Genomic DNA, 121,896 nt, shown 5'->3' on the forward strand with positions numbered 1-121,896 from the left:
TCGAGGGCCTCTAAGGCCTGAGAGTTCTCACGGAGTTGGTCGAGTAGCAAAGATGCTTGGGCGCTGTTCTTTATCTCAGGGAGATCTAACAGCTGGTTGAAGTGGTGCGTGATCAATCGTCGGTCAGAGTGATAGCGTTTCTTGAGAAGATCCCATGCTACGGTATAGCTGGCTTCGTCAATGGACAGGTTCCGTACCAACGCGAGAGCCTCGCCTTTCAGGCTGCTGAGCAGGTACTGGAATTTCTCAGTGGCATTTAGTGATGGACTGTTGTGGACAGTCACCTTAAACAGATTGTACCATGCGCGCCATGATTCAATCTTTCCTTCGTAGGTGAGGAGCTGAATCTTGGGCAATCTGACTGGATTGTGCGAAAACGACCTGTGCGGAGACAGGCTTGAGTCATGAGTGCGTGCCTAGGAGAGAAAGAGCACTTCGGCCTCCCGTAGGAGGCGATCGAATTCGGCTTGGACGGTGTCGACATCGATTTTACTATTCGGCTCGGAGATGTTCAGCTCTATGGCCCTATCCTGTAGCTCATCAAATCTATCCTGGTAGGTCGATAGTTACTTGTAGGAGGGTCTGAAGCATTCGCAGTTGTCCGTAGTGAGAGAGTCCCTAAATGTGTCGCGGATGGACCTGACTCGTTTCACGAGGACGCTTCGCTTGTTCACTAGAACGAGCGCTTCGGAGATGTCCGAAGTGTGGTCACCAGAAATACTAGTCATTTCTGGAATGTAAACACAGGACTAGCTCAAAAAAAAAAAAACCTAGAAGAGGTAAATCCGGCCCGAGGGACCAAATTTATGTTGGGTGAGGGACCAGTACGTAGGCGTGAGGCGGCACGTACACCGCCGGGTGAAAGCGCGTGGAGCGCGATGCGCTGTGAGAAAGCGAGGGGGAACTAGATCTCTGGCGAGGCGCCGCAGAGATGAGATGCCGCAGTGGACATCACCGCGAAGAATATAAGTTCTCGCAAGAAACGAAGGGGGTGCCTGACACGCAGCGAAGCGCCGCGAAGACCCTAACCCGTGGTGGGAAGCACCGCGAGAGGTACTCTGAGCCGCCGCGTACAGCGCAGCGAGAAGGATGCCTAACGCGCGGCGAAGCGTCGTGAAAACCCTAGACCGCGACGGACAGTACTGCGAGAAGCATACTGGACCGCCGCGTACAGCGGAGCGAGGGGGATACCTTAACACGCAGCGAAGCGCCGCGCAGACCCAAGACCGCGGGGACCTACCAGGTCCTCACCGAGTGAAGCCCGGCGAGGGATGAGCCAAGAGAGCTCAGCGAGGTTCGCCGAGAAAACACCTCAGTGAAAGCACCGTGGCGATCTAACAACCTTCTGCGCTAGTGCGCTGGAGAAGGTCCCACGGAGATGGCTCCAAAGGGCTACCCGCAGTGATACACCGCAGTGAAGCTCCGTAAGGATGACCGCTGTGAAGCACTGCGGAGAAAGTGGCGGGGAAGAGTGAAAATGGCTTACCAATCTTCCAAACGGGAGTGACAACTGTTCCGTGCTGCTGCTGGATGCGGAATTAATGATCGAGCCGCGCGGAGCGGGTATTTACAATGCCCGTGCGTGTGTGGTAGTGCGTAGGTGGAGCATGTATTTGCAGAAAGTGAGTGTGACGCAATGCGTCAGGTGATGCGCGCGCATCGTGACAAGTCGCGACGGGTCGCGGTAAGGCGCAGCGGCAGAGCCGGGCACGGGCCGGTTGCCAAATCTACCCAGAAACCTGATTGGGCCAAGATCTTCGGCGCGAACAGCATTCAATAGATCCAGAAAATGTTTGTAATTTTAAGTCTATTTGGATGCAATTTGAGACTTCGTTGATGAAAATTTTAGAGAATACTGAATGAATGAACACGGTGTTTTCACTTAAGATCCTACACATTAAGAGAGATAATCATGCTTGACGAACGTTTTTTCCCAATCCAGAATATCTGGGGGCAGATGATACTATTTTTAATTCTAAAAATAGCTCCTAATTCCTTTCGCACGCCCATGCTAGGGGGGGGGGGGGGTCGGCAAAATGTAGGAAGAATCCGAGGGGGAGGGGGCCATAATTCAAGAAAAAGTCCGGGGGAAGTCGAAATCACTGGAGGGGAAGATTGAAAAATAGAGATCTAGGGGGGGGGGGGGGGGGAGAGGTCAAAATTTAAGCTACGGAACATTAGACCCGTCTGTCCGCGGCGTCCTGGACGCCGGCAGAAAACCCTGCTACCGAGTCGAGGGCGAGAAGACGCTCACATTTCGGAGCACGGCACCTTAGAAGCGGAATTCGTGGATTTTTTCCGCTCTGTCCGCTGTGAATTTCTCGAATTTTCGTTGATTGGACAGTATGCTTTAAGCCACGAAAATGGCCGGACGCGCTTTCTTTTAGGAGGGCGTGGATTCGATCGACAAGAATCGACCGAAAAATAAAAACGTAAATTGATCGACACCAATTCGATAGACAAATTATTAAAAAACGTGAATCGATCGACACCGATTCGATGAACAAATTATTAAAAAACCGGTGTCGATTCGATCGACATGAATCGATCGGAAAAAAACGTGAATCGATCGACGAGAAATGATTGACAATTAATTAAAAAGAAAAACCGGTATCAAGTCAATCGACATGAATCGATCGAAAAACCAAAACGTGAACCGATCGACTCCCAGCTTGGTCGATCGATTCACGGGTTTGTCGATCAAAACACAGGTCTGTCGATCGATTCACAGGTTTGTCGATAGACTCATAAGTTTGTCGATCGAATTACGGTTTCTGTCGATCGATTCACGGGTGGGTTGATCGATTCATCGCTCTTATCGATCGATTCACGGAATTTTCGATCGATTCACGGCTTTCGTCGATCAATTCACGGCTTCTGTGATCGATTCGTGGGTTTGACGAACTAAACACATTCAAAAATTGGTAGGAAAGGCAGCGGACTGAGCGGAATTTGTCGGCGTCTCCGCTCCGATCTGTTCGCGACAGATCGGAGCGTCCTTCATCGGCGTTCTCCGCAGCGTCTCTACGCCGCTAAGGTGCCGTCCTCACGCAAAATCATCAGACAGATTTATCGGATTTGTCCGCGGCGTCCAGGACGCCGCACTATGGCCCCATAGCCCGATTTAAGCGGCATTAAATCAGATATGTATGTTTATACCTTGCAACATGAGTTTTCAGGGGTTTTTTGGGGTCGCTGAGTGCAAATATGATAACATTTTTCAGAAAAAAATCAATTTTTAACATTTTTATACTTTCTTATAACTGCGGTATAATTTGTGGAAAAACCTTAAATTGAGGCGAAAGAACCCCGCACCTTCCTTATGGGAAATCTCCCCCAGTCAAACGCGATGCCGCTTGGATATGTTGCTCAGCTCGTCATTCTGATCAAAAGCTCTATGGGGCCCAAAGAGATCCCATGTGCGGTTTTCGAGATATTCGCCGTTTTATGTGCGTAAACGGGGGTTTCGCGCGCTCCGCCGGAAGCCATACCAGTGTGCGGCGCCGCTCGTGCCCTTCCCTTCCAGTCCTCGCCGACCCCTCTCCGCTGCCCCGCCACCCATACCTTGGCTCCTCAACCGCTCCAACTCCGACGCTCACGAGGCTGCGCCCATTATTACCGGACCGCGCCCGCACGCCGTCTTTTTACGCGGCCTCTCCTTCGGCCATGTCGCCTCTTTTTCTCATCGACCCTTCCTGCAAGTCTTGAAAAACCTTTAAGAAGTCCATTTTTAATAAACATGATGATGCTAATGTCACAAATAATACAAAGAGAGAGAAAAGGAAAGAGAGGAAAAACAAATGATAATCCATGCGAAAGTATATGGAGAAGAGTTGGAATGCCTAAGAGACCGCTAAATGAGACAAGCTTTTTTTCATTTTTTCCCCCTTTTCATTTCTTTTTTTCTTCATTTTTCTCAAGTGGAAGCAGTGAAAGTAACTTCTGTTGGAAGATGATGTTGAGTTTTTTTTTTTTTTTTTTTTTTTTTTTTTTTTTTTTTTTTTATTTTTTATTTTTATCACGTGGAGGAAGTTGAGGGGAATCAGTCGGCTGACGATGACCATGTAGAAACTAAGTTTGACTTAGTCTTGACTTAGTCGAACCGCACCAATGGAGGAGGAGAGAGGGATCATTACTAACTGAACTCAAGGAAGAGAGATGTCCATTTAGGCGTAAATGGTCACATTTTAAGTCGCTCTTACTTGCAGCACCACCTTATCAGCCATCTTATTATCTGCTGATTGTATCCTCTAATCAGATGATCACTGGTCGACAGACAGATCGGTCAAGAATGTCACCTTTCAGGGAACTTTAATCATTGATGTCAGATGATCGTGCCAAATACGTCATTTTCTCTTTGATGCTTTTAAAATTGAATTTTAGCAATTTAGAATGAAATGTGGAAACTATGATCAAATCATTTGATAAGCCAAGCAACTGCCTCCTTTTCTGTTGTCGTACGTTCAGAATTAATCAGAATCAATATCATTTCCAAGTGCTTCGCCTGACGCCTGTGAGCTACCCCTACGGGCGCCTGCGTATATTCTCCTTCTGGGGCTGGGAAATCTTGGCTGGGGGATTCCTGACGATTAGGATTCACTAACTACTAACTGACGTACAAACTTACCGAAAATGATCACTAGGCAGGCCAAAAAAAGTCGAAGCTAAGGCACACTTGGCCTCACATTGGGCATCGTCAGCCGACTGATTCCCCTCAACTTCCTCCACGTGATAAAAATAAAAAAAAAAAAAAAAAAAAAAAAAAAAAAAAAAAAAAAAAAAAAAAAAACTCAACATCATCTTCCAACAGAAGTTACTTTCACTGCTTCCACTTGAGAAAAATGAAGAAAAAAAGAAATGAAAAGGGGGAAAAAATGAAAAAAAGCTTGTCTCATTTAGCGGTCTCTTAGGCATTCCAACTCTTCTCCATATACTTTCGCATGGATTATCATTTGTTTTTCCTCTCTTTCCTTTTCTCTCTCTTTGTATTATTTGTGACATTAGCATCATCATGTTTATTAAAAATGGACTTCTTAAAGGTTTTTCAAGACTTGCAGGAAGGGTCGATGAGAAAAAGAGGCGACATGGCCGAAGGAGAGGCCGCGTAAAAAGACGGCGTGCGGGCGCGGTCCGGTAATAATGGGCGCAGCCTCGTGAGCGTCGGAGTTGGAGCGGTTGAGGAGCCAAGGTATGGGTGGCGGGGCAGCGGAGAGGGGTCGGCGAGGACTGGAAGGGAAGGGCACGAGCGGCGCCGCACACTGGTATGGCTTCCGGCGGGAGCGCGCGAAACCCCCGTTTACGCACATAAAACGGCGAATATCTCGAAAACCGCACATGGGATCTCTTTGGGCCCCATAGAGCTTTTGATCAGAATGACGAGCTGAGCAACATATCCAAGCGGCATCGCGTTTGACTGGGGGAGATTTCCCATAAGGAAGGTGCGGGGTTCTTTCAACGGTTCCGCGGTGGTGTAGTGGACACCGTGTCTAACCTGTAAATCTGAGGTCCCGGGTTCGATCCTCGGAGGAATTTTTTTTTTTTTTTTTTTTTTTTTTTTTTTTTTTTTTTTTTTTTTTTTAAACTTCACAATTAAATTTTACATTGGATGGACTATAGGAAGCTAAAAGTAGAACTTTGTCGAACACTACTGTCAAGGGAACTTGAAAAAGACAGCTCAGGATAATACTTCAAAGTTTCATGGCTGCGGAGGCCTACTTGCAAGTTCCACCGATCAGCCGTTTGAACTTGTTTTCGTCTGCCAAGCTGAACTTAAGCTTAAATATATCTATTTTGATAGACTATGTGTTTGATACATGGGTAAACGTCAAAAAAAAACTTTTGTGGGACCTCAAAGTAGCTTCCTAAGACGATTTCATCGCTTGGGAGCCTTACTTTCAAGTCCCACCGATCAACCGTTTGAACGCGTTTTCATCTGCCAAGCTAAACTTGAGCCTACATGTATCCATTCTGATAGATTATATGTTTGAAACATGGTAAAACGTCAAAAAAAAAACTTTTATGGGACCTTTAAAGTGGCCTCCCGAGGCGATTCTTCACTGTTCTTGAGCATAAGTTTCAATTCCTTCCGATCAGCCCCATCAACTCGTATTATTCTGCCTGGGTAAATTTAGGCTCTAAGGCATCTGTTTTGATAGAATATGAGAGTGGAACATGATAAAATGCATGGTCAATGGCGTATGATAGCTAATAGTAGTGACTGCAAAGAAACGCGAAAACGTCATTTTTCATGAGAAATAACTTGAGGCGATTGTGTGTGATTGATCTGCCACTCATACTAAAAGGTAGTCTAGAGTCATGACAATAACTTCCGAGTAAAATTACGAGGTGCTCAGAGGTGCAAAGTATATTTTTTGGGTCCTACTTTTGCGATTTTATTGAAAAAACTGACTATGTCTAAGGGTTAATCTAGAGCATTAGACATGATAAAAAAGAATTGTTTCAGCATGGAACATCTAGAAATTACCTTATATATTGTAAATCAAGTACCCAAACACTTTCAGTTACGGTGAAAACAACGAAAACAAGCCCTTAAACACAGCACTGCCGCTCGGTAACTGGAAGCGTACTCAAAAGTGCTTCGCGCGCCGCACTTCCCAGGCTTGTCACATCTTTATTAGTATTTCAATCTAGATGATATTTCACAGGAGTCTTCTTTACAGTATGTACTATCGATCTACGTATTGAAATCGAACTTTTTCCAAACTTCATTTTTCCGATTTATTGCCGCTTAAATCGGGCTATTGGACCATAGTGCGCCGCGGACGGTTCCGTACCTTTAGGGATATCCAAAGCTAGGGCGGGACGCAAATCGAGGAACATATCTGGAGGGGGAGTCAATACTTGGGAGAAAGTAGAAAACCTAGGGGAAGGTCAAACCCCCCCCCCCTTTTTCAAAAGTAAAAAAGTTGCGGATATGAAGAATCCGGGTTGGCACCTATGGGTATTGCTTCATTTTTAAATGTTTATAGTATTTTCTTCCCCTATCCATGTAGCACAGTACAAATACTGAAATAAGATTAAAATTTCTTTACCTCAAAATTGCAGAAGGTCAGTACCTAAATGCCAATTCTGAACAATCAACAACAGTATGAGTTACATGTGGATTACATTTTGCAAGAAGGAACCACTATTTCTGGCTTATTTTAGAAACAACATACGTGCCATTGGTTTCTCTTGGCAGAAGTCGTATTTTGTTCGAAGACAACGCTCGCGACGTGTTGTTAAAACAAGCAACAATCACATTTTGTTCAAAGTTTTTTTGTATTGTGGAGGGGGGGGGGTGGGTTATTTTCGCGGGGAAAAGTTGGGAACCACTGAGGCAAAATTGTTGTGCATCAACTGCAACGTGCTCAGAGCAAGTCATTTTTATGTTGCTGCCCAAGACAACGCTGTTATCTAACCTAAAATTTGAATTTGCCCTCTCATTGGTTGCTCAGTCACGCAAAAGAAACAAGAAAGAAAACTGAAACAATAGACCACTAGATAAGGTACGAATTTCAGCATTCTGATACATGTTTCTTAACCAAAATTTTACGTAAAACACGATGCACACAACGAAAATTACCGAAATTAACTCCTTATGAAGATGTTTAATGATTCTTGATGCGTGAATTCAAACCACCCGCTCATGAAAACTCAATGCTCTACGTGATTTACATCGCGCGCTAAACGTTATCATGACAGTCTCTGCGATATAAAAATCCGGCAACCTCAATCTTGACGCTTTGGCTCAGTTATAGCAAATTGCTAATAGTTTGAACGACACATGGTGGGGGATGAACATAGCTCGATTGAGAAGCTTGCTGATTCCGTTGTAGTGGGCGATTTGACTCACGTAGAGCTTTGAGTTTCTTGTGAGCGGGCAGTTCAAATTCCTCGTAACCAATGTGTTATAAAAACGTTAATAGCTTCGTTAGGAGTTGGTTTCAGTAATTTTCGTTGTGTGAATCGTTTTTTACGTGAAATTCTGGTTAAGAAACATGTATCAGATCGCTTAAATTCGTACCTTGTCTAGTGGTCCATTGTTGTTTCGAACAAAACACAACTAGATAGTGGTTCCTTATTGCAAAATGTAATCCATGAGTCAGAGAGACAGTAAGTTGTGATACAATGAAAAATTGTGACTTATTTCAATTTTTTTGCAAAAAATTTTGAAAAGTGATGTTCCTTCAATTGGTAAACAGGCAACATACACAACTTTCCGATGCAGTGGCAATAATTGTACCATGCAAGTTCAATTTATTGCAATTTGTGCTACTTGGGTGCCTCACTCGCAGCCAAATTTTACACCACTGCTGGTTTGAACTATTCGTATCTTTTTACTACAGGAAAACTGTTCCGCTTTTTGATTGGTCAACGAGTTTTTAGGCTTCATGATGCTCTTACGGCCGTAAACAAACAAATAAAATGGCGGCTCACTGTAACATCGATAAGAAGCTAAATTTGACAAAAATTTCAATTATGCGGCAGTAACAATTTAAACTAGCATATCTGCGAATAACTGCGAAAAGCACATGAAAACATTGTTAAATCGCCTTTCACCTTTATTAGAGTACCTATATTGAGAGAGTATGGCCACTGGGCCCAATGGAGAGGCTTAGGACCCAAAAATGGCGGTGTTTTGTTTTGGTTTTTGTGGATGGGAGGGAGGTCATTGCCAACTTTTGACGGTTATCACCAACCGCACTTGCTGCCAACCTTACTACATCTAAGATAATTTTTCTCAAAAATTGCACACGATTAGCCTTGAAAATATGTAAAGATGTCGCAATAGTGCATTTGAGTAAATTCCTTGTTACGATGAGCAATGAAAACTACATTTTGAGTCATTTTACATTACATTAATTTATGGCGTCCGCCATTTTTGGGTCCTAAGGGCTCCATTCAGCCTAAGATGGCTGAGCCAATCAGAGGTGGTAACCCCAGTGGCCATACTCTCTCCATACAGGTACTCTAACCTTTATCGCAGGAAGATGTAAGATGCCATCTTGTTTGTTTATTTACGGCCGTAAGAACATCGTGTCAGCTAGAGTACCTTTACAGACAGAGTATGGCCATTCGTATCTTTTTACTATAGGAAAACTGTTCCGCTTTTTGATTGGTCAACGCAAGGTAGATTTACACAGGTATGGACAGAACGAAACAACTGGCCTCTGATTGGCTCTCCAGAGGCCCCTTAACTTCCGCCATTTTGTATGTTTTGATTATTTTGATTTATTATGTTCGGTTTATTGTTTGTCAAAATTTTGTGGGATTTTTTGTACAATTTTGATAATGCGATATTAATTTTGACATTTAAACGCACAAACGTTTGAATGTTAATTTGATTATAATTAATTAAAAAACGGGCCCCTTACGTAGTCGTAACGTAGTCATGTGACACGTACTGAGGCTCATGGGAAATTTTCAACTTGTTCATACCTCGTCACCTTCCAGGCAAAGTATAATAAGCGCCATGCGGCGTTCAAAAATTTCCGCCGCCATTTTATTTTTTTACAGAGAAATTGTTCAACGAAGCTGTCCGAAAATTTCACTGAATTTTCTTTGTGCTGCCGTTAAAATTTAGTGAAATTTCCAAACAGATTCAACCAACAATTTCTCAGTAAAGAAATAAAATGGCGGCGGAAATTTTTAAACGGCGCATGGCGCTTGTGATACTTTGCCTGGAAGGTGATGACCTGTGTAAATCTACCTTGGGTCAACGGGTTTTTAGGCTTCATGATGCTCTTACGGCCGTATATAAACAAACAAGATGGCGGCTCACCGTAACATCGATAAGAAGCTAAATTTGACAAAAATTTCAATTATACGGCAGTAACAATTTAAACTAGCATATCTACGAATAACACACGAAAAACACATGAAAACATTGTTAAATCGCCTTTCACCTTTATCACAGGAGGATGTAAGATGTGCATAACCTCAATCTTCCTTGCTGATAACAGCCATCTTGTTTGTTTATTTACGGCCGTAAGAACATCGTGTCAGCCTATTTTCACGCGACCAATGAAAAACCGGAACAGAAATGGCCATACCCTGTCTATAAAGGTACTCTAGTGTCAGCCTATTTTCACTAGAGTACCTGTATAGCGAGCAAAGACATTGAATCACGTAGACCTAGAGTACCTATATAGCGAGAGTATGGACAGATCGCTTCATGGAGGGCTTAGGGCCCAAAAGTGCAGCCACCCTTCTAACCAACTTCTAACGCACAAAATTTCACTGCCAGTCTGCAGATTCCAATTCTAATCAAGATGGCTAAGAATGTACATAAATGAGCGTTCTTCTGCGACAACGAGTAAATTTATGCAAAAACTAAGTCAAATACGTGCTTTATGAACGATGGTTCGTAAAAATTGTATTGGTAAAGCGCTCTGGATAATTGAGATTCATAGGTTGGCTGCATTTCTGGACCCTAACTTTATACACGGAGACATCGGTGAAGGCCTGATGGATTTTCGGAGTTTCACATCTGTCTAAACTCTCGCTATACAGGTACTCTAATTTTCATGCGACCAATGAAAAACCGGAACAGAAATGGCCATACTCTGTCTATAAAGGTACTCTAGTTTGAAATATTAATTGTTTCATTACCATCCGAATGGTTGAAGAGTTGATGTAGCAAGGAGCTGTATAAAAATACCCGCTGCAAATATCATGCCCAAGAAAGAAGCTCGAATTGCGATCTATGAACAAAAGAAACATCAGGTTGGAGTTAAATAAATGAGATACTTTAAAAATTTCATGATGACCATCTATGAGTACCTAGGTACCTACACAACTGGGGAAAAATAAATCATGCTTAATGAAGATGAAATACAAGGAAAGGGTCAGTTTCTTTCCATGCAGCCCATATGAAAACTGGAAGTAAATCCACCTATGTCTATTCCAGTAGAGTAAAGGGGTGGTAAAGCATTTGGACAACTTGCCGGGATGAGTATAGCATCTTGGCAACTCCCCAAAATAAATACAAGTTCCTCCGGGTAGGTTCAATGGGTTTGTAGTACCGTACGGGGATTTACGAATTAATGTGCTAGGGCAACTTCTGCTAGAGGCACAATGGTACCAATTAAAAAGCACAAGATATCTTACTACAAAATTCAGTTCTGTTATCTTTTATGCTAATTGTGCTGAAAAAGGAACCAAGGCCTGAAAAGCATTCACGATGTTGATCCTTATATCTAAATAAAATGTAAACTGAAAATCACTTTTTTTATTTTTTTAAAAAACTCTTATGATAAAAAAAAGAAAAATAAGGACTGCCTTAGAAAATAATATCAAGAAATTCAGCCCAAGTTAAATTTTGAGATTCTTTGACATGGTTGGTATTCCTTACAATCTTCCGAATAAGATGAGCTTATAAAATTGAACTTTCTATGTAACAATTTCGAGAATATTACGTCTGAAAAGTGCATTTTGCAGTCATGTAATACACGTTATCGCGTAAAGAAGCGGCCTCTGATTAAAAGTGCGGAGCCTTTTGTTTTCTTTGAGGTGACATACCGTTTTAAATCCCCTACCGGCAGGGTGATGAGGAAAAAAGAGCTTACTTCTCAAGCATCTGCATTTCCCCACTTCGAAATTTGAGTAGGTAAAACTGCCGAAAAATACACTATTTACACCCGATTTTCTTTAGATTAGTACATTGAAAATAAGATGTTAATAGCTCATCTTGATCCTCCTTGGCTCTCCCTAAGTGCCGCCCTGAGGGGCCGATGCAGGGACAGTTTGGCACCAAAAAAGTGATTGGGATTACTGGCTCATACCGCAATCACACGCTGAATGTGGGAGCAGAATCAAGGCTTGAATGTGGAAGTCATCGGCCCGATGCCTGAATTTGGCGCGAGACGCGCAAAATTCAGCAACAATTCTCAGCAACCATCAGACCAATTTTTAATTTGTTTGAACTTTTCGAGTAGATATGATACAAATTTGGATGAAAATAACTTGAATTTGCCAAATTTCAGGCGTTGGGCGATGACTGCTGACTTCCACATTCAGCGTGTGATTGCGGCATTTTTGGAGTTGTTGAATGGTTGTGTGAAAACGACCACTCAGTCCAAAATCACTCTGAATACTGACCAGCCCATCCGGAATTTTTCCACCTGCTTGTTCTCCCGGCTCAGAGATGAGTCAGTCCGTCCCTGCTTCTACCCATAATGAAACTTAGAGAATCAGCGATTTGCACCGCTCCCATTGGCAGCAGATTGCTCTCTGATTTCACTCGAATGGCAGACAGTCAATTAGGTACTTCATGACCAACATAAAAATTTGAAGTGCTAAATTCCACTTACTTGAAGCGCAAAGCCTCTCAGAAAAATCATCAGCACTAAGTTCAAAATGAGGTAATACAAAGGAAAGACCCAAAGTATATTTTCATACACATTGAAGCGACTATGAATCGGAATCAACTGAAGAAAGAGGATGAATGCAAATGAGGAAGAAGTGCAAAAACAAAATACGCTCAATCTGCCGGGATACGGTAACATCGTTGTTTCGTAAGCAAGCACTGATAAAAATACTGGTAATGTAGTACAAAATAGTTAAAGAGAACTGGAAATGCAATTGCGGACATGTGTCCTCCGGCCACATAGAATAAAGCTTATAGTATAGAAAATGCTGGAGCGGGAGTGCGACTTTTTGCGACTTGCGACTTGGTGTAATGCATAGAGAAAAAAAAGGAGGTGTTTGCATCTTGAGGATTTGTACCCACCTACGTCATCAATGTAAACAAGACGCTCGTTGAGGGTTATGTTGACGCTGTAAAAACGGACCATAATGTCCGATTTTTTTACTTGAATCAACTCTTTGGGTGCGTTCTAGAATTCATCTTTTTGAGTAGCGATTCAATCCAAATCCATCCAAGCGTTCCTAGGTTCCGTGATTCCATCCAGCAGGCTGATTATTTACTTCCCTCATCTATTGACCTTGATGGATGCGGGCTGCGGATCTATGAGACAGAGATTCCGAGCGATTCAGAACTAATTTCAATAGATCCAGCTATAGATCCACTAATAGATGCGGATCCCCCGGCCCTAAGGCAGTAGATGCGGTGACATCTATTAAAACTGTGCTTCTGATTGGCCGACTGGTACTGCCGCGGCGGGATTCAAACCCACCATCGCTCGGATTGGTAGCGACTGAATATCGACGCCGCTATCCACTGCGCCACGGTAGCTGATAAGACGGAGTTGAGTAAAACACGATAAATGATCTATTTGGAGGTTAGGTTTCCTACGCGGTTCTTCTTTTTCACTCGGTGAATCAAGGTGTCTGATTGGTCAGAACGATTATTTTCATTTCAAAGCAATCGTTCAACACTGTATTCCAATTCTGCTGATCTATCGCTCATCCATCGGATAGAATCACAGTGTAGAATCACAAATAGTTTGATCATAGATGCGCGATAGATGAGATTTGCAGATCTATAGCCGAGATCTATGAAAGTAAATAATCAGCCTGCAGGTTGATGAATCCAAGCGTTCTTGGAACTCGGAGCATAGAATAATAAAGCTAACGCCTATAGAAGAGTCACTCGCGTAAGTGGCCGTTGTGACTCTCGCCTGCTGTGTCCAGGTTTGGTTAGGTCCCGTTGCCCTATACTTTTCTGAACCCGCCAGCTCTTTGCAAGGTTGTCAAATGTAATAGTAGGGCCCAGCAAATTGCAGGGTTGCGAAATGTAGTCAGTGGTGCCAACGAAGAGTCTAATGTTTTGTAAGTGTAAAAGTCATCGTCACAGAGTAAAAAGAGTTTGAGTATCAAAATTAATGTAACGGAAACGATTTCCACAGCCTCGTCGTGCTCATGCTGGCCAGATGACTGATAAAATCAGATGTGATCAGCTACAGTTAGAGTGTTACAGTTGGCTATTGCCACCATTTTCATTCTGAATGTAAACAATACCCGCCAGCTCCAGCTCAAGAGCTCCAGGTCCCTGTTCTTCTTCTTCGTCATGAAATCTGCGAGAGTGACTCTTCTATAGGCGTAGCCTTATTATTCTATGCTCGGAGTGAGTGACTCATTAGGGTGGCCCAAATTTGGCGATGTCGGAATTTTTTTGGTCTTACCCCCTAGAACTGTTCCATTTGATCAAAAAACACTCTCTGCCAAGTTTCAGCCAAATCGGATAATATTAACCCGTGCCGACAGAGCCATCTTTTTTATATGGGATTTTACATTGAAAAACACTTTTTTCCGGAAAAATCCATTTTTCGAAAAATGTGTAATTTCTAGAAAAAATCTGAGGTCATATTCGGCTTCAGCAGGAAAAATTGAGTGGGGAAACATGTATTGGACACTTCAAAAAAAAATTTTTATCCCTCGTTATAGCGGCGAAACAACTGAAACATCTAGAAAGCGCTAAATAAGGGTAAAATGACGGTGATAAAACTCAAATAATTACGTACGTCTGCATCTGAAACAAGCAGTTCCAACGCCAAAGCGTTGGAGGGCGCTTCTTTAACACTGCGCATGCGAGCAGAGATGGAAAGTGAAATTTCACGTTTTGAAATTTCATGAAATTTCACGTGAAATTTCATGAAATTTCACAAGGCCCGAATAAATTTCAAAAAAATTGAAATTTGTTGATTTTTCAAAGAAATATTGTTACTAAGCCTCGGAAACGGTTCAGATGATCCTCCTGCTGATGCAGCAGAATATGGCCCACTAATGAGATGCTACACCCAAAGGAGGGGGCACAAGGGGGGTTTTAGAGAAAGTTAGCCCTATCCTAACCTCCAAACCAAATGTAAACAGACATGTACCCAGCAAATCGCGTGGCCGTGGACAAGATTATAAGAACATCACACCCTTTTAGAAACGTTTTACTTTAGTACTTATCCATTTTTGAAACTGAGATTTCCGACTCTAAAATATATATGTTGGCAGTTTGGCACTGCTGAGAATAATCTTTATAGTATAATTGTTAAATATGTAGGACATTAAGTTGGTTCAGAAATATACCACGAAAAGTGCCGTTTTTTAGCATTACAATTTTTAGCATCAATTTCTCCAACGTTTCTCAAATAAAAGTCCCCCCCCCCCTCATAAAAAAACTAGTATTTTCATGCCGATGCGTGGAGGAAATTGTTCTTGTGGTGGAGCGGAGGCACTCAAGTGTCAATGATGCATTACTTACGAAAATTAAGGACCCATGACTTACATAAGTGACATCTGACATGACACCGAAATCTTCGTGATAAAAAACTGAGCTGCTGGAAGAGTGGGTGGTGAGGTTAGGTTAGGTCAGGGGGGGCTGAAAAATCTCAATATCGAGAATCACCGTTTCTAGGCGTTTCTTGGCCTCTTGAATGTATCCTCAAAAGTTTCAATAAATTTCATGAAATTTCGTGAAATTTCATGAAATTTCATGAAATTTCACGCGTGAAATTTCACTCGAATAAATTTCATGAAATTTTCCATCTCTGCATGCGAGGAACGTTTTCATACGGCCAAGCGAGAGTATTGCGGACGGACGATGTATAACAAATTGCCTACGTGAAGGTGGTCCGGCAGCAACATACCCGCCGCTAGTCTCTGGAAAACAATAGAAAATAGTAGTTGCGTACGTTGCCAGCGAGCGCGCTGCGAGCGCATCTGTTTCAATTACCTAGCATCGAGTCGGGCCTCTAACTTTCTATTCTCTCTGACATAACCTTAAACCTTCAACCCAGAGCCGCAAACAGCTGACGCTTGACGATGATCAGAGACTAGAGTCCCTTTATACCCAGAGTAACGACAACTCGATTATCAGCTGACTGGCAGCCGACCTTGGCTGGCCATGGAGGCCGAAACTAGTGCACTCAAACGAACGATATTGAGGGATAAGGATCAGGAATCCTGCGATGTCTGTCACACAAAAACAACAACATCAACAAATTGATCAATTAAAAAGAAAATGAGATTGGTTTGTGAATAATTTCTTATTCTATTTTCATTTTGGACCGATGGAAATAACAATTTACTCTCGATAAACCACAATTAGGTAAGATTTTCATTATTCTTGTTCACATTCGAGGTACCGCCATCTTGGTGCACTAGTTTCGGCCTCCATGAGCGAGAACCAATCAGAATTGGAGTTTTTTTTAGGCCACTTTCAGCCCAATCCTGGCCCAACCAAAAGTGAGTTGTCGTAACTCTGGGTATAAAGGGACTCTAATCAGAGACAAGAGACCCTCCACTAGTAACTTGGCTATGGTGGAAGCTTTTACTTTCGGGACTTCAGCATTCTACTGTTGACTTACCTACATGGTTGATGTTCAACAACGTGTTGGCAGTTTCGTTTCGCAAACAAGCCGAAAATGGCCGACGTTTGGGAAAGTTGTTTGGCTTATGACGTCATCCGAAGCTCATCATCGACCATGTAGGTAAGTCAACAGCCGAAAATAGGGTGATGACTGTTGCTCGCTCATAATTGTCCATAAGGAATTGTTGAAACCCCGAAAGTAAAAGCTTCCACCTGTCGCTAGGAGGCCAGTGGAGGGTCTCTTGTCTCTGACGATGATGCGCCGAGAAAATGAACCAATCACAAAATAGCACAGTAATACGTCACTAAAATGAAGAGATCACGTGACTGCTCGTGATTTTTTCGAATCAATCTGAAACTACAACCTCGAATATGAGGCATTTAAGCATAACGAAGCCCCAAAATAGTTTAACCAGGTAATATGTCCGTGCGAGATTGTTATGCTTAAAAGCAAAACATTTCACGAAAACTTTTACGAATACCAGATGCAGAAGAAAATTAAATTTTCCCGGGTGTACCAGAATGGCGTCATTACCCATAAGGTAAAACGGTATGTAGTATAGTACATGTTACATCGGGGGAGTCGAACGGCTGGAAAGGGGGCACAGTGGAGTATTATCAAAGACATAAAGACGGAGCGCTCGTACCTACAAGCACGGGGAAAAAGTGAAGCTAGGTTCGGCTAGAGTCCCTTTATACTGAGAGTCAAGACAATTTGAATCCATTTCTGATTGGTTCCCGTATTTTAGGCCTCCACAGTGTCACAAACGGGAATAAAGATTACATTTTCACCAATGGCAAAGATTATAATCTGAAATGGACCAGGGAATTACGGGTTCGGCAAGGAACAAACGGAATGAGAGGAGGAACGGAGAAAGGCATTTGAGAATGGGCCTATCAAAGATTACAAAAAACGTTCAATTTCTGTAATCTTTATTCCCGTTTGTGACATCCATGAGCCGAATTGTCTTGACTCTCAGTATAAAGGGACTCTAGGTTCGGCGCTGCGCGCTTGTGTGAGTGTGTAAATGAGCGCGGGAATCCATGGCGGCAAACGGAAATTTGATTTGAACTTGTCCTCTTGATTTTTGCACATTTCTTCTTTGAAACGTATTTTAAATTCCTAAAACGAATATACTGTGAAAGTTCGGTCTGCGTCCTAATATAATACACCTACTTTTGCTCGGTAACAGGCAGGAATCTCACATAAAGTTAGTTTTTCTTCTGCTCATGGTGGTTCTGCAGGTTCAAACAGGCCGTTACAGTTCTAGATCAACGTTACTCCCTAATGAAATTAATCGGTCGACGACGGACTGAAACTAACCTAAAGTTAAAAAAATATGAGTGTGTACCTAAATTTGGGCAAAAATGAACCTAAAATACTTTGTTTCCGCAATTTTATTTAGTTCCCGCCCTACATTTGAATTCAAACTTGTCCCGATTTCGCCGCCAATCCTCTAGCCAATAGTAGAGGTGATTGAAAAGAAGCTCTAGAAGCATCATTTTTTGCTTTTAGTGCTCCGTCTTTATGTCTTTGAGTATTATACCCGAAAAGCTGGCGAAAAGTCCAAAAAAAAAAATATGGTAAAAGCTTGGTAAAACAGGTTAATAATGATTCTCTGATATCTACTGCATGACATTGTGACAACAGAATCCGCTTATCACTACTGGATGGTCGAGGAAAAGAGGGTAAACCCAGCGGTTTCGCGCGCATCTCAGCTCTAGTTCAGTATTGTTTACGTTCAGATTTTCAATCAAAGTGTGTATGCAGTGACAGGTACAAGCTACATCTGCAGGCTTATTGGCAGCCATTATCAAGATCCATCCATATAGGTCAGTCATTGCGCAGATTTCCCCGCTCGGGGTAAGCCCCTTTCCATTGGCTCGTGACGTCAGCATTACTGCCGCGAAAACCAGAAAAGTCGGAAACAATGCTTTTCTTATGGGAGAGAGCAAATTTTTCTTAATGAATCATTTAAATTTCTTACTTTTAAATCCTTTGAAACTTTCTATGTGTCGAAAAGAACGTTTAGACATTAGCATTCAGGGTTTCGATTTTGCCGAATTTGTGTTCTTTCATTTTTACAGTTTACTCTGCATCAGCCATTTTTACACGCGAATCTATAACACTAGATGGCTTGTTACATCGCTGACTTCAAAAATCATTTAAAAATATAAAAACGCAAATTCAGCTAAATTGAAACCCTTGACGCTAATTTCTAAACGTTCCTTTCGACACTCAGGAAGCTTCAAAGAATTTAAAAGTAAGAAATTTAAATGATTCATTAAGAAAAATTTGTTCTCTCCCATAAGAAAAGCATTGTTTCCGACATTTCTGGTTTTCGCGGCAGTAATGCTGACGTCATGCGCAGAAGATTCTCATTTGGGTTTCGGGAATGACTGACCTATATGGATGGATCTTGGCCATTATTTATGGTAAGTAGTCCCTTTTTACATATATATTACTATAATTAGAAATTTGATTGTCTGGCATGTATATGCTGTTGTCAAATCGTTCAGTAAAATGGGCATTTTCCATGAAGATGCTTAAATAAGATAGTTTCTGAATATGTACCGGGCTGTGTCGGGCTGAAAATGAAGAATTTTCGTAAACTAGAACCCAACCGCAAGATTCTCCCGCAAAAAGTTTTTACCCATATTCACCCTTTGAATTTCTGCGAATTTTTGAAATTGAGCTTTCTTTTCAAGCAAAAATCACGTACTTCCGAATTTTGGATCCTACATATTTCTCAGGTCAATAATGTGAGCCTCGGCATTTAATGGAAGTCTTATGACACTCCTGGAGTTCTTCGTATGTGATTCACATAGATTTGATATGCGACGTTGCCAAATTTACGTCAATTTTTATAGAGGGTGCCACTATATTACGCTGGAAAATTCCTAAACGAAGTAGTTTCTGAATATGTGCCGGGCTGTGTCGAGCTAAAAATGAAGGATTTTCGTAAACTAGAACCCAACCGCAAGATTCTCCCGCAAAAATGTTTTACCCATATTCACCCTTTGAATTTCTGCGAATTTTTGAAAATGAGCTTTGTTTTCAAGCAATAATCACGTACTTCCGAATTTTGGATCCTATATATTTCTCAGGTCAATAATGTGAGCCTCGGCATTTAATGGAAGTCTTATGACACTCCTGGAGTTCTTTGTATGTGATTCACATAGATTTGATATGCGACGTTGCCAAATTTACGTCAATTTTTATAGAAGGTGCCACTATATCACGCTGGAAAATTCCTAAACGAAGTAGTTTCTGAATATGTGCCGGGCTGTGTCGAGCTAAAAATGAAGGATTTTCGTAAACTAGAACCCAACCGCAAGAATCTCCCGCAAAAATGTTTTACCCATATTCACCCTTTGAATTTCTGCGAATTTTTGAAAATGAGCTTTGTTTTCAAGCAATAATCACGTACTGCCGAATTTTGGATCCTATATATTTTTCAGGTCAATAATGTGAGCCTCAGCATTAAATGGAAGTCTTATGACACCTCTGGAGTGGGGAAGGGTTTCTGAAGGGTTCATAGTGTCAGTAAGGATCCATATTTATTCCGAAAAGAGCCTAAATTACGGACAAATTTTTCAATGTAGTACAGTGGCACACTCTAAAAATTTACGTTGAATTGGCAACGTCGCAAATCAAATCTGTGTGAATCACATACAAGGAACTCCAGGAGTGTCATAAGACTTCCATTTAATGCCGAGGCTCACATTATTGACCTGAAAAATATATAGGATCCAAAATTCGGAAGTACGTGATTATTGCTTGAAAACAAAGCTCATTTTCAAAAATTCGCAGAAATTCAAAGGGTGGATATGGGTAAAACATTTTTGCGGGAGAATCTTGCGGTTGGGTTCTAGTTTACGAAAATCCTTCATTTTTAGCTCGACACAGCCCGGCACATATTCAGAAACTACTTCGTTTAGGAATTTTCCAGCGTAATATAGTGGCATCCTCTATAAAAATTGACGTAAATTTGGCAACGTCGCATATCAAATCTATGTGAATCACATACAAAGAACTCCAGGAGTGTCATAAGACTTCCATTAAATGCCGAGGCTCACATTATTGACCTGAGAAATATGTAGGATCCAAAATTCGGAAGTACCTACGTGATTTTTGCTTGAAAACAAAGCTCATTTTCAAAAATTCGCAGAAATTCAAAGGGTGAATATGGGTAAAAAATTTTTGCGGGAGAATCTTGCGGTTGGGTTCTAGTTTACGAAAATCCTTCATTTTTAGCTCGACACAGCCCGGCACATATTCAGAAACTACTTCGTTTAGGAATTTTCCAGCGTAATATAGTGGCACCCTCTATAAAAATTGACGTAAATTTGGCAACGTCGCATATCAAATCTATGTGAATCACATACAAAGAACTCCAGGAGTGTCATAAGACTTCCATTAAATGCCGAGGCTCACGAGGCAGCGCCCGCTTAAACCCGACGGAGGAAACTTGCATTACAAACTCGGGTTTCGTGAAACCCCGGTTTCGAGCCTCGCATAAACGTAGCTATTGATTAGAGTCCCTTTATACCCAGAGTTAAGACAACTCGATTATCAGCTGACTGGCAGCCGGCCTTGGCTGGCCATGGAAGCCGAAACGAGTGCACCCAAAGCGTCCCAAACGAACGATATTGAGGGAAAAGGATCAGGAATCCTGCGATGTCTGTCACACCAAAACAACAACATCAACAAATTGATCAATTAAAAAGAAAATGAGATTGGTTTGTGAATAATTTCTTAATCTATTTTCATTTTGGACCAATGGAAATAACAATTTACTCTTGATAAACCACAATTAGGTAATATTTTCATTATTCTTGTTCACATTCGAGGTACCGCCATCTTGGTGCACTCGTTTCGGCCTCCATGAGCGAGAACCAATCAGAATTGGATTTTTTTTTAGGCCACTTTCAGCCCAACCAAAAGTGAGTTGTCTTAACTCTGGGTATAAAGGGACTCTACTATTGATGAAACGCGATTCAAGGTAGATTAACACGGACAAGTTGAAAATTTCCCATGAGCCTCAGTACGTGTCACATGACCTCGTGACGTCGGTTGAGGGGCCCGTTAGACCACACTATTCTCAACTTCATGAATGTATTGCTCCATTTAAACAGCAAAATACAATCACACATTGACATTGGTAGGTAATAAGATCCTCGGGAACAATTAAATTATCTCTAAAACTTAATAAACGTATTATTACCAAACCGGAGCAACATAACCAATAAATCACCAACCAATCACAATAGTGAAAGCATAAAAATGGCGGTCGTTAAGGGCCACTAGAGAGCCAATCAGAGGCCGGATTTTCAACTTGTCCATACCTGTGTAAATCCACCTTGAACATTCCTGGCCATTGGAGAATACGCGTGAGAGTGTGTGGGTATCCCCCAAGAACAAAGGGAAGCCGCTGGGCAACGTTTGGCGGGTTGCATCTTTTCACTCCTTTCCTGCCCTAGAGTCCCTTTATACCCAGAGTTAAGACAACTCGATTATCAGCTGACTGACAGCCGGCCTTGGCTGGCCATGGAGGCCGAAACGAGTGAACCCAAACGAACGATATTGAGGGATAAGGATCAGGAATCCTGCGATGTCTGTCACACAAAAACAACAACATCAACAAAGTGATCAATTAAAAAGAAAATGAGATTGGTTTGTGAATAATTTCTTAATCTGTTTTCATTTTGGACCGATGGCAATAACAATTTACTCTTGATAAACCACAATTAGGTAATATTTTCATTATTCTTGTTCACATTCGAGGTACCGCCATCTTGGTGCACTCGTTTCGGCCTCCATGAGCGAGAACCAATCAGAATTGGATTTTTTTTTAGGCCACTTTCAGCCGAACCAAAAGTGAGTTGTCATAACTCTGGGTATAAAGGGACTCTAGATTCCTGCCCTAATTCCATACAGTGACATACATTTAATAATTTTTTCCTTTATTTAAAATGTGATTCTGTCGAAAAAATTTGTTTCTTTCGATAAAACTATCCATAATATTCAACTGAAAATTCCACGCCCGGAATAAATTCACTTTCTCAAGTAAAAAAATCAACTATTTTCAAGTCCTCCCTATACGATCCCGTGTGTTCTCCGCAGTTACGAACATTTAACCTCGAACCCATGACCAGGCATGGAGAAAAAAAAGGAGGTGTTTGCATTTCGGGCATCTTGGAATATTTTGATGACTTGATGACGTAGGTGGGTACAGCTAGGTACAGGGACGTCCCCTTCACACTGTACCCACCTACGTCATCAAGTCATCAAAAAATTCCAAGATGCCCGAAATGCAAACACCTCCTTTTTTTTCTCTATGATGACCAGGTATGGGTAGATGGTATTGCTTGAACGCGGTTTGTAAACTTCTCTGTTGACGGAACCACTTTATTTTTCCTTTCTTTAGAAGGAAGTTACTTGATTGCTTATGGATCAACCTCGTCGTTTGCAGTTCGTAATTCTAATTCCCTTCACCTCTCACCGTTTCGTCTCGAAGCACTCCTGAACGCGGTGTTTCAATTAAGATACATACCCAACGTAAGTTTCAGTGTCAGTTCGTTCATGTAACTCCTCTCATCGCTCCTCGGAATTTCACATTGTCCCACGATCGAAAGTTTCTGTCAGTCTGTAGCCCTCGCTGCTGATTAAGCCGCGTGGGAAATATCAGTATGAACTGCAACACATCCCCCAGCCCTGACTTCCAAATCCAATATTATTCTTGTGTGTAGTGAAAGTGGAGGTACTCGTTATCAGTTAGGTAAATCACCATCCACAGTAGCTTAAATTTTTATTTTTTTTAATCATTACAATGGATTCATAAGACTGCAGCCTCTATTTATATCTGTCTTAGTGTTGATTGCATTGTTTTTGTTTTGCAAGGTAATCAAATTACCAGCAAAATGCCTCAGTTTGCTAGTAAAGATGAAGAGATAACATACTGGAAGGAGCGCAGTGATGAGTTAGATAAAGAGTTGGAAGAATTCCGTGAGCAATCTCACATGTTAGAGAAAGAACTCGAAGCATCGTTGGAGCAAGCAGACAGAACTATCAGAGATTTACGGATCAGGAATAATCGATTGCAGCTTGAAAACGACACCCTTCGGGTAAGTGAAAGTATTCTTTGTAACTGTTTCTCCTGTCTGACAGTCTTGAGTTCTCAACCTCTGCTCAGATATTGTTCATGCATAATGAATACGAGCTGTCTTGAAGTCAGCTACTCTACCCATGTTTGTTAAGAAGCAATTCAATATTTGTATTCATGTCAACATAACCTCTGCTTGCCACTAAATGTTCTGTGAACATTTATCACTGTCTACAAAACTAATACAAGGAATGAGAGTGCTATTCAAATATTATTCCTATCAGTATATATAACCAATTCAATCTGGGGTCACCCACTTCAAAGCTCTAATCTCCACTTTAAATCAGAGCTTTGGTGACCATTTCAGTATCTAGAGATGCATTCTGAATCTTGTCAAACTGCGTAAGTACCTAATCACCAGCAGAGTGTGTCCAAATTACTGATGGATGACCTGCTGTCCTCTACGTGTGACTGGTAGTTTCTCATCTAATTGCTCACCTGTGAAGGAGCTCTGAGGACCGCTGAGTTACTGGCTGTCTATTTCTTTTTATGCTACCAACAGTGTGGTGCATGAAAGCAACTGATTGTGTATATTAATGTGTTAGCCATGTTTGTAACATCATTGTTCACATTGTTTTGGGTCTGACCCAAAATATGTAGGACGACTATTATGTAACTGGCTGAGGTCCTTTGAGTAGGAGTTAGAGCTCAAAGGGTAATTTGCTCCAGATCTTCATGGCGTTCAATTAAACATTACGTTACATTTGCACAATCAATGATTGTCAGTATGCTGCACCTGAAACCTCTTAAAGCCTTAGTGGAAAATCATGACCTTTTTTTTTGCTGACATTAGATGTATTTTGTCAAGTCATGTCAGCTATCAGCAAAGGTATAACTGATTTGAAAGACCAATTTTTAAGTTCAAATCTACCAGTTAAACTAGTTACTTTATAGGAAGGAGTCCTGAATATTAGAGTCCCTTTATACCCAGAGTTAAGACAACTCACTTTTGGTTGGGCTGAAAGTGGCCTAAAAAAAATCCAATTCTGATTGGTTCTCGCTCATGGAGGCCGAAACGAGTGCACCAAGATGGCGGTACCTCGAATGTGAACAAGAATAATGAAAATATTACCTAATTGTGGTTCATCAAGAGTAAATTGTTATTTCCATCGGTCCAAAATGAAAATAGATTAAGAAATTATTCACAAACCATTCTCATTTTCTCTTTAATTGATCAATTTGTTGATGTTGTTGTTTTTGTGTGACAGACATCGCAGGATTCCTGATCCTTATCCCTCAATATCGTTCGTTTGGGTGCACTCGTTTCGGCCTCCATGGCCAGCCAAGGCCGGCTGCCAGTCAGCTGATAATCGAGTTGTCTTAACTCTGGGTATAAAGGGACTCTACTGAATATGGTCCAGTCACTTGGGGAGAAAAGTGGCCCCTACGAGGTTTTGAGAGAGGAACTTTTTTTCTCACTTGATTTCTCATCTGAAGAGGGTCTTTAGGTTGCGTCAAATAAAATGAAAGTTTGTAATATGCCGGCCTCCAGGTGGCAATCGATGCCACTTGGTAAAAATACATATTTGCCAAAATTTGAGCAAATTTCAACGATTTTAATGGTACCAAAGTTCAATTTTACGCTGAAATAGTGCCTTTACAAGAAAAATGCCAAAGTTTTCAAGTTGGAGAGGATAAAATTTCACTCTAGAATGTCACCTTTATAAACAATAAAAATAAAATTTAACTAGAAAAACTCACCTTGGTATTTATTTTTTTGGTGCTCAGAATTTGTAAGGCCTTTCAAAGTACCGGTATGAAAACTCATTTTTCTTGAAAATAAGTTGAACAAGGTTATAAATGAACTGTAGACAAGTGCTGAGGATAAAAATGCATCAGATCTTCCTCAGTTTGAAAGAAAGGTCTCTGTTTTTGCACAATCCTCCAAAAAGTGTACAGCTTATGAAGCAGGCTCGTGCAATTGTATGGGAGAAGTACGGTTTGACCCGGGAAAAATTGTGTAACAAACTTTCCCTATGTAAACATCATTAGTAGGTCCTCCTGAACAATTTCCTAAAAGTTAGACATGGTCCGACCCTGGAAGACTCCTTAAAGTACCTAAGATTCAAAAGGGTGGCCGTATTGAGGGGGTCCGGGAAATCGATATTTTAAAATGTTCATTCTGTTTCATGTGAGGTATCATTTCCTATGTAATTTTGGTCTTAAATTTTACATATGAACTCAAAAAGGCCCCCCCCCCCCCCCGGTCAAAGGGGGCGTCCCAAATTAAAAATGACAGCCAAATGTGAATGGCAGGAGGTTATCTTTTTAAATATTCAAGGAACAAGGCAAGCTGGGGAGCGGAACATTTCAAACTTTCATTTTTTTTTGACACACCCTGAGGATCCTGAACGAGAATCCAAAGGAAGAGTATCGTCAAGGGCCTTTTCTGGCCCCACCTGGATTTTGTTGAATGTTTCATATTTTCAAAGTACTAGTCCTAGGTAGACTCTATGCCAAATATTTTACCGAACGGAGCCATGCAAAGGTGCAGTAGCGCCTCAAACCCAAAATGCTGGCATCGAAAACCGTTATTTCCGTCGGGTACAACTACTACATTGACATACATAACAGCTTTTACCCATTCATACAAAAAATGTACAAAAATGTTGTATCTGGATTCCCACGATGTGAAAATTGACCGGAATGTCGTGTTTAGCGGCCTTTTTTACTTGAAGGTAGATCTTCTGAATGGTTTTCGACTTTCGTCACTCTCCATAGGTGTGTACTATAAGTATTTCTCTACGCTTTTTTCATTTCTGGCCATTGAAATGGCTTCCTATGAATTTTTAAGACCTAACGGTTCATTGTTACCAATTTTTACTAATTTTTATGGGTTTTTTCAAGTTTACATGTGTAAAATTTAATTTAAACTAAAGACCGTGTACATTTGTAGGAAGAATGTTAAAAAATTCATGAATAATATTCTTTGAAAATTTTCCCTACGTTGCCAAATTTTCGAGAAAAATCGTCCTGAAGTGCCAAAAATGACAACAATCCCCCCCCTCCCTCAACATCCCCCCTTTAATCGAAAAAAAGGTTAAAAACACAGCACAACCCGACTTTGGTTTGTCCATCGAACCAAACCAATTTTTTTCGATTCCTAGGTGCTACAGTAGTCCAGAAAAGTCCATTTTAACTTCAGGAAAATTGGCTGGTGCTCAGGATGCTGCCATTTTGAATTTTTCAAACTTGAGAAAACCCACGATTAGATTTTTGCAAATATCTCCTCAACGGTTCATTCCACGAAAAAAAAACACACAAAAAAACAGCGGACAAAGCATGAAATTTCCTATCGAAATCACTCTCCCTTGTTTTTTCTAGCTTCATTTTTTGGTTGTAAAATTAACACAAAAATTAGCTTATAATAGACGCATTTTTGCTGATTTTAGGAGAAACTTTGCTTTACATCTCCCGCCACGATTATCTTACTATAGTAAAAAAATATAAGGCCTTTTTTGTGTGCACGTCCGTGTCATTTCGCTTGCTCATTGGTCTTTCATTAACCAATCAGAAAACTTCATTGAAAATCCCTGGGAAATTTAAATGTATTCTTCCGTAAAGGAATTAATGATAGGTAGACACGTATAAAAATGGGATGTATTTCTTCTAATTAACCAGGATAAAAGGGAGGAATATTACCTATACAGGATAGTCCTGGAAAAACGGGATGTACCTGTATTAATAAACCGGGATAACAGGACGGATATCGATCTTTGTGTATCGATCTTCGATACATCGTTTGTTCTAAAGCAGTATTGACTGAGATAAAACTGGATTTCTTCATAATAACCGGGATAAAAGGGAGGGATTTTACCTATACAGGATAGTCATGGATAAAGCGGGATGTGACTATATTAAGAAACCGGGATAATAGGAAGGATATCGATCTTTATATGTCGATATTCGATATGTCGTTAATCGTTATCGTTATCGTTAAAGGAGTTAATGATAGGTAGACACGTATAAAAATGGGATGGATTTCTTCTAATTAGCCAGGATAAAAGGGAGGAATATTACCTATACAGGATAGTCCTGGAAAAACGGGATGTACCTATATTAATAAACCGGGATAACAGGAAGGATATCGATCTTTGTGTATCGATCTTCGATACATCGTTTGTTCTAAAGCAGTATTGACTGGGATAAAACGGGATTTTTTCATAATAACCGGGATAAAAGGGAGGGATTTTACCTATACAGGATAGCGAGCCGAATGTCACGCCAAGCGCGTCCAGAACGGCTTATGTTCTCGTCTTCCTACAATTTATGAGATATTTTGAGAGTGGAGGAGAGTATATGAAGGATTACGTATGTAATTAATAAGGGGGTGGGTTGGGTTGCCTAGTATAGTGGTATATGGGAAAGGGGGTTCAAAAATGCCCATAAAGTGTGTTCTCCATTTCTAATGGCGTTTTCAAAAAGAGGACAAAAAGCAACATAAGTAGCGGTTAGGGTGGCCCTCATTTTTGACTTCTCGGAAATTTAAAGTGCGGAACCCTGCAATGGTTCCATTTGATGAGAAAATAACGGGAAAAAAATAAAAATGGGAAAAAAAATTTTTAAATGGCGCCTCAAAGAGCCTAAAGTTGCGAGCGTGGCGTGCGAAGACGCGTTTTACCGCCATTTCGCGAATTTTTTCTTCTCCCCTTTCAAATGTTGTTACGGCTTTGAAATTTTTGGAGGTAACACACTTTTTAAAGTACTTTACGGGAAAAATAACCCAATTATCCTCGTCTATTTCAAAATGCTTTTTTCTTCCCCTCAAAGTGGCCACGTCGTGTGATTTCGCCGATTTTCCCCAACAATCTCCCCGCACGGTGTGTCTTTTTTCTACCTTTAAATTATTGCTACGGCTTTGAAATTTTCTGTAGCAGCACAGTTTTTAGAGTACTTTACGAGATAAATAACTAAATTTACCGCGCCACTTTTAAAATGCCCCCTTTTCCCCTCCAAAGTGGCTACATCGTGCGATTTCGTCGATATTGTTTGTAACATTCTCCCAGCACGGTTTGCCGGAACGAGTTCAAATTTTTTGAACAGTCAAAAGCAGGAATTCTTCAGATTCTAGAGGTAGAGTGTGTACCGAGTCATCTGAGCCAAAAAGAAAACGATTCTGTTCAGCTGCTGGAAAACAAAGTCGATTTAAAGGTATATCGGAGTTAACACAGGCAAATTACCAATGTAAAGTTCCGTTATATCATTGAAAAGAAATGTCTTTGATACTTATAATGCCTAAAGGTTTCTTAGATATTGTTGTTTAAAGTACTCGAACACTAATACCACCAACTTAAGCCATATCATAAATTTTGGAGGCCTAAAACTACCCCTGAGAGCTGAAAATTGCTTAAATATTCCGTGAAGCTCTCCAAAAAGTGACCGGTATTTTGGGCCGTCGAACGGAATTCAAGCTCATCTTGAAATTTTTCTCTGACCTAGTAGTAGTGTACGGTATTTTTCGCCGAGATATTTGCGATCAATGTTTAGAATGGACGTTTTTAGATAATCGTGCGAGCAGATTGAAAAATCCTAAGGCACCATACTTCTGAATATAATGTTATGTGGGAGGGGGGAGGAGGGTGCTGCCCGCGGAGTAGCCGGAGGGGCCGGTTTGGGACCTTCAATGTCCGAATTCGCAATTTTTCTTGAAAGTTTTACAATGTTGAACATTGGAATCACAAGTTTATTTCCCTGAGATTTTGTACTTAATCAGCGTACACGATTTTTTTTTTTTTTTAAACAGGGCTATTTTAAATTTTGGTTGCCAATAACTCGGCGAGCGTACACGATTTTTTTTTTTTTTTTTTAAACAGGGCTATTTTAAATTTTGGTTGCCAATAACTCGGCGAAGATTAACGTGAAGACCTCCATTTTAGCTCATAAAATCTCCCCTTTTTTTAAGTTGCCATTCAAAAATTATGAGTTTGGGTCCGCCCAGCAGTCAGGGGGCGTCGCCTCCGACATTTTAAGTATGCCCAAAAGCAGTTCCTTTTGTCCTAAGAATAGTGTAAAAATTTCATTTGGCTGAAAGCAACCGATCCAAAGTTAAAGGGGAGGGGGGGGGGCTGAACTTTTACAAGGCCCTGTATCTATCGTACTCGATAGTGGTTCGATATATCGTTCAATTCAAACAATAGAACATAACCAATAGTAGGAAAAGCTATTAATGAGAATACTCCTACCAATTCCACTTTCTGTTGCCCTTTAATACTCATAAAAATCAAAAATCTATCACTAGAAACCCGTTTCCTGAGATTTCTCAATTGACTTTTGAGGCTTGGGGTCATTCCATACCAAATCAACCAAAAATCTGGCAAAATTTTCATGACCATCTTCGATTTTGATGAAACTTGGTGAGCATAATGATCCGTATGATGGTATGAAAATCCCAAAATTTCAGCTCTCTACGACCAATAGAACCGAAGTTACGGGGGCTCAAAGATGGCAAAAAAAACCCCGGGGCTGTGAACCCCTTGAATTTCAAAAAATCATAACTCGGGTTCTAATTAAGCTACAGGGCTCAGCTTGAGCTTGTTTTGAAGCTGTTTATCAATTAAACATATGTTTAATTGTTCACACTTGAACTAATCGATATCGATACAATCTCGCCTGTTTGATGTATCGAATACGACCCATTCTTTAGCTTGCAGCTACGTTTTCGTAACAATGTACTTACAAAAAAGAAGGGGGGGGGGGACCTCTGCTTGTCCGAAACAGAAACGCTCCAGACTTTCACGTGTCTTAGAGGGTGGCCCGGCAACGGTTGCGCGAGCCGGAACTCGGAATCATCGTACGTAAAAGTAATCAGCTGTCTTCAGCGTGCGACGCCGAACTCATTCCATCTCACTCGCACTCTCTCTCGCACCCGTTGTCCTTACGGAAAAATGCCCCATAACTCCAAGAAAATGGGGGCTTGGGGAAAAAACACAAAGAGTAAAATGTTCTTTATCATATTTTCAACTTTGCAGCGAGCTTTAGATGTTAAATTTGATCGATTGTTCAAGTGGATAAAATTTATTTTCTGTACTTGGTCTTTTCGTCAGTGGCGCGTCTTGCGCCGCCGGACGTCAATAGCAATACTGCCATGGTAAGGAAAAACGCCATATGAGCATTCTAGAGTTGCCAAATTTCTCTGGGTAAAACGTGTATTTGTGAGGAAAGCCATGCACATTTTTCCGTCACATTTGTCAGATATTTTAGGTTAAATTGTGGACATAATTCTCAGAAAATTTAAAAAAAAAATATTAGTAATTATCTAAGGAAATTCGTTTTTTATAGAAGGAAATGTGGCAACGTCTGAAGGCTCATACGGCGTTCTTCCTTGTCATGGCAGAATAGCTTATTGTAAGCAGAACGGAACAGAAACCAAAAATTGATTTTCTCCGGAATCAATGGGTCAAATTTAAAAATCTGAAGCTCGTCATAGACCTGAGAGTACTACAAATGCTGTAATTTTTACAGATTGACTCTAGTGTTTTTGGTCTTGAAGGGAAAAAATAAGAAATAGAACCTTACTCGATAAGGAAAACAAGTAAGCTTATTTTGGATACCCTTTATTCATGCTCTCATAACTTTGTCAATTTTGGACCAAATTAGCTTGCAGACCACTCAATCAAGGGCAAATTACACCAGCTTTAAAATGAGACCAAAATCATTTTGATAGCTATCTTAATTTAGAAATTAAAACAAAAACTTTGAGTAATTTTTAGTCAATTTTCGTATCAGCCTCTATTAAGCCCTAAAAAATATAAAAAACTATATATTTCTCCAGGAGCTTGAACAACCTATTATCTTTTTAGCTAAAAAGACTCCATTTTCACTCTACTTTTCGAATCCGAAAAGACTTTTTGAGTGATAGAAAATTTCATATAACTTTTACTCAAACAAACCATGCTCTGGTATTGAGTGTAACCAGAACTAAGTTCGTTTGCTTCTGTTTTTTTATCGCCTTCCCGTAGTGAATGATGGAGCTAATCCACCAATTGAGTAAACAAAACCATAGAGTCGGGTCTGATAGAGCGACAATTATATTATCCTTGACTAACACTCGGCCCTGAATTTGCTTTTCCTACTGTTTTTCAACGCATTTTTGATGCTGTTAAGAGGTTCTTGGGTTTCCTATAATTCTACCGTGGAAAACTTGTCTTGCAGGTGGAAATATTTTTTCTCTGGTTTTTTGGCCATCTCTCCTTGGCCACGGGTAAACACAGAACTAAGTGCGACATCTTTTCTGGCCCGTCAGACTTGGACACCTAGAAAACGCGCAATGAAATGAGCCTTTAACCTAAGTTAATATGTTATAAACTTTCGGGAAATATTAGTAGATAAGATGTTCCAGCTTGCTTTCGTGAAGTTGAACTCTTCAAAAATGGTATAGGTATATGGTTCAAAAATGGTATGGTTCATTGGTATAAACTCATATGCTAAACTCATCACCTGTATACATTTAGCATGCACATGAAAATTATAACATGAGCAGCTCAGTTGGAAGATATAATTTGAATGAACTCCGACTAGCTGTGGCAACTAAACAACAATTTCCAAACTATCAGCTGAGTAAAAGGACAGGCCAAAACAAATTTATCAATAGACCATTTCTGCCATTATTCTTGCATGCGTCTAAGTGGGAAATCAATCCTTCCTCACATTTAATTGAATAGTTTCTTTTTTTTCAAAAAATATTTCATAAAAAATAAGAAAAACAACACAGCAGAAACATCGAAATCACCACCTCCGTGCAACCAGCTTTAAAATGAAATCAAGTGCAGAAAAATCTAATTTTCCCTAATAGCCTCTTTAAACTTGGATGCATCCAAATCAAAAGAAACTGTATCCATTGCGACATCAGCCCTGTCATAAATGAATGTATTCTTATGGGTCTGAAGGCTCTCATCAGAATAGATATAGTTCATTTTGATTTATGTATGTCCACATATACTTGTGTGCCTTGGTATTAGCTTAATGCATCATACAGGGTGTTCGAAAAGTCCCCTTCCCCCCTCTAACTGTTGACCTAATTGAGGTAGAGATTTGAAACTTGGAGGGTGTTCCTAGATCAAAGGGAGCTACTTTTTGACCCCCTCTTTGGGGGGGGGGGTTACGGACCGTAACTTTTAATTTTCAAATGGGAAGACCCCCTTTGTGATACCTCGTTCGAAAGAGCGTAAAAAAAGAAAAATTTTCGCGCAAACCCGAAGTCATTATCTCAAACCGTTTCAAAATGGCGGCCGGTCAAAGTTCCAAATGGCCGAAAATTGGCACCTGTGCTATTTGCTCATGGATATGCTTGAAACTCGGTATCTGGAGGTATTTTGGCACGAGAAAAACGAATTTGACGTTAGATTTTCAAAAAACCCCTAATTTTTCAAAATGGCCGCCGGTTTAGGCTCAAAGTGGCCGAAAATTTGACAAACCCGATTTTTTTGCCAATGGATTCACCTGAAATTCGGTATCTGGGGGTATTTTGACCCGAGAATAACGAATTCGACGTTAGATTTTTAAACAAACCCTAATTTTTCAAAATGGCCGCTGATTAAAGTTCAAAATGGTCAACAATTGGCAACCTCGACTTTTTGCCGATAGATTCGCCTGAAACTCGGTGAAATAACGTCGAATTCGTTTGTCTCCCACCCAGATACCCTCAAACACCGAGTTTCAGGCGAATCTATCGGCAAAAAGTCGAGGTTGGCAATTGTTGACCATTATGAACTTTAATCAGCGGCCATTTTGAAAAATTAGGGTTTGTTTAAAAATCTAACGTCGAATTCGTTATTCTCGGGTCAAAATACCCTCAGATACCGAATTTCAGGTGAATCCATTGGCAAAAAAGTCGAGTTTGTCAAATTTTCGGCCACTTTGAGCCTAAACCGGCGGCCATTTTGAAAAATTAGGGTTTTTTTGTGAAAATCTAACGTCAAATTCGTTTTTCTCGTGCCAAAATACCCCCAGATACCGAGTTTCAAGCAAATCCACGTGCAAATAGCACAGGTGCCAATTTTCGGCCATTTGGAACTTTGACCGGTCGCCATTTTGATACGGTTTGAGATAATGACTTCGGGTTTGCGCGAAAAATTTTCTTTTTTATGCTCTTTCGAACGAGGTATCACAAAGGGGGTCTTCCCTTTTGAAAATTAAAAGTTAGGGTCCGTAAACCCCCCCCCCCCAAGGGGAGCAAAAAAAAAATTGGGGGGGGGGGTCAAAAAGTAGCTCCCTTTGATCTAGGAACACCCTCCAAGTTTCAAATCTCTACCTGAATTAGGTCAAAAGTTAGAGGGGGGGAGGGGACTTTTCGAACACCCTGTATAAAGCTGTAAAGTGGCTGCTTTTAATTGAACTTGTCGGAAACAATAGCTTCCATCTTAATATTATCATAGATCGGTTGTGTGACAAACCTTCAGGTGCCAAGTTTGACAAAGGGAAGTTTACGTTTCTTTCTCCTCCTTTATTGGGGTGTATCAGATAATACTCACTTTTTCTTTTTCGCCCGATTTTGAGATTCCGGTTGTCAAACCTTAAACAAACACTATGGTCATTTTGGCATTCACAGCCATCATCAGGTGCTTAAAAACGAACTAAAATTACAACAAAACTGAAGTTAAAACATTACTATCACCGGCGACGCGTCGCGAACCTGGCGAGCGCGATATCAGGATCATGATCAACTGATCGCGTTGCGTCACGTATGAGGGCGGGGGAACGACCACCGGTGGCACCTGTTGTTCCAACTGTGAGTTTAGAAGCTGGTCCTTCGGTGTTTTCAGGATTTCTATCCGTTCTAGTACATTTAAACTCCGACCTTTTCGACACACTCTTTCCAATTTGGCTTGACAACCTTCTAGTTTATGATTGGTGTCGATGATATGGTCGCCAAATTGAAATCTAGCAGTGTATATAGAATTGAGCGCAGCTGTGGATAAGAGTATGTGGGACAGACGGGCAGAAGTGTGGCAATAAGGCTAAAAGAACGTGCTGATTGTGCTGTACTAAAAAGAAGGGGATACTCATCATTTGGCGACCATATCATCGACACCAATCATAAACTAGAAGGTTGTCAAGCCAAATTGGATAGAGTGTGTCGAAAAGGTCGGAAATTAAATGTACTAGAGCAGATAGAAATCCTGAAAACACTAAAGGACCAGCTTCTAAACTCACAGTTGGAACAACAGGTGGCACCGGTGGTCATTCCCCCAGCCCTCCTGCGTGACGCAACGCGATCAGCTGATCATGATCCTGATATCGCACTCGCCAGGTTCGTGACGCGTCGCCGGTGATAATAATGTTTTAACTTCAGTTTCGTTGTAATTTTAATTCGTTTTTCTTTTTTAAGCACCTGATAATGGCTGTGAATGCCGAAATGGCTATGGTGTTAGTTTAAGGTTTGACAACCAAAATCTTAAAATCGGGCGATAAAGAAAAAGTGAGTATATTGTATTAATATTAAAGGGAAGTTTCATGCTAGGGGGAGTCATGGGTCATTTCTGGTCAAAAGAATTGTTTCTCAGATTTTTCTCTTACCGAATTTTCTGCATCCTGAGCTGTAACTCAAGACCAAGTTTTATCATCAGTTCTGCAGGGTTTTGTGACGCACAGAGTAATGCAATCCGGTCCCCTAATGCTAATCTTACAAGTATCCAAAACTTGAGACAGGTTATTCTCAAAACAACGTTTTTTGCCCCTAAGGTACACTCTCTCCAAATCCAGTAATTGGATCTTCAAACATTTTTTTTTCCAATTATTTTTCAAACTACAGACTAAGGTTTTCTTTAATTACTCATCAAGAAAAAAAGAAAACAGCCCAAAAGGCCCTTCAAGTGAAATTTTTCTTAAAAAAATTTCAAAAATTCAAGGGTATTGGAGGTTTTTAAATTTTCGGAAACCCTCTCGTCTAAAGCCAAAAGAAAATCTAAGGACTCGGAAAAAAAGAAGTTTTGGAAATCTATTCAGTAGAACTCGAAGAAAGTGTACCTTAGCATCAGTGAATGTCACATTGTGAAGCTTGGGACTTAAAGACTTCCCTCAGAGCATCACAGTTTTTTTAAAAATATTTTTACTTTCTCGCTCCCCTAGGAAAGAGAGGAAGTATTGTCATCCTCCAAGAAAAAAAAAAAAGTTGAAATTACATCATTTCTAGACGTTTTAACGTTCCAGGAGTCAAAATAACCCTACTTGAAAAAATGTGGGTCCGTCCGTGTGGCGTCCCCCAAATCTATCTACAGCGATATCTTAGAATCTATCTGTTCGATTTCATTCAAAATTGGCACAGAACACCATATCTATGGTCTCCTTATGCACGTCAAACGATTTTGGGGTACGCTAAAATTTGGGGGGGGGGGGGCTGCGCTAAATTGTCCATTTTCAGCAAAATCACACGGAAAGCTCATTTTGAAAGACTGTAAATTTTGAAAAATGCCTTTAATTCTTTAACAATGGGCATCAAGCACATCACCTGGGTCATTAATTTAAGTTTCTAAAAGATCTTTGGACTAAACTCAAAATTCAAGGGATTACGAGGCCCAAAAGTAGGGCACTTTGCTCCGCGACATCACACAAACAGTTCATTTTCAAGGACCGCAAATTTAAAAAAAAAATGCCTTTAATTCTTCGAAAGTTGGCATAAAAGCACCACCTGGTTCATTAATTTAAGTTCCCACGAGGTCTTTGGACTAAACTAAGAATTGAAGGGTTACGCGTCATACAGCGAAGAGAGCACTTGGGTCACACGGAGAGCTCATTTTGAAAAAATGCCTTTAATTTTTTGAAAGTTGGCTCAAAAGCACCATCCGAGTCATTAATTTAAGTTCCTAAAGGATCTTCGGACTAATCTCATAATTGCAGAGGGGCCGATAGGAAACGCTCAATTCTCTGATTAATGTGTCGGAACGCTTCTATATATTACCAGCAAACGCTTTGAGTCAGGTGAAACCTAGGAATTCAAATGCATTATATAATGCATCATATGCTATCTCCAAAATTACTCCGTAGGTTTACTCCAAGTAAAATTAGACAACTTATTAGGTACTTACATTACATACTATGAATCATTGAAGCTAACGCAAGAACTGACACTTAGATCTTTCTTAGAAACTAATATGTTTGTTGTTAATGAATTTAGAATCCCGGTAGATTCCATCTTTCGCGGTTCCTTTTTACGAGGTACTGAACACAAATATAACATAATAATACTGCACAAACATGATTGATTTAATAATTGATAATAAAGCGCGTTGTAACCCGTCCAAGTTTGTTGACGTTTTTGCAGAGAGTATAGAGGGTTAGAGGCCCGACTCAATGCTAGGTAATTGAAACAGGAGCGCTCGCAGCGCGCTCGCTGGCAACGTACGCAACTACTATTTTCTATTGTTTTCCAGTGACTAGCGGCGGGTATGTTGCTGCCGGACCACCTCCAAGTAGGCAATTTTTTATACATCGTCCGTCCACAACTCTCGCTCGGCCAATCAGCGCAGTGGAATCTAATGGATCCTAATGAATCGTAGAAAAGCTAAGATTTTTACGGATCGCCGTCTTTAATAGGAGGCATCATTAATCAATTACATATTTAATTGAAGATGCCTCATAATATCGACAAGTCGAGACCGATTATGAATTTATCACATATCACGAAGACATTTACAATAAAGTTCAGTGGTTTGAATAAAAATTTCATAACTATTATCCTGCGATCAAAATTCCAATAAAACTTTATGATTTTGTGAAATTGGCAGTATTTTTCTAAATATTGCAGCAAAAGTGTCTATACCGGCGCTCCTCGCCGGCAAAAGCGAGAAAGTGTTGTGCGATCCTCGCACCATGATGGGGGGCGAAGCCCTCCCACATGGCGGCGCTCGCGCCGCGCATAAATTGGCCGGAGGCCAATTGTTTTTCTATCGAAGCTCATTGGTAATGAAGCACTGGCCAATCATTTTGAACCTAAAATTATATTCTTATTGTGCCTTTGAAGTAGGTAGAAGAGAAGTATTCCCTTTGTCAATCATCTCCTGTCAAATTCATATATTCATTCATTTTTCTGAATGGCTCTATTTTATGGCTACCAGTTCAGTTGTACTTTTTTATTTTTACTCTTTTGTTCATTTCAGTCTAAACTAGAAGAAACCACTAGAGATCTCACAGCGCAAATCACAGAATTGCAGGAAGAAAGCAAACAGTACAGAGACCGAGAAGAACACTATTTAAAATTCATTAGGGAATTGGAGCAAAAAAATGATGACCTAGAGCGACTTCAAAGGTTTGTCTCAACTATTAGGTTCATTAGTTCATTCATTAGTTTCTAATTATTCTGCAAAAGCCATTAGATCCGCATTGTAACAAAAGTCTGTCCAGTCTGGTAGTGATTGACCTTTTCACAATTGGAACGGTCATTTTTTAAAAGACACAGGCGTCAAAAATGAGAATTCAAAAAGAACGAAGGAATCTGTTTTTATAAACTCATTATAATTCTAAGAGCTCAGACAAATGAATTTGCAAGAAGAAAGTAAATTAGAATTTCATCAAGGATATTTCATAAACTGTCTTATAAATTGAACAGCAAAAAGAGGAGAAACAAAATACTGATCGAGTCTCCTTGAAAGTAAGTAGACTAATTTCAACATTTTTCTCCATTTAAAATAAAGTTTGTCTTCTTTTATGTCTTAATGTGGAAGGAAACTTTCATTTTCTCTTTCTCTACCTAAAATTATGTTAATGTATTGATGATGATTTCGTAGATACCATTTTCTCATTTTATGGGTAATACAATTTCATTAAATTTGCACACATTCCGATTATTATTTTAGCAAGACCGCAAGATTGCAAGGATAAAGTTTTTTAGGAATTTCTTTTTCCTAATACTTTCAGCGTTAATTTGTTCATTTATTGGTTTCAATCATCTGGTGACTTCATGGATACTCCGTTATCTATATAATGGACCACTAGACAAGGTACGAATTTCAGCTTTCTGATACATGTTTCTTTACCAAAATTCCACATGGAACACGATGCGCACAACAAATATTACTAAAATCAACTCCTTAAGAAGATATTTAATGATTCTTGATGCGTGAATTCAAACCACCCGCTCATTAAAACTCAATGCTTTACGTGATTCACATCGCGCGCTAAACGTTATCATGATAACGTCTCTGCGATATAAAAATCTGGCAACCTCAATCTTAACGCTTTGGCTCAGCTGTAGCAAATTGCTTATAGTTTGGACAACGCATGGTGAGAAATGAACATTGCTCGACTGATAAGCTTGCTGAAACCGTTGTAGTGCGCGATTTGACTCACGTGAAGCTTTGAGTTTCTTGTGAGCGGGCAGTTCAAATTCCTCGTAACCAATGTGAAATAGAAACGTTAATATCTTCGTTTGGAGTTTGTTTCATTAGTTTTTGTTGCGCGAATCGTGCTCTACGTAAAATTCTGGTCAGGAAACATGTATCAGAATGCTTAAATTTGTACCTTGTCTAGTAGTCCATTAAAACTCTAAGGCTTTTTTTGTCCTTGTTCGATCTCGGAAACTACCGGACCGATTTACTTCAGGTTTGTTTTATGCAAAATCTCTTTACCTGTAAATTTGTTAGCACCCCTCGGTTTTCGGTTTGTGCGCCCAACGTTACAAAATATACCTCAATTTAAATTGACATATTTTTGGGTTACCGTTACACAGTTCGTCCACCTTCGATTTCGGAAACTACTGCACCGATTTACTTCGGATTTGTGTTAAATGAATACCCTTAAGCTCTAAATGTGTCCACACCCCTTAGTCTTTTGATTTGCGCAACCGGCATTGCAAAATTTACGTCGAATTGATAACTACATGTTTTCGTCTTTGCCGCTAGACAGTTTGTCCTTGAGCCTGAGTGTTTCACAGAGGTTCTTAAAAAGAACTCACTAATTGTGGAACAGTTTAATGACAACTGCATTTACGTATGATAACTGGTAATAATATGTTTGAAAATATCGTCTTGAAGGAAGTGCTTCAATTATCATGATAGCAAAATTTGGCTTGCGAAGAGAGCCAATAGGCTCTCGCGTAGCGAGTGACCGGGGGACCAAGGGGCGGAGGCCCCGGCTAGCGGCGCAAGTGAGCATAGTGAGCTGAAGCAGTTAGTGTCATGCTATTTTTTGAAGTGGATAAGACGGTTGCAGAAAACCTGGTTTTAGTGTTTTATTAAGCTCACTTCAAAATTTTAATCAAAGAAGACAATTGAAGTAGAAAGAATGGGAGGGAACACCTATTAATAAACTCATAGATTTTGTAACTTTTAATGTAACAAAGAAACAGTATCTACCTGCTCTTAATACGTGATCATTAATACAGAACCTATCGCTTAAAAGTGCAAATACTTACGGAAATCCTCAAGAACAAGAAATATGTTTTGCCTGAAACAACAAATACTTACCCACTCATCCTTGAAAATCTGAGGTAACCAGGTAAACATTTCGAATAAAACCAAGATAAGGAAGGACGAGTACAGTGTGTAACAGTTAGCTGCGACTCTCATATTTTTGGCAAACAGATAGTTGCAGTTGACCACGACTATGCGCTTGAGTCCTTTTGAGAATAACGGAATTTTCGAGATGTCTCTTTTATAGACCCTTAAAATCCGTTTTTCTCCTCCCAACCTTGCCACGAAATGCATCTATGCCCAAGCAATAGCGAACCGCCAATACTTCAATTTTCGATTTTTTGTTGTCATTGTCTAGCAAATTCAAATTTCCTTCAGATGAGTTCTGATGGAGGAGTAACTCTCTCCTTTTTCCAGTTTCATGATTGCATTTTAGTCCGAGAGCCTGATGACATTTTGTGACCAACTTGTGACACAAATTTTGACCACCTAAATCGATAGTCTTACACGCACTGGCACTGAAAATGATCATGGCCACGTCGCAGTGTGTGCCAACACGTGGCAGACCACCATTTTCCGTGTCAGTCCAGATTTAAGTGGTTAAAACTTGTGTTCCGAGTTTTTCACAAAACATCATCAGGCTCTTGGGCTATTTGAGCCTCTTGTCTATCTCTTAAGGAGTAACCTTCTTCTTCTTCTTCTTCTTCTTCTTCTTCTTCTTCTACCTTCTGACTAGGGCCGTGGCCCTGTTTGTCTAGCCTCTAATTTAGTAAATAAATATGACAAGTAACATATGATGGCGATGAGAAAGGTTTGATTCTCCGGTGATGAAAGGCAGCTCTGTGCCCATCTCTTGGGCGGTCGTCCGGGTTGCCTTTGGCTATGAGGTCGTCCTACCATACAAATCTTGGCAAGCCTTTCCCTGTCCATCCTCTCAACATGTTCCGACCACATTTTCCGGCGCATCTTGGTCCATTTAGCATTATCTTGAATTTGGCACTCCTTGCGAATTGGCTCGTTGGTCTGCCTGTCTCGGAGCGTAAAGCCTGCTATTTTCCTCAGGACTTTCATTTCTACGGTCAGAAACTGTTGTTTAGTGCGCTTCGTGTCTGCCCGGGTTTCCGAAGCGTAAGTCAGCACAGGTCTTACAATCGTTTTATAAACTCTAACTTTGCTCTCTTTAGCCATGTACTTATTCCTCCAGACCATTTCATTTAAACATCTGGCTATTCTAGTTGCCTTGATTGTCTGACTTCGCACCTCGGTCCCTAAATCCCTCACACTCGTTATTAACGCGCCCAAGTACTTAAACTGCATTACTTGTTCAACTGCGTTACCGTCCACTACTAGCTTACATCGTATTGGATTTCTGCTGATGACCATACTTTTTCTTTTTTTAGCCGACACTTTCATGTTGAATGTCTTTGCAGTTAGGTTGAAGGAATGGAGCATTCTTTGCAGATCATCCTCAGAGCTTGCTACTAAAACAGCATCGTCTGCATAACAGATTATATTGATATTCGAATTGCCTAGCCAATAGCCTCTCTTGAATCTAACTGCATCGATTAGCTTATCCATTAACAAATTGAATAGAAAAGAGCTGAGCGAGTCCCCTTGTCTTACTCCTCTGTTTACAAAGACTACATCAGAGGTTTCCTCCCTGGTGACTATCCGTGTCTTGGTGTTCGAGTTCAAGTCGGCAACTATCTCGATAAGACACCTGGGGACATTCCGCTTGTTAAGTATCTGCTAAACATCTGTTCTCCGTACGCGGTCAAATGCCTTCTCCAAATCCACAAAACATAAAAGTAAAGGCTTGTTGAACTCGATGGATTTCTCTGCCAATTGTCGCACCAAGAATATGGCATCGTTTGTGCCTCTGTTTTTTCTAAACCCTTGCTGTTCCTCGGCCATATGCACAATCTGCTCCAAAATATCTTTGAGAACGGATGTAAATAGCTTGGAGCACGTGTTTAGGAGCGTAATACCGCGATAATTTTCAGGTACAAATTTGTCACCTTTCTTGAAGATTGGAATTGTGAAACTATCCTTCCAGTCTTCCGGCATTTTCTTTTTTTCAAAAATTTTTTGGAACAGACGATGCATCCACACAGCTAGGACTTTTCCACCATATTTTACGAAGTCATTGCCGATGCCATCTGGTCCAAGGGATTTTCTGAGCTTCAATCTGTGAATGGCTTTGGTCACCATCTCCAATGACACGGTCACATTATCTTCGTTCTGGTAATCAACCCTCTCTTGGATATCGTCTTATGCATCTTTGTACAGTTCGGTAAAATAAGTTTGCCATTCTTCTTTCCGAATGTGATGGGCCTGCCTAAATTCACAAATTTCTTTCCGCTGATTTCGAAGAGCATTCCACATTTTCCGTTGCGCACCATAAAAGTCAAACTCCATTCCTTTGGTGTAATTTTCCCAATAACCTTCTTTAATTTTCTTAATTCTCTGGCTCATTAAGTTGCGGACCCTTTTGTACTTTTCATTTTCTTCTGGAGTGGGATTAGATTTATACTGTAAAAATGCTTCCTTCTTAGACCTTGCAGCATCTTTGACTTCATCACAAAACCAGGATGTTGGGGTATCTGTGCGATTTCTGTTTACTTTTCGCCATCCTACTGCCTCAGCAGCTGCTTCCAGCACCTTCAATTTTACATGCCGCCACAGCTCATTTGCTGTCAAATCTTCATCTGGCACACTTTCCAACTTTCCGTCCAGCCTGGAGCGATAGAAGCTCCTGATGCTGGGATCGGACATCTTTTCAACACAAAGTTTTTCGAAAATCACCGGTTGACGTTTTCGCTGACTGAAATCTACTTGGTGGAGTAACCTCTGGGAATCAACCATAAGAAGCTCTGGATAAGGAAATGTATACTAGTGTAGGAACAATTCTGTGATTTTGATATGAGGCTTTGTCTAGTGTATGTTTGCCCGATCCGAACCACCATTGAATTGTTTTTATTTTATTGCAAATTATTTCTATGAATCCACCCATACATGTAGACTTTCACTTTGAAATTTTGTGTTCATTGGTAGGACAAGACAATATTAAAGAGAAACGAAGGTGTGTATCCAGGGGCGGACTGGCCCTAAATTAAGTATGGGGCGGGCCCCTAGGGGGGGTCTGGGGGGCCCCCCAGTAGAAGGGGGGTCCGGGGGCCCTCCCCCGGAAAATTTTGAAAATTAGGCCCTTTTAGAATGAATTTTACGCTATTTTAGACCCTATTCTTTAATATTATTTTTGAAACATTATCCAAAAAGAGACCAGAAATGCAAAACTTAGTATATTTTCTTAAACTGGATGAAAAAATGAGAATCCGTTGTATACTTGGAATTCAACTAAAAGGGGCCTAAGGGGGCCCCTCCGGGGCCCCTTTTGGCCGATGAAAGTGGGGCGATCGCCCCATCGCCACCCCGGCCAGTCCGTCCCTGTGTGTATCTGGTCAGTTGTATTGCTTGCTTTCTTTATTGTGCCCTCCGGCCTCATAGAATGGTTATCAATCAATGGTTGGAATGGTTAATAGAATGGTAATAGAAATGGTTGTCAATTACGAGGGGTTCTTCAAGTTTGTTGTATATCCACTCCAATAAAGGCAAGATGAAGAAAGGAAGTATGGAAGTGATCAATCCTTTAGCTCCATATCCCTTCGGTCCTGTCTTATCTCAACAATTAACTCAAAATGTGATCTATCAGATCGCTACATCATCATAAATTCCTACATGCTTGACCATAAAAACTGGCTTCCAGTTCAAATGGAAACTTCTTAACTAATTGGAGACAAATGAGGATCCAGGCAATTGCTTTTTTAGTTACATTTTTTTAAAGCAAGTTTCAAGAAACTCTTCTCTTTGATACTATTGTTAGGAGAATTTGTTAAAATAACCATGTCTTTAGGTTATTGAATGCTATAAATTAGAGCTGCAGAACTTTTTTTGCTGGACAGACATATTTTTTAAAGTTTTTCTTATGATCAACGATACACTAGTCTGTATGAAACAGACAATCTAAAAGAAGATCTTTCATGCTGACATTAATGTTATTATAATGTAGACAGTTTATTGGTCTTAAATATGATTTTAAAACAATACCAATGACCGTATATTGTTTATTTTTTTACATTAACTTGCAAATCTTATTTATTTACTTTGTTTTATGTTACGTTTTCAGAGCAACACATGTATCTTTAGGTGAATTTGAAGCTAAAATGAATTCAGCAATAGAGCGTAACGTACTTTTAGAACTAGAATTAGATGAAAAAGAGAATTTAAAAGCGATGGTTCAAAGGTTGAAAGATGAAACCAGAGGTAAGTCCTGCTAAGTTCCTGCTAAATTTCTGCAGAGTATTTATTGCCTTAATGAAGAGGGATTGGAAAGATAGGGTATAAGTAACTGAAAATTGTGCCACATTACAGACTAATAAAGTATGGGACGGTATTTCCTGAATATTTCATATTTTCTGAGTAAAAGTCTAAGGTAGACATCATATCAAATATTTTATCAATCAGAGCCTACACAAAGGCATAGCAGCATCTCAAACCCGAAATGCTGGGAAAGGGATGTCTTAAAGGCTAGCAATTTACACTTTAATGGCAATATAGCAGGGCAAATTTTGCGAGGAGAATGATGATACCAAATAAAAAGAAAAAAATGGCGTAATACACTCATAAAAAGCTATTCTCCCAACCTACTCATACCGAATGGTTACTTTTAAGTGGGAACACATCATGTACACTCTCAGCATTACAGCGCATAGCCACAATCTGGTCTCCTCATCACTTACAATGCACTTCTCCACAAAGAATGAGCTTGTTCAGCTTGTGCAGCAGCTTGTGAGCTTGTGCATAAGCATTCGTGATTCTTGCATTTTTGGATACTAGAGAGTGCACAGAGTTCACAGGAATTTTCCCCGATTTTTTTGAGCAATATTAACCCACGAAATACGAGTCCAAAAATCCGTATTTTGGGCTCCCATTTAAACGCGCGCCGCTTGGCCCATCTCAAAATGGCGCCCATTCTATCCGTCCGGCGGTGGCCACACTTTTGACCCGGCGTGCCGGCGAGGTACCTCTGCATGCCTCTGCCGTGTGTGGGTCGTATAAACAAACGAAGATTGATAACAAAAAATGATCCAAATAACTCGAGTCTCTTAATTTTAATTAATTTAAATCCATTTTCGACTTCAACCAAGCATTTGGCAATAATATTCATCGTATTTTACAACCAGGAGCCACGGTCTATCGGCTCATTTTAAGGTGCATTCTGAAAATCAGTCTTACAAGTCCAGTGTCCAAACCCAGACTTTCTTCTTTTACTTTCTTTTGACCATTCTCTTTTCATTTTCGCCTCAAATCAAATGTTTTGCAGTTTCTTTGTCTTAAGTATGTGGTCCTGAATTCATTCAAGAGTTGGAAGTTCACCATTTATTCAGTATTATAGCTTTTTGACCTCTCAAGCTTCACTGATATGATCTCATGTAGTTCGAGGTTTCTTTGGCCCAAACCAAGTGATTACTTACACATCTGATGTGTGTCTCATGGCTCTTCAAATTCGCAGTGTAGAATTAAATCAGAGACTACAGTTGCTTAATCCAGTTCTGCTCTCTTGTTCAATGTTTGTCATAAGTGTTTGTTCGTGTCTGTTCTTTATAAGTGACCACTGAAGTGCATATACACAGTTATGCTATCGTTACAGGTATTATTTCTTGTTTTCTAGAGTCAGGACTTTCTCTTAAGCGCAATAATTTACCAAAGAAATTCACCTAGTTGCGTAAATAATTTGGTGTATAGATATTCTGTTAATATCTCCTTGCGGTGATGCAAAGTTTCTGAGATCTGTCGTAAGGGGGTTTTGCATTTAGACGGTCACTCTTGTCTGATAAAATTACTGCTCTAACAGCTTCAAATTTATACTTTGATCTCTGATTCATTACTAAATGACACTCGTGCGGTGTCATTTATCTTTAATCAGTTCAAAGCTATTTCAACAATGAATCATCAAAAATCTGATCGAAGAAGGAATTTTCTGGTGAGTGCTGCGGCTGAACCGACATCACAACTCAATTTTCAAAAGCATCAACCAAGACATGACCATTCGTCTGGAAGTGGAAATATTTTGCAACTCAACAGCAGGCCCATTATTGAAGGCTTAGAGCAACCCGACAAGACATCAAATTCCGATATATTGCATGGAGAAGATAGGGCTATGTCTTTCCATGTCGGGCTGACATAGTTTCAATAATCGGGCCGCTGGTAGTTTGACAGGTAAGATTTGTAAAGTCATGTAGGTATCACAAGTTACATTCGCATCTCTTGTGGAACAGTTTTTGTAAGGATGCTTACCTTTGTGGAGATTAATTGATAACAAACCGAGCACATCAATGTCATAGCCTAACTAGAAAACCTCTCAAGCTTCACTGATATGATCTCATGTAGTTCGAGGTTTCTTTGACCCAAACTAAGTGATTACACATCTGATGTGTGTCTTATGGCTCTTCAAATTCGCAGTAGAACTAAATCAAAGACTACAGTTACTTAATCCAGTTCTGCTCTCTTCTTCAATGTTTGTCATAAGTGTTTGTTTGTGTCTGTTCTTTGTAAGTGACCACTGCACTGTAGTGCATATACAGTAGGGTGGGACTTATTTTTTTAAATCGACAAAGCCAAATGTTGCACGGTCTTAAATGGTTCTATGTGATAAAAAAACACGGTAGCCAAGAGGATTTTGAGGAAAAAAAATTTTAACCCGGCGCGCACAGAGCCTAAACATCGAGATTTTTCCGGTTTTTTTGGCATTTTCGCCGTACATTTTTGATTCATAGATGAAGTGTAGCATGCTACATATATTGTTGTATTCCTCTTCAAATATACATGCAGGTGAGTAGATTTTGAAATTTTAAGCGCACAATTTGCTTATGAAAGAAGCGAGCACTACCATGATTTCCACTTACCATTACCACTTCCTGATAAATTTTTATAAGTTGATGCTTTTGAAAGTTGAGTTGTAATGTCGGTTCAGCCGCAGCACTCACCAGAAAATTCCTTCTTCGATCGGACCTTCGACGATTCATTGTCGAAATAGCTTTGAACTGATTAAAGATAAATGACACCGCACGAGTGTCATTTAGTGATGAATCAGAGATCAAAGTATAAATTTGAAGCTGTTAGAGCAGTAATTTTATCAGACAAGAGTGACCGTCTAAATGCAAAACCCCCTAACGACAGATCTCAGAAACTTTGCATCACCGCAAGGAGATATTAACAGAATATCTAAACAACAAATTATTTACGCAACTAGGTGAATTTCTTTGGTAAATTATTGCGCTTGAGAGAAAGTCCAGACTGTAGAAAACAAGAAATAATACCTGTACCGATAGCATAACTGTATATTAGGGTGGGACTTATTTTTTTAAATCGACAAAACCAAATGCTGCACGGTCTTAAATGGTTCTATGTGATAAAAAAACACGGTAGCCAAGAGGATTTTGAGAAAAAAAAATTTTAACCCGGCGCGCACAGAGCCTAAACATCGAGATTTTTCCGATTTTTTTGGCATTTTCGCCGTACATTTTTGATATTTTTGCCAGCAACACGGATTCGACGCTAGGTGTCCAAAAATTGGTACAAACCTAGCACATACCTTGCAGATTCAGGGAAAATTTTTGTTTTTCTCCTAGGTCACTCTCAGTTCGCTTGGTAATGCCGAAACTCTCCGCTCGGCAGCTCTAAAAATCGAAATTTCGCCGTTTTTTAACGCATAAGAAACTTTTTGATCAACCTATAATGGTAGTAAAATTCCGAAAATTTTTGGAAAGCAAGTCCATACCATCAGTATGGAAGGGCAAATGTCAGAAAACTCCTACGTCTTTTACTTTCTGCCAAGCTATGCCCATAATGGTGGAAAACTTGTCAAAAATAGCTCAATTTTGACCGTTTTTTCGCGTTCGAAAATTTATTGGACACCACGTAATGACAATGAAGGTCCGAAAATTTGTGGAAAGTAAGTTCATACCATCTGTATGAAAAAAAAATTTTACTTGGTTCATACGTCTTATATTCTTCGTCCTGCGATACCCGAAATGGCAGCGAAAACGTCAAAAATACCTCAAATTGGCCGTTTTTTGATAATTTTTTGGAACACCTTGTAGTGGCAGTGGAGGTCCGAGAATTTGTGCAAAGTAAGTTCTTACCCTCCGCAAGGGATAAAAGAATCTACTTGGTTCTTATGTCTTACATTCCTCGTTGTGCGGTGCCCGCAATCACTTCGAAAACGTCATAAATACCTCAATTCGGCCGTTTCTTCAATGGCGAAATTTATTAGACACCCTGTAATGACACTGGAAGTTCGAAAATTGGGGAAAAGCAAGTCCATACCACCAGTATAAAAGGGCAAATTTCAAAAGGTCCATAGATGTTTGATTCTTGGTCGCACGGTGTCTTCAGATACACAAAAATCGTGAAAAATACCTCCATTTTGACCGGTCTTTTGCTATTAAAATTTAATCGACACCCTGTAACGGCAACAGAGGTCGAAAAATTTGCTGAAAGTAAGATCATTCCATCTTCATGCAATGAAAAATTCTACATCGTTCCTATGGTATGCATTCCTCGTTGTGCGGTGCCCGCAATCGCATCGGAAACGTCAAATATACCTGAATGCGGTCAATTTTTTTTACCGAATTATTTTTGCAGACACCCTGTACTGACAGCAGAGGTCCGAAACTATGTAAAAAGCTAGTGTTGAAAGAAAGGAATGGATAAATTTAGGTATTTTAGAAAATTTCGCCTCACTTCAGGGCGTCTAGCGACAACAATTATAAATGTAAGGGTCTTTGAAAAATTGCCGTTCCTTTCAGATGTATAAACAACGTATATTTACTTGGCACTTTTAAGAGTCGCCGATGTCACAACAGGGTGCTAAAAAAATTTCACACACGAAAAATTGGCCGAATTCAGATATATTTGACGTTTCCGATGCGATTGCGGGCACCGCTTAACGAGGAATGTAAGACTTAAGAACCAAGTAGATTTTTTTATCCCTTGCGGAGAGTATGAACTTACTTTGCACAAATTCTCGGACCTCCACTGCCACTACAAGGTGTTCCAAAAAATTATCAAAAAACGGCCAATTTGAGGTATTTTTGACGTTTTCGCTGCCATTTCGGGTATTGCAGGACGAAGAATATAAGACGTATGAACGAAGTAAAATTTTTTATTTCATACAGATGGTATGAACTTACTTTCCACAAATTTTCGGACCTTCATTGTCATTACATGGTGACCAATAAATTTTCGAACGCGAAAAAACGGTCAAAATTGAGCTATTTTTGACAAGTTTTCCACCATTATGGGCATAGCTTGGCAGAAAGTAAAAGACGTAGGAGTTTTCTGACATTTGCCCTTCCATACTGATGGTATGGACTTGCTTTCCAAAAATTTTCGGAATTTTACTACCATTATAGGTTGATCAAAAAGTTTCTTATGCGTTAAAAAACGGCGAAATTTCGATTTTTAGAGCTGCCGAGCGGAGAGTTTCGGCATTACCAAGCGAACTGAGAGTGACCTAGGAGAAAAACAAAAATTTTCCCTGAATCTGCAAGGTATGTGCTAGGTTTGTACCAATTTTTGGACACCTAGCGTCGAATCCGTGTTGCTGGCAAAAATATCAAAAATGTACGGCGAAAATGCCAAAAAAATCGGAAAAATCTCGATGTTTAGGCTCTGTGCGCGCCGGGTTAAAATTTTTTTTTCTCAAAATCCTCTTGGCTACCGTGTTTTTTTATCACATAGAACCATTTAAGACCGTGCAGCATTTGGTTTTGTCGATTTAAAAAAATAAGTCCCACCCTAATATACAGTTATGCTATCGGTACAGGTATTATTTCTTGTTTTCTACAGTCTGGACTTTCTCTCAAGCGCAATAATTTACCAAAGAAATTCACCTAGTTGCGTAAATAATTTGTTGTTTAGATATTCTGTTAATATCTCCTTGCGGTGATGCAAAGTTTCTGAGATCTGTCGTTAGGGGGTTTTGCATTTAGACGGTCACTCTTGTCTGATAAAATTACTGCTCTAACAGCTTCAAATTTATACTTTGATCTCTGATTCATCACTAAATGACACTCGTGCGGTGTCATTTATCTTTAATCAGTTCAAAGCTATTTCGACAATGAATCGTCGAAGGTCCGATCGAAGAAGGAATTTTCTGGTGAGTGCTGCGGCTGAACCGACATTACAACTCAACTTTCAAAAGCATCAACTTATAAAAATTTATCAGGAAGTGGTAATGGTAAGTGGAAATCATGGTAGTGCTCGCTTCTTTCATAAGCAAATTGTGCGCTTAAAATTTCAAAATCTACTCACCTGCATGTATATTTGAAGAGGAATACAACAATATATGTAGCATGCTACACTTCATCTATGAATAATATGTAAACTTGTTTTGAGAGCATTCTTAGGCAACTTACACAATTTTTAGTTTTGTTCCTGGGAGAATCTTTGGAGATAACTCTGCTGGTATTCCCAATTTCTTTTCAGAATTTTTGTACTTCATAGATATCATCAAATACTTAAGTATCAACAGGTATTGTACAGGACAGAAAATTTATTTGAGAATTCCTGCTAGTATGTTGTGTTTCCTGCAGCAACAAGGCTCATCATATTTCATGGAATAAAGTGATCAAAACTACTTACTTACCAACAGCTTGGTCAGGTTCATGTCTTTCTAGAGTGAAGAAAAAAAAATTTTTCTCTCTTTTTAAGAATTCAGGGTGAGTCAAACCTGTCCAACAAAAATTTTAATAAAATCCCTTCCTTCAAAAACACCTAAGAATCATTTCAATGGTAAAGTTGCGGACGATTCCTGTTAAAAGTCTGAAAGTCAGCTGGTTCACTGATTTTCTCAGGTACAGACGGATGGAAGGATTTTGAAAACACATGGAATTACATCCATCCATGAGAATAAGTCAGGAACATGGTTAAGGTTATCTGGGGATGACATTTGTAACATTTCGTTGCATGATTTTATAATCGAAGAGAAACAGAAAGTCTGAAACTCTGTTAATCTTCGTAAATGGTTTTCTAGTTAGGCTATGACATTGATGTGCTCGTTTTGTTATCAATTAATCTCCACAAAGGGAAGCATACTTACAAAAACTGTTCCTCAACAGCTACGAATGTAACTTGTGATACCTACATGACTTTACAAATCTTACCTGTCAAACTACCAGCGGCCCGATTATTGAAACTATGTCAGCCCGACATGGAAAGACATAGCCCTATCTTCTCCATGCAATATATCGGAATTTGATGTCTTGTCGGGTTGCTCTAAGCCTTCAATAATGGGCCTGCTGTTGAGTTGCAAAATATTTCCACTTCCAGACGAATGGTCATGTCTTGGTTGATGCTTTTGAAAATTGAGTTGTGATGTCGGTTCAGCCGCAGCACTCACCAGAAAATTCCTTCTTCGATCAGATTTTTGATGATTCATTGTTGAAATAGCTTTGAACTGATTAAAGATAAATGACACCGCACGAGTGTCATTTAGTAATGAATCAGAGATCAAAGTATAAATTTGAAGCTGTTAGAGCAGTAATTTTATCAGACAAGAGTGACCGTCTAAATGCAAAACCCCCTTACGACAGATCTCAGAAACTTTGCATCACCGCAAGGAGATATTAACAGAATATCTATACACCAAATTATTTACGCAACTAGGTGAATTTCTTTGGTAAATTATTGCGCTTAAGAGAAAGTCCTGACTCTAGAAAACAAGAAATAATACCTGTAACGATAGCATAACTGTGTATATGCACTTCAGTGGTCACTTATAAAGAACAGACACGAACAAACACTTATGACAAACATTGAACAAGAGAGCAGAACTGGATTAAGCAACTGTAGTCTCTGATTTAATTCTACACTGCGAATTTGAAGAGCCATGAGACACACATCAGATGTGTAATCACTTGGTTTGGGCCAAAGAAACCTCGAACTGCATGAGATCATTTCGGTAAAGCTTGAGAGGTTAAAAGGCTATAATACTAAATGAATGGTGAACTTCTAACTCTTGAATGAATTCAGGACCACATACTTAAGACAAAGAAACTGCAAAACATTTGATTTGAGGCGAAAATGAAAAGAGAATGGTCAAAAGAAAGTAAAAGAAGAAAGTCTGGGTTTGGACACTGGACTTGTAAGACTGATTTTCAGAATGCACCTTAAAATGAGCCGATAGACCGTGGCTCCTGGTTGTAAAATACGATGAATATTATTGCCAAATGCTTGGTTGAAGTCGAAAATGGATTTAAATTAATTAAAATTAAGAGACTCGAGTTATTTGGATCATTTTTTGTTATCAATCTTCGTTTGTTTATACGACCCACACACGGCAGAGGCATGCAGAGGTACCTCGCCGGCACGACGGGTCAAAAGTGTGGCCACCGCCGGACGGATAGAATGGGCGCCATTTTGAGATGGGCCAAGCGGCGCGCGTTTAAATGGGAGCCCAAAATACGGATTTTTGGACTTGTATTTCGTGGGTTAACATTGCTCAAAAAAATTGGAGAAAATTCCTGTGAACTAAATGCACTGTCTACTTTCCAAAAATGCAAGAATTACGAATTACTGAACAAGCTCAATGCGTTCTGGGTGGAATGTTATTGAGGCACTAACTGATAACTGGTAGAAAATTAGAACTGGAGAAAATTCAAGTACAACCCTCAGCATGCGCAAGTGAGGTGAAGTCACAATGCAGATTTACTAAAATCGGTTGCCATAGAGAACGAACCCCAATTTTAAATCCTCACTCATTGAAAAGAAACATGATTTGTAGGAGTGCCAAAAATGAAAAGTAGTTCTAGACTTGGAAAAGTGAGACTGCACAGTGTTACCCGTGCAGGAGTGGCAGAAACTCTCATTACTCATATGCGTGCACCGCTGATATGACAGCAGTAAGTCTGGCGGTAGGCATAGAAATAGAAAAATATTGCAGGAAGGAGGTAAAATTCAAAAGAAAACAATTGTCATCACCAGCACTTCAGCAGTCTTCCCTAATAACAGGGATTACTCCATTGTTTCATGACTCCCAAATACGTACCTCCAACACTTCAACATACGAGTATTCCATTTCTGAAATTCATTCTTGTCATCAATTTAGCTGTTGCCTGGATATTTGCATCTGAAAAGCAACTGCCAATTCTTTATGGAGAAGTGCATTGTAAGTGATGAGGAGACCAGATTGTGGCTATGCGCTGTAATGCTGAGAGTGTACATGATGTGTTCCCACTTAAAAGTAACCATTCGGTATGAGTAGGTTGGGAGAATAGCTTTTTATGAGTGTATTACGCCATTTTTTTCTTTTTATTTGGTATCATCATTCTCCTCGCAAAATTTGCCCTGCTATATTGCCATTAAAGTGTAAATTGCTAGCCTTTAAGACATCCCTTTCCCAGCATTTCGGGTTTGAGATGCTGCTATGCCTTTGTGTAGGCTCTGATTGATAAAATATTTGATATGAGGTCTACCTTAGACTTTTACTCAGAAAATATGAAATATTCAGGAAATACCGTCCCATACTTCGGCCGAGAATTGGCCCATTCTCAAATTCCTTTCTCTGTTCCCTCTCTCATTCCGTTTGTTCCTTGCTGAACCCGTAATTCCCTGGTCCATTTTAGATTATAATCTTTGCAATCGGTGAAATTGTAATCTTTATTCCCGTTTGTGACACTGTGAAGGCCTAAAATATGGGAACCATTCAGAAATGGATTTAGTCCAGTCAAATTAGAAAAATTAGAGGAAAAAATTCCCATACATGCGATTTTTGGCTAAAGTTGCTTGTGAGGGTCTAGAGAGGCACAGGCTTAAAGTCCCCATCGATACCCCTTGTGCTTAGCCCTCCCCCCCCCCAAAGCCCCCCAAAAAGGCTAAAAAATCGGTTTTTCGGCTATATCTCGAGGACGGTTGGAGATAGCGAGTTGCGTATCATTTGGAAAATGTTCCTCATCAAACTCTGCAAAAAAAAAGTTCCTTATGCTTTTTCTTCCCCAGGCACTCCTTGACCCTCAAAATAGCTGCCGCGTATGGGCGTCATAGCGCGCTTCCTCAATGTACGGTACACATAGGTACGCCTCTAGACCGCGCGGCCGCGCCGCACGGTGGATCGAGTCAATGGTAGAGGTCGGTCATGGGCGACGAAAAAAAAGTCGGATTTTAAATGTTCTTTCTTGGTTTTCTGGTAGTTAAGCTTCCAAAATGAATGTTTCCATGGTTTAAGGGTCTTTGAACCCATCCGCTTTGACATGCGGGTTGCCTAAAGCTGACATTGCAGGTGGTATCAAATTTGCCGTCTGATTCTCAAGGTTTAATTTCGCTTTTGCATTAGTTCTGTTGCAGATAAATCAAAAATTCAATTAAACATGTTTATTCTCCTCTCTTTAAGGAATATTTTGGTGTATCATTAATGTGTATTTGCATATTTTTAGGAGGATCAAAAGCACCTCCAAAACTTGCATTAAAAAAACGCTCAAAAAAATGTTAAGATAGCTCGATTAAAAAATGTCCACAAGTGTCCACAAAATCCTTTGTTGGGTTGATTCCTGTACACTATCAGGAATGATATTATGTGATAATTAGCCGCTAATATCCGCTAATCTGCGAAAACGGTCCATTTGAATGATAGGAAGTCGCGCCTGCTGGGAATCCGATCTTGCTATAATGTCATCAATAAAATCGTGCATTACACGATATCCTTCAATCTCGGTAATTTTTCTACTGATCACTGATTTTGGCTGATTTGTTGATATTTTGACGAGACATTAACCTCCTGTTAGTCTATGAAGCTAAGTCGATCAGTGTTATACTGTGCGATAATGTTTAAGGTGTATGTTTTGCGCATTGGATATTTCATATGTCCCGTTTCTTGCTAAATTTTTTCAACATACCTAGAACTCTTCCATGAGCTCCATACAAATACAAAATCGGTTGTGGGTTGAAAAAGAAGAACAATAAATTTCTTAAAGAGACACTGGTCCTTCTCAGAGGTTCTTCAAAGGATCAGAACTTGCATGAGAAATAAATTTCCCCCTATTTTAATATTTTTTCAATAAAAGTGATTCAAACTTCACTCCAAACTCTGAGAAACAAAACGAAATTATGGAGGATGAAATGCATGGGGTTTATTTATTTATTTTTTTTACTGCACATTCAATTTTTTATATCTTGTGGTAAGTATCTTTAATAATATGCTAGGATGAGTCGATAAAATGAAGCTACAGTATATACATCTCTCTTTTTTATTTCTTTAATATATTGATCTATTTTTTGAAATATGCATATTTGTTGAATAACTGAAAGAGTAGGGGGTTCATAAAAATGAAAACGTCTATTGACTGGCTGGAGGAAGAGAGAAGAAAAATTAACATTATCAGAATGTTCCGTATATGTGTCAGTATGCAAATTGCGAGAAACCAATTAACATATGAACAAAAAACAGTGTTAGCAGAAATTGAAAGAAATATGACAACCTTCATGGTGAGGGGCCTGTGAAGCCGCCCTCTCTCACTCCTCAAGTAATGTCTTTGAGTCAAGTTCTGCAAAATTCTTCTTTATATAGGACGCCTACGGTCCCATTCACCGAAAGTAACGTGAAAAATAAGCTATCAAGGATCCCATTTTCAATACTCATGAAAAAGTGTGTCAAACTCATATTAAAACTCGGTATTCGGCTAAAATATGCTCAAAAATGAAATCTACGACGAAAAATACACTTGGTTGAGGAAATTTGCTCTATTCTAAGGACGGGAAATCTCTGTAATCAGCGAAAATAAGACGCGTGATGCGCGATGACCGACCTCTCCCATTGACTCGATCCACCGTGCGCCGCCGAGTGTCTCAACCTTCTCACACCCTCTATAAATAGCTGAAATTTACATGATATGCAATAATTATGTACTCTTACCTTGTTTGCTATGCAAAATTCTGTTTTCAGTCAGTAAACTTTGATGCTTCAGCAATAGCCTGAGGGCGATTAACAGCCAGTAAGGAAGGACACGTGTTTTGATGACACTGTGATCCTAATTATTGCCCGACATATTTGCGTGGTAATTTTTTTTTTAATCATTCGCAGGTCGATTCACGGTTTTTAAAAAGAACGTAAATCAAGGTCGTAGGAGGGGGGGGGGGGAGAGAGAGGACAAAACAGGGAGGAAAGGGCGGTCTGTTAAGGAATGAAAGAACACTTTATTTATGAGTTACAATTTTAGTAGCAGTTAAATAATAAAATGAAAATGAAGTTAATAATAAAATTTGAGTGAATTGTTTTTTAATAAATAAAAACGAAGTTTGTCCAATGCTCCAATGAATCATTTTGTGTCTTTGCACCACATAGACTTAAGAGAATTTTAGTGCCATCTTGCCCTTCCCAAAAACAAGTCAGCTAAGTCATTTTTTTTTATTGTGTCATTCGAAAGTAGTAAGTGACCAAAGATTACAGTTTTTTTCCTAAATTTTTTTGATGACTGCAAACGGGAGAAAAGTTAATTTGAAAGTGCCAAAAATTAGGGTGGCCTAAAACAGCGTTTGAACTGCGCGCTCGTAGGTTTCGCAGGAATACGTAACGAGCAATATGGTGGCGGAATGCGTAGTGGAAGAATATACCCCACATAGCACAGAATATTGATATAATACTACAATAGTACTGACACGTCAGTAGTGTCAGTATTTATATAATGCTGATGTATCCTGATTTAATATTATATCAAGACTATGCCAGTATTTATTAGTTACTGATTTGGAGCTGTCAAAATATTGTTACAGTATTGGCCGAAAAGGTTGATTTCATATGGAAATCAGGGTTATGACAAGGTCATCAGAACACTGCAGGACACCGACAATATGTATGCGTTACTACGTTGACACTGACACGTCTGTACACTCAGCGCACTCTGTCAAGTAGATATGAAAGTTCAGACCATGACCGTCATTTTCATAGTACTACACATGTATTACGTTTGAAACATGAATTACACAAGTATACTAGTATTGAATATTATGAACCACTTACTTGATGTCCTGCGACGTTTAGTAGCGTAAGATACCCGGACGCCCTCGGGTGGATTTGAACCCGAACCGCGGAATTCCTAGCCCAGTATTCTGCCATTGAGCCACAGGGAGCTGATGGTGTTTCGGGTTAAAATCACGCCTATTAAGGCTGTTATAGCATGCATACCATCAGTCCGCGGCTCGACTTTCATCATAACTTTGATTAACACCGTGTTTTCTTAGGCTTCTTTTTCTTCCTATATTTTTTTTTTCATTTTTTCGTGTTAATTTCTTTTCGCGTTATTTTTTTTTTTTTACCTCGTCAGCATTGACTCAATACTGTTGTTTGATATATTGAAGGTATCAGTGTTATATTCATGCTGACGCGGTATACCTTTTAACCGACAATCTTAATATCATACTGCATTAGTGTTGGTGATATCATGTCAACATCCAACAATATGTATCAGTATTGACATAAGATTCTGTGCTATGTGGGACGGCGGCAACGCGTTGGCGGTATGTTTTTGTTGGTCAATTGGAGGTTATGTAGGTTACTTTGTTTGAGATTCATATCCATTTTTCTTAATTCTCTAAGCTTTCCAATCAGAATGCGATACAGATGTATGTAGGATAAGAAACATTCACACAGAACTTAGTCAACCTCAAACGAGAAATCGTGATGTCAACATCAGCAGCGTGGCGGTAGTAAGCAGGTCGGCTTCGGCGCCGCCATCTTCCCGTCTATGACGCGTATAATTCGAAGATTCACTGCGGTCGGTTCCAACACGTTTTCGAGGACCCCTAAAAAGGAAGCGTTATATCTCCGCGGAGACAATTTTTCGTGAAATTTTAACATACGCATCGTTCTTCTCATACCGAAAACTGTAAGATTCGACTATTTGCAGGCAAATCCCTCCCGAGCTTAACTGACTCATTGCCGAGTTAGTATCACACCCGGAAAATCCATGTAAAAATAGCATGTAATCTTTTAGTTTCGGACGAGCGTTTAGGCTTTTAAAAGATTAAATTTTTGCTTCAAAGTTTTGTCAACCAGGTTTTAGAAAAAAATATTTCCCTATTTTCTGGAGACAATGTACTTAAAATTATTAAAAAATCGACGTCTTCTCCAACAATCACACAATTTTTGGCTGTCTCCAAAGATAAGATCAAGGCCGTTTAAACTATCAGTGGGTGTGCATCTCCATCTGGAATTTCATTTTGAAGACCGATGCTCCTGAATTTTTTTTTGTGGAATTTCTATCAGTCTTGTTTTGTTTTCGTCATTAGATAAAAACTTTTCCTGGATTAAAGTTACTTTTGTTTCTTCATTAAAAGCAATTTCCATGACCATTGATTTACCGTACCTTTAGGATCTCTCTGCATTTTTTGTTGATGGTGTGTCACTCAAATAACCGTCTAAAATAATGAGGCAATTTCTACCAAAATTCCGAAGGACATAGGTTATGTAATTTTCTGTAATCTCCAAACTGTTCTGCTCCCTGGGGCCAGACTGCGTGGTGTAATAGAAATCCACCATCGAGAATATATTTGCTGTTACTTGGGGCCTTTTTTTCTGGTTTCGGCTCAAAAATGGCGCATAAAGAGGCTTTTTTTGTTTTCATTATTCTATTGGTATCAAACTGGGACTGAGGGTACGGAGATAATTCATACTTAGAACAATTCTCAAGGCCTTCTTGCAACGTCATAAAAATGGAGATGCGTTGAAATAATCGCAATGGATCACATGTAATGTCATTTTCGTGGAGTAAGTGTTACCCGTGTCTGTGTATAAATTTCGGACTATCATTTTAAGTGATAATTTGATTTCGCCAAATTTTTTCTAGAAATTGTTTCTAAGATTCTAAGTCCGGCAAGTTCTGAGGTAGATTTATTTTTTAAAATTCTTGATCTATTCGAAATCCGTGAATCGACCTCACACAAATACGTCGGGCAATAATTAGGATCACAGTGTCATCAAAATACGAGTCCTTCCTTTCTGGCTGATAATCGCCCACAGGCTATTGCTGAAGCATCAAAGTTTACTGACTGAAAACAGAATTTTGCATAGCAAACAAGGTAAGAGTACATAATTATTGCATATCATGTAAATTTCAGCTATTTATAGAGGGTGTGAGAAGGTTGAGACACTCGGCGGCGCACTATGGTCCCACAGCCCGATTTAAGCAGCATTAAATCAGATATGTATGATTATACCTTGCAACATGAGTTTTCAGGGGTTTTTTGGGTCGCTGAGTGCAAATATGCTAACATTTTTCAGAAAAAAATCAATTTTTAACATTTTTGTACTTTCTTATAACTGCGGTATAATTTGTGGAAAAACCTTAAACTGAGGCGAAATTTCAACGGTTCCGCGGTGGTGTAGTGGACACCGCGTCTAACCTGTAATTCTGAGGTCCCGGGTTCGATCCTCGGAGGAATTTTTTTTTTTTTTTTTTTTTTTTTTTTTTTTTTTTTTTAAACTTCACAATTAAATTTTACATTGGATGGACTATAAGAAGCTAAAAGTAGAACTTTGTCGAACACTACTGTCAAGGGAACTAACTTAAATAGTTATATACTTCAAAGTTTCATGGCTGCGGAGGCCTACTTGCAAGTTCCACCGATCAGCCGTTTGAACTTGTTTTCGTCTGCCAAGCTGAACTTAAGCTTAAATATATCTATTCTGATAGACTATGTGTTTGATACATGGGTAAACGTCAAAAAAAAACTTTTGTGGGACCTCAAAGTAGCTTCCTAAGACGATTTCATCGCTTGGGAGCCTTACTTTCAAGTCCCACCGATCAACCGTTTGAACGCGTTTTCATCTGCCAAGCTAAACTTGAGCCTACATGTATCCATTCCGATAGATTGTATGTTTGAAACATGGTAAAACGTCAAAAAAAAAACTTTTATGGGACCTTTAAAGTGGCCTCTCGAGGCGATTCTTCGCTGTTCTTGAGCATAAGTTTCAATTCCTTCCGATCAGCCCCATCAACTCGTATTATTCTGCCTGGGTTTTAGGCTCTAAGGCATCTGTTTTGATAGAATATGAGAGTGGAACATGATAAAATGCATGGTCAATGGCGTATGATAGCTAATAGTAGTGACTGCTAAGAAACGCGAAAACGTCATTTTTCATGAGAAATAGCTTGAGGCTATGGTGGACTATGGATCTGCCACTCAGACTAAAAGGTAGTCTAGAGTCATGACAATAACTTCCGAGTAAAATTACGAGGTGCTCAGAGGTGCAAAGTATATTTTTTGGGTCATACTTTTGCGATTTTATTGATAAAACTGACTATGTCTAAGAGTTAATCTAGAGCATTAGACATGATAAAAAAGAATTGTTTCAGCATGGAACATCTAGAAATTACCTTATATATTGTAAATCAAGTACCCAAACACTTTCAGTTACGGTGAAACAACGAAAACAAGCCCTTAAACTCAGCACTGCCGCTCGGTAACTGGAAGCGTACTCAAAAGTGCTCCGCGCGCCGCACTTCCCAGGCTTGTCACATCTTTATTAGTGTTTCAATCTAGATGATATTTTACAGGAGTCTTCTTTACAGTATGTACTATCGATCTACGTATTGAAATCGAACTTTTTCCAAACTTCATTTTTCCGATTTATTGCCGCTTAAATCGGGCTATTGGACCATAGTGCGCCGCGGCCGCGCGGTCTAGAGGCGTACCTATGTGTACCGTACAGTGAGGAAGCGCGCTATGACGCCCATACGCGGCGGCCATTTTGAGGGTCAAGGAGTGCCTGGGGAAGGAAAAGCATAAGAAACTTTTTTTTGCAGAATTTGATGAGGAACATTTTCCGAATGATACGCAACTCGCTATCTCCAACCGTCCTCGAGATATAGCCAAAAAACCGATTTTTTAGCCTTTTTGGGGGGGGGGGGCTGGGGGGCTAAGCACAAGGGGTATCGATGGGGACTTTTAGCCTGTGCCTCTTTAGACCCTAACAAGCAACTTTAGCCAAAAATCGCTTGTATGGGAATTTTTTCCCCTAATCCGAGATTTTTGATCTAATTTGAGTGGACTAATTCACATTGTCTTGACTCTCAGTATAAAGGGACTCTAATTTTAACCAGTTATTGATTGTGTAGAGAGAAGGCAAATCCAAGGGCTCCAAAAGGCTGTCACTATCCAGTTTCATTGAAATACTCTAGTCCTGCCAAAATTGAACTATATTCCAGCCCCTAGAAGTGATTGAAGTAGTTAGCAGTCTTCAGGGGAATAACTTTTGCTCAACATAATTTTTTTTTTTGGGGGCTCTGAAAAGTTATAAAATACTAAATTCACTGCTAGATGGGACATAATTTGTACTCAAATTTGTGTTGTTTTTCAGATTTAAAACAAGAAATTCTAATTAAAGAAAAAATTAATTCTTCCGATAAATCTGAAAAATCTTCTGCTGTCAGACGAGGCAATAGTTTTAGGCTGGCAACAACAGATGGTCTCATTGATTCAAATAAACTGACAGCGTCAACAGAAGAAATGCCTAGCTCCAAATTGTCTCAACAGAACAGTACTATTAAAAGTAAGCCACCCCTAAGTTCCTCTATCATCAGATCTTCCCTCTCCCGCTTCAATTGTTTCAAAACTAAGTGCAGTTGCGACAAACCCCCCACTGCCATTCGAAACTCACTTCGTTCAAAGAGCACTTGTGACAACACATCCTCTGCCCGTAAGAGCCAACGAGACAAAAGTCTATGTGAAAAAGCAGGGCAAATTTCTCTGAGGGACAAAACTGTCAGTGAGAGAGCGTTTTTACCCATGATTAGTAACACAATGCGTCCAAAAAATGTCAGCGATAAGTCAGCTCCTTGTAACCACTCTCATCGAACATTAAGTCGCACGTGCACAGACTAAGCATGAGCTTGCAACCATATTATAATAAAAGGAGTGCGGAACATTCTTACCTTTTTAATCCTAAAACAAATGAAAAATAGTGTAAAAATTGTTACTTCATTTAATTTTTGTTTAAGTTGCCGTTCATTTTACCTAAGGGTGAATGATCTTTACACTTTTTCACAATTCTGTTGAATCAGAATCTAAGGTAAAAAGCACACAATTCAGAACCTCAAAAATCGACTCTGCAAAACGTAGCTCATTACTTATAAATTCCATATAAAATCTAATCAATCAGAAATGGTTAAGAATGCGTTCGTCTGACGCAAAGGGCCTCTTTTACCAGCATTTTAGGATTTTTCTGTGACCAACATATCTGCGAACTATTTATCTTCTACAGGCTACTTTTTCTATCTTGTGGGAGAGTTCTACTAGTTTTGCAATTGGCATTAGCTTGAGCCAATCCCTGATTCTACCTGAACTTAGATGTTGAACATTTCAGGGATTGCAGCCATATTTTTTAACAAAGTTTACCTAAACTTTAAATGACTCCTCAACTCTTTGGGCCCCGGCTCAAGTCAGAAAATGTCAATGAAAATGTCAGTTTGTGGTAATTGGGCACGAAGTCATGATTATGACCCGTGCAGTGTTACAATCAATGTCCAAAATAATACAGGGTGATCCAAAAGTCCCTTGCTCCCCCTCTAACTTTTTACCTAATTAAGGTAAAGATTTGAAACTTGGGGGATGTTCCTTGGTCAAAGGGAGCTACTTTTTGGCCTCCCTAAAATTATCAGGGGGGTCCCTCTTGGAGGGCAACGGACCCCAACTTTTAATTTTCAAATGAGAAGACCCCCTTCGTGATAACTCGTTCGAAAGAGCATAAAATAAGACAACTTTTAGCGCCAACCCGAAGTCAATATCTCGAACCGTTCCAAAATGGCGGCCGGTTAAAGTTCAAAATGGCGGCCGGTTAATGTTCAAAATAGCCGACTATTCAAACCGGTTATTTGTCGACGGATTTGCGCGAAAATCGGTATCTGTAGGTATTTTGACACGAGAAAAACGAATTTGACGTTAGATTTTCAAAAAAACCGAAATTTCCTAAATGGCCGCCGGTTAAAGTTCAAAATGACCGAAAATCAGTTTTTTCACAAATCTAAGTTCAAATGTGTTCATCTTATGCCAAAATATCCTCAATTTCCAAGTTTTAGGCAAATCCATCAGCAAAACACCGAGGTGGCAATTTTCGGTCATTTTGAACTTTAACTGGCGACCATTTTGGAAATTACGGTTTTCTTGAAAATCTAACGTCAAATTCGTTTTTCTCGCGTCCAAATACGTGATGACACCGATTTTCGCGCAAATCTGTCGACAAATAACCGGTGTGAATTGTCGACCATTTTGGACTTTAATGGTTGAACTTTAACTTTTGAAACGGTTTGAGATATCGGCTTCGGGTTTGCACTAAAAGTTTTTTTTATGCTCTCTCGAACGAGTTATCACAAAGGGGGTCTTCCCATTGAAAATTGAGAGTTGGGGTCCGTTGACCCCCAAGGGGGGCCCCCCTGAAAATTTTAGGGGGGCCAAAAAGTAGCTCCCTTTGACCTAGGGACATCCCCCAAGTTTCAAATCTTTACCTCAATTAGGTAAAAAGTTAGAGGGGGCGGAAGGCACTTTTGGATCACCCTGTATAACAACTATGCATATTGAGCAGTGGTGTCATTAAAAACCCTTACAATTTAGTTGAGCTGTTTCATTAAATTGCTGTTGTAATTTTTGGAACTTCCATTGTCCGTTCAAATACCAACCACAACAAAATCATTGATGACTGGTATGTGTAGTCTCTCCTCAAGTTAATACTGATAATACCATTCATGATAAGATTATGTCATCGTTGGGGAAACTTTTATGATGTCGTACGTCAGGAATGCATAAAATTAATGCTTTTTATTATCTTTTGGAGTCTTTCAAAATTGCACGGACCCCTAATTTTTTCTACACTTCAAAGGGGCGATGGTAGATATTTGCAAAAAACTATGCGAACTTATGAATAGCTGTTGATAGTGATGTAATGAACTTAATAAACTTCACAAAAATGAACTTAAAAATTCATTCCAAGCAAAAGTCTAATAACGAGCTCTCTTATATTTTCAAAAATTCCTCTTTTAATGGGAATCTCAAGTATTGTATTCAGTGAAAAAGCATACAAGAGGAGGTAATGTAATTTTTCGAGTTTGAATGCTCCGCTAATCCTTGGAGGGCTGAAGGTATGTTTTATTATTTTAAACCAACTCATCCCTTGTTCTCTGCTTGAGGCATTCTTTCGTTTGCTGTCACAACCTGTCAGTCGGCCACCTAACATGAAAAATTGAAAGCAAATATTGTGTATCTTACCCAAAGGAAACAACCGAAACTGGTTCGCACTGATACATGTGCCTTCAGACAAACATACTCCTTACATGCTTTCAAAATATTTTAAGCTTAATTATACTCTGTATAGTAATGAGCAAAAGTGGGTTGCTGCAAACAGTTTCTCTCTGTGCATGTGAAAGGGGTGGGGTTCTTGTTTTGCAGGACCTCATCTACGGAATCCCTTGCCATTGCTATTGCTCCTGCTTCAGAGCTTTTCTTAGGACAATATCCACTTAGCAGTGAGTCTAGTTTTTTTGTGTAAAAAATTACGGATTTTTTTTGCATTTTTACACAGGACCTAAAAAATAATTTTCTCATTTTAATTTAATAAAGTGTGATAATCAGCAGTTAGATCAACACCTACTGTTTTGGATTAAGAATGTTCTGCCCTCCGAATCCTTAGGTTAAATGGAGCATGTCCAAATATTCAAAGTTTCTTCTTGTCCTTTAAGGTCTTCAGTGAACAAAGCAAACCTGTATCGTGCCATTTTTCTTTCAGTCGTCAGTCTAAACATGCATTGTGCCGCTGCATGAAGCAATTAGTATTGTCATTAATTTATTTTCTTGCCAATTTCAGAGCTTTTTAGTACATACCGCGCTCTCTTTTATCTTGCCCTTCCTGTTGCAGTCGTGTTCTAATCAAAAGCTTTCATTTATAACACCATTTTTAACAATTATTAACTTTCAAATGTATGCCAAATATCACATTTGCTCAGTGAAGTGCATTTATTATTTAATGAACTACATTATTTATTTTTTTATTGACTCATATATTTTGTTCACCAGAAAACAAATTTGTGTATCTACTCTATTTAAACCTAGGTTGGATCCTCTATTTTCTCAGTTTCAAGGTTAAGTAACAAGTTCAGAATAGTCCCCCCTCCCTCCCGCGAACAGCTTTGATTATGAAGTGATGGTTATTGTGATTTAAATAAGCAACAAAACTAGCTAGTCAATCACGTTGCAATCCCAGGTCATGTTTCAACACCAAACTATCCTAGTTAAAAATTTTCAAATAACCAATTTTACTCTAGGCTCCTTAAAAACAAATCACTTTTGGTAAAGTAGCTCAATGAATTCCATTCCAAATGAAACAGTTTTTTTCTTGTTTGATTGTTCGATCACTTTTTTCCCCTTTGAATAACTTTTTAATCTTTTTTATTATTCTTGTTTTTCTTTCATTTTTTGCCTCTAATTCAAGAAACATCATATTTCTCAGTTCAGTCAAGTCATTCAGTGCTTTTGAAACTGCAAAGTCGAGGAACAATTAGTTTCTTAGTTATTTTTCAATGAGTTTTACTTCCTAATTATTAAACTTAGTTTCTCTTAATTTGTAATTTTGACTGACAATTATGTCAGTGGCAATGAAAGTAAATGTTGAGAAAATGCAAACATGAACAGCATGTATTTCAAGTACATCTTTATCTGCAGATGTTACATTAGAATTCTTATTTTAGTGTTTTGCTCTCGTAGGTTACGGCAAAGAGAGGGAAAATTACCTTTTATTATTTATTTATGTGCATTTTATTATCATCTAGGTATTTATCCACTTACTTAGTCATGGGATCCAATTTGTCAGGAGTTAATTATATTCTTTTTTGTAGAATTTTTGGAACAGAGTCGGCAGAATTTTTAAGGTTTTCCCCTTCTTTCAAATAATTAAAAATTACCTCTCAAAATTTCAATTGTTTTTAATCTTTAAAATATTATTATTTTTTCTGAAGCAAGTCGGACAGTTTTTTTTTTGTCAATTTTCACTCATTGAAAAAAGTGGTCCCTTCATAAATTTAAAGAACCATTTCTCTCGTTTTTACCCTCTCGATAAAAACAGTAAGTCAAAAGGGGTACGTGCAAAACGGGCCATTTCACGCTCGTGTCGGGTACTATTGAAACTTTCCCTATTCATTCATCTAACAATGCCCCATGTTTTCCCAAAGTTTCAAGTCCCCAAAAAATGTTTGGGGGAAGTGGCGGGGGGTGAAAGTTGAAAATCCGCGAAATCTTCGCGAATTTTTTACTCAAAAACTACTGGATATTTCGAAACGCGATTTAAACGAGCGTTTTCAGCGGGAAAAGAGCTTTCAGAAAATATAATATCATAGGGTTTTGTCGACTGAAACTCCAGTTAGCGCCTCCGAAGCGCCGGAACGCTAAAAAATGACCCGCTTTTTCTCACGTTCGGGCCGATCCCCAAAGTAGCCCATTTTAATTTCTTTGAAAAACTGATATGTTGTTCCTGACTCTCTATGGCACCCATATGACTTTACCGTATCCTAGGGAAATGTTTTATTCGCGAGTTTTAAGCGCGGAAAGGAGCGAAGGTCGGGAAAATCGGCTATTTTGAACTCTGCGCGTCGCATGGGTTAGAAGGAGAACGTCCCCTCCTGTTCAGTTCAGCGAATCACACTCTTCTGTCGACCTCGCATTGTTGCCATATGTCTTCTTATCCGTCGCCGCGCGCAGTTTAAAGTAACTGATTTTCCCGACCTTCGCTCCTTTCCGCGCTTAAAACTCGCGAACAAAACATTTCCCTAGGATCCGGTAAAGTCATATGGGTGCCATAGAGAGTCAGGAACAACATATCAGTTTTTCAAAGAAATGAAAAATGGGCTATTTTGGGGATCGGCCCGAACGTGAAAAAAAGCGGGTCATTTTTTAGCGTTCCGGCGCTTCGGAGGCGCTAACTCGAGCTTAAGTCGACAAAACCCTATGATAGTATACATTTTCTGAAAGCTCTTTTCCCGCTGAAAACGCTCGTTTAAACCGCGCTTCGAAATATCCAGTAGTTTTTGAGTAAAAAATTTGCGAAGATTTCGCGGATTTTCAACTTTCACCCCCCGCCACTTCCCCCAAAAATTTTTTGGGGACTTGAAACTTTGGGAAAACATGGGGCATTGTTAGATGAATGAATAGGATAAGTTTCGATGGTATCCGACACGAGCGTGAATTGGCCCGTTTTGCACGTACCCCTTTAATCTCTTTTTTTTCTTAGTCCAATAAGTCTGGTGTCCCAAAAGTACTGCACGCTTCCTGTTTTTGAAGGAGCAGTAGAAGCTATGGACATGCAGTTTGCACAATGCTCTGGCTCGAATTTGCCGCACTGAAACAAGACTTTGTGCAGGTTTCTAACTTGAGAATAGTCAGAGTTACAGAATTGTTAAGAGGATGTGTTGTGGGTGACCCTGGCATTTCTTCGTCAGGGTGTTCAATGAAAAAGCTGTAGAGGAGAATGTAAAGAATCAAAACTTTCTCAGGAAGAAAGAATGCAACAGAATTGAGTTGGCAACAGAGAGAGTGCAAGTGGCAATAGTGTGACACTTAGGAAAAGTTATCATGAAACCGATGATAGAGTTAACAGTCATGCGGGAATTTCTCATGTTCATGACAAATGCTGACATGAAGAAAGAGCAGAATTTCGTTATTCGTTATTATTTTCGTAGGAATTTTTCAGTGAAAACCTCTTACTTTGGAATGAAAGACATTCATATAAAGGCCAGGGGGTCGGCCCCCAGGCCTCTACGCGGGCCTTTGAAAACTGCTTTGTGTCCTGCGAAATTATCTAAATCGCCCGTTGGCGGTTAATGAGCATATAATTCTAATTGAATAACGAAACTATGTATCAAAGGCAAATTTCCCTCCAAACAATATTCTTCATGACTTCCCTCTTATGCTGAATTTTGATTCCTTCTTTGGAATTCAACCTTTAGACAGTGTTACTCTCCTTCCTCACCCCATCCATCGACCGTCTTAAAAATGATTTCATTAGAATAGAGAGGATAATTGTTGCTTTTTCTCATGGTCGGCTTAAATTGTGAATGTGAGAATTGCTCATGCGAATGTAAACTCTAATCTGATTGACTGAGGTTCCATGCAAACATATGACATTTTGTTAGCGGTTTCCATGCCAACTTTTCAAGTCGGAAATATCAAACTCCCTTGGTGAGGAGGACTCTGAAGAGGCAATTAAAGGAGTTGAGTTATAAACCCCATCACCATCCTTGCAGGTAGAGGGAAAAGGTGAAGATGGGAATGCAAAAGAACTGAACCAAGACTCCGACTGGTCAAAACCCCAGGAGAAGACCAGCGATTCAGCCCCCCTAACAAGAGTAGGTAATTTCTTCGAAGAAATGTAAGAACTTGAGCAAATATTTGATATAATGGCAAAGAGGAAGTCAACAAATAAAACGCACCAAAAAAAAAAATAAAGACTATCATATTTAAAATGGAGCAACAATGCAGAGAGGTCTTGAATGAATTAGATGTCGTAAGAGGTTTACGAACGGACGTCCTCCGAATCAGAAAAGAAGTAATCCAAATGATTGCTAAATTGCCTGCACACGAAAGAAAATCCACGGTGTGCAGGATCTTGCCCTTTGGGAGTGTCCGGCCAAGAGGCCCCAAGTTAAGGACCCTCAAATCGAAGGAGGGGAATGTAGGGTAGAGAAAGCCTGTCGACTCCCGCCTGACAAGAGCAGAAAGACGAGAGAAACTGGAGAAGACTACACAGCGTCTAGAGGAAGGAGCGGCGGAGGTGCTAAGCACTGGTGTCCTTCTGTTCAGGAAGTCACCGGAAGCGCCACCAAAGCCGCCTCCTTCTCCTCCCGAGGCAGAGGTTGAGTCAGAGATAGGGTCCGCTGGGCCAAAGCTGGCAGCGAAGAAGCCCGTTTATGAACGTACGAATAGGTTTGAAACGGGCTCCTTTTTCTCACTAGATGTGGAGGGTATGTCCCAACCCCTCCTGGCGACAAACTGGGAACCCGAAGTTCCACTGAGTCAATCCCTGGACAAACAATTCGAGCAGCTGAAGATAGCAATGACAGGAAAAATAGCGAAAATTGTCTCGAACCAGCCACCTGCAGTTCAAGATAAAATTGGTGAGAATCTCTAGAAAAATAAGAAGTATGCGAATAATGAGATAACTAGAATATGCAGAACCGTAACTGATATCTTTCCTGATAGTCTCTCCTGTACGAAAACCCCAAGAAGAGCAGTGACTAATAAAGGAGAGAAAGATACGCCAAATGAAACACCAGTTTTCAGCGCGGCCGACCACACAGCTCACAAGGCGAAGGAAAAGCACTGAATCCAGAGGGAATGCACTACCTGCCCCTGCATTTAAATCAACATTAATTCCCTCCGGTAGCCCTAACTCGGACGGCACAACCTCCCCGGCCCGAACCACGGAGGTAGTCCTCTAAACCCTTCAATAAATGGAAATGAGCACTGAAGAAAACTTAAATGCGGGTCATGTGGTGTTCCCAAGCTGCTCCCTAACGAAGCAATCTGAAACGCTGGAGACAACATTGACAAAGAAAATTGCAAAAATTGTCTCTAATCGGCTGGTTACTGCCCGAGATCACATTGACAGAACGCTTAAAAAACAAAAGTAGTGTTCTAACTAAGATCTGTAAAACGATGACAGACATATATCCTGATTGTAAAGGTCGTAGTACCGGCATGCTAACTTAAAGGAAAAAGACGGCTGCATCGGCTATAAAAGACAAGCCGCGATAAACGTCGGTAGACCTGATAGATTTCAGGAGTGATGGGAGTGGCAGGGTATCCTTGAAGTGAAGCGCCAGGAGTGTCACCCAAACATACCAAAAAACATGTAAGACAATAAAAAAGTTAAGGCTGGTGGACAGGTTCTTGCAAAAGAATGGACCTACACCGGTTAAATCGGACTCATGTAATTCTACTCGCGATTCGGGCCCCGTGCAAAAAAGGAAGCGGAAGAAAAAGAACCAGAAGAGAAGGAAAGCGGGTGCAAACAGTGATGCCAGCGTCAGCAACTTCTCACAGTCGGAAAGAGTCAAAGTGACCGGGCCCAAAACTCCCATAGCCAAGATAACAGAGGTGCCCTGGACACAAGTACTCGGTAGGCGAAAGAGGCAGGCAAGAACCTGTTCTCCACCTCAAATTTGCAGCCTGCCAGAAAGGAGGGCGGATACAATGGTCCCAGATCCAGCCGCGATCTGGACGCGCGACACAGTCCCGACCCCTTCCAGCACTGCAGACTCAACTGGTTATAAGGCTGCCAAGAATGTTAAGCAAAAGCTTAAGGAATTCATAAACCTCGCCAAGGAAGATGGTCTGACCATTACAAACTGGTCACGCGTCAGGGTCTCAGCCGTCAGGATCGAACCTTCTGACTATAGGATGGCAGAGTTCCTGGTCAGCAGGATCAACAAAATCACACTTCTAGAAGCATATATCCAGCAGCCGATGCTGCGGAGGATAGTGTTCAAGAGAGAGGGTTGCAATGCGATCCACTTCAAAAACGAGAAGTGTGCAGTGTTTTTAGAGCACCCTATGAATAAGTACTAAAGATATTGTTTTTGAGAATTTATCCAGGAAAGCATAGGCACAAAAAGAGAAAAAGGAAAAAACTACCGTAAGTGACAATCGCAGTGAAAGGGGGGGGGGGGTGGGGCTCGCAAAGCGCCGCCCTGGCATTTCAGGCCTTGTCTCCACGAGACATTGCTCGGAATTCGTTCCAGTGCAAAATCCCTTTTACGAAGTCGGAAAAAATATTGAGTTACACAACAATATTCCCAAGTACCAAGTATGATCCGTGGTCCGTGTACCCCTAAGACCGAGTTGAAGTAGAAGAAGTGAAAGCGAGTTGTGCGACATTTTGTTATTTACCCGATCGTTCGTACTTGTTTAATTAAATTAATTCGTCTATTTGTCTTTCGTTTTCCCGTTTTACGTGCTATCGTAATCCTAGTTAAATACTTAATTTTCACTAATCCATCTTCCCGTGCAAACTTGGCGCAGGAACGTGCGAGTCTCGTCCTCTGGGGACAGTCTTTGAGAAAAATCCCAAAAGTTTCATTCCTGCGATTCGGACTTGGGACAAATCCCATGGAAATGTTCTGTGGAGACAAGGTTCTACAGATGATTATTGGTAGCAAGCGTCAAAATCTCATGAGTGAAAGAAATTGTCGGGGGAGAATTGTCTTAGCTAAGCTAAAGAAGGAATGATAAAAGTCAAGTTCTCGCTCTCAAAAGTCAAGTCAGCCTTCGCGATCAAAATCGGTTGACCAGTTGGTCGCACACTTCGGCGATGGCGTAGATCTGTCACTATGTTGTTGTTTGATGTATTTATGTATGTATGTATGTTGTCGTCGTCGTTGTCGTCGTCGTTGTCGTCGTCGTCGTTGTCGTCGTTGTTGTTGTTGTTGTTGTTGTTGTTGTTGTTGTTGTTGTTGTTGTTGTTGTTGTTGTTGTTGTTGTTGTTGTTTGATGCATTTATTTAAAGGTGTTCAACATAACTGGGTCATTAACACCTTACAGTAGAGATGAAAAAAGAGAAGTACAAAAAATTAAAAGAAAGGACTAGGAAAGAATACATTTTGAGATTATCTCGTTAAAAAAAGGGAGGGATTTGATGAGAAAATTTTGAAAGTATGGTACAAAGGTATGCTGTTGTTGTTGTTGTTTGTATATGCATGTATGTACATTGTTGTTGTTGTCGTTTTATATATCATTATATTACGCTCTTAGCGTGTACAAAATTCGTGCCTGGAATTCCTCCAACCGCGCGACACGCCGCGCAGGCCCACCGATCGCTCCCCGCCCGGCGGCACCGCGACGCGACGCCCGTCCTCCACCGGCTGCTGGGCAGAGACTCCCCCCCCCCCACCCGCACCCCGTAACGCGCCGAACTATGGTCCACAGGCCGTATTTAACGGAACTTTATTCAAATTTTGAAGGTGCACAAAATTAAAAGTTTGGCACCATCGTTTTATCGTATGTACCTTCAGGGATCGTCACCTGAGTTTTCATCACTGATAATGATTTATAAGACTGTGACGGACCTTAACAAAAGAGCGAGCAACAGGTCTTCATTAGCTAATTAGTGGCTGCATTCAGTTGTGCGTCACAAGGTGTTTATTTCACAAAGTTACGCCTCATCTACGTGAATTTTAGGGTAACATAGATCTACCTGATGGCAATTGACGTCCTTTTTACCTAGTTTCATCAATTTTGAGCCGAAATTTGTATGCTTTTGAATGCTACAAACATACGCCAAAAAATGAAAGAAATCAGTGAAATTTGTAATTTTTCAGAAGCTCTACATTTTTTTAAATTCTAGTTAATGTTTTCAGAATTGCAAAATCTTATTCTACGTATCCTTAAGTTTTAAGTGATACCAATTTAAATGTCGCTTTCTGTCCCCTAACGGTCGAATTTAACTTTTTTCGGAGTGCATCTCGGTACATCGAAATGTGGAATATTCCATGCATCTTTGTTGTTTTTGCGACTGTTGACCCCCGCAGCATGTAGGTAAAATTTTTCTCAGGTACTAAGTTAAATGATTCTGATGTACGAGGGTCATCCAAAAAGTAAGGTTCCCTACCTTGTATCTTCCGAGCGATACAAAATAAATTAAATCGGTAAAAAATCACATATCAGGCACACTCTGAGCTTTAAAACAAGCTCAAGTTTTTGAAAATCGGTCGAAGGATACGCAAGTAAACTTACTTTTACAGAGACGACCTCCTGTCGGCGCGTGCCCACCTCCGGGGTCAGGATGCGCGGAGAGTCGATTATTGAAGACTCGGGTTATCGCCTCTATACATCACATCAACAAGGAATCTTAAAGTTTTCATTGAGTAGGCCTTACCTTACTTTTTGACGTAGTCTCCACATCTTTTTTTGACATTTCTGGTATCATTACAGCCTCCTCAGCTCTTCTTGATGCCCTCCGGGTATAGAAGCTTTTGCCTTGACTCTAAAACCAGTCATTGACAGCTATCTGTACCTCTGAATCGGTTGAAAATCGCTTCCATCGTGGAAGTTTTTCCGCTCAGGAACAAATGAAAGTCACATGAAGCTAAAGTAAGAGAGTTTGAAGGATTGGGGGAAAATTTCCCTATGCGAAGCAACTGATTTGGAAGTGCAGATCGCTGTCAATGACTGGTTTTGGAGTCAAGGCGAAAGCTTCTTCGCGGAAGGCATCAAGAAGCTGCTGTAATGATACCAGAAATGTCAAAAAAGATGTGGAGACTACGTCAAAAAGTAAGGTAAGGCCTACTCAATGAAAACTTTAAGATTCCTTGTTGATGTGATGTATAGAGGCGATAACCCGAGTCTTCAATAATCGACTCTCCGCGCATCCTGACCCCGGAGGTGGGCACGCGCCGACAGGAGGTCGTCTCTGTGAAAGTAAGTTTACTTGCGAATCCTTCGACCGATTTTCAAAAACTTGAGCTTGTTTTAAAGCTTAGAGTATGCCTAATATGTAATTTTTTACCGATTTGATTTATCTTGTCTCGCGTGGAAGATATAAGGTAGGGAACCTTACTTTTTGGATGACCCTCGTATTTTGAGTCGCTTAGTCCGAAAAGAACCTTCGTTTTTCCCTATCACTTTTAATTTTTCCGAAACAGCTACTTTTTCCCGGGAAAATGAGCAAATTTGATGTACATTTGTTATGCATGCAATGGAGATGTTGCATGTGTGAGGGATTTGTGATTTGACAATTGATGCTTAGGTAAAAGTTCGCCAGAAACACGATGGTGCCACTGGTTTTCTCTGAAATCATCTCCCAAGCTCAACAAAAGCTCTCAAAGTGAGGCCAAAATGGAGGGGATATCCCACCTTACCCTGAGAGTCCACGTCTACATGAAGACAAACTCTCCATGCAAAGATAGGGAGCAAATACATTAGCAGGGTTGCCGTGTTTTCAGTTTTGGAGTCCCCAAATAAAGTGGCAGCCCTGTCAATGTATTTGCTCCCTATCTTTGCATGGAGAGTTTGTCTTGATGGTGAGGTGGACTCTCAGGGTAGGGTGGGATATTCCCTCCATTTTGGCCTCACTTTGAGAGCCTTTTTTGAGCTTGGGAGTTGATTTCAGAGAAAACCATTGGCACTATCGTGTTTCTCGCGAACTTTTACATAAGATTCAATTGTCAAATCGCAAATTCCTCACACATGCAACATCTCCATTCATTTTGGTACATTTTCCTGGACCCGCAGTAGAGTGGTTCTTATGTGTTCCAAGCTGTTAAAATCGAATATGACCTCAGTTTTTTTTTATCACCCTCCGGTTCTCCGATAATGCCAATTTTTCCAAGTCTTTTGTGTAAAACCTTTCTCGGACTCAAAGTTTGTATAAAATACATTTTAAAAATGTTCTCAATGTGTGATATGTCGATTCTTATGTATTTTGACTTGCTAAACCCGAAAATGACCATAGATTTTTCCTATCACCCCTCATTTTCCCGAAAAGTCGATTTTCCTCTGAGAACGAGCTTTTTTGGTTCTTTGCGACAATTTCCCTGCTCTATGGAGTTTTAGAAATTTTCCAAAGGGTAATGACTGTGGTTATAGGTGAATTGATTATTGCAAAAATAAACCTCACGGAAACGAAAAGAAGCGAAACCCTTTTTCCAGCCTGTAGCGTTGAAAGCTCGTCCTCGGCGCTACAGTGGACACACGGCAAAATCGGTGCAGTGAAAGGACCCTGACTGCACAGGCAGTTTGCTGTGAGTCTGACACACCCTCATTCTTTTGTGATTTTCTGGGAAGTCAGTATCTCGTTGCAAATGATCTAAGCGGTAATGAACAGCCAAGGGATCAAGCTGTCCGTAGGAGAAGACTAAAACGTACAATTCTCAAACCTCGCAGAGAGGCATGCTGTAGATTTGGAATGTAAATATCTCAGTTTGAATCTAATGGTTCATACGGCGTTCTTCCCTAGCACGGCAGAATAGTACAGGAACACTATATGGAAATTTAGCAAATAGAGGAAAAAATTGCCAGCTGCCGTTTTATTTTTATTTTTATTTTTTTTTATCATTTGGGTGTAGAATAGCTGTGAAAAAAGCCCTACCCCAAGGGGCACACAAACCCACCCCCTTTCTCCGTTAAAGGAGCAAATCCGGCTCAGCGATATCTTGAAAAATTTTGATCTAAAAGTCTTTCATTAGGTCTCAAATGAAAGCTCTTAAAAATCTCCAGGATATCAACGGCTATTTTCCAACTAAGGACTACTTTTTCCCCCCAAAAATGCCGCCCCCCCTCCCCCAAATGGCAGCTGTCCCTAGGGTGTAGTTGTTCCCTACAAATCCAAAATCGGCCCACCTCAGGCCCAAAAATGACCTTCTGAAGAGGGAGACAGTACCTGGGCATACCCCTCCATAATTTCTCTTAGGTCCCTAAATTGTCATAGATTCTCCGGAAAAAGATGGTATTGCAGTTGATCGACCCAGAGGAATCCGAATTTCATGGTCCCAAAGCCCCCCTAGCCTCCGTTTAAGGGGGGGCCCAATTTTAAAATTCAGGATTCCTTTCCAAATTGCAAATAGATTGCATCCAAATTGAAGAGCAGAGCAAAATTAAACTTTAAGTGATCTATAAGAGTTCACATTGACCCACCCACCGCCCAAAAGTAACTTTCTAACAGAGAGGTGGTGCTTCCCCAAAAATTGCTCTTAGGTCACAAAGGTGTCTTTGATTCTCCAGAAAAACGTGGTATCCTAGGTTAATTGCCACCAAAAAAGGTCAGCGGAGCTATGGGACCATTAAATTCAGGTTCCTTGGTGTCAATTAAGCTAGGAAATCACGTTTTTCTGGAGAATCTACGTCAGTATTGCGACCAAAGAGCAATGTTTGAACGTGGCACCGCTTCCCTCTTTGGAAAGTTACTTTGGGTGTTGGGGTGGGTCAATTGGACCGCGTTAAACAGAAAGGAACCAAGCCACATCAGCCATTGCCAAATTTAACAGGGGAATTTTATTTTTTACGAGAGAACGCTCGTGCGGATTCCTTTGAGAATTTCAAGGAATTTGCTTTGTATCATGGAAAAATTTCACTAAAATTTGCACTAAAATCCGCACAACCGTTTTCATGTAAAAAATTAAATTGCCCGATTAAATTTGGCAATAGCTGATGTGGCTTGGTTCCTTTCTGTTAAACTCGGTCCAATTTGAACTCTTGGGGATCACTAAGGGTAAAATTTTGTTCCACTCATCAAATTGGATGTCATCAATTTGCTATTTGAAGGGGAACCCCGAATTTTAAAATTGGGCCTTGGGGGAGCTGTGTAGTCAATTCTTTTGTTCAACATTTTAAACAAGGCTTCTCTCCTGCCAATTGCCTAGATTGGCATCTTATTATTAAGTAAATGACTGTATAGTGTACATACTGGGTGTCCATATAGTCCCCTTCTTCTCTAACTTTTTACCTAATTGAGCTAAAGATTTGAAACTTAAGAGATGTTTCTAGGTCAAAAGGAGCTACTTTTTGGCTTCCATAAAATTCTTAAGGGCGATTTTAGCGCCAGTTTACTGCCTGAATTAAAATAAAATAGAGAACACAACAGAGAAACAGCCGGAGACAACCAAGAACAGCAAAAAAATATAAGCAAGAAATTGGAAGTCTTGAGGAAAAAGAGTGAGAAATTCAGTAGGGAGGAAATAAAAAATAAAACGCAGATGGAGAAAAATGTGGTCAACGAAACGGCCGAGACGGCTAGAAAACAGGAGATTTGGGAGGAGCTGTGGAAGTTCTGTGAAAAGCTCGAAAAGATAGCAAATAGTTGCAAAGAAACGGAGAAGAAGATCCAAACGCTGCTGCTATTATCAAAGCTACGTTTAGTATAATGATAAAAAATTGGATGGAGAGAGAAGAGGTAAAAGTTGTGGTGGAGGATACAGAAGGTCCAGAAGCAAAAAATGAAAAGTGCTGTAAAAGAAGGAACCTTTTGCTTTGTTTGCTTCAAATCTGCAAATTCAAATAAGTGTCCACCTGAAGTGTTTAAGGAGAGGCTGTGGAACTATTGCCCTCTCTGCCTTTCTGTGAGGAAACTCATCATACATGAATGCTAAGGTTAATATTGACGTAATTGTTCAGAGTCAAGTGTGCAACAGACAAAGGAATAAGATCGTTCAGCTTTTTTATCCTGAAACTCCCAGAGAAACTTTCCTGAGATACATTTCATACATTCACCGATTTTTGGGCACAGTAGTTCTGAATACTCAACGTGGACTTTTTTTTGTTTTTTAATATTTTGCTATGTCTTTTCGGTGAACTCTTCAGTACATTCTCACCTAGAATCATGTGAGAAATGCTTGTAGGATGAAAATGAAAAAAAGAAAAACATACACAGCATCATGTATGCAACTGCAAGGCAGGTCACCACTTCTATGCTGTTCCTGCCACTGTTTGTACAGACTACTGAAGTATCAGATTGGCATTCCTTCTTTTGCCTGAGTAGGTTGATTTTCAAGCGATTGTAGAGATTATATTACATAGCTTTTGTAGTGGTCCCAAGTTCTCATGCCACTTTTTAGTAACACTTGTCTAATTATTTGTGGAAGATATCCAAAATACAAACAGTGGCTAAAAACTTTCTTATCTTAAGTTTTACAAAGAGTGGCCAAAAATTACCTCTGCCTGTTTCAATATGTCTATAAAGATTGGCACCTAATTTTAAATGCTTATTTCACCTGAAAACTTCAGCTTAACTTATTATTTAGCAGTTGGAGTCTTTAAGTATAGGAAATATCCCAACTGAGACCCTTTTACAAATAATTGAATACGGAGGGCTTTGGAACAAAAGCGCTTAACTGACATTTTTGGCGAAAATGAGTCAGCAACTTTGCCGCATTCTACAGGATATAATATGGAAGCTAATGTCTTCGGCCGTTTCCAATTTTGCATGAGAGCACTGTAATGACGCTGAAACGTGTAAAAAAAAATTGCAAATCCAACCTTAAAATTACTAAAGTGGCTAAGTTTTTTCTTCGTCTTGAAAAATCGTCAGTTTGCAGATGAGCGGTATTGTTTCCTAGCCATTAATATGTAATATAAAATGATATAAAAGAATATTTACCTTACAGAATGTCAAAATATGCACCAAGGTGCTTTAATTCAAAAGGGCTGTTGCGAGATCCAGGATTTGCCTTGAAAATAGGTATATCCTGATCATATATCGCCAAGCTTCAAAAATCTCAAAGCATCCTTTTTGACTGAAAGAATCTGGCATAAAATTGAAGTCTTGAAAAGCTTACTTCTCATTAGCTTGAAGCTTTTGACGTTATGTGAGGCAACAAATCTGTGTTTCAACGACCTTGAATCCTTTACAGCACGACTGATGTTCACTTCAAATCGCAGACAAGCGAATTCATTAAAAAAAAATTGAAAAAAGATTTTTAACAATATTCCCTTCATTCAGCGATAACAATGTGAGCACATATACCTCTCTCGTTACGATTACAACCTGAAAGTGAGATAAAGAATGTGTGTGAAAAGATACCCGGTAGTCTCTTCTTTTTGTGAAGGTATGAAATCTATTGACGCGATATTTTCCCGTCTGAAACAGGGTTGGACTTTCGGCGACTTTAGGAGTCTTTTTTATAGCTGGACTTGTGCTTTCTCAAAATGAATTATACAAAATCGTAAGACAGCCCGCATTGTCAATTCAGATTGTGTATTGATATTGAGTTTTAAAAATATGCGGATTTTATAAAAGTATACTCCTTGTCTCTTGCGAATCTGTGCAGAATGATACAGAAGAATTTGGTGTCTGAAAATTCGAAGTTCTAAGTTGAAAATCGGGAAGCATTCCCTCGATATTTTGGGAATTCGAGGATTAGTCATTTGAGAAAGAAAAAGAAGCCACATTTTTGTTCAAAAAATCGTAGTGACTTTTTTCACTTTCATTCTTCGATTTATTGTTCTTTCCCCCACAAAATTTTACAAGTGCACTGGATTGATGGAATCATTTTTTTTCTTTTTGTTTTTTTTAAATATTTCCTTCCTTTTTTCTTATTTTTGATTGACATTTCATCTTATGTTAATCAGTATTTAATTGTTATTCTTGACGCAGGCCCATCAAGGAAACGAAAAAGACTTGCTGCTGCCGATTAAAGTCGCCCTTTTCTCTTTTGCTAGCTTTGCTCTCATGCTTATTTTCTGTAGCCAGTTTGTATGCTTTTTTCTTCTTTTTCTTTTGGTCAATCCAAATTTTTTTTTCATTTGACAAGAGTTTTGCTCATTAAAAAATGTATTTAAAAATTATTGACAGAGATCGATACAAATCAAAATTATACGCTATTGCTCTGAGGGCTGTAAAAGCAAGTGCTCAATTATTCAAACGCAGATGATGATAATATTCTCTAATAATTGATTAATGATCCAGTTGAAGTACTTTTTACGATGAGGATCTTCTATTTCTGACCTCTCCATATAGGCTTTTCATGGCACATACGTTGTTCCAAATTGGGCCGAAAAAAGTAGTTCCATATTGAAAAATGTAGTCCAATTATGTGAAAGCGGTCGATTTGCAATTGAAGTAGGCAAACCTCTTTTAGGTTAATTTATCCCTTTTCTTTTTCCAAAAAAATAATTTTTACTTGTAATATAATTTATTTATTGTCCTATTCTTCTATCTAGAAAGTGACAAAGAATTCCAACGATGACATTTACAATTTACCTATCAGGAATTCTAGATGGGGAAATAGGTCTCTCTTCTTCGAAAGATTTGTTGAATTTATTGTTGGGGCTTCTTCGAATCAAATGGAAAAGTTTACGTATAATAAGAGTCAGATATTAGTGGATTGTTCTCCTATTAATTTTTCAAAAGATTTATTTGAGTGTCTGTATTTTATTTTCCCTGCAGTTGAACTTTGTAAATTTTTTGTGCATCGTCTTTCCGCCTATGCATTTTTATTAAGTGATTCTCCATAGCTTGTATTCAAGTATCGTTTGTAAATAATAATCCTTATTCAAGCTCTAATATTGTTATTTTATACTTCACTATCCTTTTCCAATAATTGCCTTTCTTGCTTCTTGCATGCAGCATGGCCAGTTCATTTCCCTAATTTCGATGCGATTGCATGCAGTAGTCCTCACAGTTGTCTGTCAGACTTTTCAAAGTTGTCAAATTTCTTCAGAGAGCAGTGAAGAAATTCCTAGGCATAGTTTCTTCCGCAGCTCATTGTGAATACAGGTATTACTCCGATTTGTAACATACTGGTTTCGATCCATAGGGGCTAAACTCACGTTTTACGTGGTGACTTAAAAAAAAATTGTATCCATTAAGAGTAGAGTTTGGCTTAAAAAATATTTTTACCGTAAAGATCGCACCAACAGTTTTTCTTAAGGCCATTCCAACAAAAAGGATTTGAAGATTCTTACCACTAATTTAACTTCGGAACTCATATCTGCCATGCATCCCCCACTTTTTGAGGTTCTTTCATTTCACCATTGTAAACACTCCACAGCACGTTTTAAACACTTTTAATGCAGTAAACATACCACAAACGATTTTTTTGCGGAAATGTCAACTAGAAGGCCTACTGATTGAGGAACAATAAACCGCGAAATCTGTAGTTTGGCCGTTTTTGAGAAAATGCGATTTTTCGCTTTATGGGCGGGAATTTCGAGTCAAGGCGCTGAAAAAGTCAAGTTAGGCTGCTTTTGCGGCTCGAAAACACATATCCTATACATTTTTAGTCAATCAAGTGTCAGTAGATAGCTATTCGTGCATATTGCCCAAAATTCATATCTTTAAATCCACGACTTTCGGGTTTTTGGGGGGTTATTCAAGGAGAATAAATCCGAAAAAAAGAGGGTTAACCCGGAACAAATTGCGTAACAAACTTTTCCTATGTAAACGTCTTCAGTAGGTCCTATTGAAGAACATACCAAAAGTTTACTACGGTTCGATCCCGGAGCATCCCCCCAAATTGCCTACATTTCAAAATGGCGACCATCATAAGGCCTCTGGGAGTTCGATTTTTTAAAAATACGCATACAGTGTCATGTGTGGTGTCGATTCCAATGTTATTTTGGTCGTAGATTTCAGATATGAAGTCAAAAAAGTCTCCCGGTCAAAAGGGGGTACCCCAAGTCCAAAATGGCAGTCAATTTTGAAAGACAAGAGGGTGGATTTTTAAAAAGTTCGCGTTATAATGCAAGTGAGGTATCATTTCTTATGTAATGTTGGTCATAGATTTCATTTATGAAGTCATAAAATCCCTCAAGTCAAAGGAATTGCTCCAAATGCCAAGATGGCGGCCAGATTTGAAAGGCAGGAGCAGAGACAAGAGACCCTCCACTGGCCTCCTAGCGACAGGTGGAAGCTTTTACTTTCGGGGTTTCAACAATTCCTTATGGACAATTACTAGGGAGCAACAGTCATCATCCTAGTTTCGGCTGTTGACTTACCTACATGGTCAATGATGAGCTTCGGATGACGTCATGAGCCAAACAACTTTCCCAAACGTCGGCCATTTTCGGCTTGTTTGCAAAACGAAACTGCCAATACGTTGTTGAACATCAACCATGTAGGTAAGTCAACAGTAGAATGCTGAAGTCTCAAAAGTAAAAGCTTCCACCATGGCCAAGATACTAGTGGAGGGTCTCTTGTCTCTGGGCAAGAGGGTGAATTTTAGAAATGTTTACGTGACATCTCTAGTAAAAGTGAATCCACCTGACGTCAGGCTATGTTTCATAAACTACCCTGAGTCAGACTGATATCAGCCTGAATTATTCACCCTCCTGCCTTTCAAATCTGGCCGCCATCTTGGCATTTGGAGCAATTCCTTTGACTTGAGGGATTTTATGACTTCATAAATGAAATCTATGACCAACATTACATAAGAAATGATACCTCACTTGCATTATAACGCGAACTTTTTAAAAATCCACCCTCTTGTCTTTCAAAATTGACTGCCATTTTGGACTTGGGGTACCCCCTTTTGACCGGGAGACTTTTTTGACTTCATATCTGAAATCTACGACCAAAATAACATTGGAATCGACACCACACATGACACTGTATGCGTATTTTTAAAAAAATCGAACTCCCAGAGGCCTTATGATGGTCGCCATTTTGAAATGTAGGCAATTTGGGGGGATGCTCCGGGATCGAACCGTAGTAAACTTTTGGTATGTTCTTCAATAGGACCTACTTAAGACGTTTACATAGGAAAAGTTTGTTAAGCAATTTGTTCCGGGTTAACCCTCTTTTTTTCGGATTTATTCTCCTTGACTAACCCCCCAAAAACCCGAAAGTCGTGGATTTAAAGATATGAATTTTGGGCAATATGCACGAACAGCTATCTACTGACACTTGATTGACTAAAAATGTATAGGATATGTATTTTCGAGCCGCAAAAGCAGCCTAACTTGACTTTTTCAGCGCCTTGACCCGAAATTCCCGCCCATAAAGTGAAAAATCGCATTTTCTCAAAAACGGCCAAACTACAGATTTCGTGGTTTGTTGTTCCTCAATCAGTAGGCCTTCTAGTTGACATTTCCGCAAAAAAATCGTTTGTGGTATGTTGACCGCATTAAAAGTGTTTATAATGTACTGTGACTCCCTTAAGACAAGTTTCTGCCAAGTCTGGATTAGAATTTTTTAAAATGTTTTTGAGTAAAACTTGAAGGCAATCATAATTTGAAATATCAAAAGCATCAGTTATAATCAAAAACTATTAAGTCCATTCTCTGATGACCCTTCGATTCTGTAAGAAAGTTCACCTGCCAGGACCCAATCGGAAATGGACATGTTATGTTCCCAACTTTAAAAATTCCCATAAAGAACTACCCACATTGTCTTACCTAGGACATACGGGTAGAGGCAATCTAAGTAGGGGGAAAATGACCCTGGAAAATCCTCAGGATCCTCCATGGGAAAGATGACATGAACGGAAATCCGAAAAGTTTCAAACCTTTTTTGCATGTATCCTCCACAAAGATGAAAACCGTTCAGAATCTGATCAAAACAAATTCTTTTTGTAATTCTATGAAAAAGCATCCTGTCAACTATCCTTTTTTAAACGCAGATCCAGATAAGAGAATGTGCCTTGCAAGATCGCTTCTGGGTTGTAGTACAATTTTGAACGAGTTAAAGTTTCCATCCTGGTACGAAAGGAACTCGGGAATATTTCAGAAACCAAATTTGAGTTATGATTTTGCACACAAATAATTAAATTAAAACTAAATCACACCCTGTTTGCCTTTATAATTCAATTTTTGAGGAGTTATTGAAGTCTTATTTGGAAGATAGGTTTACAAGGTCAAATTGCTGCAAAAGGAAAAAGAAAAATACCCGTTGGGACAAAGTTTTAGGGCATTGAAATTTCAAGCTAAAAATTAAAGGTGTAGGTTGACTATTTTAGATCAAAGACATAACGTGACAGATCAAAAATTTTAATTTCTCATTTGTGTCCAATATCTCTTAAAGTGGAATCATTTGATTATTTTATGGTTGAAGTTCATTTCATTTGCTGTCAAAGTTCCAACTTATATCCAGGTATAGTAGCTTTTTTGAAGCTTTCATATTCCTGAAATCGAGGGAGGGAGAAGAAACCTGTTAATCTCTTGAATCTTTGTGTCTTACAAAATAAGGTTTTTCCTCTCGGAGTCTCCTCACATTCAAAGCACATTTTCAGTAAGGGGTGCAGCAAATTTTGTTTGCCTTCATATCATGATATCTGGCCTTGTTTATCAGGCACAAACTTCAGTTTTAGGCATAATGGTGCTTCTCATCTTAAATGGTATCATAAATTTTAGAAGTAATTCATCTTTACTCAACATGGAAAGCTTTGCAGAATACGTTTTATTCAGTTGTTCGTTTTTCACTCACTGAAGAAAATATATATAGCGGAAAAGCAGAGAAATTTTTCTTGCACAGTAATAAATTGTTAGAATGGGTATAAAGCAAAATAACCAGTGGCATAGAAGAAAGGTAAACCATTTATGATTCATGGCAAGAAAAAAAATAATTCATCGAATTTTATCGTAGTGTCAGGTCTCAAAATCGATAATATGCCAATAGGGTTTATCTCATTCAAAATTGAAAGAATTTAAGATACCTAAGTAACTAAGGATAAAAGCCTTTCTAAGAAAATGGACCGAGTGGCAAGTTGCAGAAAAACAAAACGCAGGTATGAAGAAACTATCTGGGAAACAAACCTTTTTTTTTAAAAATATCGTTTCAATGCTACTAAGTTATGAAACAGTGTCTCACCACTAGTGCGATTGGTAAGAAGTCTTCTTTTTATTAGTTACTTCTATTTTATTTTCATTTTTTTCAAGTTGGGGGAATCAGGGCATTGACCCATCACAACAATCCACTAAATTAGTATATTAAGTACAATTTATGAAAAACATGATTCAAAGTTCAAAGTGTATGATACTGATAAAAACATATTTTCCTTCAAAAGTTAAAGTCCAGTTTCAGCCTCTTTTCAATGTCTTTCTTTAACTCTCTCATGGAATTTTAGAGCTGTGTAGGCGTATGCACCATTTTTTTCTCTTTTTTTTCAGTAGATTGTAAACTGATGATTATTATTGACTTCTATTCTTTTCACTACCTAACATCTTTTACTCGCCAGTTTTTATTTGTTGTCACTCATTTGATATGAAAAATTTCTAAACATATTTTCTCAAGCTAATACTATCCAGTTATCAGATCATTTCACTTGTGTAGAATCTGATTCTGGTGCAGACAATTTAGTAATTTTAGTGAGTCCCAAACCTACCAAAAAAATTCCAATTTCCATTGAATAAGCGTCACCCTCTCTCTCTTATTTCTTTTCTCTTTGTTCAATTTCAGGTTATGCTGCAAGTCCTGGTATTACGACGCCCACAAAAATTTCTGCAATGAATATTGTTGGCGATCTCTTACGCAAAGTTGGGGTGAGTGTTTTTATTTCTTATGTTATAATTTACGTATCATTAATTCATGCATTGTCAGTCATTTTGTTTTTATTTTTTTATGTAGCATTTTGTACAATGCTCTGAGTTCGTTACAAGGTAGGCTTTCGTATCCCCAAACCTGATAAAGATTTAGGTGATAATAACTTTTTTCCCGCGGAGAAAGCAAAAAATGCTTTCAGTCTGACAAACATTTTAGTGAGAAATGAGTTGTCAGCTGCATTACTGATTGCTGTACTGCAGTCTTGCACCTGTTTAAGTCAGTTTAGGATCTTGATTCCTTTAGATTCAGATTGGGGGAGTTAGAAATGTGATTATTGTTCATGTACAAGCCAAAATAAACTGAGCGGATCCCATGTTTAATTGCTTATTTAACCGTTGATTTTCTTTGTAAATGTATTAATTTTATCCAAAATTATGAAGGATACTCATTTATCATGAATTTAGTTCATAACCATTGTAAAAATTCAAAAAAATTTTTGACTTCCCCCAAAATTCTTTTTTAGAAAAAACCGTTTTTGAAAATAAAGTCTTATTTTGACCCTAAGGACTCGCTCCTGCATTCTCGCCGTTTAGCTCTTGGACACTTTGTATATCTAAGTGTTGGTATTGATACGTCACTATTTTGGTCGATGCACTGTGGGCCAGAGGTGCTGGTTGCGCGAGAATAATTGATATCTCGGCTAAATCCGAACGAAAATCACTAAGTTTTAATTTGAGGGGGTTTTTTGGGTCGCTGAACTCGAATTTGATATCAGATTTGTTCAAAAATTACAAAAAAAGTATTTTATGTGGATTTAAGCTAGTCCGGTGATGATTCCTTTTTTCGAGCAATCGCACTGGGATTAGAAACCATTTCAACGCTGGAGAAACTTTCAAAAACAAAATTGAGAACTTGAAAGTGGCCAAGAAGAGTCTGGAAAATGATCTAATATTGTTAAAATTAGAAGAATAAAAGACGAGAATGTTCACAGAGGAACGCTTCATATGTTAATTTTTTTGTTCTGTATTTATTTGTCACTGTCTCCTCGCTTTATTGCTTCTTGTAGGTTACCATGTTTAAATGAAAAGAATAATTTTGTTAAGTAATGCCCTGCATGGTTTAACGATTCTTTGTTTTGCTGTTGTAAGCTATCAAGTTGATACTGACATGATTGTCAGAGGATCAAAGAGGCATTCTATGAATTTTCTTCAGAGGCGCTAGGCATGAGAATGGACAATAATTACTTACAACGTTTAATGGAAATGACGGTCAGCTGAACAGTATCTTTTTACCACTCTTGCATTTGGTGCAACATTCTTGGACTTAAATCAATTCCGCCCAAATGTTTACCAATTATCGGCTAAGCTCAAAATTCAGAAATTTAAATAATAATAAAAAAAAAAGAAAAAAAAAGTTTTATACCAAACCAGATCTGAATTCAAATATCCACGGACTTGCCGTCGATTGAGCTAGTCAACAATAGCAGCTTTTAGTGCGATTGAAATCGTCAATACATTTGAGAAGCACAAAAACCGTAGGCGAGTTGCTGTGATCGTGTGGTATGTGAAAAGACACAATTACATTTAGGAAACCAAACGTCATAAGTGAAGCAGCAGGAAAAAATTTGCCTTAAGGTTAACTGTGCCATGGGTTAGAAGGGTTAGTTCTGCATTAGTTGGCACAAAGATATAACTGAAAAATTCCGAAATTTGACCACTTTGCAGCATTTAAAAGTCCGAGGGAGAAAAACAAGTTTTCCTAGTAAATAGCAGTTAAAGTTTGTCTGCACTATTACGTATCTTAAGGAACGATCCACCTTAAATGCTTACATTATTAATAACGCAAATCATGGCTTGAAAGATTGACCCAATGCCCTTCAGAATATTACATGAGGAATTATCATCATCGAAAACTAATGTAGTGTGGGTTTTTTTTTACCCTCTAACTGTTTTCTGATGTACTAAACAATGGGTCTGTTGCACCTATTTTTTTTAATTCATTTTCTAATAAAGTGCATCATTTTGAGCTTCATGAATTTTTCCCAGAATTTTTGGACCCCCCAAACACCCCAAAAATGCTCATAAAAGTTCAAAAAATTTTGGCGGGAAAATTTAAAACTACAAATGACGGGAGAGTGAAGCCATTTTGTGACGTCACAACCAACACCCCACGTTTGTTTATTTTACAAATACACGAATTTCCCCATAAGGAATCAAGAGGCAAATTTTCAAAAGGAATTATCAGACTGTTGGAGGCCGTATTCATCAAATTTTCTTGCGATAATAGACTCTTTATACTCCCTAGTTGATAAAAACATTCCTAGTAAATAAAAACATCCCTAGTTACTTACAAATCGCGTCAGATGATTTAATTATTTCCGATGTATCAAAGCATGTCACGAAAGTGAGGTTATGTTTACAATCTTATCTGGGATACATATAAGTCCTCTTTTCATGGTAAAACTCTCATGTAGTTTTGAATGTACTCTGAATGTAGTTTTAGGTTCCTTATTCCTAGAAACTATCTGCCGTGGCATGATGCAGCTTTCTGAATCTGATTCATTGGATATTGGATCCTTAGATTCTACTTTTTTGCATGAAATGTGTCTCGCTCAGCTGCGCTAGCCGACTAGCTGAGGGACAACGTACTCATTTGAAGATATTTACTTGTTTAAATCTGTCTGCTCATAAGTAAATAAGTTGAAAATACCATTAATTTTACATAAGGTAAGATTCTCTGCCAACCAAGCACCAGCTATGAACTGTTGGAGGTCCTTAATCACCCGCCCGGTTGAGGAGTTATTACCCCTCCGATCAGTCCAGTGCCTGTTTGGATGAATGTATGGTATTTTAATAATTACTTACAACTAATGATGCAAAGAGGATTTACAAAAACTATACAGGTATGATATCAGGGGTAAATATTTAAGTCAATAGTTTCCATCATATCTTTAAAACTTCCAATGAAAGATAGCTGTTGCAGTAAGTGCAGGACAGATTAGGAATACCTCACTCATACATCATTTGCACTGAAATACTGGGACCGTAAGTCATCATTAAGAGTCAAGTAATGAATAAAAACTTGGTTTTACACAATATATCCAATACATGCGTTGATGTATTTGAGCAAACAGCATTAACTTGACCAGCGAAACCCCCTAAAGGGAGACATACATAACCACACTTTCGGGACTTCCTTACATGTATTAAGCTTTTATATGATGCGATTTTAACACATTCGTAGATAAAGTTGTAAAGTAGAGGATGTGAAGAACTGATATCTGCAAGAAAATTTGGTGAAATAAGTTAAATATTGACCGAAATTCGTTTTAGAAAAACGACTTTGGATACCTCATGGTATGGGGAAAGGGAAACACCACAGATTAGTCCAGATCGCTAACATCCAGTCTAGCCAATGCTTCAGAAGCGTGAGTAATTTTTGCTACAGGTTAGGCAACTTTAGAAAATTGATGGCACTACCAGTAGTGAAAGAACTTGACCAGATCGAGAGAAATTTCCTATTGAATCTGATTATAAAGCTTGAAAAAAGTATAAATAGTAATGTGTAATAATGGTTTTTGATCAAATAAGATTTTATCAAGTACTGTTATGCTAAGTATTCTGTTCCAATATTCTTACAACAGTTGGTAGCAATTAACTGCTCTCATGGGGGCCTGGCGGGAATTCAAAACTAGGAACCAAAAGTCTCATTTTGGCAGGATTTTGCTTTAATTTTCGGTTTCTAAGGCTTTAAACTTCAAAAATATGATATATTATAATCTGCAAATTTTTTCAATAATGTTATCTACTCAGTATACTGATGAACTCTGATTTGTTTATTTCCACCGATAAAGCACAAAAACATAGCCCGATTATACGAATAAAGAAGGAGAATTAATTAAAATACGGGTAAACAAGGCTAAAAATTATTGAAACACTTAAAGGCAGGACGTTTCGAGCTGCTACCAGCTCATTTTCAGCTGCAAAAACAAGTAAAAAATTGAGTGGCGACCTGACCCCAGCCGTTATTATGAGTGGTTACGTGATAACGGCTGAGGTCAGGTCGCCACTCAATTTTTTACTTGTTTTTATGTGTTTTTGCAGCTGAAAATGAGCTGGAAGCAGCTCGAAACGTCTTACCTTTTAGTGTTTCAATAATTTTTAGCCTTGTTTACTCGTATTTTAATTAATTCTCCTTCTTTATTTATTTCCACCTTAATTATTTAATCTGGAAATATTGAACCACATAAATTCTACTGAGAAACTAATTCTTGAATTCTTCGGAACGTTTCATCCCACAAAAATCTGAAAAAGAAGTATTCTCCCGCCGAAAATCTGCTGAAAATAGCCAAAATTTCAGTTTTGGTTCCTAGTTTTAAATGCCCATGGATTTTCCCGCCAATGGCGCTCACAAAACTACTCACGCTCCTCCGCCGATGTTAGCGATCTGGACTAATCTGTGGGAAACACAGGTGCGTCGAAACGGCGGGAAATAAGATTGCAAGTTGTGGCGTAGACGACCAATGAGAGGCCTCGGTTGGAACTTTGAACTTTATTTAGCTTCTGCAGCTTTAATATCAAACTAAGAGTGTTTTTAACCACACCAACCGTTTTCTCGTGAAAATTTACATAGGATTGGCTCATTAAACTCCAAATCCCTCCTGAGTGCAACAGACCCATTTCAGTTTTCATTTAAAGGCGCATTTTGTCCTGCTGCGTCACATATAATACCCGTATGGTAGTATTAAGAATTTCACTTACGGAAAAGAAGAAAATTATGAAAGACAGAATGACAGACAGATTTATAATGTCGTCTCATCTGAGAACCTTTTTTGCACTTATTAAATACGAAAAAATGTGGCAACCATGGAAAAAGTGCGCACCCTCAAAAGCGTATCAACTCAATTTCATACTATTATTACTATTCACTCGGAAGAATTGATTTACTGTTCGATATCTAATACATATATGTGAAACAAGAACTTAATCCTATTTTTGGTGAGTCAACTTTTTTTTAAAAAAAATTTAAAAAATGGGTTTCCCGCAGTTTCCCGCAGCAAAGCTGTGGTGCAAATGAATGTTGGGGATTTGAAGAAAAAGTATCTGGCGTTAAAACTCTAAAGAAACTTAAAGAAAAAACTGCAGAAAGCTTTTTCGATGGAATTTTTAAGATTTATTAGGCACATTTTCTAACAAGCTTTTTGGACAGTGAAAAGTGCGCAATGAAAAAAGTGTATACATCAAATGACAGCTCTTTCTTAGGAGAAGAAGTCCTAGTGAACAAATTTTCATCCTGCACAACCGCTGAGCGGTGATAAGACCTTACACGGTTGCAGTTCAGGACGCGCTTCCATATATTATACGTGGAAAGTGAGAGGTACCCAAGTTCCCCCCTCCAACATATCGCTGTTGGGCGATTATTCGATGAAATTTTGATGAATCCTTATCCCTTAGAGAGGCCTTTTAACGAATTCCTCATCATTAATACAATACTGGACACTCTTAAAAACGGTATTTTTACCTTAAAAACGGGCCTCCCTGGCCCACAGTGCGATGCCAAATCTCATATTCACATTCTGACTGCTAAAATTATCACTGAACTGAAAATCAGCAGTGTTTGTTCTAAAACACCTCTCAGCTACAGCCTTGATTTTCATTCGTAAGTGCAGAGACTGGACCCCTCAAAGGACCTAGGGGTTTTTCTATAAATATCCTAAAGAAGCTACTTTTTATTCTGATGCAGAACTAATATCCTGATTTCATTCTTGAAAGCAAGTTTCTAAAATAAAAGGTCCTCTCCTCCCTCACCCCAGAAGTTTTATTTTTTTATTTCATTTATTTTCTTTTCCAAATTATGTATAATATTCAGCAAATTTTGTCACTGAACGTAGTTTAACAGCGCTCCTGCTTTTTCCGATGAAAATAATCAATTATGGGAAACTTTCTCTTGCACTGTAAATAACTGTAAGTTTTGCCTCTTTCACACGATGACATTTTACCTGCCTGTTTTTTAAATCTGCTGTAATCTGTAAATTTCAATATTTATGAATGCCTGGGTATTATTTTGTCATCAAATTTTATCATAGATTCATTCCGTTTTTTATTTTTTTCAAACCTTATTTGTATAGGGGCAATAACTTTTTATAGGCTTATTTTCGTCATGTAGGAAAATCGACAAGATCTGGGTGGCAATTGATGCTATCTATGAAAATAATAGGCTGTATAAAATTTGAACCAATTTGAAGCATTTTGAGTAGATGCTCAAAGGGATCAAAACTAAGAGGCAAAATTACATTGGTTTAAATGGGCGGCAAAACGCCTGATCTGCGAAAATGGATCTAAAATGCGCTTAAATGAAGAAAACCTGACCAGCTCTTAGAGAAGCATCTAGGGGCCCATTTAAAATCAGAAAATCACACTTTTGACCCATGAGTGGGGACAGGGGGGGTCACGGCAAAGCTGGTTTTAAGGCGCCGCGCCCGCAGCCAAGTGATCGCTTTTGAGAGTTTCTGATCGAACTCAAAATAAGTTTTCCGAAGTTGAAGAGGCAAATGTATCCCACCACTTGATGAGAAATAATGTATAATAGTTGTTTCAGCCCTTGAGAACTATACTTGGCCCTTTACAATGTTGCCTCACGTATATTTCTCAAGCGTGGAACGAAAATGGAGGATGTATTTTATCTTGCACTCGAGTAATCCCCCCCCCCCCACCTTCACCCATGGGTCACAAGTGTGATTTTTTCGTTTTAAATGGGCCCCTAGATGCCTCTCTAAGAGCTGGTCAGGTTTTCTTCATTTAAGCGCATTTTAGATCCGAAAAACGCATTTTCGCAGATCAGGCATTTTTCCGCCCATTTAAACCAATGTAATTTTGCCCCTTAGTTTTGATCCCTTTGAGCATCAACTCAAAATGCTTCAAATTGGTTCAAATTTTATACAGCCTATTATTTTCATAGATAGCATGGATTGCCATCCGGACCGCGTTGATTTTCCTACATGACGAAAATAAGCCCCACCCTAGGGTAACCCCCTCGTTATACTCTGTTCTAAGGGCTTTACCTACTTATGAAGTACCAATAGGTATATCGATCACAATAAGGCTTTGCATAAGTCTGTAAATGATCTGTAGAAAGTTAGTAATTCGTTTTTCCAAATCCTGCACATTACATTAGACATCGTAGTGAATCTGGTCGAAAGTAATAATTCAATCCCATGTGAATACCTAAATGAAGGAATTGGGAGTTAAAATGGACCAGAACCTGAAACAAAATATAATAGAGACCCTCTATCAGTCAACTAAACGTGTTCACTAAACAGAAACTTTTCCCGAAAAGGCATCGGTTTGTTTGCTCTTAATTCATTGAAAAAGAGCGCTCGAGATGTGAAGAATATTCATTGAAGATGCCCTGACTTCTTTGACAATCTAAACCTAATAACTACATAGGCTGTCCCAAAACAACTTCCTATTGACCTTGTCCTCAAGAACTATACAATTTATCGACTTGCAATCTGTAGAAAACTCTATAGTAACTCATTAGCCTTAGGACAAAACCAAGATGAGCTCATTTGGTTGAAAATTGACAGGTCTACAGTGATTTTACGGGGGCAAGCCATTTTGATTTCACCCCTTCAGGATTTTCAGTCCTCTATGTTGGTGCTATCCTCATTAAGTAAGTAAGTAAGTAAGTAAGTAAGGCCGAGCTGGCCGGCGAGGCGCCCTCAAGGGGCCAAGCACGGTGCGCTTGAACTCACTTTAAATGCGACTTGAATGTACATCAAAAATTCAAGTTGGAGGTTGTAGTGGGGTACTCCCTGATTGGTTTTTGGGCAATTTCGAAATAGGTTGTCGGAGCTCCTCGAAAAATAATCGCATTTTTGTGGTTTTTTAGGGGTAAAATAGGAAAATTGGCCTTAGGGCGACAAATTAAACCCCCTCTCCCTCATCCTTGCACTGACCGATCTGAATTTTTAGTATGTTTTCACCTAGTATAAGATGTGACTTTTCTTAAATTTTCATGCCCATTCACAATTTTTTGCCCCCGCGGCAGCGTTGCCAAGTTGCGGACTCCAAAATATCGCATTTGATGATAAAATGAAGGTTTCGAAGTGTGATTTCCATTCAAATTAAAAAATTCAAATCGTAGGATGTAGTAGGGTACTGCCTGATGGGTTTTTGGCCAATTTCGAAATGGAGTGTTTGAGATTTTTGAAAAATTATTGAATTTTTGTGGTTTTTTAAGGGTAAAATAGCACACTGGGCACGGGGCGGCAAATTAAACCTCTTCTCTCTCATCCTTGCCGTGACCGATTTGAACTTTTAGTATGTATTAACCTGGTATAAGATGTGACTTTTCTGAAATTTTCATGCCCATGCAAAATCTTTTGCCCCCGCGGCAGCGTTGCCAAATTGCGGACTCAAAAATATCGAATTTGATGATAAAATGAAGGTTTCGAGGTGTGATTTCCTCCAAAATTTCACGAAAAATGTGCAATTTGAGAGTTTTCGATAAGATTAAGCATATTTGAACAATTTAAAGTTGCAGCGTTGCCAGCTTCACGATTTAAAATTCGTCAAAATGATCCAAATCGCGTTACAACCTCAAGGTCTGGATTTTTATTTCGTTTAGAGTACAGAAGAACCGTAATGACCAATTCTAAACGAAATAAAAATCCAGACCTTGAGGTTGTAACGCGATTTGGATCATTTTGACGAATTTTAAATCGTGAAGCTGGCAACGCTGCAACTTTAAATTGTTCAAATATGCTTAATCTTATCGAAAACTCTCAAATTGCACATTTTTCGTGAAATTTTGGAGGAAATCACACCTCGAAACCTTCATTTTATCATCAAATTCGATATTTTTGAGTCCGCAATTTGGCAACGCTGCCGCGGGGGCAAAAGATTTTGCATGGGCATGAAAATTTCAGAAAAGTCACATCTTATACCAGGTTAATACATACTAAAAGTTCAAATCGGTCACGGCAAGGATGAGAGAGAAGAGGTTTAATTTGCCGCCCCGTGCCCAGTGTGCTATTTTACCCTTAAAAAACCACAAAAATTCAATAATTTTTCAAAAATCTCAAACACTCCATTTCGAAATTGGCCAAAAACCCATCAGGCAGTACCCTACTACATCCTACGATTTGAATTTTTTAATTTGAATGGAAATCACACTTCGAAACCTTCATTTTATCATCAAATGCGATATTTTGGAGTCCGCAACTTGGCAACGCTGCCGCGGGGGCAAAAAATTGTGAATGGGCATGAAAATTTAAGAAAAGTCACATCTTATACTAGGTGAAAACATACTAAAAATTCAGATCGGTCAGTGCAAGGATGAGGGAGAGGGGGTTTAATTTGTCGCCCTAAGGCCAATTTTCCTATTTTACCCCTAAAAAACCACAAAAATGCGATTATTTTTCGAGGAGCTCCGACAACCTATTTCGAAATTGCCCAAAAACCAATTAGGGAGTACCCCACTACAACCTCCAACTTGAATTTTTGATGTACATTCAAGTCGCATTTAAAGTGAGTTCAAGCGCACCGTCAAGGCAACTGGCAACTGCTGTCGTGCACCCCGAAGTTGGACCGTGCTCCTTAACTTAACTTCGTACTATTGACACATTGTGTATCCTCTATATTCCCGCAAGGCGCAGCGGCCGTCTGATAGGCAACGGAAGGTGTTTTCAAAGACTGTGGCAGACGCTGCAGAGCACGGACTTTCGGAGCACAGCCATGCCTCCACCGAGTTGGACTGTGTTGTTGCAATCTACACTGATAGGTAGCGCTGGCAGTCGCGCACACTACGAGTGATTACCGATTTTTCACAACCCAGTCGAACTGTGCAGACGGATTACTTACTCGGTGACTATGTCCCTCCCGCACCTTGTTACCTCGAAGGGTCAGAGTATTGGAGTGGCATAGTCATCCACAGTCACGATGACTGATATTTGAGTGTCCTCAAATATCAGTCACCTCCGAGGATTGAACCCGGGACCTCAGTGTTGGCAGCGAACTGCCTTGACCACTACACCACTGAGGCTGACTGCTACCCTCATTATCTAATGAGGGTAGCACCAACAGATTGCAACATTTTATGAAATTGGCATCAGCTATATTCACCTAAGATTTTTACCCCTCGGATCTGTCACCGGGACACCAAAATAATTTTCCAACACCTCTTTTCTTTAATCACCCATGGCAGGTTAGTGCTGCTTGGATAGTCAACAATCATGAGACTTTTCGCGACTGACCACATAACTCGTCCTGTAGAACTTAAGAAGGAACAGCCCTTAAGCGCCAATCAATATTGTTTGTAGAGGTTTAACTACTACTCAAACTTTAGAATGACAGAGGCTTATGAAGAGTTGTAGTTTGTGCCTTAATTACCCTATCCTAATTGCCCATTATCTGGTGGCATGGAGTTTTCCTTAAAGTGCTCGACGCCGAAAAGTTATATGATTGCTGACAGTCCTAATAATAGTAACCTGCTACGGGCCATTGAAGTGGAAAAGAGTGTTAAGTATTGATTGTTATAGTGGCTCATTGTAAGTGTTAAAAATCTTTAGTGTATGGATCATCAATGATACCGAGTTCATACAATGTTGCGGTCTAGTGAGCGCCAAAACGACATTGAGGACCCAAAATCCTGGAGGAGCAAAATCAATATGCCCTCGTGAAATAGCTGCAGATCTGTCAAATATCAACCAAATGAGCTAATCTTGGTCTTGTTTTAAAGATGATGAGTTGTTTAAAACCTCCCACTACCAGTATGATGATAATGCTCATAGTTCTGGAGGACAAGGTCAATCGACAGTTGTTTTGGAACAGCCTGTGTACAATGAAATGCTGCAGTAATGAATGGACCAAGGAGCAGGACAAGTATCGAAATTACTGCTTCGTCCTGATGTAAAAACCATGTTCCTTTTTCCTCATTTTGTTTCTCTCTCTTCTCCCTTTTGTACTATTCTTTTCTCGTTTGACTTTGTTTTTGCTGTTTTTCTCAATTTTAAAACTCATATATTGATTTTATTATTTTTTGTGTGATGTGGCCTATAGCTTGAGAAATGGCTGTGTCCAGACTGCTCAAGAGTCAAGTGCATTTGCCAAATAACCGATCATGCCTCTGTCCCACCGTCCTCATTCCTGAACAATTCCTCATTTAATGGAACCACCCGTTTTCAATCTACGCAGACCTCTTATTTAGATCCTTTTCTTAAAAAAACATGACAGTTATTCATTAACATAAAGTTAAAACTCAGGGTGCTCCTAATCGCTTTCCTCACGATTCTAATTTCAATAATCGAAATTGTCCTTTGATACCTTTATAATAGGTTGGAAACTTTCCTAGGCGTGATGTAAACTCTGTCGTATCTTCAGTAAGAAATTAACTACTTATTTTTTTAGTAATAAATTGGGTTACATTATTATTCGGCTGCAAATATCCCTTGTTTTGTTTTTTCTTGTCATCATAAGTATTATTTTAATAAACATAACCCAACAAACCTAGTTTTTAAATTTAATTTCTATGGTTTCACCACTGTCAAGGGCTGATTTTACCATTATTTGGAGCTGTATTTATTGAAAGAATGTTCAGATGTCTTATCAGATGTAACAGGGGAAAAAACAGAAACATTCAAAAAGTAACACCTATAAGTAGAAGAGCTCTTGGCCTTTTTCTTCTTTTTCCTTTTAATGAAGAAGAATCCAAAACCAGTCATCTTAGAAAGTTCCAGTAGTGAAGGCTGTCTTTTCTCGGCAAAACGAAGTCTATACTGTCATTCTATTAAGTATGAGGGTAGAGATTGGTGTGCATTATTAAGGTCTCGAATATTTATTTACCTATTTATTCTATTATTTATTCTTACGTCAATTTTTCTGAAAATTCCTTCATAACTCATCATCTTGAGATGCTTCTTGCTGTAAAAAAAAAAAAAAAAACAATAAAAAATAAATAATAGTAAGTATGGAAGTAAGTATCTCGGTTTTGCTGAGTGGGCTCTCAAAATTTTTGAGCAGTTTGATTTTAAGCTCTTGGTAAATCCCATTTTAGACTCCTACTCTTACATCAAAAGTGTTTACCTAAACACTGAAGGTCCTAGCGCTCTCATCACTGAAGAGTACCATGTTCTGATTCACCTTGCTCCAAAGTTTCTAGCTAAATTCAATTAAAATTTTCTACTTGACTTTTCTTAAAATTTTGTAGTGGTAAATACTACTGAAGCTTGTAATCTTACATGCATACATTTTTAATTTTATAAAATTTCATGAGTTCCTTTTATTTCAAAGTGTCGTTAGTGAGACATTAAAAACACTGATTATTTTTCAGTCTATCAAAGTTTTAAAGTGCACTAACAATTTATTAATTTAGTTGTAATAAGTAAGGAAGCCTTATGAACTTAACTTTCAGATCGTTCCCCCTCCCCACTTCCCTGAAGCTGGGTTTTCCTATGACCTCCATCTGACGGAGGTAGTCGCAATGCAGTGCACCCTGTACCTTGCGCCAGGCCAACAGAGCCTCCTTGCGCCAAAACGTTTTCTTTGAATATTGCGGATGCAGTTGCGCTGTTTGTTTCATGAAGAGTTGCAGAAGTATTTTTTTTTTCGTTTATAACCTTTAAAAATTAATGTTAGCTATCGAACAAATTTCTCATGATGGACGCCGTCTCCAAATTAAATTAAAAGATAATTGCCCATTCTGTTGAACTTCTCTCCTATTTTCCTCCAGAGGGTCTCTCGTGTTATCCAATTCTTATGGTCTTTAAGTATAGTGTCAAATAGTATGGAGTGTTTAGAAACCAATGCGGTCAAGGACTCCTCTTTGCCCTTCGAGAGTTTTATTAAATATTTAATATTTGTTTATTATATCTTGGAATATTCGCACAAACAAAGACAACAGAGACAAGCATTGGAGATTACCATGCAACAATTCCTATCGGGAGGAGGTCCTCGGAAAATCCGGCTTAATTTGTTCAATTACATAAGGAAAAGGAAATATACTGCTCTATTCTTCTAAAATTCCTCTCCTCATTTCTCTAATTTCTGAAGAGAAAGGAAGAAATATGTTTCATTTTTAGAATATGCAAACTTTGTAGGTGGATTTAGAAGGTTTGAATGTTTGCTCAAATCAAAATAAGTAACTTTTTAGCCATGATGTGTGATGTAGATGGAAGGTGTAGGTAATGAAATGACAGACTTTTGAGTAATATCCAAAGGAGCCACCATATCCTTGGCCTTCCAAATCCCTACCATGGTTGATAAATGTTCACCAATGAACAATTGTTCCAAGGAGTTGTATTTTTCAATCACTTAAAAACAAAAACAAAAAAAGAAAACTTTTGTGCCTCTCTCAATGGTTTTTATCTCAAAGGTTTATAATTCTATGGATTAGCATCTTTTTGAATTTTAGTGAGAACTGCTTAACTTGTGATAAATTGTATTAAAATCCCAGCTACATTCTTTGCCTGTATTAAGCCTCCAAAATTTTAATCATAAAGTTGTAATTTTGTAAAAATAGTTTACCTTGCAGCGTACATCAATTATCATTTTTGCTATCATTCATAGGAGTTAAAAACTTCCCTTCCTTTCCCAGAATCCAGTCCCATCCCTTATGCTCATCGGTCTCGTGTTCAGCCGTCTAATGGGTTCCATCATTTGCAGGTCCGTTTTTATTTTTTGAGCTCTTTCTACTAACCTTCATTACTTGAAGCCTGACACCTTTTCTTTTTTTTCTCTTTTTTGGAAATCCCGACTTTGATTTGTTGTTACTCTATAAGAGGGACAAGAAATCAGTATGTTAGGCAACGCAGCACCCCTATAATGGGTGATTTCACGATTACAGGAATAGCTTAAAGGTACAAAACCTCTAAAATAAAAAAGCATCGTATTGAATTTTTTATCCTCCCTTTGAAAAGATATTAAACTTCCTTTTTCCCGCTTTTGTACAAACAATTTTGATTTTGTACCAAGTTATATTAACGAACTATCAAGCCATTTAATCACGTATCATCTTCTGTAACTGGACTTCTGGAGATCCTGTCAAACATGGTAGTACCATCAAATTATGTCGCTCATGTATCCAACGCTCGAAATTATGAAATGAAAGGGTAATGAAAAAGATCCAGCAATTCTTGAAATATTCGGTAGAGTTAATGCATTCTATCTTTTGTTCTAAAACGTTGTTCTCTTCTAAACCTAGGGGACCTCCTTTCAGTTTAATGTTGTTAATTGAGGATCTGGAGGCCTGAGGAATCAGTGCTATACCCCTCATAATCACTAGTTTTCCTACAAAATGAAGTTTAGCTTGTTGATAAATCCGACTTACTAGTAGTTTTCTCATATACGCTTTAGTGAACAACTTGACGACATTTCTAAAACTCCCACCGTTTCCATCCAGCGAGTTAAAATTTGCACTAAATGTTAAAACCAAACTGTGTTGCCAATTATGGCGGTACACCTTTCCAATAATTTTTCTGGCTTAAAAATCAATATCGCTATCTTCGCGAATATATGGAACGTTTTTGGAAAATATTGTTGAAGATCTGAGAATAATTACTATTTAATGGCTGAAAATTAACCTTCGCACGGTGTGTTGGAACAAGTTTAAATTTTGTGACGAGTCACAGTTAAAAATTCCTCAGGTTCTTAAAGTGTCTACTGAGTCATTTAAGCCAATAAGAAAAAATTCTGTCCAGTTCCTGTAAAATAAATTCGATTTAAAGGTATTTTTGGGCTAAAATAGCCAAATTACCATAGCAAGGCCCGTCATATTATTTAAAAAAAAAATTCTTCCTCGATGTAATGCCTAAGTTTCTGAAATATGCACATTTTAAGCCTCCAAATACTGAAACTACCAATTTTAACCACATGGAGAAATTTGGGGGCCTAAAATGAGCCCCCAGAGCTAAAAATTGCATACATTTTCGAAAACTTCGGATTTTCAGGGGAATGTTTTTTTTTTTTTTTTTTTAACGTTGTTTTTTCTACGATCCTCAATGAGTAATTCTGAAGGGCATTTCCGATTACAAAATTGACATTTTGACTGTTCAGGTGAGGGGGGAGGGGGCATCAGGCTTTGCTTTGTCTTTCTCACAGTTTCTGCAAACGCTTGAAAATTCCCTATTACATTGGAAGTCCAAAATATCCCTTTTTAATTCCTTAATTACTGCTTCTGATATTATGAAATATGCAGCAGGAGTTACTGCCCCTCTCCTTCTCACTACGAGTTGCATGTAAACCTTGATCTTACTGCGCGCGCTACCGGATCCCTTTTTGCGTGATGGCAGCCCATTATATAGGAGATCTGGTCATTTCCAATGAAAGATGTGGCGGTCTTTAGCATTACACATAAATGGACGTGTTTATACTACAAGGCACTATGCGCGTAAGGTGTGCATGCAATTTAGTTCCTTTCAGCATAAATAGGTCTAAACGCGACATATCGTTGTCAAGTGCAGTTTATATTTGTTACATCAATCATTAAAAAAAAATGATGAGGATAGTTACCTGATGAATGCATATAGTACAATAGAAAAGATTTGCGAAAACGGAGAATTGAGGGAAATGAGTTGTTGGAGTTGACAGAAAGTTGTTAAAATTACTTCATGAGCATAAAGTCGAATTTAAGAACTCTCTCCCACCCCCCAAACATGTTACATCTGCCGAGAGAGCTAAAATATACTGCTTCCACACATTTTGCTCCCAAAAGTAAGAAAACGAATTAAATAGAAAAAAAATCACCGCTCTGTTGATGAAAAAAAAAAATTTTAGCAATAAATTAAAGTTCACTGTCACAAAAATTAAAAGTACAAAACTAGTACAAAAATTAGAAGTTTCAATTGTCCTGTCTGCCTATTACCTAGCTGTGTCTGGTTTTCCCCTCAGATTTTTTAAATATCGCCACGCTAAACGTTTTCACCCAATTATTTTCTTAAAACATTTTTTCCTGTTTTTAATAGTGTCAGCTTCCACGTGAGCGACTGTTCCAAAAGTTTGTTTCTGCCTTTTTTCACGAAAGGCTCCAATAATTTTTTAAAAAATGTCAAACAATACAATAGTTTTATTGTAAATGACCGGATCTACTATACAATGGGCTGCCATCACGCAAAAAGCAAGGATCCGGTAGCGCGCGTAGTAAGATCAAGGTTTACATGCAACTCGTAGTGAGAAGGAGAGGGGCAGTAACTCCTGCTGCATATTTCATAATATCAGAAGCAGTAATTAAGGAATTAAAAAGGGATATTTTGGACTTCCAATGTAATAGGGAATTTTCAAGCGTTTGCAGAAACTGTGAGAAAGACAAAGCAAAGCCTGATGCCCCCTCCCCCCTCACCTGAACAGTCAAAATGTCAATTTTGTAATCGGAAATGCCCTTCAGAATTACTCATTGAGGATCGTAGAAAAAACAACGTTAAAAAAAAAAAAAAAAACATTCCCCTGAAAATCCGAAGTTTTCGAAAATGTATGCAATTTTTAGCTCTGGGGGCTCATTTTAGGCCCCCAAATTTCTCCATGTGGTTAAAATTGGTAGTTTCAGTATTTGGAGGCTTAAAATGTGCATATTTCAGAAACTTAGGCATTACATCGAGGAAGAATTTTTTTTTTAAATAATATGACGGGCCTTGCTATGGTAATTTGGCTATTTTAGCCCAAAAATACCTTTAAATCGAATTTATTTTCCAGGAGCTCGACAGAATTTTTTCTTATTGGCTTAAATGACTCAGTAGACACTTCAAGAACCTGAAGAATTTTTAATTGTGACTCGTCAAAAAATTTAAACTTGTTCTGACGCACCAAGTTTGACTTTAAGATACGAGTTGGAAATGCATAACCGACTGAATATTTTTGGTCTTAGAAGTCTCACTTTTTAAAAAATAATGATAACTATTCATGTTTATTACATGAACATGTTCAGAGTCATCATTCTTTTCTATTTATCACCTCGGTGTTTAATCGTTTTGCCGTCTCATTCATAACTAATGGCAACATGACCATTCCTATTATCGTAAAATCACCCTTGTATACATCAGAATTGCCACCTGATAGGGATTTAAAAAGTCTAAAACATCATAAAAATACCCAACAATTTGGTCATTTTTTCCTAGTTGAAACATAACTGTGTATAATAAAGTCCATGGAACAAAAAGTCTCTGGTGGGGGGGGGGGGGTCTTTTTATGGTGAGATATATTGTTCTTTGTTATTGTTCATATGTTATTTGTTCAGTTCAATTCTTGGTAAGCGCTTTTTATCAATTTAGTATGCATACACGAGGAATAAAGTAGTGTTGACAGCTCATTGTAGAAAATTTGGTGGCAGCACTAATGCATGTACACGTAAAAAACTCAAATGGTCTATAAATCTATTCTGTGAGCTTTTTTATTCACTGGAAGTAATGCTAGTGTCTTCATACTTGGTCCTTTTTTTGTGTTTCAAGCGTTCACATTGTTCACATCCAATAGAGAAAGTTTGGAACATCTGTAGAAAAATTGTTTCGTATGTCTACATGATCATGCATGATTGATTACTAACCCTGAGCTTCTGTCTCTTACTTTGTGTGGAAATGAAGTTACTTTTAAGATATAAATTATTATACAGGGTGTTTCAGACCACCCGCACAAGGTTTTTTTCTTGGTTGTTTTAGGTCGTACGAATTCAGAGACCGCTGAGTTGAATGGGGAATTGACCCCCAGGAATCGGAATTTCATGGTCCCGAAATCCCCTAGCTTCTCATGGAGACTAAATGAGGGGGGGGGGGAGTCACTATCCTAATCTTCGGGGTTCCCGCCGATTCAATTGCATTAAAATTGAAAAGTACAGAAAATTTCACTGTAGTTGTTCCCTAAAAATCCAAAATCGGCCCACCTCAGGCCCAAAAATGACCACCTGAAGAGGGAAACAGTACCTGGGCATACCCCACCTTAATTTCTCTTTGGTCTCTAAATTGTCGTAGATACTCCAGAAAAAGATGGTATCACTGGTGATCGATCCTGAGGAATCTGAATTTCATGGTCCCAAAGCCCCCTAGCCTCCCGTTAGGCCTTGTCTCCACGGGCCGTTTCACGAGATTTGTCCCAGGGAACAATCCCACTTACGAAGTTGGGAAAAATATCGAGTTAATCAATATTTTTCCCAGTACCAAGTATGGTCCTTTTACCCTTAGGACCCACTGAGAGAAGAAGAAGTTTAAACGAATTGTGCGATATTTTGTTGATTACTCCATTGTCCATGTTTGTTTCGTTAAAATAATGTCTCTAATTGTCAATCGAATGCAATTATTATTTTAATCCCGGTTAAATACTCGACTTGAACTAAGTTATCTTCCCGCGCAAACTAGTTGCAGGACCGTATGAGCCTCGTCCCGTTCAGACGGTAACTGGGAAAAATCCCAGAAGTTTCATTCCTACGATTCGAACTTGGGAAAAATCCCATGAAAACGTCCCATGGAGACAAGGCCCTGGGGGGGGGGGGGGGGCTAATTTTAAAATTCAGGAGTTCTTTCCAAATCGCAAATAGATTGCATCCAAATTGAAGAGCAGAGCAAAATTAAACTTTAAGTGATCTATAAGAGTTCACATTAACCCACCCAACGCCCAAAAGTAACTTTCTAAGAGGGAGGTGGTGCTTTCCCAAAAAATTGCTCTTAGGTCACAAAGGTGTCTCAGATCCTCCAGAAAAAGGTGGTATCCTAGGTTAATTACCACCTTAAAAGGTCAGCAGAGCTATGGGACCATTAAATTCGGGTTTCTTGGTGTCAATTAACCTAGGATACCACGTTTTTCTGGAGAATCTATTGCGGCCATCTTATGCCCTAAATCGGCCATTTTGAATTTTAACCTGCTGCTACTGTAATACGGTCTGAGATAATGAATTCGGGTTTGCACAGAAAATGTTCTTTTTTTAAATCCTTTCGAATGAGGTATCACAAGGAGGGGTCTTCCTTTAAAAAAAAGTTCGGTCCATTGCTGCCGCTCCCCTCCTCCCCTCCAAGGGAACGAATTAGGACAAGGGTACAAATGATTTCAAATTATAAATGTTGTGAATTTCAAATCAGAAATTTTCAAAATTTAAAAATAATTGTTTATTGATCATAGTTATAACTTCTTTGAACACAATGGCCCAGCGTGAGGTAGGTGGGTTTTTACCTCATACGATGGCAAACAAAGCCCCAGAGTATGAGAGTTGCTTTTGAATTGGTTGGCCATTGACTTTTAAAATAGTGACCTCCATGGAGATAAATAGTCACAGCATAGGTTTTCACTTCTGACAAACTGAGGCAGAGCAAGTGTCCTGAAGACGCCTACCCAGAGGTTTCTTTCCCGAAATATTGAGGGATGGGGATATTTTTGCGTGTAAGAGAACCAATGAGGGCTGCTCCACTTAGTTAAGAATCCTCCGGTGGATTCTTGTTGTGTCCATCACTGCAGGCTTCTGGGCTACGACAAGCGAGTGTTTCCCAGAAATTTCATTTTTCAATTTAGTCAACTTTATGTTTACTATTGTTTAAAAAGAAAAGGAGGAAAGTGCTTAACATGTTATCAACAAGACAGAACTGGTATTTTTTCCCAGCGAAGAAGATGGCAGCAATTTTCCCAATACCAGAAATACACTCTCAAAACTGTCACTCTCTTTTTTTTTATTCTCTTTTATCTGTCAAATGGTTTTATCTTTATGATCTCCGTGAATGCTGTGTTAGTTGTTCAGAAATCAGCAGAATAATCATAAACTTGCCTCCACTGTTCATGATAATAATTATTCTTTATCACCATGACATCAGTAACTAGTCGCTTTTGAAATGCAAGCGATTGAATTTTAAGTGATGGCTGTCAATTCTCCATCAATTTTAATCTCTCCTGCATGTCTTGTAAAAACAACCTAATCTGTGTATATGTACAAAAGGGGTATTAGCTTAGCAACCCAAATATTTGGAACATTTCTAGAAGCTTTCCAGATGTCTACAAAAACTAGAAATTTTCGATAAGAATCTGAAATGTCGCAATTGATAATTGAGAAATAATGAATATCTGCAGCAGGGACTGTTAGAAGGTTTCAGGTCTTTTTAAGCCCCTAATCAATGACTCAACAAGCCAAACTTGATTACTCAGTTAAGTTAAAAATGTTTAAGATTTCATAGAAATTCGGAGGTATTAGACTTGTATTTGCCAGCATTACAGTTCTACTTTGTTCATCAGTGGTGATTAGTCAATAATAGTTACAGGCTGTCTCATTGAATGTCCATATTAGAAGATGGGTTTTTATGAAACAGAATCATTCTTTTCATACACATTTTACAGTATCCTATAAGTCCCTTTCTTTCTATTTTTTCACCTGAACATTCCCGTTCGAGTTCCATACAAAGGAGTTCTAGACGAGTCTGTATTGAAAACTGTGATGAAATTTTTTATTTTTGATCAATCTTGGGAGTTGATCCGGGGAGAAAGGACGGGTGGCGATTTGGACCGTTTCCGGCCCTACCTATTCCGGGACTTTTTTTGCTGTGATTCGTTACGTATGAAAGTGAAGAGAAAGAATGCCAAGTTTCAGGCCGATCAGCCCCATATTCGGGGGGGGGGGGGGGCAGGGGCCCCCTAAGTTTTTAAGCGCAAAATCGGTTTTAATTTTGTAGCGCCGTCAATATCGCTCGTATTCAGATGAAAATCGGGTGCCGGGGATAAAATTTTGCGCTCTTTCCATTTCCGCCGTCAAAATTGGCATCGGAGCCAAATTAAGGGGGTTGGGGGGGGAGGGTTTCCGCGTTTTTCACCAATTTTCTGCGGTTTTCATGCTTAAAGTCAGAGTTTTTGAGCCAAACGACCACAGATTTGATTTCTACGCAAAAAATTACATAGGAACCACATGGCCAACTAACACTCAACAGCGGATTTCTCGAGGAAAAACTGACCCATAAGTATGTGTTTACTCAAAATTTTTGGAAATAGCCATGTCTCGGGTACAGCCCAAGCTTGTAGCACCACCATTTTCACATATGATACGCTCTAGGTCAACCCCGTTGACATTATCCGAGACTTGAAATGCTACCCGCTTGGGCGAAGGGTCGAATCGTCCTCAGAGACGAATAAAAAAGGCAATAAAATGACGTTGCACGTGAATTGTTGCGAGACGAATGTTATAATATCGGCAACTTTCACCTCCAACTTATGTAATTCTTTGCGAGCTTCCCATTTCTGCCATCAAAATTGGCATCAAAGCAATTTTAAACGGGGTTCCTCATCACTTTTTCGCATTATTTAACAGTTTTTTGCGGTCTTTTGCGGTTTTCATGTTTGAAATCTTACCAAATGAACCAAACCACCACAGATTTTAAGTTAAGGTAAAACATTGCATAAGGATAACTAGGTTAACTTACATATCAGTGGATTTTTCCACATAAAAACTGACCCAAAAATACAGGGTGATCCAGACCACCCGTCCACTGTCTTTTTCTCGAAAACGGTGGAAAATTGAACTTCGGGAGAAACTTTTCATAGGTAAAGCGACCCCAAAGAATCGAATGAAAATATTTTCAGCCCCCCAAAATTGTCCCTTGGGGGTGTTGCGGGGGGGGGGGGGGTGCCCTCCCGTTTCTCGCGATTTTTAAATAGGAAGGGTATGTTTTGACTTTGGATTCGGAATCCACGGCAGAAAAATAAGAACATTTTGCAGTGTGCACTTTTTCCCTAAACCCCCATTTTTTGGAGTTATGGGGTATTTTCGGGAATTTTCGGGGCAATTTTAAATTCGATGCTGTTAGCGGCCACATTATTCAAATTTCCAAATCGAAAAGTCGCCTGAAAGGAGAGGTAGGAAGGGAGGACATTTTTATTGATGTGCCATAGGACCCCTTTTGCTCCAAAATTTTGGGGGCTGCGACCCTTCAAAAATTTTGTTGCTTTGAAAGGCCGTAAGTCAAAAATTGCAAATGGCAAGGGTATGTTTGGACTTCAGATATGGATACTACGCGAAAAGTTACGTCGAACTGATGTGGCGCATGACCTGTTTCCTTCGAATTTTTTTTTTGTCCCTTATTTTCTCCAAAAATACACGGCATCTGATGAGGAAATGGGGTTCTTCGGTAATCTGTATTTTTGGGTCAGTTTTTATGTAGAAAAATCCACTGATATGTAAGTTAACCTAGTTATCCTTATGCAATGTTTTACCTTAACTTAAAATCTGTGGTGGTTTGGTTCATTTGGTGAGATTTCAAACATGAAAACCGCAAAAGACCGCAAAAAACTGTTTAATAATGCGAAAAAGTGATGAGGAACCCCATTTAAAATTGCTTTGATGCCAATTTTGATGGCAGAAATGGAAAGCTCGCAAAGAATTACATACGTTGGAGGTGAAAGTTGCCGATATTATAACATTCGTCTCGCAACAATTCACGTGCAACGTCATTTTATTGCCTTTTTTATTCGTCTCTGAGGACGATTCGACCCTTCGCCCAAGCGGGTAGCATTTCAAGTCTCGGATAATGTCAACAGGGTTGACCTAGAGCGTATCATATGTGAAAATGGTGGTGCTACAAGCTTGGGCTGTACCCGAGACATGGCTATTTCCAAAAATTTTGAGTAAACACATACTTATGGGTCAGTTTTTTCCTCGAGAAATCCGCTGTTGAGTGTTAGTTGGCCATGTGGTTCCTATGTAATTTTTTGCGTAGAAATCAAATCTGTGGTCGTTTGGCTCAAAAACTCTGACTTTAAGCATGAAAACCGCAGAAAATTGGTGAAAAACGCGGAAACCCTCCCCCCCCCAACCCCCTTAATTTGGCTCCGATGCCAATTTTGACGGCGGAAATGGAAAGAGCGCAAAATTTTATCCCCGGCACCCGATTTTCATCTGAATACGAGCGATATTGACGGCGCTACAAAATTAAAACCGATTTTGCGCTTAAAAACTTAGGGGGCCCCTGCCCCCCCCCCCCCGAATATGGGGCTGATCGGCCTGAAACTTGGCATTCTTTCTCTTCACTTTCATACGTAACGAATCACAGCAAAAAAAGTCCCGGATTAGGTAGGGCCGGAAACGGACCAAATCGCCGTCCCTCATTTGCCTGCTAGTAGTTAATGTACACAGTACTTGGAATGAGAAAAATTATATGCAAGCTAAAATAGCACCAAAAATTGTCTCTAAGGAGAAATGGATTGCATTTTGCAAAAAGGAACCACAAGCCTTCTAATGTCGCTAAGATCGTGCAACATTTTCACCTTGCAAATAGAATCGGATCATCTATACTAGACCAGTTTCACCTTTATTACCATTAAATCATGAATTTAAGGCAAAAATTACTTTCGCAAATTTAATTATCTTCATGATTTGCAAAGAATTTAAGTAGCACAATCTTAGCAACATTGGGATGTTCTTGGTTCCTTTTTTGCAAAATGCAATCCAAATAATATTTCCTTCTATAGGGCCCTCTAAATCACGTTTTTACCTTCTCATTTCAAGTCGTATCAAGTTTGAACCAAAAAAAAAGACGTATTAAGTCTTATGTCTCCATGATACGCGATGTTAAGGATAAAGTTTAACGACTATTACAGAAGATTTAGTTTACGGTAATGATAAAAATTACGTTCAACCCAAGATTCGAACAATTTGACTTGAATAAATAACAGGAATTCATTGATTTTTCATGTGAACAGTTCATAATGTATTCCTTCCTCCTAATCAAATTTTTTCCCTAAAAATGTTCTTGTTCGTGGATTTTCTAACAATTTTGATGATATGAACTCCTCCCTTCTTCAGTAACTTTATCCTTTCATCTAATATTTATTCTCATTTTTTAGGCCCTGGAATCAAAATTAGCATCATGTAATCGAAACAGCCCTAGACCAAGCCTCACAACCAGCAGTGACTCAAGAGATTCTTTCCGGTGAGTACCTTTTCCTGTTTTCATCTAACTTAATTGAAACTTATCAAGAACTAGATGGAAGGATGGGATGGGATGGGATGGGATGGGATGGGATGGGATGGGATGGGATGGGATGGGTGGATGGGTGGATGGGTGGATGGATGGATAGATGGGTGCATGGGCGGGTGGGTGGGTGGGTGGATGGATGGGTGGATGGATGGATGGATAGATAGGATACTTTATTTCTTCTCATGAAGGATTTACAAAGGGGGGGGGGGCTTTTATTTAGGTATATGCTACAGTAAAATTTAGGTAGACATGCTTTAAAACAATTACAGCAGGCGAAGAAGCGATAGAGGTCTTCTGATTAGTGAATAATTTGACATGACTTCTAACACGTAACGTTACAATTATTCATTTAACACAAATGATCTGATCATTATGGCTGTAGTTAAGTATATTTGTAGATATCTGAAGTTTGTTCTTTGTTTGTGTTATATTCAAGCAGTTGCTCTAGGTCTCCAAAGTATTTTCCCAGGAATTTACATCTAATTGCGTTGTACATCGGGCATTCAACGAGATTCTCAGGAGTTTGCATATCACAAATAGAGCAAAGTTTGTTCACGCAAATTTTATACGAAGATTGATACACTTCTGCAATTAAGAAGTCTTTGTTACTTAATCTAATTTGACTGAAGAGCCTCTTCTCTTTAAAATTACTATTAGAGTTAGGGTAGATATTTTTATTGCAAGGCCGATCTAGGGAGAGTGGTATATAATGAGACATAAAGGAAGACGCATTTATTATCTCTATATCCTGTGAATGTAACAATTCCTCTGTTTTTTGTAAGTAACAATTAATGGGGTATTGGGGTAACCCTCCCCCCCCCCCCGTGGGAATTTTGAAGATGGTGATTTTCTTGAAGCTCTCACCTAGTAGAATAAGATTTTTCTTGTTTACGCGAATTCTATCATGGTGGGGGGGAGTAACCCCCCTTTTAACCCCACAAATTGGCTCAGAATTCCGACTTTTCCGCGAATTTTCCTCGAAAAGGCCTCAGTTTAGAACGAAACTCCGCATAACCAATCTGAAGGCTCGTAAAATTTAGGTTCAAAATAGTTGTGTTTGACTTTGGCCATGACCCGCGGCAATCCCAAAATGGGGGGGGGGGGGGCTTAAAATGTCAAAATATCTCTATCGTAAAATTGTTTATTCCTAAAATGATATGAGCATAAATTTTTCATTCGAGGTGCGGCCTAACCCCTCGTGGGGGAAAGGGGGGCCCCCAGCAGTACCCACCCTATAAAAACCGTCAAGATTAGCCGCTTCCTTGAAGTAGCGTTATGTGCGAAAATAGACGGCAAAATGAAAGCAACTAGCGTTTGTTCTGAGAGAACATCAATGTGGATTCTTGTGAAAGGTAACAGGGGGCAGGGAGGTACATCCTCCTCCCTACTCTTCCCCCTCCCCCCAAAAAATAATCACGAAAAACGTTAATTAAACGCGAAAATTCCACTTTATATGACGATTTTCAGGGCTTGTCATTGACACGCTCACTGTAACATAATTTAATGAGGGGGGGAGAAGGGTTTATCCCCCCTCCTCCTCCTCCTCCTCTGACCCCTCCCCCAAAAAATAAGCACGAAAAAATTCAAATGAACGCGAAAATTCCACTCCAAAAGGCGACTTTCAGAGTGTGTTATTGTCATGCTAACACTAATACACGTATCTTAGCCCCAGACAACACTAAAAAAGGTGAGGGAACGGTAATTTAAAAACATTACTTATTTTATAATAGGAGGAACGGGGAAACCCATCTGCATTAAGAGAATTTTAAGATTTGAAGGGATACGTAATTACGCCGTAGTCAGGGAACGTAGAGGTACTATTTAATTTTATGGAAATTACTGAAACTGAGGGGAGTTTATTCATAATTGAGGGAAATGTACATTCTTAAGCTTATGTCAACATTTTAGAAACGTTTGGAAAATAGGCTTAAAGTGTATTTGATCGTTTGCCAAATTAATCAATCATTCATTTGGTCAAGGACACATAGCGCAGTGATGTATCTATCAAAAACATTCAGCGATTATGAGGGGGATTAGGGGATACATTTTTATGAAAGGACCCCCAACCAAAGTACCCTGTAGTTGGAAAAGTATTTAAGCAAGGGTAAAAACAAGAACCAACGTATTGATCTATTTTTAACCGAATGGAATACACTCAATATTCTCACGGAAAAAAGTATATTTAAGGCATGGAGAAGGGTGTACCCAGTTTACCTCCGCTGACGGTCTGAAAGTTGACTTCATCTTGCAAACTCAATAAATATAAAACCTATAAGAAGCAGACACTCGAATAATTTTGCTTTTTTCTGAGTTGAACAATTTTGATAACTATTCGTCAATCAGAGTTCGTTCGCCGGACACAGATGTATTAATGCTCCTTCTTTGATGCACCGACAATATTAAAAAAACTATCCTTTTTGATACAGAAAGAGGCAACTATCAAAGAGTGATTGATGTTTGCTCTGTTGCAAGTAAATTAGGACAAGATTCAAGTTAACACAAACAGTTCTTTCTTGCAGCATGGCAAAAAATTTGTATTGTCATAAATTAAGAAAAATCAACAGTTTGTTCCAAGTTTCAAATTGCTTGATCAATCCACAACAGTGTCCAATGTTCACTTCTCTAGAGGAGTTTGTATGTTGTATAAACTCTTCTTCAAAAGACTGCAACAATCCTCACATCCTCACATAAATTCACCTGAAATACCATCACCAGAGTACCTAACACGGGTGGAAATTTCTCAGTATCAAAGCATTGGAAGTTGACTACATCTCTTGAGAAACAATGCCAAAAACTCTCAATGACCAGCTAGGAAGCAAAAGTGAAATAGACGTTTTGGGGAGGGAGGACACGCACAGCTTTTTAACCCCCCCCCCCCCGCCCACCGCCACCTCATTAAATTATATTGTTGTTAGCATGAAAATGACACGCCATGAAAGTCGCCTTTTAGAGTGGAATTTTCGCGTTTATTTAAAGTTTTGGCCTAAAATGAAGCCTTTTCGAGAAAAATGGGAAAATTCGCGGAAAAGTTGGGATTCTGTTTCATTATGGGGGGTTTAGGGAGGGCTTACTCCCCCCCCCCCCACCACGATAGAATTTGCATAAACAAGAAAAATCTTATTCTACTAGTGGAGAGCTTCAAGAAAATCACGATCTTCAAAATTCCCATCGGGGGGGGGGGGGGGGGAGGGAGGGTTACCCCTTTCTGGCCCACGGTCTAATAAGATTTCATGAAGTATTTTTTCACAGCCTACTCTACCGAAGAGCATTTTTAGTTGTGCAAAAGTTGAATTTTGGAACATTTAAATCTCTGGAATCTAGTTCCTCCAGGCCCTTTAAGCAAATTTTAGGGCACCTAGATTCATCCATACTTTCAACCTTGGCTAACTAGTTCAGTGCACTTTTGATAACTTTTACTTCTAGTTTAAATTTACCAGCCTCCATTCTAATGGCATAGTGGAGCATGCATCTTTGCCATCTAAATAAACTGATCAAGAACTAAGTTAAATGTCACATGCTACTCCCAAATTTAGGTTTATAATATTCTGTGAGTAAAATTGAAGAATTCATCTCAAGAGTCCTGACACTGAGCTGATTTCCTTATAATTTAGGTGTGCTATGTATACATATTAAGATTATTTTACAAAACTGCCTTCAGGATCATGGTTTCTAGTGAAAGGATGTGCTTAAAATTATTTCAAATCTTTCTAGAAATATATGTGACATTTCCTACAAATCCAAGACATTATAACCTAGCAGACAGCAAAACTTTAGGAATTGTATCTAGAATAAATTTATTGGACTCTCGCCAAAGTGGGGACTGAAGATTAGTAGTATTATGGTCGTAAATAGGCACATTGACTACATTTTCTGTTAGTCCGACTAGAATCTTGTTAGTTCAAGAAGTGTTTTTGGTTAGTCCGATTAGAATATCTGATCATTCCTATCAGGAGTGTAGAAACTTCATGGCCACCAGCAGCGGATCGTGCACGGAAATAGGAATGCCTTGAAATCGGATTTTATACCGGGTGTTCCGAAGCACCTGTCCACCATTTTTTAAGCTTCGGGACGAAAAAACTTTCCGGGGTAAATTGGCTCTAAAAAATTCAATGAAAATACTTTCAGCCCCCCCACCCCCAAAACCCCATTGTGGGAGGGGGGTTAGGGGAATGCGGGATGCCCCTCGTTGCTCGCATATTTTAAATGGGAAGTGTATGTTTTGACTTCGGATTAAAACTCTATGGCCAAAAATAAGAACCTTTTGTTTCAAGCACTTTTTCCTTCAATTCCCATTTTTAGTAGTTACCGAAAATTTAGGGGCATTTTTTGGGCAAAAGCGGCCAAAAGGTCCCTAGCGTGGTTTTGAACCAATTTCTAGTATGTTATTTCACTATGTTCGATACGCCTCTCTCCAAAATTTTAAGGCCTTAAACGAAATATTTCCCGCGCAGCAGCGTTGCCAAGTGTAAAACTGTAAAGTTCCATATCTATTGAACGAAAGCAGCTTTTAAAGTGCGGTTTGCATGAAAATTCTACTAAAAATACCTCCTTAACTAATACGTCATTAAATTTGAAGTTTTATGAATTCAAACTTGCTCCGTTGCCATTTTTCATTTTTTTCCGTGATTGATTTTTTTTTTAAATTATAGTACATCATCAAATGAGTCCTCTTGAAATCGAACAATAAACTTTCCACCATATTATTCCTACTTTTCCATTTCTTTTGATATGTTATACCTCCCAGGGAAACGATTGGTTATCAAGATATGAAACATCAAAGTTTAAGCTTTGCACGTGCCAGCTGGAATCCGGGCGTTTAGAGTCGTCTGCACACCCCCTCCCTTGCCACCAACAAGTTTCACGAGGTCGCTCCTCTGTAATTTTTGTGTACTTTCCATTTCTGGCCTTTTAAAAGGCCTCAGATGAATATTTAAAGGCCTCACGGCCCATTGTTTCTATTTTGGACCCATATTTAGGGTTTTTTTCAATTTCACCTGAATAAAACTTAATTTAGACTGAAAACTGTGTACGTATTTGGAAGGAGCGTGAAATAATGAATAAAACTAGATCTGTAACTTTTACCTTTGTTGCCAATTTTACCAACCGTTAACGATGTACTATAATTTTAAAAAATTGATCACGGAAAAGAATGAAAAATGGCAACTTGCAAGGTTAAATTCGTAAAATATTAAATTCAATGACCTATTGGTGAAGGGGGTATTTTTAGAAGAATTTTCATGCAAACTGCACTTTAATATCTGTCTTTGTTCAGTAGATATGGAACTTTACAGTTTTACACTCGGCAACGCTGCTGCCCCGGAAAAAATTTGTTTAAGGCCTTGAAATTTTGCAGAAAGGCGTATCCAACATGGTAGAATAACATACTAGAAATTGGTTCATAACCACGCTAGGGACCTTTTTGCCGTTTCTTTTTAATAAACTCCTTTTAATTGGCCACAGTAGGCGTTAAAATTATCCGATTTTCAAATTCTAAAAGTCTCCTTTGAGAAGAGATGAATACCTTTTTTATTGATGTGCCACATGACCCCTGTTGATTCAAAATTAGGGGGGCCACGATCCCCCGAACATTTTGGGGCTTTGGAGGGCCATAAGTCAAAAATTTCAAATGGCGAGGGTATGTTTTGACCTCAGATTTGAATTCTAGGTAAAAATTTATGAAGTGTTGTCAAGGCATAAAGCCAATTTGCTCCAAATTACTTTAGAATCCCATTTCTCCATGAAAAGCCGTGTATTTTTGTAGGGAAAAAGAGTCAAAAACAAAGGACCCTACAACAAAACGGCCAAATCGGCCTAAACACGGAATCCTACGATTTTATCAGGGATGAAAGAGGGTCTACCCGGACACTCAAAACTGGTCATATTTTTAACCTAACTCCCAGGGAAAAGGGGGGGATGGGGGGGTCAAAGTCAAAAACTTTAAAGTAGCATAACCTCTCAACGGTTTGTCGTAGAAAGATGATCTTGGTGTCAAAATTTCCAGAAAAATGAGAGCTTTCAGAATATATGTATGAAATTAATAAAGTTTTAAATTTTGACCCACTTGTGGGGGAATTATACAAGGTCCCTCTTTCGTAAATTTTCGTTTTTCGATATGTTCGGTCGTTCGGTTCGCACGGAGCAAAACAAAAACAACCCTAAATGAAAGTAGAGGGCATAAGGTATAAAAAAAGCCCAAGTTCATCTTGGGGAAACGATTAGAAGCGGAGTTATGAGTCTTCAAAGTTGACGCGGCGCGCGGGAACCTTGTATGTTCCGAGTCTCAAGGTCACCTGCGCCCCCCGGATTGCCTGCAGGTCGCAAGTTTTTGTGTTTCTATGCTTCTGTAGGTCTTCATTTTTAATGTAAATCATTCAATGAAGATTAAATAATTGGAATTTTTTAATTTTACGGGAGGAGCGAGAGGGGGCTTAGAGTTTCAACCATTATGTCCATCATACCTCATTAAACATTTGTTGACGATGACGATTCTGTTCTTATAATTTAGAAGAAACCATGGATCCTCAGTTCAAATATACATATGATCCATACAGAACTGAACTATTTAGAAATTATAACCCATTGATGCCAAATTTTGGGGTACCCCTAATTTTAAAATTTTTTAATTGAGCTATAAGCTGCAGCGCTTGACGGAACTCACTTGGTAAAGCCAAATAGTTTCTCGTAGAAGCAGACGAGGTTTGAGCTTCAAAACAAGTCTCAGTTATTCTTGAGGGGGCAATTTGAAACGCAGTTAAAATTTTTTAACGTTAATGTGGTATACCTCACCGAAGGCCCATTGTGTAAAATTAAAAAATTCAGATTATACCATCTTCATTGAATGATTTACATTAAAAATGAAGACGTACAGAAACATAAAAACACAAAAACTTGCGACCTGCAGGCAATCCGGGGGGCGCAGGTGACCTTGAGACTCGGAACATACAAGGTTCCCGCGCGCCGCGTCAACTTTGAAGACTCATAACTCCGCTTCTAATTGTTTCCCCACGATGAACTTGGGCTTTTTTTATACCTTATGCCCTCTACTTTCATTTAGGGTTGTTTTTGTTTTGCTCCGTGCGAACCGAACGACCGAACATATCGAAAAACGAAAATTTACGAAAGAGGGACCTTGTATAATTCCCCCACAAGTGGGTCAAAATTTAAAACTTTATTAATTTCATACATATATTCTGAAAGCTCTCATTTTTCTGGAAATTTTGACACCAAGATCATCTTTCTACGACAAACCGTTGAGAGGTTATGCTACTTTAAAGTTTTTGACTTTGACCCCCCCATCCCCCCCTTTTCCCTGGGAGTTAGGTTAAAAATATGACCAGTTTTGAGTGTCCGGATAGACCCTCTTTCATCCCTGATAAAATCGTAGGATTCCGTGTTTAGGCCGATTTGGCCGTTTTGTTGTAGGGTCCCTTGGGGCAATCAGGCCATACTCCATATTATATTAATTCTACGTAAGTTTTCGCATAGAATCCAAATCTGAAGTATAAACACACCCTTGCCATTTGAAATTTTCGACGTAGGCCCTCCAAAGCCCCAAAATTTTAGGGGGTTGTGGCCCCCACAATTTTGGATTAACAATGGTCATGAGACACATCAATAGAAAGATATCAATCTCTTCTCTCAGGAGACTTTTAGATTTTGACAATTGGATAGTTTTTGATCGGCAGCTATCAATTTTTCCACACAAATGCGCAAAATTCAAAATTAAATCAATACATACAGTTAAATCTGGCTCTATAGGTAAGACATTATGAATGGAGAGTATGTTTCAAACACGCCGTCAACGCAGTTAGCAGAATAAAAGCGGCTGTATGCGGTTAATAATTCAAAGAGACAGGTTATATTTAAGTTGTTGCAATTTTGCGGAATATAAACTGTAATTTTTCTGACTGAAGCAACTAAAACGGTCTTACTAACGGAGGCAATTAAAAATATTGGCAATTTAGGCTACAGCACGAATAACCACCTTATACCTACGCGTAAAGGTGGTTATTCCCCCACCAGTCCGTTCTAACTATTGTACCTTTGGGTATCCCTAATAGTAATGGCAAGTCGATCTCTTGATTACTCGGCTAAAGAATCCGCTTTCAATGCAGTGAAGTCGGACCAACTGGTGGGTGGAAGGAATAACAACCATTCGAGTAAGGGTGTTTTTGAGCCAATTTGTATCACTTCGTGTTATATGACGGTTACAAAGCAAAATTTGTGTTTTCAATCAATTTAACGGTTATTTTATCTTCAGACTTGGTGTTGAATAGAATAGCCACCTGTAAACGCGTATTCATGCGCATATTGATGTTTTTCTGCCTATTCACGCAATCACGCACTTCATCAACGTCATAGGGCCGTCATGACATTCCATGACTGTCGCAAAGCATAGATTGTATTTTTCAAACAATTAATCAGCCATTTTATTGTGAAACTAGGTGTTGGGGGGAATAACCACCTATAAGAACATGTTTTAAATCAACAATTCTAAAGTGAGAACTGAAATATTTTCCAAAAACGCATAGCGGATTGCTCAAAGGGTATAACCGATTACAAAAAAATGCTTTTGCATCATTTTTATCATTATAATTGAGGTGACTAAAAATCGTATTAATTGCTATCAAAATTTAGGAACACCACGTGTATCAGGGGAAGCCCAGAGTTGCAGGGGCTTAAGCTTTCAAACAAGCAAAATATCCAAATTGGGGTGGGACTCATTATTACTCTGTATAAAGCTGCCTCACCGGCTCTCTCTCTACCCCCCCCCCCCCCAGAGAAAAATTGGCCGCAGCGTTTTCCTTTAAACTTGGTACATGCCTAGCAATTGTCGTGAGGAGTTGATCAAAATTATTCAGATTCCAATCCGCTGCCTAGGATGCCCGCAACAGCGAAAAGTTGTTTCTCCCTATAGTATTTGCATTGGTGATACGCGGTTGTTTACGCGCACCGCGCCGAACAGATTCAATCCTGTCGCGTGACGTCACAGCCTTTATACAGGGTTATCCTAAAGTCACTGACCACCCCTGTAACTTTTTTCCAAATTGAGATAGAAGTTTGAAACTTTGGGAATGTTCCTCGGTCTAAAGTAGCAACTTTTTGGTCCCCCCAAAATTTTGGGGGGCGGCCCCCCTTAAGGGGGGCGGGGGCTAACTTTTTTTTTTCAAATGGCAACCCCCCCTTTCTGATACCTCATTCAAAATATAATAAAAAAAGAAAATTTTTGGCGCAAACCGCAGGTCAAAATGTTCATTTTTGACAAAATGGCGGCCGATCAAAGTTCAAAATGGCGGAAATTTGGCATCTCCGTTGTTTATTGACGGATTGGTGTGAAACTCGGAATTCTAGGGTTTTTTGAGATGAGAAAAACGATTCTGGCATTGGTTTTCCAGAAAAGTGAGTCTTTTGCAAAATGGCGGCGGTCAAAATGGCGGCCTAGAGCGGGAAGTGGATATTTAGGCTGCATATCGTTGGATTTGCATGAAACTTGGTATCCGGGGGTATTTCGGCACGAGAAGAACGAATCTTTCATTGGATATCTGAAATTTTGACAAATTCCAAAATGGCGGCGGAAAAATTGCGGGAAATCAGTTTTACGGCTCTTTACCGATTTTACTCTTTACCCCAAAATTTTGGGGGGACCAAAAAGTTGCCACTTTAGACCGAGGAACATTCCCAAAGTTTCAAACTTCTATCTCAATTTGGAAAAAAGTTACAGGGGTGGTCAGTGACTTTTGGATAACCCTGTAGACGAAATTTAAGGTTTTAGGAGGTACTAGCTGTTCTGGACGCGCTAAGCGCGTCCGTCACGACCAGCCAAGGGGCTGCGCCCCCTGGACCCCCGAGCAATCGCTACGCGGGTGACATTCGGCTCGTTCCGCGAGCCATTTTTCTCAGTGATTTGACATTTGATCACTAAGATGTATACGTTTTGGAGACTCTGGACTTCTGGAGGCAAAAATGATTTCGTCACAGAACCTTGTTGCCGGAGCGTGCCATCATTTGCACATGAATAGATGTGTGGAGATGAAGCGATGATGGGGATCGATCATTTCTTCAAAAACGCATTTGACTGGGATGTCATCCCATTGGGTGGCGGAAAAAGACAATTCATGGATCTCCTTCCGCGATTTGACTTGCTGAAGTAGCAAAAGTTCGTCTTTACCTCTTAAGAAGATTATCGGTGGCGTAGGGGTCTAAAAACTGCTTAACGATAGTATAGTTCGAGTCCCGAATCGCAATGAGCCCACTCGTGTCTTTTTCTTATACTTTCATCGCATATAAATTTCTCTGATGTTTTTGTTTTATTCTCTCTGATTGCATATTAGTAATCATATCCTCATTTCATTTCCTTTCCCTTTCCTTTTTCCCTTTCTGTAGCATCTATGTCCATTTACAATTATTATTTTAAAATAGCTTTCCCCTAGTATACAATTGATGCTTCAAACGGAATCAATTGTTTGTTGTTTGTCCGGCTAAATCATGGGTTTTCCCAGGAAGGCAGCCTCTCGTCCCTCCTGGACTCTATTGTTGCCAGATAAGTTGCTTTTTTAGCACTTTTTCCAATCCAAATCCACGTAAAATATTCACATTTATCGCACAATCTGACAATCTTTCGAGTGAAATAGAAAAAGGTAGAATCGCTGAAAGTCTGAATCCTTCGAAGTTTATATTAATGATGATGATGATTTTTCGACGCATTTTTGTGGAAATAGGTATGCAGGGGTATTTTTCTACGGGGAACTCGAATTTTTGGTCGGATTTTCAAAATTTCAAAATCCAAGTTGGCGGCCGTGGGCTAAAATGCTAGGTCGGCTCCTGTTCGATCGATTTCCGTGAAACTCGGTACTCGGGGGTATTTTTTGACGGGAAACTCGAATTTTTGGTCAGATTTTCAAAATACAAAAAGCAAAGATAGCGGTCCTGGCCTGAAATGCTATCTCGGCTCCTCTTCAATCGATTTCCGTGAAACTCGGAAAAAGCGGGGATTTTTTGACGGGAAACTCGAATTTTTGGTCCGATCTCAAAAATTTTAAACTCCACGATGGCAGCCTTGGCCTGTTATCATGTCTTGGCTTCTTATCGATCGATGTTCGTGAAATTCGGTATCAGGGGGTATTTTTCAACGGGTCAATTTTTGGTCAGATGTTCAACATTTCAAAATCCAAGATGGCGGCCGCGCTACATAATGCGGTCCCGGCTTCCGGAACATCAATTTCTGTAAAACTTGGTGAGGACGAAGATGTTGTCTTCTCATCAATGTTAAAACTATGTGAGGCGGTGGCGGCTTGCGGAGCGACGCGGAGCGAGTCGCAAGTTCCTCGCGAAGAATTGGGGTCCAGGGGCACTCCCCGGCTAGGCGTGTGAGCTCGCAAAGCGAGCAAATCACGGCTAGTTAAATTCCATAAAGCTACTGTACCGAGATTTCATCAACTTTTAACAAAAAAAAACTGTCGAAGCGATTTCCTTCAAACTTGGCAAGAATGAAGCTGAGAAACACCTCTACATGTCTGAAAAATCAAATTTAGAAAAAAATGCCGCTGAAGCTTAACAAAGAGAAAAGCTGTCTCTCCCTATACTAATGCATAGGGATTACGAGGTTGTTAACGCGCACCACGCCGAACAGGTTCGATCCTTTTGCGTGACGTCACAGCATTACACACGAAATTTCAGGTTTTAGGGGATATTTTTGCACAGTTTTCTCGTGAAAATTGGTATTTGATAATAGTCTTTGACGGGAAACTCGAATTTTTGGTCAGATTTTCAAAATTTCAAAATCCAAGATGGCGGCCGTGGCCTAAAATGCAAAGTCGGCTCCTGTTCGATCGATTTTCGTGAAACTCGGTATCATAGACGGTATCATAGACGGTATTTGACGGGAAACTCGAATTTTTGGTCAGATTTTCAAAATTGCAAAATCCAAAATGGCGGCCGTGGCCAAAGTGGCGAAGATTTTATCTTCTCATTATTATTATTATTTTAAAAGTTAATAGCTACGAGGGACGGCTCGCGGAGCGAGGAACCAGGGGTTCAGGGGCACTCCCCGCCCGGCTAGGCGTGACAGCTCGTACAGCGAGCGAAGCACTGTGACTATGCTTTAAAGCAAGCTGAAGTAATCAGAAATGGTGTACGTATTTAAGAAATGAGAATGACCGAAAATTGCTCCGGAGAAATTTTTTTGGAGGACTTGTACTTTATAAAAAAATTTAATTCAGTTCATATACATAACAGTGTTAAGTCAAATCATTTGTTTCTGTGACCCTCATCCCAATTTTTTGGTTTACCTATTTTTTCAGGGGTCGTAACCTTAGCCGAGGAACTTCAACTCCATCAATCCATCGCCTTGTACAGTCATAACAGTTCCAGTCCTCTTCAAATGATTTATTTCAACTGCACGTACTTTTCTCGCTTAGATTCTGCAAATTGTAAATATCGAGAGTTATGTACTTTTTATTTATGTACTGTGTAAAAATGTAATTATATATTATTGATTTTGAAGGGATATTATTGAATTGTTGATTTTTTAGCTCTGTGAATGTACCTCTTCAAGCTATTAGAAACCCTCAGATTTTAGTGTGCCGTTCTAGGGTCAATTGATTCCCATGGTTTGTGAATTTTTTCAATTCTTTTAAAATCCCTCCGTAAAATCTTCCCTCTCCTAGAATTTTGTGAGTGTTGCAGCAATGTTGTTGAATTGGGCATTTTAGAAATTTTTTTGAAAATTAGATAAGTTTTAAAGAAGGCATTTGCAACAGACTGCATGTTGTCAAATTCTATATTGAATTATCTTGAAACCTTTTAGGAGGGTGGATGAAGAACACCAAGGGCCAATCTTTGACTAACACTTTCTTCAGATCAGAAGGTATCCTCTTAAAGCTAGGTGGTTCTCTCTGATCAGCTTAATTCACTGGAGCTCATGAATTTTAGTACTGGTTTATGTATGTCTATCATTGTTCAACTCTTTCAGATTAATCGGTGAACATCATTTCAACAGAAAATAAATGAAAAATATTGTTGTAAAAATAATGGGAAAAGAAAAGTGAACATTAGGAAGTGCAAAAGAATGTTGAGTTGGAAAGCTTCCTGAGCAGCCACATCTCCTTAATCACTGTCCTAATTTAGTGCCCATGCATTCCATGAAATACCTATCTAACTAATGCTCGCCTAATGCTCTCTACCTATCACAGAAAACCTGCTCTAATGGTGAA

The 121,896-nt window shown here is 39.2% G+C and overlaps 2 protein-coding genes across 8 annotated transcripts in view; one reads left to right on the forward strand and one right to left on the reverse strand.

The window, feature by feature from the left end:
- Positions 1-12,689, reverse strand: part of Icmt (isoprenylcysteine carboxylmethyltransferase ste14) — a 49,375-nt gene extending 36,686 nt beyond the window's left edge. The window contains exons 1-2 of one of the 4 annotated variants that reach the window (XM_072296378.1): positions 12,315-12,689; positions 10,615-10,706 (exon numbers count right to left, since the gene is read on the reverse strand). In XM_072296378.1, the coding sequence (XP_072152479.1) occupies positions 10,615-10,706; positions 12,315-12,509 (287 nt within the window). In that variant the 5' untranslated portion in view covers positions 12,510-12,689. Of the gene's footprint in view, positions 1-1,486; positions 1,639-10,614; positions 10,707-12,102; positions 12,269-12,314 lie in introns of those variants that run through there. The other 3 variants (XM_019053630.2, XM_072296380.1, XM_072296381.1) reach the window with 3 other exon arrangements.
- Positions 12,690-22,616: 9,927 nt separating this feature from the next.
- On the forward strand, positions 22,617-121,190 carry nudE (Nuclear distribution protein nudE). 4 transcript variants are annotated; one of them, XR_011899195.1, is made up of 9 exons: positions 22,617-22,826; positions 23,169-23,392; positions 37,524-37,672; positions 43,960-44,096; positions 61,186-61,377; positions 84,685-84,767; positions 95,829-98,429; positions 108,552-108,637; positions 120,985-121,190. XR_011899195.1 is itself a non-coding variant. In XM_072296377.1 (8 exons), the coding sequence occupies exons 2-8, from the start codon at positions 23,189-23,191 to the stop codon at positions 121,043-121,045; spliced, it is 912 nt and encodes a 303-aa protein (XP_072152478.1). In that variant the 5' UTR covers positions 22,617-22,826; positions 23,169-23,188; the 3' UTR covers positions 121,046-121,190. The 4 variants fall into 4 exon arrangements, 1 of the variants encoding a protein (XP_072152478.1); XR_011899196.1 differs by lacking the exon at positions 22,617-22,826 and adding an exon at positions 22,833-23,046; XR_011899197.1 differs by lacking the exons at positions 95,829-98,429; positions 120,985-121,190 and adding an exon at positions 79,918-80,067 and having other exon boundaries at positions 108,552-108,566.
- Positions 121,191-121,896: the final 706 nt, after the last annotated feature.

The sequence above is a fragment of the Bemisia tabaci genome, chromosome 2, assembly GCF_918797505.1.
Source record: "Bemisia tabaci chromosome 2, PGI_BMITA_v3".
In the NCBI taxonomy this organism is placed as follows: domain Eukaryota; kingdom Metazoa; phylum Arthropoda; class Insecta; order Hemiptera; family Aleyrodidae; genus Bemisia; species Bemisia tabaci.

Coding starts and splice junctions, on each gene's coding strand:
- nudE (XM_072296377.1), top strand. CDS start 23,189: ATGCCTCAGTTTGCTAGTAAAGATGAAGAGATAACATACTGGAAGGAG. Junction 44,097..61,185: donor GTTGAAAGATGAAACCAGAG/GTAAGTCCTGCT, acceptor GTTGTTTTTCAG/ATTTAAAACAAGAAATTCTA. Junction 108,638..120,984: donor GACTCAAGAGATTCTTTCCG/GTGAGTACCTTT, acceptor CTATTTTTTCAG/GGGTCGTAACCTTAGCCGAG.